This window comes from Embiotoca jacksoni, unplaced genomic scaffold (genome assembly GCF_022577435.1).
Source record: "Embiotoca jacksoni isolate LCO1_2020_lvr unplaced genomic scaffold, fEmbJac1.0.p SCAF_8, whole genome shotgun sequence".
Lineage (NCBI taxonomy): Eukaryota > Metazoa > Chordata > Actinopteri > Embiotocidae > Embiotoca > Embiotoca jacksoni.
The window spans coordinates 8,489,982-8,633,696 of NW_027185436.1; the positions used below are offsets into that span (position 1 = coordinate 8,489,982).

General features: G+C 39.3%; 8 protein-coding genes across 14 annotated transcripts; 4 read left to right on the top strand and 4 right to left on the bottom strand.

Moving 5' to 3' along the window:
* Positions 1–4,769: 4,769 nt before the first annotated feature.
* On the bottom strand, positions 4,770–8,028 carry fbxo4 (F-box protein 4). Of its 3 annotated transcripts, none has more exons than XM_069139160.1 (7): positions 7,682–8,028; positions 7,232–7,506; positions 6,930–7,150; positions 6,500–6,575; positions 6,212–6,384; positions 5,904–6,109; positions 4,770–5,814 (listed from the first exon to the last, which is right to left on the bottom strand). In XM_069139160.1, exons 1-7 carry the CDS (start codon positions 7,838–7,840, stop codon positions 5,722–5,724), a joined length of 1,203 nt encoding a protein of 400 aa, XP_068995261.1. In that variant the 5' UTR covers positions 7,841–8,028; the 3' UTR covers positions 4,770–5,721. The 3 variants fall into 3 exon arrangements, with proteins under 3 accessions (XP_068995261.1, XP_068995260.1, XP_068995262.1); XM_069139159.1 differs by having other exon boundaries at positions 5,904–6,112; positions 7,682–8,024; XM_069139161.1 differs by having other exon boundaries at positions 4,771–5,814; positions 5,904–6,112; positions 7,232–7,438; positions 7,682–7,771.
* A 74-nt stretch (positions 8,029–8,102) lies between these two features.
* On the bottom strand, positions 8,103–12,392 carry rimoc1 (rab7a interacting mon1-ccz1 complex subunit 1). Its single transcript, XM_069139162.1, has 6 exons — positions 12,231–12,392; positions 11,322–11,431; positions 10,089–10,235; positions 9,563–9,694; positions 9,279–9,393; positions 8,103–9,186 (listed from the first exon to the last, which is right to left on the bottom strand). The coding sequence occupies exons 1-6, from the start codon at positions 12,322–12,324 to the stop codon at positions 8,951–8,953; spliced, it is 834 nt and encodes a 277-aa protein (XP_068995263.1). The 5' UTR covers positions 12,325–12,392; the 3' UTR covers positions 8,103–8,950.
* Positions 12,393–12,638: 246 nt separating this feature from the next.
* On the top strand, positions 12,639–56,680 carry oxct1a (3-oxoacid CoA transferase 1a). Of its 3 annotated transcripts, XM_069139155.1 has the most exons (17): positions 12,647–12,922; positions 13,834–13,942; positions 14,453–14,543; positions 18,652–18,787; positions 19,037–19,186; positions 19,456–19,562; positions 21,180–21,240; positions 33,037–33,144; positions 33,447–33,561; positions 34,174–34,268; positions 35,039–35,087; positions 35,533–35,605; positions 36,901–36,976; positions 45,716–45,805; positions 46,730–46,810; positions 56,055–56,156; positions 56,270–56,680. In XM_069139155.1, the coding sequence occupies exons 1-17, from the start codon at positions 12,698–12,700 to the stop codon at positions 56,303–56,305; spliced, it is 1,704 nt and encodes a 567-aa protein (XP_068995256.1). In that variant the 5' UTR covers positions 12,647–12,697; the 3' UTR covers positions 56,306–56,680. The 3 variants fall into 3 exon arrangements, with proteins under 3 accessions (XP_068995258.1, XP_068995256.1, XP_068995259.1); XM_069139157.1 differs by lacking the exons at positions 46,730–46,810; positions 56,055–56,156; positions 56,270–56,680 and adding an exon at positions 46,319–46,719 and having other exon boundaries at positions 12,639–12,922; XM_069139158.1 differs by lacking the exons at positions 12,647–12,922; positions 14,453–14,543 and having other exon boundaries at positions 13,854–13,942.
* A 1,879-nt stretch (positions 56,681–58,559) lies between these two features.
* Positions 58,560–76,258, top strand: plcxd3 (phosphatidylinositol-specific phospholipase C, X domain containing 3). The gene is made up of 6 exons (XM_069138295.1): positions 58,560–58,848; positions 69,173–69,429; positions 69,673–69,846; positions 71,707–71,882; positions 72,552–72,653; positions 73,659–76,258. The coding sequence occupies exons 1-6, from the start codon at positions 58,746–58,748 to the stop codon at positions 73,813–73,815; spliced, it is 969 nt and encodes a 322-aa protein (XP_068994396.1). The 5' UTR covers positions 58,560–58,745; the 3' UTR covers positions 73,816–76,258.
* A 7,017-nt stretch (positions 76,259–83,275) lies between these two features.
* Positions 83,276–90,070, top strand: c7a (complement component 7a). 2 transcript variants are annotated; one of them, XM_069138786.1, is made up of 18 exons: positions 83,276–83,310; positions 83,536–83,597; positions 84,463–84,541; positions 84,770–84,911; positions 85,002–85,146; positions 85,258–85,396; positions 85,680–85,823; positions 85,952–86,195; positions 86,727–86,840; positions 86,947–87,113; positions 87,262–87,490; positions 87,754–87,925; positions 88,072–88,159; positions 88,659–88,788; positions 88,872–89,060; positions 89,188–89,287; positions 89,404–89,588; positions 89,685–90,070. In XM_069138786.1, exons 1-18 carry the CDS (start codon positions 83,305–83,307, stop codon positions 89,867–89,869), a joined length of 2,520 nt encoding a protein of 839 aa, XP_068994887.1. In that variant the 5' UTR covers positions 83,276–83,304; the 3' UTR covers positions 89,870–90,070. The 2 variants fall into 2 exon arrangements, with proteins under 2 accessions (XP_068994887.1, XP_068994888.1); XM_069138787.1 differs by lacking the exons at positions 83,276–83,310; positions 83,536–83,597 and adding an exon at positions 83,619–83,723.
* A 1,254-nt stretch (positions 90,071–91,324) lies between these two features.
* Positions 91,325–99,516, bottom strand: rgs7bpa (regulator of G protein signaling 7 binding protein a). 2 transcript variants are annotated; one of them, XM_069138608.1, is made up of 7 exons: positions 98,584–99,516; positions 97,434–97,600; positions 94,268–94,398; positions 93,726–93,870; positions 92,556–92,626; positions 92,254–92,362; positions 91,325–92,137 (listed from the first exon to the last, which is right to left on the bottom strand). In XM_069138608.1, the coding sequence occupies exons 1-6, from the start codon at positions 98,731–98,733 to the stop codon at positions 92,271–92,273; spliced, it is 756 nt and encodes a 251-aa protein (XP_068994709.1). In that variant the 5' UTR covers positions 98,734–99,516; the 3' UTR covers positions 91,325–92,137; positions 92,254–92,270. The 2 variants fall into 2 exon arrangements, with proteins under 2 accessions (XP_068994709.1, XP_068994708.1); XM_069138607.1 differs by having other exon boundaries at positions 91,325–92,362; positions 98,584–99,515.
* A 3,595-nt stretch (positions 99,517–103,111) lies between these two features.
* rnf180a (ring finger protein 180a) lies at positions 103,112–111,140 on the bottom strand. The gene is made up of 4 exons (XM_069138521.1): positions 110,142–111,140; positions 106,175–106,436; positions 104,950–105,075; positions 103,112–103,317 (listed from the first exon to the last, which is right to left on the bottom strand). The coding sequence occupies exons 1-4, from the start codon at positions 111,138–111,140 to the stop codon at positions 103,112–103,114; spliced, it is 1,593 nt and encodes a 530-aa protein (XP_068994622.1).
* Positions 111,141–113,411: 2,271 nt separating this feature from the next.
* htr1aa (5-hydroxytryptamine (serotonin) receptor 1A a) lies at positions 113,412–115,354 on the top strand. Its single transcript, XM_069139068.1, has one exon. The coding sequence runs from the start codon at positions 113,674–113,676 to the stop codon at positions 114,955–114,957; it is 1,284 nt and encodes a 427-aa protein (XP_068995169.1). The 5' UTR covers positions 113,412–113,673; the 3' UTR covers positions 114,958–115,354.
* The last annotated feature ends 28,361 nt before the right edge of the window (positions 115,355–143,715 follow it).

Sequence of the window (143,715 nt, forward strand, 5' to 3'; positions counted from 1 at the left end):
TGGATTTATGTTGTATTGAATTGAACAGAACAATTCATCTGGCTCACAGACAGATGCCAACGTGAACGTTTGTGGTTCCCCCAAACTATCTAGCGGCCTATGTTACGTGAAGAATCTGGTGTCAGTCATTACGGCAGCCATCGATATGATGTTCCTTTTTAATAATGTCATCTTTTTATAATCTGCGCCCAATTCAGAATCTTTTTTGACACCTGTTATGATTTCATTTTAAGCGACCCAGAGTAAGTGTTTTTGTTTGTAACTTTGCTTTGTCATTCCGCTCTAATCACAAACAATCAGTTGTAAAGGAAAGGCTGGTGATATTCTATATTTCTGTGTTGGAGTCAACAAATAATCCCAGAACCAACAATGCACTAGTTTGTCTCCAGATGCCTTCCAAGTTCCCCCGTCTGTTGCTCTCAGTGTGGACTCAATTGAAGGATGGAATCTTTAAACATGGGTCAAACTTAACTTTACACAAAGGTTAAATCACTTCCTTAAACTTCCTGGGTACTGTAGTTTCTAGGAAACTATTGTAAAACTGAAGTAAACAGTGTACTTGTTGGGGACTATTTTCAGTGGTGGATTTGGCGTGCCAGCGATATTTACAGCAGGATGGCAGTTTATACTGGATCAGTAGAAGAACAAAATACAATGTATTAAAGGAACATGTCGCCCTGTGTAACAATATGTGCCATTTATGTGGACAAAACTGCAGTGTATCGAGCTTCTGTTGTTTTGTTTTGTTCCCTTCAGAGAACTTCTTTTATTTTCTTCAAAATGTATTGCATTTTTTTTATATACTGTTTTTGACAGTTGTTTCACAAGGTTGTTGTATTTTCAGTTCCTGTGCTAATTGAGTTTGCTTCAGGCAACATAAATCACATCCATCTTCCCATAATTGGTTTTCCGTAATAATATGTCTTTCAAAGGCCGTGTTATTTGTGTTTGGCTGTCTGTTTTTATTTTCCACGTAATGAAAGAATGGCCTTTGTGTCATTCCCTTCGATTCACCTTTAATGCATTTAGTGCAGCTTCATGTCGAAGTGTGGCCATTTCCAACTATGTCAGGTCCTGGCTGCCTATCGGATTAGGATGAAAGAGAGGAGATGGCTACAGGGGTAACACTTAAACACGCACACGCACACACATAAGACAAAAAAAAAAAAAAAGCAGCAAATAAGGATGGATCACTGTGCTCCTGCTTATCCTGCATATCTTCTTTAATACGAGCTGCTGATAGACTCAAAAGTGATTCACAAATAATTCACTATTCATCTTTCAGAACCCTGATCCAATATCACCTAGTCCCTAACCTGCCATATAAATGACAGCAGGAGGTAAGAGGGACAGATGCAGTGAAGTGGGGAGGAAATTGAAGTGAATTGGTAAGATTGCATGGGATGAGTAAAGTCCACAGAGTATCAGCATGAGAGCTCCACCATGTGCAAAACAACACAATTAAGAGGGACGCTTAGCCTAATCAGTGAATGCATCATGCAAATGGTGTTTTTTTTTCAATACCTACCTTAATCTTGGCTGTTATCATGGAATACAAATCAGGGACTTAACTCTAATAAGAGAAGGAGAGGGTGGAGAAGAGGGACAGCAGAACATGAGTTGGAGAAAGACAATTTAACGCTGTGAGTTTAAATCCAAATTCATCAGACTAAATGACGTTACTTTGTTTTAAACTTTGAATCTGTATGCGTTTATGCCTCCGTGCCAGCAGAGCCCATAGCTGGTTGTTTTAGGTTGTCCTGAACGTGAATTTCTCAATAACGCCTCAAGGGAATTTCTTCAAACTTGGCAAAAACGTTAATTCACTTGCTTCCAAGGATGAACCCAGTTTGACACATTTATATGAACATGATGTCTTTCTTGAACTTTGGCACAAATGTTCCCATAGACTCCAGTCCTGATGACCTGATAAGATTTTGATGGTCAAAAGGTTAAAGGTCAAGGGCACTGTAAGTTCTCATCCACTTTCTATCGTGAATATGATATCTCAGGAATGCTTTCGGGGAATCTCCTCAAATTTAGCACACTTGGACTCAAAGATAAACTGATTAGATTTTGGAGGTCAAAGGTCAAGATCACTGTGGTTTCAATATCTATATGGGTTTGGACAGATATGCATGTAAACTACAACTTGAGTGGGTAGCGGAGGTGTACAACTGCCAGCTGGTAATACACGTTGTTTTATCTATTCTATTTCTGTAATACTTGTGCACCAACAAAGCATTGATGCTGCTTGATCACTACAGTTTCATTTGAACATATTAACTGACGTGAAATTCTTTCTCTTTTAAAAAAAACAAACAATAATATGAGTAAGGCAAGAGTAATAATTGTTGCAGAATTATGGGTTTCTATTGAAAAAGTGTTGCTTCTACAACGTAGTATGTACACCCAACCTATTCTTGTATGTGCAAGGAGATACTGTTTTCAATATTATATACTGAACAAAAAGCTGATCTTGAGTTCACTCCTGTTTAAATCGATGTAGAAGGAGCCACTTATTTTGCAATTTCACAACCTAGTAAATAGGCATTTGCAAAATTCGGGTTATGAATTATTCTGCAATTTCTGTAAACCTGTATGTAAACCAAGTCAAACAAAACCAATGTTGGCATAAAATGAAATCCTGAAAAAAATGTACATTTCCTTCAGCAGGCAAAACCTCCAGGAATATATAGGAAATACACCTGCCAAGACATTCGTCATGTTACATAAGTAAACAGACTCTGTAGGAAACATCATTTTGTTTTCTTCTGACCGGCGTTTAAAGAACACTATAAACTGAGCTTCAATTAAGTCTTTTATGTGCAGGCACAGCAAGTTCAAGTGACAGCTTGAACATTTTGACTCCAGTTTCACATTTCTGACCCCCCCCCACCCCCCACCCCCCTCCACTTTTTATAAACACTGTTGACTGTCCTCATAATGTTGCAGACTTCTTGCTTCTCTAAACTCAGCTCAGTAAATAGAGGTTTCTTCTAGATGACATCATATCTCTCAGGGCTCATGTGATTGTGGAAGACAAGAATCAGCTGGAATTATAGTGCTCATTCATTCTTCCACAACATGACCCGAGAACCTTCCCCATCAAAAAACCCCGACCACCATTATGTAGGGATGTGTGCTAATGGCTCACAGTCTGCAGTCTAAATAAACAAACCTTGAAAATATCTTATCCGAGGGAGTTTCAGCAGTGGATGTAGAACATCCGGGCTGCAAACTCACAGCAACTTCAATAACGGATTCTTTTCTTTAGCCTGCAGTCATATGACCAGACTGCAGTGCATTCACTTCTTCATTCATTCAAACTCTAACCTCAAAGGTATATATTCATACGCACCGACAGTGGCAGTCAGTGGTAGTTCTCTACCTCCGCTGGCTACATCAGGATCACAGAGCAATAACAAAGGACTATGGCAGGTTCTTCCCAGCATACCTGCCCTAAAAACATGTTCCCGTCGTTTAAGTGGTACTTTTTCTCTGATGGGGCCCACACCTTTGTGGTTGGACAGCCTGTGTATGCATGAGCACACATGTAGTGCACACAGGCACACAAACTCGCATTGTAGGTAAAGAACTGTGGAGTGAGGGCCGCAGAGAAAAATACATCCTGTTTACAGAGAACAGAGAGGTAGGTAGAGATAAGAAGTCAGGGTCTGTCTGTCTGTCACTCCCAGGAACACACAAATCACACACATATGCACACACACTCACATAGTGGCTGACTCCTCCATCATTTCTCTTAAAAGTAAAAATCACCAAGAAAAAAAAAAAAAATCAATCTCCGCTTCATCAGTATTCAGCTCAGCTTAATGCATCCAAATTGTACCAATCATGGTTTTATTTTAAAACTGTATGTGTATGAAAATGACTGTTGAGACTAAGGAACCTTTTGATGGGAGGGCAGGTGGAAGGGCACATAATTTTAGCAATGATTGGTGGTTACCAAGGGAACCAAAGAGCGTCATTACCTTACCATGCCATCCATGCTGTACAAATGATCCTATTGTTGCCATTACGTTTTCTGCACTTCAACACCGCCGCCAGGGACATCAAATAGGAAACAAGTAGTAATATTCAGAGGACCAACACATCTTAAACACTTAAATGGAGAGATGTGATGATTTAAGTGCTGCAATTGGGCTGGAACTCAGCTTTAGAAAAGTAGACACGAACAGAGTTGTTATTATCTTCATGAAAAATGAATCAGAAGGTGGAAATCAAGCCATGTGAATATAAACCTCGATTTTGTCACTGCAGATTATATTTTGTAGTCTTTACAAGATCTATACTGTATGTGCTGATGTCATTCAGTGAAGGATTATATTGTGAAATGGTCTGTGAAACAAAGATTTGTAATAGACTTTATGATGTAGAAATCCATACACCTGCTCGGGTTATTTCAAAGCTAGTTTGCACATTATTTCTGATAAATCAGGTTGCGTCTTTGTACAGTATTACAATATGCAATTAAGATTTGGTTGTATTTTGTTATGTGTTTATCATTGAAAATATAATTTACTGTTAGTTTCCAAGAATTTGTATATCTAATATGTTTAGCAAGCAACGTTCAAGATGCTTAAAATTTAAAAGAGAGGAATCACTGAAGCACTGAATCACACAAGTACTAGTAGCGCTCCCTGGTGGCTAAAATGGGATATTCGCTCATGTTTGCTGATATTACAGATGAGGACTCAACTTTACATGCCAGGGCTGATCTAAAGGATTGGGATGAAATAACTAAATAGAAAAGAAAAACAACAACTTTCCACTACTCACATGACTTTTATAAAAGACATCTGCATTAGACAGAGAGAAGAATTATTTTAAAGCAGTTTAGTGATTATTTAATAGACATTTGAAAGGGTGACACATTAACCACATGAAAAATTGGCAACTCTGAACCCGTTTGTAGAAAGAAGTATTTGTGCAAAGATGCAACAACAACAACAACAAAAATCAATACAATTATTAAATATTAAATATTAATTCACCATTAGGCCACATTTCTTCATTGCAAAAATATTATATAAAAAAAAAAGGTATATAAATGAAATTGCTTGTATAATAGCTTAGCTCTAAAAGTGTGCAGTGTATGTGTGCATTGATCAGAAGGCACTGTGTTTTGTCTGAAAGTTACATATGCAGACTTTTTCCAGGGAGTTTTGCTGGCACACAATCTTAACTGTGAAATATTGGGGTCACAAGTCAAACAAAAAATACCTTTAAGTCATCTTTTGTGTAATGAAATTATGATTCTCATAGACACAGAAAATGTCATAAAAATATCTCAAAAATGCACGGTCTCTATCCTGTTCTAAACCGTTTGTCCCACCTGACTAGTTCGAAGCTCATAGGCATAGGCATTATAACTAAAGAAGCATATGTTTTGAGACGACTGTTTTCCTCTAGCCATAAAAAAGTAGTGGCGTTACTGTAAGGCTCCCAGGCGTTTGTATGACCTACTATCCTACTTTATATTTCCGTCATTTGGAACCTTTTAGTAAATAATAACAGGGTCTTTGTTGGCTCTCCTACATTAATAATAGTTGTTATCCCTTCATTCATTTCCATGGGCAGGGCTCCAGTGCTGAGAGATACAGTACACAGGGTACACAGGAAAGGCCGTAGTGTGTATGGGATGACGTACTAATGAGGTCTGTGGGTTTAATTCATCTGGCAGCAGCAGGAGTAAGGGAACTAGCTACCATAGGGTTTGACTCCAGAACATCTCAGCAACCAGGAAATGCCATCCAGAAGGCCTGACAGGGATTCTGCCACTGTATCCTGCACCTGATAATAAAAGAGAGAGACTGGCTGAATATCTCTACAGGCAGACACTTTAATCGATGTAAAAAGCTGCTCGAATAACAAGCAGTTACCATCCAGGGATTAGACAGCTGAGGTAGGCCGAGTCTCTTTGCCACGTCAACACAGGGACTTCGACACCTAGCGCTGACTCTGTCTGCACTGTTTACTTCTGGTTGTTCTCTGGAGACACAGGAAAGCACCAGCAGAGGCCTGGACGCGGAACCCCGAGCACAGTTTAGCACAGATCGAATCTGGGCCACCTCGGACGTCCCGTCACCTACTGGTGACACAACTTTTCATGCACATGTTCTGTACTGGTGGATTGAAAACCAGTATGCATGATGTGACACGGTAGTACCATATGATCGGCTAGTCTCACCTCTTCCAGGTTCTGCGTTGGCTACAAAGATAAAACCATCCACCACCTGGCACACTTGCTGGACCTGAGGAGCAGGGCTGTACACTGGGTGACCTGAGTCATCGGTTCCTTCAAAAGTAAAGAGTTTATTACCGACACTCTGCTGCTGCACTCTGGCTCTTTCCCTCTCTGTCCTGCATACACAAATCAAACAAAGTTTAATGACTGTAGCTGTATTCACAACAATATTCAGAAAAGGATCACAAACAATGGCAACTCATACGGTAACTTCAAATGCAACGTGCTTACTTATTGGTTGAATACAGTGTCAGGATATTAAATTTATGCTGGTTGTTGAACATGTAACTGATCCCTGAGCCAATGCCTGGAATAAAAAAAAGAAAAGGTTGACATTAGTTTTGGTTCCTTTTTTGGGCATCTCGGCTGTAAGCAAAGTGTGCGATAGTGGGCCAACACTGACGCCTAGTGGTCTATAAATTAAATAAAACTAAAATCATGTATTTCAAGTAAGATAATTGCTTTTTTTCCATTCTCTTGTCTTAATCTATGACTGACTAAGATGCATAAATGTAATCATAATTGTGTTTTCATCAGCTTCTGATGAAGAAGCAGCTGATTTAGAGGTATTAGTGTTTAATCACTCTGTTGTAGCTGATGAGGAAAAGACCAGGAGAAGCTGATCAGACGTTGTGAACAACAAATGCCTTTGTTATCTCACCATTTATCTGCCTGTGTGGAGTTTCTGACACGGGAAGCACATCTGGGGCATACATGAGCCTTGTGACTAAAGAGACATCCAGCTGCTCCATGCCAGGGCCAAACATGGCAAACCGCGGCTCTGATGAGGGCACGAGAGCCTGAAAAAAGGAGGTCACAACCTCATATGCTGGCCGGGAAGGAAGCCATTGCTGTCTGCAGGATGGGCAGCCTTTCAAGTATCTGTTGAAACAAAATCAGTGCTCAAAAACCTCTGTCGACAATTGTTACCAGTTGACCTTGATGAAGGACAACAGCACCCACTCTGACATGTAGTCGAATTTCAGCTTCATCCCTATCTCTTCTCCTTCCTCTCTGTCCTCCAGGCTCACGTCCTCTCTGATGAGGGGCTCGTCCAGCAGCTCCAGATGGGGCATAGTCAAATGATCAATGGAGGGCCAGTGTGGCATGTCCCGCAGCAGGAAGTATCTCCACAGTAGTGGATCTCTAACCATGGCCCTCCAGTACTGGCTGGTGGCCCCCAAGCAGCAGATATCCACAGGGGACAGAAAGGTCATGATCAGGAACTGAACATCCACCTTCGCGAGGAAGGAGATGTTCATTATTTTGTTTCTATGAAAAAACCCGAACACATAATGTGTATATATATATATATTTTTTTTTTTTAATGTTTTTGATCATGTCTGGTGATGTGGTGACCAGTAACAGAATAAGTAATCAAACACTCCGATGAATAAGTCGTCAATGCCTTACCGGTAAACTGTCCAAAAGTCCCAATTGTCGTTCTTCTTTTCCAGGATCCACAACAGACGTCAGGTCATCTTTGACAACTTTATCTGGAAAATATCGGTCTCTGAACTGCCTGAGGCTCCGGATCACCACCGACTCGAGCTGCTGGATCTTTTCTGCCATGACTTTATATATATATATATATATATGTAATAATATCTAAAGATCTAAACACCTAGTAAAAAAAAAACCCAGCACGGTGAACCAAGGAAGCGATACTAACGAATTTGACGTCTCTACCCGTCTCATGCACTTCCTTATTAGTGGCAGGAGAAGAGCATTGTGGGTAATGTAATTCCACAGCATTGCGAAGCTCAACTTTGATATCAGAGGGAGTTGTGATGCAATCGAGGTTGTTTTTTTTGTTGTTGTTTTTTTTTTTAAAAACAAAGCACGTGTTTATTGTCAGCGAGGACATAAAAAACAGAAAATGATTTTTGTCCAAACAACACAGATTCTATAGTAATAGTTACACTATCAATGTTATCCAAGTGGCTGAAAAATGAAACTTGCAAATAGATGGAGAAAAAAAAGTGGCGCATTACAAAGCTGGTATGAACAAACCTGAACATACTTCAAATTGGTCGTGACTACATCATTGCCAAACAATTTTTTTAACACCTTTCTTTGCCTTTTGTGTGTGTATGTTTTATACACACATACATATATAATGTATATGCTATTATAATATATTAAAAGCACAACAAAATGGCAACAAAACAATAAATAAAACGTTACTGTGCAATGTCTCATTTCCAGCTGGATTATCTTTAAACTTGTAACAATCTTAAAAATGAAAAAAAAAAGGTCAATTTTGTTTTATTAATGTCCTCTTTATAGTAATATTAATGTTATTATAACACATTCTTAGAGCAAAACAAGTGCCCCAGTCAACAGTCTGGAATCACGATGATAACTGCTTTTTCAGCAGGATAGGGCAAATAATTATTCAGCAGCCTCCTGTGCAGCCCCCCTTTACACCTCCTGTTTTATACTTTCTAATCTCTCATTCACCTGCTTTGGCCTGGGTTGTTTGGCATAGGATTAGTTTGCCTGTAGACACTGATCCAAAAATTATTTTCTTCACATAAACCTTCTTCCTGTGCCTCCCCTCAACCTTCCGACAACAGTACACCCCATCTGATGGGTTGCATTTTTATTTGGGATTGACACATTTCAATACTGAACTTAGATCTGTGCCTGAGGGCAACTTCAACAGAGGAGCAGTTGGGTTCACTGTAAAATACTAAGGATCTCCTTGGCATTCTCTGTGTTCCAGCCCTGGCCCTGCAGGGGCCCCTCACAGGCAAGCACGTATTTGTTGAGGATCTGTGTGCCAATGTCCCGAAACTGGAGGCGATCTTCTTTGCGGTCCATCGTGTCAGCGCTGCAGTCCTCGTACTTCACTGCCCAGAAACACATTTCCCCGATGTACATCATCGTCAACAGGTGAGTGTCTGAGAAGATGCCTACCCAAAAACATAAGCAGGTGGTCAGTATGATGAAATAGAAGCAGCACAATAGGTTTTAGTTGTTCAAACGTGACCTACAACGTGTTTACCTTCAGACAGGATACTTGCAGTAGCGGTGTCATGGAGCACCACCCCATCGTTGAGCTTCACAGAGTTTCTCACCTGCAGCATCCGCATCAGGTAGCGCACGCCTTCCTGAATACACTGGGGGGGGGGCGCATTAGATTCAGTATATGCCAACAAGAAACACTGCAAACTATACTTCATATATTTCAAAAACAAGAGTAATATTTTTTGGCAGAATTAGTCAGGCCAACCTGTTCATATATAAATGTGTAATAAATGTGCTTAGATCTTTTGCACATTGTGGTACCTTAAGGAATGTGTCCTTGTTTTTCTTGATCCACTGTTTTCGTTGATGAAGGGTGTGGCAGTACATGTACAGCAGAGCTCCACGTCTCCAGTAGAGGCATTCTAACAGCTCTAGGCCCAACACGGATTGCACCTACGACATAAAACGATTAGTACTGTCACACAATGACATGGCGCCTCCATCTCATGGAAGTATACAGTACCTGTTCAAGTGTGTGTTGCGAAACCATAAACCAATGAAAAAAATTAAAATGGAATAGACCTCTTACTGGGAATACTACATAATCAACCAAGACGGAAAAACACTAGACAGACAGGGTATGAAACAATTTGAATGGTGCCGATAGCATTTATCTTGTTTTATTCCATCACGTTTTTCCCCTCATACAGTCAACTATGTTTAATCATAGTTATATTGAACTAGCTACCAAATGACAAACGATGTGATGTTGTCTCTCATCCCGATTTGATGTCAGGGACTTCATCAGCAGGGTACAGTAGAGCGAGACATCGGCACACGTGCATACCTCTTGTGCCGGTGCTAGCCTTGCCGCCAAAACTTCCGGCTCGGTCAGGTCTTGCAGCAGCTGCTGGATTTTGAAAGGTGAACAGTCCTCGGGAAACTCCTGGTCCACCAGCTTATTCTCTTCATAAAAGGTGATGTCTAGAATCACCTAAACGATGACAAACAAATGCAGAGCCACACGCATAATCTGTTTAAAGTGGTCAGAAACAATGAACTCCCGCCACTCACTGAATGACTTTAGTGAGCTCTTCATTTCTAGGTTAAGACCAAATCAGGGATTAAACTGATGATGTAACTGCCGGAAATTGGTAGCTACAGTTTTAGCTTACTCTAAACAATTTATTAAACTTCTTTAAAAAACAACAACAACAACAACAGCAACTTTAGGTTGAGGTGTCTGTACAAGCATCTAATTAACTTCTCAAAAGGCTATTGGTATTCAGTAGCACCCTGTTGCTTGATTACAGGTAACTTGAAACTAACAACCGTACCGAACCCTTTCAGTCAAGGTTTAGACCACCGCCCATCACCTGTGCTGCTTTCCTTTTTTTTGTCGAGAGATGCCAGGAAGAGATGTGAGAATTGCCCCATCAGATCAGCTGACCAATACATTTTTTTTTAAATTTAAGTTCAAAGGGTGTAGCTGTTAGGTTAAAAAAAAAAAAAAGTTCTCCATAGGATACATCCACAGATCTTTGCTCCAAGTTTCCCCAGGAACCTCTCATCATCATCATCATCATCATCTCCGAGATGCATTCAAGGGATTGGCGCATCCAGGTTACGGGCCGGGGAGCGGTGGAGGCATAATAACCAGAATGGAAAGCTTCCCAAGGTCGCCTTAACCAATTTGGTGAACATACACTAGAACTTACCACTTCCTCCAGGACATCTCTGGTATTACTTTTCCTCGATCTGACCACCTCATAAGGATCGGTACCGAGTCAAGTATCTAGTTTCACAGCTGGGACATACGTTGTCACTCCTAAATCCACGATACTTCCATAAAGGTTAGGATTTTGAACTCAAAGAAATTTAAGGGGGCCTCTGCAGGTTTGACATTTATAGGGGCAAAAAAAAAGAAGAAGAAAAAAAAAAGAGCCAATTTTGTTCAGATTTAAGTAGAATTGTTGAAAACTTTGCAAGACTTTTGGGGGCTTCATAAACTTAATAATTACGTCGAAAACGGATCACACATTAATCACTAATAAATATGATCATGCCTGTAATGAAGTACCTGCGTGTAATCCTGAAGCAGCTTGGAAAGGTTGCTGCTCTCCCCTCCTTGTCTGTAAAAGCTTTTCAACTTGTCTAGTATGGCAGACGCATTCTGTAAATAGTCGTCATCTGCGAGAGAATGAAATGTCAACACACGACCAATTACTTATTTACACTCAACAACAGCGGGTATTCAACGTCACACGTTTCACGGCGCTGTTGTTGACGATTGACGCCTCTCAGCTTCACACGATGTTTATACTCAACGACCCGACAGGGTTTTTTTTTTTTTTATTTAAATGATTTAATATCAAAAGCAAAGTAAACTACGCGATCACCCAGCAGACAAGTCGTGACGAGACATTTGCACTAATATTTTCAAGAGTTTGATTTTAAGCTTCAAAGTCAAATAATTAAAAAAAAAAAAAAAAAAAAATAATAAAAAAAAGGTAAACGTTTACAATTCAATATATAATTACGGCAACATGGTTAGGTCGTTAGTTTTGATCCGTGTGTCACGTTTCACAGCCCAGTTCAAGGTTTGTCAACAACACCGATTTTTTTTTTTTTTTTTTTTTTTCAAGCTAACGTTAGCAAACGTACGTTAGCCGTTATCTTGAAAAACCCCATTCATTAAAAAACAACAACAACAACAACAACAATCGTCACTCGGCGAGTAAACGCTGCGGAGCAAACACGACGCCGTCTGCCGGTTACCTGTGACGACCAGGTGTTGTTATTCAAAAAAAGGAAACGATTCCGACGGCAGCTGTTGTTATGGTTGCGAGATTACGTACGGCGGGGGTAACGTTGAATTAGCTCGCCGGCTAAATCGGGCTAATAAACTAAGAAATAATGTCAGCCGCGTACGCGGGGTGCCAACGACGGCCGCGAGACGCGCATAAAACACGAAACGTCTCGTCGGTACCTTGCTTTTCAGCTCTGAGACTTGAACACTTGATGTCTAACTCGAATATCCTTCTCTCCAACTCGAACCCTTGTCGCCTGTAGTCGTCGGCCATGACTAAAAGTGTTCGTCACGTGAGCCAGGGATTACTCACGTGCTCATAGCGTGACACTTCTGTTTCGTCATGTTTGTGTGTGTGTGTGTGTGTGTGTGTGTGTGTGTGTGTGTGTGTGTGCGCGCGCACGGGCTAATTGAGTAAATCATAAACGTGCGTAATCTCCGTTAATTACTTACTGCCACCATTTTAAAAATGATATTGACGTTACATCACCTTTGATGTAACGCCGGGTATTTTTTTTTTAATTTAATTTAAAAAATTTTTTTTATAAAGTAGTGACGTGGCGGTGAGAGGGTTAAATTTAAATGAAGCGAGCCGAGCCTCTTCGGTCGCCCTCGTGCGCTGGTCCATCCCATTGAGGCGCCAGCGGATGTCATCGTTGCGCTCGCCGCGGTTTGACACAGTTTCAGCCTGCCTGCCTCATCCGACGGTGCACCGGCCCGCGAGCTTTCACGCGGGGCTCATCTTTCCCGTCTGCGCCTCCGGAAACATGGCGGCCATCAAAGCTTTCTGCAGAGCGGAGAGAGGACTCTTCAAGACCCTCCCAGGTCACCGCCGTGCCAAATTGAACTTCGCGAGCCAACGATTGAGCAAGGTCTGTATTTTAAGATGCGACGTTAACGCGGTATAGGAAGGTTGAAATGAGGTTGCTGTCAATACATAGGGAAAGATTCAAATGTCATAATGTCATGGATATATATATATATTTTTTTTTTTTTCCCTCTTTCTCTCTCTCTCTTGTTAAACGTTTCTGAATAGAATAAAACGAGGTAAATGATCCGTCTTCACGCGTTGTTGATGATATAGCGGACTGACCTCAACCTGCTGGCCACGTAACCCGCCGCGGATCCTCGATTCAAACACATTACAAACCGTTGCCAATTTTTCCAGATTATTTTTAGCTCATAATTCAGCGGAGCAGTGATTCAAAACGCACTATTTGACATGCGGCTTGGCTAATAACCTCCTCTGTCATGGTGCGTGTGCTCTAAAAAAAAGATTGCAGAATCTACCTTGGGCCATCATAGATGTAGATTTAAACTCAGTATTCCCATCATGAATAAATGTCATGCAGAATTATTGCATACATCAAGTGTGTTATCTAAGATTTGAACAGTCCCTCGTGATTGCTGTTCTTTGTAACCTAGTGTCTGTCTGGGATATGAACTACAGCAAAACAGAACATTGTCTTGCAGTATAATAATAATAATAATAATAATAAAAAAAAGAAGATCTGGTAGTTTTAAATTGGTTTTAAATTAGAGTGCTCAGCGAGCTGTTGGTTTTGGGACTCTTGGCCGCGGGCTTCCCTAAATCTCTTCTCCTTTTGTTATAGGATTCTTTTCAGCCGTTTTGTTTATCTTCCCCTTCCTCCACAGAATAAACCGGATCAACTATTTAAACTGTACAAACATACTAGCTGCTCGGAGGCAACTGTCCATTTAGTAAGTATTGTATGCTTTTGGACATGTTTACATGTTTCATGTTCTGTTCTGCTTTCTACAGACCTGTGGCTGCTACTTTTCCACGTCCGGCCAGAGAAGTTCACAGTTCTACTCTGATCCTACAGAGGCAGTAAAAGATATCCCGAATGGAGCTACCATTCTGGTGGGAGGTAATATACATGCAGCGCTTTGACAAACATGCACCAAAGATTGTAGGGTGGTGCAATGACTACAGCAAAGTGAGCTTGGGCTGTGTTTGCTAAGCTGCTTGATGCCCATCCACATACTTGAGCGCGCGCAAATTCCCCAGCTCTTATTTATAGTCGCCTCGAGAGTGACACTATCAAACATTTTCCATTGTGTCACACCTCTGTGGGAAAAACACACGCATACAGAAAACAGCTAGTGTAATATTTTAAATGTTGACTAGAAATACCTTGGGCTTAATTGAAGGTTAGTGGATTTATGTTTTCCTGTGTAATTTGCCACAGTTGAAGAGATCATCCTTTTTTATTTTGTTTTTATTTCGTGCACAAATCTGCCTTGTCCCTAATCTACAAGGTCAAAGTTCCACCATTAAATTTGCAAGGGTCACCTTTCATGCAGAGATCACTTTATTGCTTCCATTGTTTTTGTGGTTTATTATGCATGACTTTGCTTTTTTTTGTGTTCCAACCCAGGCTTTGGATTATGTGGTATACCAGAGAATCTAATCAACAGTTTGCTGAAGACTGGTGTGAAGGCTCTCACAGCAGTCAGTAACAATGCAGGGTATGTGTGTGTGGATGGACAGAGGCGTGCATGTTTTATACATGCATATGGAAATACTTTTGGTCATTCAGTGTTATTTTTTGTTAACTATCAGGAAAAAAAAGGAAATGTGTGTTGCAGTGACAACCACTCCCTCAGTTGACTGGTGATCTCGTGGTTTTTGTGTCTCTTTGCTCTGAGTGGGACAAACTCTGGAAATACTTGGGATTTCTCACTTGACACATGGCAATCATCTTATGACCTCAATGCCTTTTGTTATGTATTCTGTCTTTTTATGGCATACCTTGATATGCAGTATCTCAGACTACACAGCTCTTGTGGGAGAAAAGTCTGAATCCACATAGTCCTTGGTAGAAAATCGTTTTGTTTTTAAAGGAACACCAATGAGATAAATAGAGACGGTGGTAGCATCTAACTGTTAAAGATCAAATTTGCTAGAGATTGTCTGCCTTTTAATTTAAATTATCAACAGGGTAAGGCTAGAAAACTGTTCAAAGAAAAAGGACTATTAAGAAACCATAATCAACATTTAACTGAAACACAGTGCCAACTGAAGCTTTTCACTCTAATTATCTGGGTCGTTTCAGTTGTCATGTTGCTGTTTTCTTTGGTAATTGAAAACCAGTGTGCTGCCAGCCTTTAACCATTTTATTTTAGTTGTTTACATGGCAACAGTGAAACGTGAGACAGGGACTAAAACCTAATCTCAACCACCTAAATATACATTAGCAAGACTGCTGTTTTAGATCCCACACAAACTATTTTGTACATTTGGTACACTCTTATCTAAATTAAGTTTTGACACAAAAGCACTTTAAAAAAAACAAACTAATGCCAACAGAAGGGATCCACTACCCTGAAGTGCAATATCCAGCACGTGTAGTAAATTACTTGTCTGCACTGCCAGAACTGCGTTGTATGCAAAGAGTTCTGCTGTAGCAAATATCAAGATCAAAATGCCATAGACTGACTCAATACAATTATTTGTATGGGAGGTTGTTTAACCCCTGAAACTACTGACCTATTGTACTAGAACAGAAGTTCATTGGACTTTTCTTGTGGACTTTGATTATTTTTTTTTATTTTTTGAATATTGATTATTGGAACATGACCTCAGAATATTTACTTGAGCCAGACAAGCCCCATGAACAAAATGCCCTAGATGTTATTGAAAGGATTAGAACTACTCACATATACTGTTGTGGCCATATTGTCTCCTTTTGTGTGGTTTCTGAACAAGTTCCAACATAGTGAGACTTCTTGTACATAGCCCATGCCTTCCTTCCACCTTCGAGGCTGGCTAGACAGGAACTTATACAGACGAGCAAGACAGCCATGCGTGTGACTTGTATTGCCACAATAGCAGTGACATTTGAAAACCGAAAGTGACATTGCCGTTTGCAGGAATGCGCTCGACATGGCTGCGCTACACATGACTACTAAAATCGATTATTCTTGTTATAAAAAATCCCAAGCCCCAGTTATTCTATTGTTTTCTTGGTCACATCTGGATGATGTTTAAATTCCCTGGCTCTGTAGGGAAGAGTGAAGAGGTAAGACTGCTTGAAGGGGAAAGAAGCAGTAATGTAACATTTATTTTTAGAGAGAAAATTCTTAAAGCTGAAACCCCTCCCCTTCCTCTGCTTGCTTCTTTTTGAACGCCAGTATGAGTTATATAAAGAAGCAATTATTTGTATGACTGTACACTGTTTGTAGTTTGCATTTTCTTAGAAACAATGGATATTGTAGACATTAGTGGGGAGTTAATTCTTTACTGCTATGAGCTCAAAACAGTTTCTGTCAACACACTTGACTGTAATCTTCTTACTAAGAAGAACTAAGAAATATGGCTATCAGCATGGAAGAAGTTTTGTGAATTAAAAATTGATCCTTCATGATCTCTCATGGATACACACAAGAAGTGTAAGAAGAATGTGTTTGATGTTTTGCCACACTGGGGGGATTGAATGCTGCATTAAAGAAAGTGATTCCAATCGTTGATGATGATTGTGTACACTCATTGCCTGACTGATTTTTGGTAGCAGTGACAGACAAATGTAATTTAGGTTTGGGAAATGCTGCCTAGTTGTAGTGTCATTTCCACAGGTCTCAGTTAAGGGGCCCCAACATTAACGTAAATTGCAAATAATTTTTTTGTTTTTTTTGTGCCACCTGCCTGTAGCGTCTCGCTTCAGTTGAACGAGTCGAAGGAAGCACTCCTATTTACTTCGTAGGACACGGACAGAGTGGGATTTTTATGCCCCGTACTATGAGAGGAGAGGGACTCACCTGTACACGGGCAGATTATCGGGCTGGGAAAGAACTATCTCTCCCTGCAGCTCTATACTTACTATATAACCAGCTGCTCTGGGAATTATATACTGTAGCAAGGTTGGTGCTACCGGGGTCTCTCCTGGACACAGATGTCACGCTCAGTCGTACGTTCGGGTGTAAACTGCCTTTATTTGCCCGGCCCATACACCAATGTCCCTGTGCAACCGCTTCCCCTCAGCCTCCTTCTCCCTGCTCCCTTTATAGGGGAGAGCTCATCAGTCCCTATTTGGCTCAGCTGTGCTCATTACACCTGTTCCCTGAACCACTCCCTCCACTCTCTACCCCCTGCAGCTGAGCTAACCACACCCCGCCACCACACATGCAAACAGAATAAATTCCTTATAAAAGGCAGTGGCATTTGTGTTGAAGATCCCTGTTGGAACCTGCTCTGAACAGTGAGCATTGATGTGTTTAGCCTGGAGGGCATTTAGTCCTCAAAGACCCATCCATATACTCAAATCAGCTTCATACACAAGATCACAAAATTTTGACACGAGATAATCTTGCCAAACCCTTTACATACAGTACCTAGAAGGTGCAATATTAACATCACTGTGTAAGAGACAGGGTACGTATCACAATCATCTGTTTTTAGTATTCTAGATGCACATGGCCTAGATTTTCTTGTCATCTAACACAGGATTAGAGTGAAGGACAAAGCAGTAAATTCTCATTCTCGGTGGATACGCGAAAGAGAGCAAACTCTCTCTCCATAGCTCAGCTTTCCTCTTGGCTCTTGGAAGTTGGAGCAGCATTAGAGAGTATTTTTGGATACATGCTTTTACGTTTACTCACTGCAAACATGTTTAAAAGTTGGTTTTTCAGATTGACTGGATTTAATTACCCCATGTTTTATGAGGAGTAGACTGGTTCAACCAGTTTTCTTTTTATGCTTTCATGGTTTATTGACTGACCAGCCACACAGTCGTCCCAGCTACTGGGTCATTTCACGAGTAATTAAACAACCCTAGTGACACAGTAACTTTCCTTCGTCACAGAAACTTCACAGGAAGGAGTTTTACTGCTGTCAATTCTTGATTGTTTGTCCTAGTCTGATGGTTTTAAATGTGTGAAACTCTATGGTACCATGTGGAGCGGGTGTAACCTAGACATGAGACCAGTATGAGTTGCACAGTTCACTCAAATGCAATCTAGAGTTTGTTGGCCCTCCCTTTTAGTTTCAGATCATGTTCACAAATGAATGCCTCTGTGGCAACTCCAGGTCCCGTGGCTGTGTGTAAGGCTTTATGTATTTAAATAATAAATATTTAATATTTAAATAATAAGTATTTATGTATACTGTATGGGCCACAGTTTGACTGCGCCTCCCATTGCCTTGTCTTTAAGATCAGAAAAAGGAACACCTGTCAGTTTGGTTTGGCCCAGTCACAACTTTCAAAAATATGTCAAGGAATTTATGTATGTTACAAATTGTAGAAAATGAGGACATTAAAGGTCAAAGATTAGGACTAATCATACTTTATGAGCAGTGGAAGGAATATGAGGATAAACAACTATAGATATAAAACAAATATACAACAAAACAAAAAATACTTTAATGTCACAATGAAAACAAATGTATCTAATAATATGAAATCCAACATAATTGAATGCTTGAGTATTTGCACCCTGCAACACAGCTTGTAGTGGAGGCAGTTCTCGAGTAAGCGGATTCCAGTATTAGCCTTCAAGTCTCTGTCTTATTTGTTAAATAAACTGCAGCTGAGTTGAACCCATGTAAAGGTCACTAATGCTGTGTGTATGTTTTCATCAGGGTGGATAACTTTGGCCTGGGCCTGCTGCTCCAAACCAAGCAGATCAAGAGAATGATCTCCTCTTATGTTGGAGAGAATGCAGAGTTTGAGCGACAATATCTGGCAGGGGAGTTGGAAGTGGAACTAACGCCACAGGTTGGTCAAAAAACACATGGGAAAAAAAAAAAAAAAAAAAAAAAAAAAAAAAATATATATATATACAAACATAAAAACTAAAATTATACCTACCCATGAAAACACATTAACCAACCAGCTTCACTCATGAAATCTTTTATTTTTATATTTCACCATGTAAATTATCAGACTTCGTTCTATATATATTACATACTAGACAGGAGCAGAGACATGTATTTGTTGTACGAATGTCATTTTTTCCCCCCACAGGGCACTCTTGCAGAGAGGATCAGGGCTGGGGGTGCTGGGGTTCCAGCCTTCTTCACAGCCACTGGTTATGGCACTCTGATCCAGGAGGGAGGCGCTCCTATTAAGTACAAAGCAGACGGCAGTATTTCCATTGCCAGTGAGAAGAGAGAGGTGAGAGGGCTATCATACCTGTTTTGGTTTGTGCCACAAGGCTCCTCATGAGTTCAATGGAAACTTGCTTAGGGTCACTGCTGTTATTCTCCCCCCTGGCTACTTTCCCTAACTTTGTTTAGTGAATTGAGAGCTGCAGGTGATTTTGGGTGCGGTTCACAAAAGCAGACAAATCTGTACTGAAGCGTCAGGGCCAAGTCTAAACACGCTATAAAACCCCATGTATATCTGCTCACTAACTCCTTGAAGTGTGTTGTCATTGTGCACAGGTGCGGGAGTTCAATGGCCGGCACTACATCATGGAAAAGGCCATCACGGGTGATTTTGCACTGATCAGGGCATGGAAAGCTGACACTGCGGGAAACATTGTTTTCAGGTATTTGATGGAGTGGAATGCAAGAGTTCACACATCTTTAGCACACACTTTTTGTGATTTGGAAAAGTTGTTATATTATAAAGGATTCAGCTTCCTTCTGCCTTAATGCGTATTAGACTAGTTTTAATCACCTCACTTGTGTTTTCAGTCAGACTTAGACAGTACTCATGAGTAAAACGTTAGTTTCAGGAGAGGGGTTGGAGTTTCATATTTTTCATTTTGAGATGTTGTTAGTGGTCATTCACTAAAACTACTAGAGAAAACTCTACGAAGAAAATATCATGATCTATTTTAATTATCTAAGTGCACGGTCAAAAGCTGTTGGCGTAAGTGCATTAAGGAATTGTCCAAATCCACTTTTGCCAGTTTAACTGCAGATTATCTTTTGTGCAATGTAAGGCACATGGTTCAAAGGGCTGGGACTCAGGTGTCTTTAGTAATCATAGGTTAATGTTTGAGCATAACATGAAGTAAACCAATCAGATTGTCATCTGACAAAAACCAGGTGCTCGGACTTTGGTGGACTGCTAGAATAATGTGTGTGGAGATTGAGCAGATTGATGTGCACAATAACAATCTTTCACATAATAACCTTTTCTTTTCATCTTTTGCATGTTTGTCAACTGCTGCATGTCCCTGTGTGTGCAACAAGCAGAGTGTATGCGGGCTGTCCACCTGCTTATGTAGACAATGTAAGATGCTGTCTTGATAATGCGCCCTTAAAATGACAGCAAAAGTCTGCGCCATCGCCTCGAGACCAGGTTTTGTTGATCAGTTGCACAGTTGTTTTCAGCTGCCTCTCGATAACCAACAGTGCGGCTGACCACACCTAATTTTAAAACCAGTGAATGCTCAGATAGGCAAAATTGCATTTGCTATTTATAAAGTGTGTTTACTGGATGGGAAAATGACAGCTGCTTCAATCTGAAACTAGCAAAGATACTTGCATGGAGCTTGGCGCCACATTGCACCAGGTATAAGATAGAGCCCATGGGCCCATTTTAATCAGTACATGTCCAGCCTGTATACAGTTATCTTGGTTGTTTGCGGTTTGTGAACATACATTCACGTTAACACAAACTATATCTTGAATTATTCAGACAACACACAAATGTCAGGACAGGGTTTCAAACATTATTGCTGATGTAGTTCAGATCAGAAATATACTGTACATGTATACTGCACAAGTCAGAATAATCTAAATAAGAAATCACTTATTATGTGTGTTTATGAATAATCTCATCAGTTTTAACGCAATGTAAATTAAGTGTAGCCTTGCATGTAGCACGAGTCAGGTAATTTGCACTAATCTGGTGCATGTGAAAAATCACAATTAACTTCAACTTCTTTAATGTCAATCCACCATATGACATACAGATGGATCGAAAAACTGTCTCAGTCCCACTGTGTGCAAAATACATAGACAAAACAAGAAAAGCATATTAGCAGATGTAGTTAAGTTTTTCTCCACTAGAGAGCAATGTCCCCCAGTAAACTATCAGATATTGGCTCTTACAATGAGAGTTTCTGAAATCAATTACCATTGCTGATTTGTGTTTAAATATTTACCTCTTATTAGTTTTAACGTTATATCTGTCTTGCTCTTGTGTGTGCCAGGAAAACGGCCAGGAACTTCAACCAGCCCATGTGCAAGGCAGCCAAAACCACCATAGTTGAGGTATGTATTTCCAACAACACAGTCTCGTGCTTTTAGTGTCTACCTGCAACATGTCTCCTTACACCACTCTGTCAGCAGCGTTACCATCTCAAAATCTACACCTCAGCATTCCATCAATAGTTTTAATGCATTATATAGATGTTCATTTTTCAGGAATTTAGCAAGGCTGGGCCCACAACCCAAATAGCCCATCTGGGCAAAAGTAATTTAAAAACAGTATCAACACTCAAACACAACATCAACTGAATATTAATAACACACACCCATATATCTTGATAAAAATAATGTCCTACATGCAAAAATAATTCTCCACCTCCTCTACCTCCTGGATCTTATTTGGAGTTAATGTGTTTTAGTCAAATACCTCCCCCCCCCCCAACACAACAACAAATAGCCTGTTAAAAAAACATTCCAATGAAACTTAGCTGGTGACCATGAAGGAAATAGGATTTGATTTTAGATTAGATCTTTCACACCATATCAGCAGTACATCGCAATACATCCTTTAGCCAGTAGAGCAACAGAATATATAAAAACCCTCAGAGGACGTGGTACATGCTGTTACCTTTTTTACACTGAAGGTCAGGAGTAGAAATGTGAGACAGGCTCTTACAGGTGTGAGGCCAAGAGTTTAACAATAGTGGCCAGGAAACATCACCTTGAAAAGAGTTTACATTACTCTGAGTTTACCTCTTGGACCTCAGATGCTATTTATAGATTAGAAGTTTTAAGAAACTTTACGTACATGGCCAACACTGGAGTGTGTCCAGCTACCTCTGAGCTGTCTATTCTAGTTTCATTCTATTTGTCTGGTTGCCCACCTGTCCAGCATTTGACAGTTTATAAATGTGATCTCTCATCTCTTCCCGCTGTGTCTGTATGCGTGTTTGTCTCCCTCTCTACCCCACCGACACACGAGCAGCTTCACACCTCCCATATAGCCACGGTTTGATTCAGAGAGCAGCAGGGAGAAAAACTGTGTGTGTGAAAACCATAAAACACTGGCCCTTTCTGAAAATAAATCAGTAGGAAAGGGTATCTCATAAAACTAACCGAGCTCCACCAAGCACATTTTCAATTATTCCATGGGTGCTGGACCTGAGATTTAGTCTGCTGTTGATTAGAAATGTCTGGGACTGAATGGGGAGAGTAAATTATTTCACTGTGGTGCCAGTCTGTGTTCTATTTACCACTATAAACTGCAATGTTGGAATTAATTGACCTGAAAGCATCCATAATAATAACTGAAAGAACATTTTAACTTAATCTATTGGGCATCATGCCCAAAGTAGTGTGAGGTATCATGATGATATTAGTGGCAATGATGGCTATCAGCGAGTTATGGAGAATCAGTGCTATGGTATAGAAGATATTGCCTAGTTTGTTTCTAAAGCAGTGGTTCTCAGCACACACACTTTTCCTTAGTCATTAGCTCATATCCCAAATCTTTGACATGTTTGAACCATTTATTTCACAAAAAATAGTAATACACAATTCATGCACTGTTTAAAAACATAAAATTAGCTAGAAATAAGTGCTAGATAGGACTGTATGGAATATTGAATAAATAGGCAGACATTTCTTAAACTAAATACAAAAGCGGACATGCCAAACATAAACCCGTTTACAAATGCTTGACTAAGAGCTAACTACTGACGTGATGATGTTAGTTTCGGCCATTACTGTCATGGCAACGCTAGCAGCAAACAGCTACTGCACGAGCGCTGCTTCATGGGAAAGATATGTCCTTCAAAATAAGAGCGCAGCAACAGAAATTCTGTAAAGATTAAAGTTTGACTTTTTTTTCCCCCACGTACATATCTGCGACCCACTTTTGGGTCACAACCCAACAGTTGAGCTCCACTGCTGTACAGGGATAATGAGACTAGTTCTTCTCCACAGCAGTGCTTCCTCTGATAAATGTGATATCTTCTGGAGGATATAATGATAAAGTGATATGAGATGCAATTATAATCGGTTAGATTTAATATGCAACTGTCTGCTTCAATCTTTACAACCAGATCATCTGCTCAAAGTGTTCTTGGTGAGCGGAAACATGAATTGCTTAAATGGATTGGGGACCCATGTTGCATTTGGAGTGACGAATAAAAGTATTTTTTTCAATATCCATGTGCATTTCAAAGATTTTGGCATTTCTACTTTCATACAGAAGTGAGTGGCAGAAAAGATAGGGAAGAAAGAGAAAATGAACGCTGTGACAAGTTGGAAGTGAGATTTAGATCCCACAATATCAAACTTCCAGGGTGCACCTAACGTACTTCAGTTAGCAAGGTCTGAGAGAAGTTATGTGCACAAACAGCCTCTACAAAGTCATGGAATTTGAAATATATAGATAACTTGACTTCATTAAAAAAAAAAAAAAAAAAGTATCTAATATGTCCTTGTTTAAAAAAATTGAGTACTAGACATGTGTGGGTAGCTTTAAGAAATGGTACTTTGGCCTATTTATCAAAAAATGTATGTCAACGTGCCAATCAATTAACCTCACCCAAAACGCATGTTCCAACCTGACACAAATCAGCTTATTTAGAAGCGAAGCTCTGCATCTACCTCTAAAATGAATGAATGTGTTTCAAATGTAGTTTGACGTTCCCTGCCAGCAGTAAAACCCGACGGTGTCAACTAACTGTCAGTTTCAGCCTGGTCTTTGAAGATTCTGAACTTCACTCATTTTTCACATTAGGTTTTAATAACAAAACTTGTCATCCACATGTCAGCTAAATGCTTCTATCTGGTGGGGCATTCGTTGCAATTTGTGCTACAGTCTGATAAATTATATCAAACAGCATTTTCAAATGTTGAATTGCAATTTAGTACATTTTAAAACTGTCCTCATTACATTCCTGTTAGCTTTTTTATTTTTTTTAATTGAGGGAGTGTTTTTTTTCATTGTTACTCATTCACTTCAAAATTTTTGTATAAAATGGTTCTTTTTGTAAGATAATTTAATTAAGATAAACTACGGCTTTAAGTGTGAATTAGGATTAACCGTTTTATCATTTGCATATTTAAGTACTAGGAATCCCATTGTAGCTCTCTGAACACTTTGTCTTATCATCCTAGTGATTTGTTAGATTATCTGCCATTTATGATGCCTTCTTTATGGCAGTGCAGGTAACCTATGAACTTTATCTACGACACGTCACTGGTGACTATAAAGGGATAGCCTGTATTATAACACCCATTAATAACATTTTGTCTCTGATATTGAAGCAATTACTGTCTCAATGACAATACATTTATCTTTAGGATTCGGTGCATGCTCAGTCATAAATCTGCCGAGTTGTCGTCTCTATTGATCCTGCTGTCTTGATGCACTGGTTAAGGCAACAGACAGGGTCAGCTGTTTTAGAAGCTATTCATTTAACTTTCAGCTCAGCTTGGCATCTCAGGCCAGTGTGAGGCAAGCTCTCAAACGATCATGTGCACGTCTGTTGGACCAGATTTCATCTCTGTAGTCTGTGTTCAGCCAGCTAGGCTCAAACTGTTCAGGGGCTATGCAATTAATGCTTATCAAAGGGCAAAAAAATGTCAGGACATTGTGGTGGAAGCCAGACGGGCCTCGAGGAGCTTGGATGAAATAATGTCCCAGAGTCCTGTCTGCCATTTCAGTGTTTCAGTCAAAGGGCAGTAACTTTAAACAGCAGCTGTAACTACGCCCGAACAACAAAGTTGAATTATTAGTTAGTAAGTACAGATTATAGTGGTTTAAATCCCGTTTTAGGAATATATAATCAGATGTGAAACTACGTCCTGTAGTTAGATTCATGGAAAAACCTAAATCTTCTTATGGATATGATCCTGGTCATTATTTTATTTAGCTAATAGTAAGTCACCAAATTGAAGTGTGTCATGAATAATGGTGAGTTTCATCTTCACTCGTGGCAAAAGCTGGTGCCCATTAACCTCTTGAATAAAGTTTTGTTTAACCAACCCACTCATCTCTAATGGATATGAATTACCTCTGCTTGAACTCTAAACTCTTTCAGACTGAGATGGCACAGTCTGCAGCTTTTTGGCAAATGCAAAAGCCCCACACTCAAGCTTAATAGGTACACCAAAGTATTGGAGCTTCTCTAAAAGGCATTTTAAGTATTTCCACACTTTATGTCCTTAACTGTCACTGTCATTGAATTAAAAGTAAGGCTTTCACCAAAGGCTCAGTGAATGTGTGTTAGGCATTCAATCTTTGAAGGAATAACAGACATGTATATGTATAAGCTGGTAACTCCACCTCTGTGAGACAAAGACACATTTAAATGATATCCAGGTATGAATCAATAAGCCTGCAATTAGCCACCTCCTTTTCATACAAAAGACTATGTTCAAGATAAATGGATTAACGTTTTGTTATATTCATTTATACATTACATCTTGATACGTCCCTCTCATACATATAATGATTACATTTAGATGATAGCCAACATTAGCTCTTCATCCTGTCAGGTCATTGATCGCTGGTACTCTCCATCCCAGTTTTGACACGTACATCTCCTTTTTAAAAAAAAACAACCTGAATTTAAACTCCCAAGAGATTTGAAGGGTGTCAGAAAACAAGATCACACAAAAGAAAATTTCACAAAAGAAAATTACCGGATCATCACCAGCTCCTGCCATGGTTGCTAGGCAACCAAATCCTGCTATTCAATTGTTCAATGTTCCAAGGTATCCAGCTGGTCCAGTTATTCCTTTATCAAAGGTACAGTGGGGGTTACAATGCACCAGAGACTGAATCAAAGCCGTGGTTTCTGCTGTTGTTTGACTATAAGTCACAGTAAATGACTCAACTGTATTCTTGTAGCAATGCAACGGAGTGGTGTGGGTGTTAGTGCGTGTGCACGCCCAAGCAGTCATGCATGAATGGAATGAATTTCTTTTTAAGTGTGTTTTCTTTTAACCAGGCAAGAGGTCTAATTGGTTATAAATGACCTCCATCCTCAGGGGTTTCTGCATCAGCCTCCCACAGTTGTTACTCAGGGATTAAGCAGCCTGTGGTTTTGTGCTTGGTTCTTTATTTCTATTGTGGCAAAAAAAAAACCTACACATTTACAAAAAAGTAACAAAGACGATAACAAGACGATCTCTATTTCATTCGTGACTTGTGAACATGAACTGTGTAGTTCATATTTTGGGTCTTTTTACTTCAGGGTTTGTCCTTGGAATGATATGCGTTATATTAAACTGCTGCCGTAGGCCTTTCTGTGATACAGAATGCCTTGTGACTTGTTTATCCTCTGCTGGAATTTCAATTATTTTTTACAGCCAACAATTGTAATGCTATTTCACATCATTCATGCCTTGTTGACTTTTCTAGGCTTGTTATTGACTCCTTTACTCAACCTACTGTTGAGAAACAATTAGAAAACCTTTTTTTTTTTTTTTCCTCCTCATTTCTCTATTCTTAATTTGTACAAGTTATGCATGGGTTGTATAGGTGGTCCCCTTTCCAGCCCTTCTTGGGATAATCTTCAGTGTGGCAAAAATGATCTGTAGGTTAAATTTGATTGGATTCATATGCATCAGAAGTTTTGAAATATACTGTAGGAATGGCACTTAGTGTCTCTACATAGACACTAAGTGTCTCTACAAAAACACTGCACACTAAAAGCGTCCTCATTTTGAATAAAAACTGTACTATGTGACAGCAGCAATGTCATTATTGTTCTTGGTATGGTGTTACTTTTTGGACTTTGAGCTGAAATCTCTCCAGCGCAAATGGTGATAATTACAGGCTACAACCACAGTAAATTGCTGTAATATCAGTGGACAGATGGGTATAAAAGCCTTGGATGTCCTTCCCCCTAAAAACTTCAGTGCATTTGCTGATTTATTTTCCACATGCAAAGGAGAAAAATACAAGTCATTGTGGTGTATTTGTGGCAAGTGACAAAATTAATTTATTGTAGCCTTGAAAAAAAAGCATACACATGAAATAAATTAAGTACATTTATTAAGCCAAACAGTAACACTTGATAAAGAAATATTTCTAATATCTTGAATTTTCCCTTATCATTTAATAGTTTATATTCATAAAGATATGTGCAGTCAGCGTTGCAGTTTTTTTTGTGTGTGCATTAACAATAGCTAAACGAGTTAAAATAGAAGATGATATCCCAAATGTAGTTGTCAGTTTTCTTAAACTGAATGTGTCTTTTTGTCTGTCCTTTTTTGTTTAGACACTGGTGCACATATTTCTGCAAATAATAAAGATAAAAGTCATGTTGAGGTCAGATTAAAGTAGTTGACTAAATGTGGTCAGTGTGCGTGCATCTGCTCAGGTCAGACCTTCACTGCAATAATTCATATTAATTGTTAAACTAAACAAAAAATATGATTTACAGCTATTGTAACTTATAGCTGATGCCTATAGGCACGTGGATAGCAGTATGTTGCTCATCGACATTGCCAAAAGATGTTGATAAAAAAAATTGTTCCAATTTAAAAGTCTTCCTCCTGAACACAACAGGATAAACATTTTTGTTAAACCTCATTTTAGCAGGAACAAAAAAAAAAAATCACTGGCTGGTATTGACTTGTCAAGGAGAAAGTCAGGCTGACATAGAGTGAACTTCAAGTGCGATGCTGACATTTACTGATAAGTTAAATTAAAGCCGGTGGAAGAGGGCTAAGGTTTAATATTCAACTGCAGGCTGAGCAGAGAGGCCGAAAATAGGACAGAGAATGTAAATGCAAAGAGATGGTAGACAGATATACTGAACATATGCACAAACTGAAAGTCTGACTAAGTTCAAAGTTTCCTCACAACTGCCCATTATCTGAATCTGAAGCACATTGCATGGAGGCTTACGTGTTCTTTAAAATGCAAACATTGCCATTCGAGCTGCAAACCGAGTTGTCCATTCCAAATGCTGATGTTTTACAGCATCAGCCATTCCAAAATTGTATCTACAGTTACAGCATTGACTTGCTGTCACTCCTTTTTCTGGAAATTGTAAAGGCTGTCCGAGGCGATGCAAGCTTCCGCTGAGAGGAAACAGATTGCCTGTGATGTCAGTATTCTGGGTAAGAGGATAGAGCCGAAGCTGAGCCCCGAAAGTGGCAACAGACCATGGCCAAGTGCCCACATAAACACCACACACACACACACACACACACACAAGATGAGAGAAAAATGGAGAGGCTATAAATACAAACAGTAATTAGAGTGTGGTGTCGCTGTCATTCTCCCGCCCTGTTGCCTGTAGCCACACCATCTCTTTCTCATGACCTCTTGACTGTTGCTTTTCAATACCCAAACAAAATATAGAAATGGATGGGTTATAAACTTGGGGTGTAGAAGTCACTGAAAATTTTACAGACTTTAACATTTCAGTTTTCTGAGGTAGTCTGAATTAAAATTTTAAATCGAAGAGTAACGTTTCTTTTTTCTTTTTTGAATGAGGCGGTCCTCCCACCTCTGATCCAAAACAAAGTGACCACTTGGCGAATGGCCATTAAACCTGATATAGATATTCATGGTCCCTGGCAGGTTTTTCTTTGTAATTTTTGTGACACCCAGATCTTATCTTTTGCACCAACATGAAGCCAAATTCCCCCTTGCATACAAGTTTGACAAGTGTCTAAAAAAAATAAAACATCTCTTGCTCTTTAAATTTTGATGTCCACCTTTCCACAGAATGTTGATATATATTTGTAAATAAAAGATACAAATGATGAGTGACCTTATTTTTATTAAAATTGTTTTGGTATCTGTGATCGACAGAAGAAAGTTCAGTTGTGCACTCATCACTTTGAGGGCTCTTAAAAGAGTAAGATTAGCAATGCTCTTGATTTTATTCCATCTATTGCCTTTGTAATCGAAGGTGTAATTCACATTATTGCCTCTAGGAGCTGTTGGCTTACTAACATTTTGTTAGACCACACGGTGTTGTACTGTGCACATGATTTGACACTGCTCCTATTTGTTAATTTGTAGACTGGGATGTAGGCCAGCTGGTCAACAGGAGTGGACTCAGCTGAAGTGAATACCTTTACCCAGAGAGCATTGAGTCAGTCTGATGCTAATTGGTTGTCTGTGCTGCTGATTTCCTCTCTGGAAGTATGCCGGTGCTTTTCATGTACCGCTCATGATGTCAGTCATTGCATGCATGCACTTTTTCTACAGCTGTGGTAAGAACGAAGCCAAAGGGTAAATCTATTCCCGTGTTCTGGTTTTTTTTTAGTTTTTTTTTTTTAATGCGGTCCAGCTGTAATTGTATTATATTATTTTGAATGAAAAAAGATTTGTGATAAGCTTGACACCTTTCCAGCATTGTCTAATAACTGAGGAGGGACCGCTGTATGCATCGCCGCATTTGTGGGGTTTATTCTAGGAATTTAGTAGCATTGTGCACCAATCGGTTGGAGATTAACAAGATTTGACAAAGCTCACAGCCTAAAAAAAGCACAAACTCCTGAAAATAAAAATCGCTTGCTGCGTCCCCAGTGGGCACTTCGAGTCCCTCTATCCTCCTGCCAGCTCACTTTATGCCTCGCTCTGCTGTCATTGATGTGAAAATCGTTCTACAGATACCAGAATATCAATGTCTACGTGTGTGCCTGTTTGCTCGCTCTACGCACCTGCTCATTTGTGTGTGTGTGTGTGTATCTATGTATTATTCTTGTGTGTTTTTATTATTTTATTTTAATGCTTTATCCTCCGTCGTCCGTTGAACCTCCTGTCTGAACTACATCTGAGCACCAGTGCAGCCGGGACACATCACATAGATGAAAGGGACAAAGGCTTTTTTATGTACACAGAACATTTAAATTGTATGAGCTTGTTATTGTGCTGTGACTTAGCTATGGAAGGGTAATTGAAAACAGAGATGAATACGTGGTTGGTTTGCATGTGTGTGAGTGACCAACAAACCGACATGGAGAAACCCAGGTTTAAGCTGTGGATTCTCTTTTTTTTTGTTTTTGTTTTGACGTCTTTTGATTTAAGAGACAAAAATAGGCCTTGATACTGTTAATTCAATTGATTCATTCAAAGCCTTGGAATCCATGCCACCAAATATTTGCTGGGATTCTCTTGCCTCCAGTTCTCCTTGTTTCATTACGGTTTTATAATGTGATGAGCGCAGTCTTGCTTGATGAAGATGTCTAAGGAAATCACCATTTTAACAAAAGACAGATCAAGCCCCCGGAGAAGATGTGGGTGAGAGTGTGGAACTGCTGTATGCGTACTCTCGCGCTACCAATCTCATCTTCACATGGCCTCGTTTTCCCCGTGGAGCATCCGAGATTTGGCATAAACCGACCGAGAGAACCAGAAAAAGATTCTGAAATCACTTTCCAGTCCTGAGTGGCCCGAGCTCATGAGAGACCAAAGCCTGCGTATCCATGACAACGCTAAGATGGGATCCACTCTCAGCCATTGACTCCTCTCAGTCAGCACTGAGTGCTGAGGGAGGAAGGAGAGATAAGGAGAGATTCAATTCAATTTGCTCTGAACGGCTGCTTGCCCCTCATGTAAATGGTATAAGTAGGTTACACACAGAGCTACACAGGAGGAAAGCACAAAAAAGTAGAAGGGAGGGCGAGAATTATGTTGTCATGGTTAAGTCCCCTTTTGGTCCCCAGAGACATGATGATAACTCTCATGCTCTCTCCTTTTTTTTTTTTTTTCATTCAAATTCTATCATTTCAACCACTTTTCCTCCTTAAAGAATCTTCTGAAAGAATAAAACTGCACCTCTTCCCTCTTGAAGTCTTGTCTGTTTGATAAAGGAAAATCTCTTCTTTAAAGAATGTTGATTCCCCTCACAGCTTTCTTTGATTCATGTCATTTGAATATTGGGACCTAGAGCAAACTAATAATGGGCAATATGATTTAGCAGAGCCCACACATGCTGTACAAATCCCCCTGAACACCTGTATACGTGGAGGCTGGAGGCTCAGTTTATAGCAGCTTCTAATGTTACCTAAGGAGGAGAGAGCAGGTGTTTTCTCTGTGATTTCTAACCCAGCCAATGTTGACCCAACTCTGCTTAGATCAATACCCATTTCCATCTCTGTCTTGCTACTCAGACAGAAATATTCCCTTATGTACACTCCTCTTCAGCTGCTGTAAGGTGGTGGAGCACTTCAGTCTCACAGTCAAGGATATATTGTTCGGTAGATAAATGAGACACATACCTTTCTTATTATGCTGCCATGTTAAGTGCGAGAGTAATTAATGTGTTATGAGGATATATTGAAACAATCTAAGTGGCCAATGTTATAGCATCATCACTGAGATTCTGTGCATAAACTGAACGTAAATAGAAACCATGGGAGAGAGTTTCTAGAGACTAGAGAATAGACCAATACTGCATTGTTGGGGCTGAAGCTGATACCAATATTAGGGAGTAAAAACATGCACAATGTCAATATATATTGGCCAGAATGTGTTTTTCAAACTGTAGTCACAGATATATAATGGAGGAAGGATATTTTAATGATAAACTTGAATGTCCAAAATGGCATCAGTGCATTAAACAGTGAAGTTCACGGCAGATGTAATACATAGTAGATAACTATAAATTGAAAGGAAACATTTTCTTTTCATATCTGACAACAGACATGGCAATATTGAATAGACTGCGTGATTCTGGATAGAATGAGAATCCAAATGTTTTTACTTAGAATTGAGATTGTGATTTTTTTTTTCAATATAAATGCTTAGTGCACTTATTTACCGGATACAGAAGAAATGTTCAGCATATCTGCCAAGAATGATATAATTATAGAATATGTTACCTGGTAGCTTCAGTGGGTTCTGCTGAAAAATGCATGCACCAAGTTCGATAGGAATCAGATGGTTTTATTAGCACAAATGAATTGATTGCCATGTCTGGTAGTTTTCTTTATTGCTGTGCGTGGCCGTGTGAGGTGCATGCAGCTGAAGTCCTGAATGAAAATGCGACGGTATCGTTGCCATGTCGACATGATATCGGCCTGAATTAAAATTGTGATTTTCAGACTATTAATTGTGCAGCCCTAATATTGATACTTAATCTGTGACCTGCCAATATCGGACGATAAATTCATCCAATCAATAAATCGGTTGGACTATTGAATAGATACAAATAGAAACATGTATAATTTTTTTTTTAACCTCTTTGGTTCGACCAAAGTCCCCCCAACACCAAAACAATCTCTATCGTGCACCTCTTTGATCCCAGGATCAGGCTGCATCCCCTGGTCTTGTTGTTTTAGATATCCACTTCTGTTTTCTGTAGGCTGAACTGATTATAGTAACACAGACAGCTTTCACTGGACTCAGTGGATTTGCTGTAAGAATAAATGCAGCACCATCTTCCACAAATATTTACCCTCTCTTCACTGTGAAAGACATGATGGCAGCAGAGTCTGAAACCTGAGATCATACAATAACAAATATCTGCATCTGCATCATCACCACTGATGGTTTTAGCTCCATTTGAAATTATATATCAAACGAATTCAAAAAGTCTACTGCTATTTCTTAAAAATATATGCTGAGTATTGCCATGTTTCAAATCAGGAATGACCATTTAAAAAAAAATGCTCTACGGCAGTAACCTGAAAAATCAAGATAACGTCTCGTGACCAGCCTGCAGAGTGGCAAAACATCTTCAGCTAGATTTTTATCCGTCAACCTGTTGAATTTCAAAGCCGAGTAGCCAAGGTTATTTTCTGGTACTGTGATTCCATCAGTGCACGGTTTTCTTTATCTGAACCTTCAATGTCAGGGATCACGTGGCACTTTGCAGGTGAAGGTGGAGCCCATCATTCTGTGTCTCTGTGTAGGTGGAGGAGGTGGTCGATGTCGGGACAATTGCTGAAGAGGACATTCACATCCCCAGCATCTACGTCCACAGGGTCGTCCAGGGTGCCACCTTGGAGAAAAGGATTGAGGTACCAAACAAGACCTTTCAGAACTTGCATGAGTCAAGAAATTAAACATGAAACAGCATGTTGTATCCATTATTTCTGTAGTCTCTGGCTTATTCCATTAAAGAATTATAAAGGAATACTTATTATTGTATTATTAAACTGGATTCATGTTTAATCCTGTAACAATAGAAATTTAGAGATTGAACATTTCCGTCACTGCTAAGAAACGCACTATGTTTTCTTTATAGGTGTCCTTGTACTTGGCCAGAAATGGGCTCTGATAACGCAATCTCCCTCTTTCTCATAACTATGTATGCTTCCAGAAACGCACAGTAAGGAAGAGCCTAGAAGATAAACCCAAACCAAAGAATGATTCAGACATTGTTCGTGAAAGGATCATTCGCCGGGCTGCTCTGGAGTTCGAGGATGGGATGTACGGTATCCTTTGACAGGAATACAAAAAGCACAAAGTCATATATATTTATACTTTAGCTGCCAAAAGCTCCCTTTTGTTACCACAGGTAAATCAAACCAAGTGTTAGCCAGTAGAGACAAAGAAAAGAAAGCTGTACCTTGACTTCTTTTTGTTTTCTACATGCATAATGAATAATTGTCACCTTCGCACCAATTGATTTCAGACGCAAATTATGAAATTACTCCTTTTTTTTGTTCTTCAGTTTTTACAATTATATGTTGTAGTGATGGCATCTGACCATCCTCATGAAAGCAGCCTTGGTTTAATTGAGTGATGGATCTGTGATTAACCACTCAGTGATTTTTGAACTCACATTCCCCTGTGATTCACCACGGCTTAATTGGTATCTTGGAAATATTAGGACTATAAAGTGAGTTTTGATCATCGTCACACAACAAATGCTCTTGAGCTTGTTCACACAATGACAGTGTCCTTAAAGGACTGAGGGGGCTGAAGAGGAGCCTATATGGTGAATGACAGATTCTATTAAAGAATCATACTGTTTACATCTGTGTTTATTTTAGTACTTGATTTTCAAATGATATTCTTACTGTCTTTAACAAAGAGCCAATCAGCAAACCTTGGTATTGGTATCCCCATGATGGCCAGCAACTTCATAAAACCAGACATCACTGTTCACCTCCAAAGTGAAAATGGCATTTTGGGACTGGTAAAACAGATTTTTCTCCCCCTCTGGTTTCAGTGCTTTGAATCTGAACAGGCTAACGAGCAGCTTATTTCTTTGTACTCTGCGTTTGTTTTGAGCAGCAGTAAACATTTTTAAACCAAATTGTGCCCCGAGCATGTGGCTAGATGAATAGCCGTTTATTTGAGCGGTATCATTAATAGTTGGGGCCTTCATTTGAAAGCTGCTGGGCTTGTTATGTAACCGATTGTGGCAGTTTGACACTTTCTCTTCCATATTTCTTTCTCACGATCATTATTTGCTGGCAGAGCCTTTTTACAAAGGCTGCTTGCTGCTACTATGGAAGGAGTTTCAAATGTGTTGACAGGAGAATGAAGGCGCCTATGCTAATTCCTTATTTGTCAAATTTTTCTTTTAAATATGAGTGCCAGTTTTAAAGAGGTACTGATCTCTCCTCTCCTCTCCTCTCCTCTCCTCTCCTCTCCTCTCCTCTCCTCTCCTCTCCTCTCCTCTCCTCTCCTCTCCTCTCCTCTCCTCTCCTCTCCTCTCCTCTCCTCTCTGCTCTTTGTCCAAAAGGATTGCCGCCTTTGTTGAGCAGAGAGAAAATCAATGTCTCATCTAATCAGAGAAATATGATTTGTGTCTGTCCCTCCCTTCAAAGATCATGGCCTGTGTGTGTGTGTGTGTGTATGTGTGTGTGTGTGTGTGTGTGTTTGTGTTTGTGTGTGTGTGTGTGTGTGTGTGTGTGTGGCATTGTGCACATTATTGTTTGTCTTCCATTTCTTTTTCTATAGGGGCCTTACCCGACTGAGGATGCAGTGGATGCAGACCTCATTAATGCTGGTGAGGGTTTTCCTAATCAATACCTCCCAATGATAAATTTATGTACAAGTATAAATAATTAAAAGCCATGTAAACATTGGTCAAACTAAGGTTCACTGGGTGAAAAGAGCTTTTCAGAAGAAATTTGACCTTTTTTCTACATGTACACACATTCTTAGATGAAAGCCTAATACGAAAGATCAATTCTGTGTAGTGATCAAAAATATAACATTTTAGTCAGATACATATTTAAGATGTATCTCCAGTTTCTTTTTCAATACTTATTGAATGATCTTTTTTTTCATTCAGCCATTCATTTATGTTTATGTATTTGTTAAATTAGTAAAAAGTTATATTTTTCATTTACCATATTTGCGATCATGTTTATCCTCAAGTTGTGTTGTTTCTAGATATGTTATTAAATTTACTGCAATGATGATACATATTTTGTGTCCCTGTTGCACAGGAAAGGAGACTGTCACTGTGCTCCCTGGGGCTGCCTACTTCTCCAGTGATGAGTCATTTGCCATGATCCGAGGGTAAAGCCGTGACACTTATTTGGAAACTTATTTGCAGACTGAAAGTTAGATATGCCTGACAATCCTGGACCAGTCCCTTAAAAATATTTTTCATAACCTCGTGAGTCACTTCTATGGACTGCATTTAGCAACAAAGCAAAAACACTTTCAGAATGAATTTGATGTTAATTCAACAGTTTTTCACCTGCACTGAGCCAGTGTAATCAATATGTCGGATTTGACCACCACACATAACCACAATTTGTAACACTGGATATTAACAAATGGCGACTGTCAACAGTCCAAGTAGACAGCTGCCTTGTCAATATTCCCAAGGTCTTTGGTTCTTATTGATTTGTCAGATGACTGAAATTGCCCTCCCGTACTCCCTGCACCATCACTTCTGTTTGTCCACCCAGTGGAAATTCTATAGTGCTCATAAATAGCACCTTCCAGTCACACTGGCGGGCACCAAATGAGACCATGCTAAATGTGTGTGTGTGCTTGAGAGTGTCTGCTGTTGTGCGAACACAATCAAGAGTCCAGATATACTCAGAAAGAATTACTCAACATATGGTGCATTTTCAGCTATATTACCTCTACACCAGACTAGCTACTTCTCATATCATACTACATTTAGACTTTTAGCACTTTATATTTGTTTGTGTGTTGTCTCACCGGCTGTGTGTTGCTGCATGCTTTGGAGAAACAAAAGGAATAATTTAGTGTTGGCAGCAGTGCTATTAATCCTTGTTTAAATCTATGCAACTGCAAGCATCCTAATGATGCCCCTACCTGCTAAAGAGGCGTTACTGGATTCCTTACTTTGGGTCTTATTGCAGAAAATAAATTGCTACCTGAGGAGAAAGACAGACATTAATTGAGAGATGGAATAATTCTTACTTTGCTTATTCAGCACATTAACATTGCAGATGGAGCAGATAAGACCTCCACATCAAGCAGATTATATTTGTGAAATTCAAATGAGATTCATGATATTTTAGTTTATAAAGCAGTGAAAATAAAGCATCACAAGCCTTTTATTTATGACGAGTTTTACTTTTTAACAACTGCAGCGACAGAAAGATGGTTATTATGGTGAAGACGTTTGTTGTGAGAATCGGTCCGATCATTAATTATAAAGTACCTGTGATCCAGTATCAAGTAGGTGCTTTGTATTGTGTGTCATGTCACAAAAAAAAAAAATCTGCCAATGCTTTTTGTGTTTTGTTTTTGACAAGTGGACTTTTGAGTTCATAAGTTGAAGTGATTCTGAAGTTGACAGCTGTCGTCTTCTGTTGTGTCATTCACTTTAGGGGTCACATCAACCTGACAATGCTGGGAGCCATGCAGGTGTCAAAGCATGGAGATCTCGCCAATTGGATGATCCCAGTAAGTCTGGCACACATCTATTAGCTTGATCCAAGTTCATGCTTTCTGCTCCATCTGCTGGGGTTCAACAACCACACTAGTGTAATAGGCACACTCCAAACACTGCTTTGTGAAGCTTATGATAATCTTTTTGTTTTATTATTTTAGTTTGTGTCCAAGAAATGTTTGTTCTCTGGTCATATAAAACGTGTGGTGCTGTTCTGTTGTTGGTACGCCTGATTTATAGCTTGTATCATTGTATTTATATAATTCTTCATTTGTCTACTCATCCCTTGTCCTTATACAGCCGTCACAGATCAGAAACTCTGAATGTTTGAGTAGTATGGAACACTATCATTATAGATTAATCTGCTGGTTATTTTTTCCGTTAATCATGTGTAACAAAACAGCAGTTAAAGTCTCCCTCCAATGAACATCTAGTTTTTAACCTTGGTAACATGTCCATCTGGTGTTTTCACATGCTACAAGACATCATGAACATAATAAGCAGCCAATGCCATTGCTGAACATTTCCACTTTGGAACAGTAGTGGTTATCCTACTGTAACAAAAATACTAGTTTTGACAGCTCATGTTTCATATGTCACATACCTCAGGAACCAATCCCAGGCCAGCTGCAGAGGGGTGGGTGGAGATGGAGCCTGGGAGTATTTGCATATTTATTGGTTCATGCATACTGAATGATGGCAAAGGTGTCATGTCACATCTATGCCACTTTAAGGCATTATTGGATTTGTATTATTGGAAGAAAGTTCTAAATAGGTAATTTTGAGGAATGTAGAGGAGTTTGATTTAATTAATGCAAAAGCAGCAAGTTGTGTTTGAATTTTTTGCCTGAAACATGAAATGTAACGTATTTGAAGATTCGTTTCCTGTTGATCAACTAATCAGTTAATTTTTTAGTTCTACACTTCGTACGTGGTTTCATTGTGACCAATGAATGACTAATCCGCCTTTTTTAAGTTTACTTATTTCCTGCTAAAAATTCTAAGTTCAACAGACGTTAAAGGTCATTGTTAGAAAAATATCTGTTGTAATATTATGTTATATTATTTCTCTTCAGACAGTTCAAATTTATTATATAATCTCCTGTTTATTTCATGCATGGTGGCCATCTGAATTTATTGAGATGTCTTGGATTGAACGGATTCACAAAGGTGCAGCCTTGGTTGTTAATCAGGAGCTCAGAGTCACGTGATAGAGGGGAAGGGGTGTTTCTGAGTGCTACAGTGTAATGGGCGGCTAACAATATTACTGGATATTTCATTATCATCATTACTATTGGCCTTAAAGCCACAGTGGCCCCACTCCTCCTCTGTGATTACTAAGGTCATGAACCCATTAAAAGCTTGTTCACAGTGTGGGAGGGTTCAACCAGAATGCCCTGCGGCACACAGCTGTTTTCTGCTCAACTGAAGGGTACATACAAAACTGTCTTAGCCTTTTATAGAAGCATCTCTTCTAAGCAACCGGGTGGTTTCATGTGTTCCCATGTACTGACTTTGAGAATAAAACATGGTAAACATACGGTAATTATCTATTATTATAATATATTATTATAAGTAAGGCAGCTGTATGCATAAGAATAGTCGTTGAGCATGATTTTTTTTAATTTTGTAACTTCATTGATTTTCATTTTACCTCTTCAGTCGTGTTTGTTTGTCCATCTAAATTGCTAATTAAGCCTGTTTTCAGATATTGAAGCTCTGCAGTGGAGCTGCTCAGAAGCAGAGGGTTTATCTTGTTTGGTCAGTCTAGTATTGGACAATTTGAACAGCGAAATAATGCAGCAACGCAGGCACACATACCTCTGTATTCACCTACGCCTCAATCTTCATTATCCTCTCTTTTGAAAGGATGGATGAAGAGAATTACGTTTCCCGCCTTTTGTGATAATGAAAATTATTAAGTTGGGTGCACGGCGTGAAATTGGAAATGTTTTACGTAGGAGTTGGGGATACAGCACTCTCAGCATGATTATGTGGATTTTGAATGCTTTTAATATGCAAAATACCGATGAACAATTTCCAGTCGAGGGCTTTGAAACGCTTTTGCATCTCCACTCAGCCTGAAACATCTGGAAAAACAAAAGATGGCGAGAAAGGGGTAATATAATAAAGGATGTCATTTTGGATTTGTGCTACTTTATCATTTAGCTACTATGCCTTTATCAGGTTGACCTAAACGTAGGGGGCTCCCAGCAGTTTCACAGGAGATGCACAGCGTGTCCCCACATATGTACGTCCTCACAGATTTCTAACCGGCAGCCGCACTACATTTTTATTAAGATATCCATGTTTGAACTCCCTATCCTAGCGGCGCCTGGCTTGACCGATTTGGTTTTAACACATGGGATGGGGCTAAAATCGTATAAATAAATGAGTCCATAGTTATCCGTTTTCAGCGGATATCTTGCTTACAACAAGATAGAGTAAGCAGTTTTATGTTTCTATGTGGTGTATTTATTCAGTTTGAGAAGCAATCTCTAGAAAGCAATAAAAAGGACTAGAAATTGCCTCTGTTACTAGGTCGTTGGTAAGTGTCGTGCTGTATTCCAAATTACATACTTCTCGTAGTACACTAATAAATAGTGCTATTCCACAAAAGGAGTCTTACTTGTGTAGAGCAGGAATTTTGACAGAATAGTGTTGTTTCAAATTGCACACTGCTGTTCTGCACGTACAGGCAATAACCTCAGCAGGTGAACACATCACCCACCAGAATATCTGCAGCTTTAATTATTTTACCCAGAAATTAATGTGCCCTCTGATTAACAGACTCAATAAACACACTGATGGCTTCTTTGAGAGTGAATTGCCCACAATGTGAATCCATTTTGATTACGGTACATATTGTATTTAGTTGGTAACATGTTGTAACACAATAGTTGCTTGCCACCACCCTTTTTCACCAGATTTGGCCCCCTGCGGCTTCTTGCTTATCCCAAAAATGTTTACACAAATTTGTTGTGTTTCCATACTGTTTTTTTCTTTTTTCTTTTCTTGGTTTGCTGGAATTCTAGCAATCACAAGAGATATTTAAATGGATTGGTACTCCGTACTTTGGAAGGAGAGAGTTGAATTTGTGCAGTGTGCAATTTAGTAAAAATGAAAAATATATCTCATCTTGTTTTTTTGGGGTTTTTTTGCCATATTAATATGCTTATTGTTGTTTGCATATCACAAGGGCTAAAATGGGTGTTTGAAAAAGAGAATTCTAAATATAGCATCTTATTAAAGAAATTCATAGGGACTTCGGAAGAAAACTTTGCATCAGTAATGAGTAGATGATGATTATGATGATTTATCATGAAAATTTTGACAATGTATTACTTTTCTTTGTGTAATGGTTACCTGAAATAGCATGTGACCAGCCTGTGGAAATTGTTTCCTTTTAGGCAATTGTATTGGTAAGGGTGTAAAGTTGTGTTATAATCCCATGAGGGATAGAGCACAAAATGGCATGACTGTTAAGTGAAATACAATTCATTTATGCTGCAGCTATGTAGTTGACAAAACTGAATTTAAAAAAAAAACTAAATTTAACACAAGCCCTACATCAGACATATACTCCAAACCCCTGGAGGCTCAGTATAACTGCAGCCTAAGTGCTACTTAAGCTTAAAGTGCTAGTTGGAGCTACTTACTATTAAAATGCAGTTACTGGCTCAAGTGCTCATGATGAGGCCCAATGTTTCCCACAGTTTGAGAATTGACTTGTGCGGGTGGATGCTTGTGACCGATGTGCATGCAGAGACTTATTCATTTAGAGGGGGAGAGTGTAACCTAGGTTATTTTCTGTAGCTATAATCTACTATAATCTAATGCCGACTATTTGTAAATTTCCAGATATCCCCTCAATGAATCACATGCACGCAATCTGCAACAATGTACTGATGTTCCTTAAATGCCTCATGCAAATGATCAGTAGTTCCGTGGCTGCGCAAATAGACTCAGTTATTGCATGTGGCCTAAAACTAGTTATTTTGAAAAGTGAAATAAGGCGTCTTATATAATTATAATTTACCACATTGAAACAGAATGACTTTATTTACCTCTGCGGGTGTTAATCTACCTGGCTGGGCTGCTAAAGTAGTCTGGGTCATTTTTGATGGTAGATTGCACTGTTCTCACCAGTTCCACACTGTAAACAGTTGTGTTTTTCAGTCACTTTGAACAGTGTCCATTGTCTTCCTATCAGTTTCCTCTCTCTGAATCTTGTCATTAGTTGTCTGGGTAACGAAGGCTTGTGGCAGTCCGTCACTATGTTATTAAATAGAGAGCCATTTGTATCAGACAGTGGAGATTGTCAAAGAATTGGAGCGGGATAGAAAGGAAGCCAGTTGGTAAGTGGGAACTCTTGGATGGATAAAGGGGTCATTTTCTGTGGTGTTTCTTCCACTGAATGGACACTCGCAAAATGAATGAGAAAATTACATTCTGTTGTCATGGCAACACAAACCACTTTAGTGTAAGAAAAATACAGTGCTAGTCAAAGTATGCTTCCCATATGCTTCTCTCATTCTTTATTGCCACAAGAGCATATTTTCAATTTTCAATTTCACCCATGTGTGAGCAGTTGCCTTCTGAATTGATCCTTTTGACTTGTAATGGATAAAATGGCAACAGATTTTTTTATTTTATTTTTATTTGTACACTTAAACAATAGAGGAAGTTGTACCTTTTGCATCCAGAGTTTGTTTTGATTGCTACACTTGTTTGACCCCGTTTACCTGTACAGAGAGATCGGCAGTGTATTATGCACTGCAGTTTTATTGCTGTTTCATACTTAATCTTATAATATATCTAATAGTAATAGGGCCTTGGTTGCGTGCCTTTGGGGGTCTCACAGTGAAACGTGGTTGAGTGGGACTGATTGTGTCATTGTATCTGCTATTACATATTAATATAGGTGTCATCTTAGCAAAACTTCAACTTTAAGAAGTGATGTATTATCTGGGTTCTGCACAACTGATACTGCGTCCTGCATCCCCCCACATTATTACTCACTTTTATGGCTATTATGTGAATTGGTGTTCCATCGTTGTCATCTTCTTTAATGCCTGTTTAATTAGCATACGTGTAGGCTACAGTATATCTGCCTCTGGCAAGGATTATTTTTAAAGAGATAGTTCAGTAAGCCAGTAAAAAAGCAAAGTGGATTTTTAAAGAAAAATAACATTGGTAACAAGTTCTCATTACAGGGTCAAATGTGAAGTGGTGAAATACAAGCTACAACATTAATATAGACGTGCTTTTGAAAATTTCAGATCTACCTTTAACAGCTTTGCAATTTGAATGAAATTAGGGGTTCTGTAATGCATTATGCAACAATAAAAAAGGTTTTCCCAAATAATATGCATGAATGTGCCACCAGGATTTTATTTGAGCAGCTGAGCAACAGTTATCACTGTTCAGAAGATGGATGTCTCAGCTTATTTTCATGTTTTTATGTGTTTCTGCTAATGAAAATGTGTCTTAGATATACACTTTCAATAGTGCCCCTGTGGAGCTCAGATTACAGCAGGCAAATGGACACACATCAGTGTGGTGTGGAAATTATAAACCTGTGTGGGTTCAGTTGGACCAGCAAGGTTAATATAATCTCAGTTTTGTTAATGAAATGATTAAATTACTCTACTGTCGCTGGCAGAGGATATTTCTTTCCACGGATATTGTTCTGAAAATGTATCTGTTCCATTTGTGTCAGCATCTGGTCAAAAGCCAGATGGTATGGCAACACCCATATTTTCTGCATTGTTTTTGCAAAATACTTAGCTCCAAAATTGGGATGCCTCCAATAGTGACAGGCAGGTAGTCATGAATAGTTCCATTTTTGGGTGCAGGTGAAGAGGTTTACCAAAGCAGAGCAGCTTAGTCCTGCCAGAAAACATCAGAAGACAATCAACATAAAGTTACAGCTTGTTTGAATAAATACCTTTTAGTGAGCAGGATGGAATAGATTATCATCTTATTCCAAAGTACTATTTTATAAATTTGTTTTTCATCACACACATAGTGTACAGATAAAGATACATTTGAATTTTGCTGCACAAAGCAGTTTTGATCAGAGCAGTTTTGATCAAAGCTGGCTCAGATTACCACATCCAAAGCTGTAAATCAGAGAAGCAAATGCCAGTCCTCGCAGTAATATAGGTCACTGACAGTGCTCACTTAGCAACAGAGCCCCAACCTGTCTGCAAATCTCCACAACAATGTTATTGCATCACAGTATTTCATATTTACCAAGGTCAGAAGCATTAGTGAGCCATTTCACCATATGCGTACCTTCATACACACTTATTTAAGGACTGATTTAAGCTAAACTGCTCTTTGGCTGCATCATTTTATCGCAAAGCTCGCATTCGTTCAAAAAAGTATTGCCTTTAATAGTTTTAGTTTCAGTAGCCAGAAATATACAGCTCATTCATTTTTATAGTCAAAGATGGTTCCAGTAGATGTTTAATTGATCTAGATTATTTTGTAATTTCCCTCAAACATTCATCATTGCACTGATGGATTGATTGTACTGATCATAACCAGGCTACTTTTTAACACTAGTCTGGTTGTCATCTAGAAAACAGATCTGTTCTTTGATCAACAGCAGTCCAATTCGTAGCTGGAGTACATTAGGAGGTCTCTAGCTCAGGCGGCAGCTTTAAATCCTGATTTGCTACTATTTGGTCAGACAGTGTTATCCTTTAAGGACTGTGCACACACCACCCAGCCCAGTGGCTGTCATAAAGCGCATTAACATTGATCATATGAAAAAGTACAGTTTTCCTTTTGAAGTTTCATCGTAAAAGTGGCTGTGTGCTGAATGAAAATGCTGAAGGCAAAAAAAAAAAAAGGTCATTGAAAGATTGTGTTTGTAGATTAAACGTTTAAATACTATTTTAATAACATAGCTATTGGTGGTTTTATTTAAAGGTTTTGATAAGCTTGTCATTTGTGGTTCTTTCAGATAATAAAGTGAAGTATAGGAAATTAAATGCAGCCTCTTCCATACTCTATATGCTCTTCCCCACTTCCTCATTCCCCCCTCCCAAAGCTCCTGCTGTTCTCAGTTGATATCTCCTCAACCCAGCTGTCCTCCCCAGAGGCAGACAGTATCCTTATGATCCACCACACTTGGCATATATATCCTCTGGTTATTGAGCAGAGAGCAAAACAGGCTCTTCACATGATTGATGAGGAAATGGGTTTCTAATTCCGTTACGCAGCCGTCGCCCTGTGGCCATATCTGCATGTTAGCCCTCCTTATTTAGAAACCTTCTTTTCTGGGAACTGTGCGGGACTTCGAGACAATTTTTTCACCCAGCTGGCAATTCTGTTGTGGTGATGATCTTTCAGATTGCTTTTTTAAAGTACCTTTCTTGGTTTGCTTTTGAAAATACAAACTTACTATGATTGTATTTTAACTGAAGAAAACGAGTATTTACTTACTCACTGAATTGTGACTTGACAAAGCTTTAGTGTGCTGGGTTTCTACACAGGAGCATTCAGGCATGTTTTAAAGCCCCTACTTTGACAATCTTATTACAAAACCTAATTTAAAAGGTAGAAAAGTGAACACTTGAGATTGCTTCAGTGCAAAACACCTTCCTGCCTGCTCTCCGCACTGGTCTCGTTTATTTGCCGTTGTCATTATGTTTTTCTGCCTAAAATAAGAGACTGAACTCCCTGAATATTTATTGATGTGGATGTTGATCTGTTTGCTAGCAACACAAGTCTTTCACAAACCATCCAGGCATTTTCTTCAAAGGTATGGCTTTGAGAGCCATTTCTAGAGCAGAACCCCTCAAAGGCTTGTATATTTATAAAGTATAATGAAGCAACGGTCCCAATTAATAGTTGATAATGTTAAGTTTTGCAATATAGGGGAATCTTATACTGGGTTCTGGGTTTGATTGCCTTCTTTCTCTCCTCTAAAAATGTGGTTTAGATTTGTTAAACTGGAAACGTTTGAAATCTGTGAGCTCTATTTTGCATTTCACTCTTTTGTTTCTTAAACTCTATCTAACTGCTTCATTGCCTCCTCTTCTCAATTATGCTTAAATCTAATATGTTTTAGTAACCTCGAACAATATTGACTCTTTCAGCATACTCTGGATTGCTTGGGTGGACATTTTATCATCATTAATTGGCAAACCTTTTACAGTGTTGCCACTGTAGCCTCACTGTATTTTTCTAATGCTGAAGATCCACTTGTATGTCTTCCTCCTGTTCACTGTCTCCATGTGTGTGGAGTTTTTCAGGGTCTTGCTTATTGCAGGGATGAAGTAAGGCTTTACTGAGCACAAAGCATTAGAAGATATTGTCTCACCAAAGACACAAAGCAGTTTTGTAAACTTGTATGTATTTTTGATGAGGGCTGGGCGATGTATCAATGTTTAGTCATGTATCACTTAATCTTTATATTCACATTACAGATTATTATTTATCAAAAATCTCTGTGTAAATATTTTGTGAAAACAAAGTAGTTGCAACAACAATATCAAGTTATTTTCTCAAAATATTGTGATATTTGATTTTGTCCATATCGCCCCGCCCGAAATTTTTGATGGAGCAGGATTTGTTTTTTAAGAGCTACTTTAAATGGGTAGAATATTGCTGCCGTGTCTTCCCGTCCCCTTAAGTCACTGTTGTTTACCATTATTCTGTTTTGGTGTATTTGGTGTAGATTGAACTGTTGGGTTTGGATTGTGCTTCAATTGTTGTTTTTAATCTTCCATTCTCAGGGAAAGATGGTGAAGGGAATGGGAGGAGCCATGGATTTGGTGGCTAGTGCTGGAACCAAGGTGGTGGTCACCATGGAGCACTCAGCTAAGGTGTGTATGCATTTAAGAGTTTAAGTACGGAGTTTTATTGTGCATGGTCTAACCAACATTGCCTTCATAAATCCCCTCAAAAGACTCCTTTGCTGTATTTGGAGTCCAGACCAATTTGAATTGGCAATTTCCTTTTTCCCATGTTAGAACCTGCACCAGTGTGCCTTGTATCTTCTTCCTACAGTAATGAATGTGAATGTTATGGCTGATTAAGGATAATTCTGTTAATGGATTGCTCAATGCCTCTTTACCAGAGAGCACCAGGCTCATCCTGATGAGGTTCTGCACACAAGCCATCTCCTGTTTCTTCGTCTTCAGCTAATTTAAGTAGAAGTCGAGAACTGCGCTCTGTGTTTCGGGAAGAGCTGATTAGTTTGACTGGTGCTGCAGCAAGTAATGAATAACCCCACAGGGCTTCTGACTATAGCAGTAGGCAATGCAACTGAATTGGTTTACTTTTAGAAAGTCCAGGCCAATATGATGCAAGGGCAGCGTAACATTCTGCATTCACAGAAGCATGCTGTTTTTGCTAATGGAGCGCTGTCTGGCGCCCAGCTATAGTCCAGATGGTGCAGCAGGTGAGCATAAATTTACTGCCCTCAAGCCTGTATTCATTCATGACAGGGAAGGTGGGGGCGGCAGTTGGGTGCGGGTATGATGTGCGCTTTTGAGCCAGCGTTGGAGGCATTTGGATGCGTGTGTCTTTCTTAAAGATGCCTGCCGGGGAAACTGAGACACACTCATCTGGAGTATGTGCTGTATATCCTTTAGGATGACTGTACATAACCAGCTGCATCCCTGAATATATTAAAATTTAAGCTGCATCCCCAAAAGAATTAAGACATTATTTGAAGTCACTGACACAGTTAACTGGCTAAAGTGAATACATAACCTTTCATTTAACCAACTGCTCTTTTCTTTCAGGGAGGAAAACACAAGATATTGGACAAATGCAGCCTCCCTTTGACAGGAAAACAGTGTGTGGATCGGATCATCACAGAAAAGGTGCATTTTTATGTTGTTATGCGTGTTGGTTAAATATGCAGATATGCCTTCATCAACCGAAATTTAAATAGAACATTAATGCACCAAATACACAGGTGAAGACACCCAATTGTAGCCTACTTAATACCTCATTCAGACCTTGAGAGTGGTGCACATTACTTCCGTCAAGACAAATTGCTTCTTTTTTTTTTTAACAGAACAGAGAGGAGAGTTGCTTCTGAAACTGAAAGTATTATGGAATCTGAGGAATTGTCTAGAATGACTGTGATCAGCTCCGGTGCCGCGTCAAAGCCGGCCAAGAATGAATCCAGTCTTTAGACTTGTGTCGAGTCTAGCTACATATGGGTCAGCCCACGTCAACCAGCCATCCTTCTCGATCCGGGTTAGATGCGGGTCAATTATTGCACGAGATGCTTAGTGTGGTTTGCAATCAGGACTGGTTGTATTGTGAGGCGTGACGACACCTTCCATGTTTATTCCTCGGAGAAGAGACAACATTCCTTTATCTTGGATGTCAGATGCAGTGCCTGGCTGAGCTGTCACGTGTTAAAATGCTGTTGCGGACACGGATTGAACCTGCCTTTTATGTGACATGTAAGAACACAGATGTGTCTACTGTGCAACAGTCAGATATGAATGGGTCCGCTGCAGGATGAACATGTGTCATTAGACTTGCGATAGACCTGCACTCACTATACCAGTTTGTGATGTCTAAAAGTGGTATAAGTCAAAATGATTGAGCCTATACATACAATAAGCTGAAGTGTGGGATTGTTGTTTTCTTTCCCTGGTATCATATTACTGTCATTCCTAGCGGATTTTTTTTTAATATACAGTTTATGGCTGTGCACTGTCTATGTACCTAATCAGTCAAGCTAAATGTGCTTTTTCATGTCTTTAACATGAATTTGTTTTATTTGAGGGCTGTCTGTTCATCTTGAAGGAGTGAATGACTGGAACCAAAATGTATTATGGTAACTTCGGTAGTCAGTGGGTTTGAATTTCTGTTTTATCACAGCTCATTAGTTTAGTAATAAACGGAGCACACGGAGACAGTGAACCCAACAGAACAAAAGTCACTCACATTGTCTCTTTCTCTTAATTATATCTCTCGCACACACACACACACACACACACACACACACACACACACACACACACACACACACACACACACACACACATTAAAAAAAACAAGCACACACAAGCAGCTGATAAATGTGTCTGAAACAACAGATGGAAATTACATTTATTCTTTGAACACTAATTCAGTCTGTTGGTTTCTGTATTGATTTTGTTAGTTTTTTATTTTTTATTTTCATGGTTGGGGTTGGGTTCCCTTCATTAGGTATGTTGTTGATACTCGCATCCCCGCCTCAAGGCAATACTTATAAGGATGTTGATGCTTGTGCTATAATTGCAGCCACAGATAATCGCTGGTTGCTTGTTTTGTACTCAATAATTTATGCTGTGAAGTGAGGCACACATTGCAAACCCAAAATTTGCATTAAGCTCTTGTCCATAAGGTTTTAATTTCCACCTCTGAAAGACATTCCTATGTTAAGAATGGTTGGGTTTGTTAGTTTGCAGGGTTTGTTATGTATGAGTTGTGCTATTAATACAAAGTCCAAAGTGGCAGTGATGGACAAGATTGATGTCGCAATATTGTTGGGAAGTCTTATTGACACACCATAGCATGAGAGTTGGGGAGATACAGATGAGGTGGCAGTTGTGAGTTGGTTCCCATTTTTCATTTTTAAAAGGGAGACCACAGGGTGTACTTGCCTGAGGCGGAGCAGCTGTGTTTGTGCTCTGATTGCTATGGATTATGTACTGTGGGGTGTGATGGAAGAATATGCAAACATTTGCTGACCTAATTGATTTAACCCTGCATATGAAATAAATAATAATGAGGAGAGAGGGTAGTTAGAAAAATACAGGAAGGAAGAATTAAGAAGAATAAAGAGAAATTCAGGAAAAGATGTGTAGGAGGTACAGAAAAAAAAGGTCCTGAGAGATGTTCCAGTAGCTGGTAGAGCTTGTAACTGATGCAGTTTTTGTGTCCTCATGCCCTCTGGTTAGTTCCTTGTTACCCTCTGGTGGTTGCTGCCTTTGAAACTTGTTCATTGAAAACATGACCTGTCAGAGCGTGTGTCCATGCCACCCGCCTACCCCCGTTCTCTCCTGCTCGATTGGCTTTTGTTGTGACTGCACAGTATTTCTCAGCAAGCAGATTTCGGTCAACATTTATAAAGGTTAAAACTCTTTCTACTGCTCTGCTAGCACTGGAACCACCTCCTCCTCTTCCTCATTTCAGCTGCTGCTGCTTTCTTTTCCTCTCTCTTGATACGTACTGTCTTCTCTTATTACATTCCCAGGTTTTTACTTTCTGTATGACTTGAATTTTTACAGTCCAGAGTCTGTGACCTCCTTTTTTATTTAGCTTCTTCTATATTGACGTTTTCCACTCATTTCTTTGTCCATTTTATAGTTTTCTCACCCCTTATACTTTATTCTTCTGATGACATGCTTGTTGTGCTTTGAAAAGATTGAAAAAAAAAAGTTCCCTCCGTGTTGACATCTGACAGTGAGTTTGTCATCTTTTCAGATATTGCAAGTGGTGTTAAGTGTTTTTTGTTACCTCCAGCTCTGTCTGTGATTACCACTGTAAAATAGTGGTTTTTTTTGTCAAACAGCACAAGAGTAAATTGCTGATTTGAATGATGGTGTGAGTGCAGCAACGGTTAACTTGATTAGTTGGGAGCTAATCAAATCATGATTTTTATACTTGTTAAGTGTTGTTGTTGTCAACAGATGACAGAGATTGAGCGCTAGGTCAGCCATACTGCATAATTACCTTTATTGAGAGACGGTATATGGATCAGAGATGAAAAGAACAGAATGAAAAAGGCATTCAATGCTACTTATTTGCATGAAGCGGTTGAAATGCTCAATTTTGTTCCAAGGAAACACATATTCATGTGAACACCAAACATTAAGAGATCTGTAAAAGCTGTGTGTGAAGAAGCATTTATCTGCATCATAGTGTCATTTGTCTGGGATGTTTGAATCTATGGCAATGAGATCAGACTGGCGTGGTCTCAGTTCATGAACTGTATATTTCCTCAGGCCTCCTTTCTTGGCATTTATTGACAATGACATTCTGTCCCTCTGATATTGTATTAAAGCAAAATTGTCCATGTTTAAACTAGGTCACCTGCTGTAATAAAAGGACAGCTAAAATATTTGTTCTATGCATTCATGTTTGAGGTGCTAATTACAGCTACAGTAAGATCCACAAATGTCTTGGAAACATAATAATGCTCAAATGGTGTGACTTTGAGGCAATGTAAAAAGACTCCAGAGTGCCTTAATTATGTACATGTTATGAATATTTTTTTGGTCAAGATTGATTAACAAACAATGTGCACACCATAATTTACTGTACCTCCAGGAAGCCTTCTAGTGCCTTGCAGTTACAGTAATCTGACCAACGAGAGAAATGTGGGAATTATGACCGGAGTAGGCTTGAAATCTTTACTCCACTATATAATACATTTGGTTGGCAGCAATATACATTTTAGATTTTTGGCCCATATTCTTTTTCAGTTGATACTGAAAAACCAAGGTGAAACATAAATAAAAAGCATATTCCTTTTAAAGAAGCTATAACACACCCAGTGAGAAAAAGAAGGACATGTTTGATGAGAGGAAATTATTTATTGTTTCCACTCTAATTTCCAGTCTAACTTTGCTTGTTGCAGGTTATTGCAGTCCTTGTGGTGCAATTTCACCAACAATAAATCTGTCTGACAGTAGTCTGCCCTGCTACCATCTTTCTCCATGACAATAACGAAGAGAAAAACAATTATCTGTGATTGTCAGTGAACATTGATCAATAAATGTCAGTTTGTGAGTCTATAAATCTTCCTGCAGGATTTTGCTCTTTCCACACAGAGTTATTTTACCAGGACATTTATGTCTCATATAATGGTGAATAGTCACACGCATGAAGTGATAGAGATAAGCCAATCAAAGCTGTTGTCACCAAGACCAGAAGGGTAATATTTCAGCCAATGTCTGAAGTCATGTGTAATCTTAATATTCAGCTATTTATGGTGAGATTAATAAAATCCAACAGCCAAGCAGCATAGCATTGGGGCCTTTTGTTCAACGTTGTCCAGCAAGACTATAAAACTGCCAGTGGACTACGAGGATAATTATTATTGTGGTTTATCCCTAAGGTGACTCTGAGCCGTAGAAAATGAGGGTATATACATCGAGTGAGAAGAAGTACCTTTAATTAGAGTGGTTATCCTAAATTTATTCTCCACCTGTAGCTATCCATACAAATTTCTGATCCAAATTGTTTCCAAAATATATATATATTTTTTTTTACCTGAACTGGGACGTTCAAAACCTGACGAAATATACTTTTCTTTCTCCACACTGACACGAGCACATATGCTCACGTACACAATATATTATCACAGACACAGACTCCTCTTTGGCTCACAATGGCCAGGAGGGATAGTAATTCAAGAGCTGTTTGAAATAGTGTTGTTCTGTTTGGAGATCCTAGGTGGTAGGAAACCTGTTGCCTCAGGACGTGTCTCTGCTGATTCTCTATGGCTGGATGATTTTAGACACGATGTTGCCATTTCTTTTTCTCTTAATCACAGTTGCCCTGTTTACGAGCTTGTTTGCTTGCGGCGTTATCATTAATGTACATGCATTTTTGTAACCTCATTGGGTACCTTTTTCCGGCATAAATACTGATCCGGACCAGCTGTCGTTATGGGGACCAAAGCCTGGTCTTAATGAGGCAAAGCCTAATTGCTAGGGTCCTGGTAAAGGTTAGGAGGTGTGAATTGAGATTAGGTTATGGTTAGGCATTGATTGGTTATGGTTAAGGTTAGGGTTTTGATTAGGCTGTCCACAATGAATGCAAATCAATACAATGTCCTAACAAGGATAGCTGCCCAAACGTGTGTGTTTGTGTGTGTCTTGATCACATTACCTCTGCTGCCCTTGTTGCTCGAGTTGCTGTCATTCACAAAGGTCTCTACTATATCTCTCTGTATTTTCCCCTCTTAACAGGTATTTAGAGAATTATTTCCTGTTTTAAAAATGAGAAAGTAAAAACACAATTGCCCATTCATTCACAGATGAAGCAAAATGGCTCCTGAATTATTCAATCATCACATAGAAAAGCGCTACCTTTGGCATTTTCCATAATGACAGCAATACCAATGATGGCAATTATTATTCCAGCAATCAAATTGAAAGTTCTTTATGGTCCTACTGTGAGCTTTTGTCTGAACACATCTCAGAATCTTCTCCTTGCAATTGTTGGAATACATTGACAGGATCCTGGGTAAGCTTTTGTTTATTTGTTGGAGGGTCAAACTCTAATTTCTTCACCTATCTCTTTCTTGTATTCACATTTGTCTAAAGCTAGCTGAGAGATGGGTGCGTATTGTTGTTACATGACATTCAGTCATTCTTGCCAGACAACACATGGGTTAGACTACCAGCTTCTTACTGACTAACTTGCAAATCTGGTTATTGGTGGAGGTGGCTTTGAAGACTGTGAAGAAAGGTGACTCAACAGTTTCCCAGTAAAAGGCAGCTTTGCAAATGGAAGCACAGTTGTTGTTTTTTATTAGTGAAATGTTGGTATTAGAAATTAGGTCGGCTGATAGTTAATAGCTTACCCAGACTATTATGCGCCAAGGTCTTATGCATTGTAAAGCAGAGTCAAACTGCGAGTTTTACACTGACATACCACGGCACCTACCAAAACTGCACACTGTTGTTGCATCTAAATCAACCACCACTGGCACATTTCAACAAATCTTTAATTTCACTTCATCATTTGCGACACGTGTCACAATTAGAGATGCGCGTCCGTGTCTGTGTTATCCGTAGACTCTCGTTCCCGATGACATTCCATCTGTCTCGCTATGTCGGAGTGAGACATCTACCCCGTCTCTGTGTGTGTGCATTTAATGAGCTGAGAGTCCTGACAGGCTTTGCTTGGAAGTGACTGTGGCCTCGCCTGTCAGTCCCTGCTGAGAGAAACAACAGGGCCCCAGCTTGGATGAGCGTGCCTCGCTGTCTTAGTATTTTTGCATTGTTTGCATAAATAGGGATAATGAATTTGCTCTATATTCATTTTTAAATGATTATATAAGCTGTACAGTGTGAACCCCTAATTTGTCACGTCAGACCTGTGTTGATAAGCAGCAGTCTGTTAACTGAGAATACTCTCACGTTCAATTTGAACCATCAGCTTTGACAGATTTCCTTGGCTGTCTAAATGGAGATGGGAAATTATCTTAATAGTGTTAATGTAGAACAGGAATAACTTGGGGTAGATACCAGAGAATCATCGAAACTCAAAAGTCAATCTTGCTAATCTCACTGAAATAGGATCTTTATATTATATTATTCTATATTATATTATATTATATTATATTATATTATATTATATTATATTATATTATATTATATTATATTAATTGATTTTAGTAAAATCCTATATGAAATTTAGCTAATTAGATTATTAGAGCAATTTGGATGAATCTAGAAAACAGTACTCCATAATAGCAAAAAAAATATATACCGTAATTTCCGGACTATTGAGCGCACCTGAATATAAGCCGCACCCACTGAATTTTTAAAAAATAATTATTTTGAACATAAATAAGCCGCACATGTCTATAAGCCGCAGGTGCCTACCGGTACATTGAAACAAATGAACTTTACACAGGCTTGTAACAAAAATAAATGGGCTTTAACGAAACACGGCTTGTAACAAAAATAAAAAAAATTAGTGGTAAACAGTAGCCTACCAAGAAAGTCATTGGTCACTGTCTTCCTCCTCCTGTGCACTGAAACCACTGAAGTCATCTCCTTCGGTGTCGGAGTTGAACAGCCTCAGAATTGCTTCATCCGATGTTGGATCGTTTTCATTGTCGCTCTCGTTACTTTCATCCGGAGGCAAATTCCCCGCTGAGCTCATGCTGCCCTCTTCAACACGCAGCAGTCCAGCCTTTCCAAACCCGTTGAATCCATAAATTAGCCGCGTCATTGTTTAAGCCGCGAGGTTCAAAGCGTGGGAAAAAAGTAGCGGCTTATAGTCCGGAAATTACGGTAGATAGATGTCCAAAGAGGAGTTTTAAAACAAGTACAAATGAAAAGGTAAAGGTTGTCTTTGCTGCTGTCTGTCTATTCTGTGTTGTAGAGATAGTTTAGTTGTGTTGATGGTGAAAATCATTTCAACCCTTAACAACTAAAGTAGGAAAAGACGAGGCAATCAACAGGAAATGTTAATATTGAGGATAGTTATTCACTAAATGTACATGAATCCAAGCAGAAAGATAATCCAGGGAAAAGCGTGTTTGAGACAATATTACACTTTAGACTGATCAAACTATATCAGTCTGATGTAGCAAACACAGAAACTGCTCAGAATGAAAATAATAACTTTGGCTCTGAACAATACGAAGGGGCTCTTCCACAGTTTTATGTCTGGTGTGCGTCAGAAATTACAGACGAGGAAAACTAAAAATCTAAAAATTAAACCCAAAAGAGCATTTGGTGAAACAAGAATGTAACTGCTTGTGTTTTTAATCACTTAACAGCTGCTTTATAGCTCCGATTTTACAAGTAAATCTCCCATGCTTTGTGTACAGTTAAGCTCTACTTTGCAGAATCAAATTTTTTTCCTGTAACTAAAAAATGAAAAAGCAGGTAGAGATTTTCAGATCTAAGAACTGTTTGAGTGGAGGAAAAAACATCCAAACCTAACAAACCTGCTGTAATGTGACGGTAGCACACGGAACCGACGAATGTGGCACCAAGAACCGCATTCAATATTTCTATTGCCTATTCAGAGGATGTCAGTTGAGTAGGTGGTCCTTCAATGTGGCCCAGGACACATTTATGTTCACACTGCTAAAAGAATGTAGCCATGTGTGTCCCAAACCACCTTTAAATGTGGACAGGGCAGATCAGCTTTCAATGCATCCTGAGTGCATTCACACGTGTACTTTTAGCTGACCACTTGTCTTCAGATCACCCAGGAAAGATGTTAATGCCAAGTGTGTCGAGGCTCAGAGAGGGACCAGCCCACCAATGTGGCGGCCCAGTATTCCTGATGGCCAGTGCACCGCTGTGCCATCCTACTTTTCAAAAAGTTTTAATCTTGGGTTCTCTTTAAGAGAGCCAATGCTTTTGGCCATATACTGCAGAAGGGTTCATTCCTCTCAGAGATGAAATCTCAAGGGTCCTCATTTATGAACATGCACACTCAGTTGTGTAAAATGTGTAAACTCTGAGTCAGATTTATTAATTTTGCTTGTGCATGTGTGTATATTCACAACAACTCCTCACACTGCACATGCACAAATCCCTGGCCGTAGAGAAGTGTGATCACAGGTAAGGAGATTGCCAAATCAACCACACAGACTAACATTCCTATTTTAACCATGCCAGCATAATTAATAGACCAACAGCTATGGTAGTTAAAGGTGCGTCAGTATACCCACTGTGGCTGCAGTACAACGTGAGATTATTCCGTGTTTTTAGTTGAGAGTAATGTAGATCAGGGCATTTATGTAAATCTGAAAGGTTGTAGGAATTTACATTTATTTCAATAGAAAATTATTTTGAGAAGAAGTTCATTTAAGAATGAAATCGCACTCCCTCCCTCATTAAATCCTATAGATTTGTCCATGGCCTTCAGCTTTTATCATTCTGCCTTATTGATGAACTTTCACATTTAGGATTGCTATATGATTTCTTTTAATGCTTAAACTGTTAAAAATATTGCAACAATTGAACTATAGTCACTCACTACTTTGTACTTGTCCAGCCTCAGAGAGTTGAGGACCTCTCTCTGAGGCCTTTCCTGGATGTGTCACCAATAATTGCAGCTATTTTGTCATCTACTGCATAGATGACGCTGAAGTGGTGCTCTGGCTCTCGAACCGTGGCACTGATGTTTTTAGGGGGGTTGTTGTCTCTTTCAGGTCCTTTAGATAATTGAGGCCCTCACATCCTTGTATGTGACCCCAGTGTCCATGCGGCAGAAGGCTCAAACCCATCTATTACAGAAATACTCATTCTCAATGTTTTCTCTTTGTTTTCTCATCACCCACCTCCATCTCTCTCCCACTAAACATCGGATCTTTTGTCTTTCTCTCCCTCCCTTTTACATCCTCTCTCTTTCTACCAGGCTGTGTTTGATGTGGATAAGACAAAAGGCCTGACTCTGATAGAAGTATGGGAGGGACTTACTCCTGAGGATATCAAGGCATGCAGTGGCACAGATTTTGAGGTGAGTAATGTAACAGTTTGGCCACCAGCCCCATAATGCATTTTCTAGCTCCAGCCTTGATAACCACGACACGTCTCTTTTTTTTTCCTTGTGTCCCATCTGGTGTCTTCTAGGTGTCCCCCAACCTGAGGGCCATGCAGCAAATTTAAAGGAGATCCGAGTGGCTCTGATGTGTTTTTTCTTTTTTGGGGGGGGGTACTTTCACAGATGATTTAACAGCCCGATATATGGGTCAAATAAGTTCATTGTGATCTGATGGGACAAATGAAAAGGGAACGTTACATTGTTTGTTGCTAGTTACAGCTTTAAATTATTAATTTTCACTAGTTTGTGCAGCTATTATAAAAAATTAAAAAAAAACTGGTTATATTAAAACTGTTCATACAATGTATATGTTCTCAGAAAGTTGTAACTTTACAAGTATGTTGAACAAAAATGATGCAATAACTTTTAAATAGTATATACTGTAAGATGAATAAAATACTGTAATAAAACAGCTGATATGTAATGACTTCAGCAAATAAGTGTGCTGTAGGTCAAGTGAATCCTCTTTCATCACAAAAGGAAGTGTGTTTAAACTTGTGCCTCACTAAGTAACAAAAAACTTCTTTACATTATGCATCCAGTGTAATATATATTCTTGTTTTTCTCCACTTGGAACATGAAGGAGCTGTAGTTATGTGCTGAGTGAGACGTAGTTGTAATAATCTCCTGTGCTTCTTTACTGTCAGTCTATTTCACACCATAATACAACCTGGTGTGCAGACTGAAACAAATGGAATTGTCTTCTTTTGTCCAAATTTTATGATTTCTGAGTCAGAAGTATCTTACAAACCAACAATAATAGACTCACAGTGTTCTAAAATATGCATTCTCATCAAATCCCACAATGGTCAAAAGCAAATAAATTATTTGAGAGTGATAGTTTCTGACAAGCTACAGGTTAGAGCTTTCTATATATGGATGGTGGGCTTACACTGACATTCTTGATGTGATTTCTCCACTCGAGTAGAGAGGCACTGCTATTACCTGAGGGTCGTTACATAACTGGAGAATTCAGCCCGTGGGCTTTTGGGTTCAAGAAGATCAACTGGGTTGGATCATCAAGCAGAAAAATGGAAGAAAGTGACAGGGACTGTTGCCACCAGCTGAAGATGTTAGTCCAGCAAATCCCTTGATGAGTCAAAGCAGATGGGTACCCTATAAGCCTACATTTAGTAACATATTTCTAGTAATTGAATAAAGTGTTGAAGAAATTGAGGAAACAATTTTAAAAGAAACAAACGTGTTTGATCTTTAGACATGCAGGAGTGTGTACTCTCTAATTCATGATCAGTTTTAACTGGCCACTTAGCCCCTAGTTCTCCAGAGTGAATAATTAATTTGTTAATGTATGGACACTGCATTCAATAGGATCAAAGGTAATGAGAGATGATAAAGCATGGAGGTATTCGGTCTATATCTGTGCAAAGCATGTCATTTGACAGTCCTGTAGATGGGGACACAGTGGTGAAAGTGATTTCTGTTTATGCAGGGTGGTTATGTTAATATTGATTGTGTAGAAACACAACAAACTGGGAAATAGACAAGAACAAATCTTGACAGAGCATAGACAGTTACCTATTTGCTTTTTTTTTTTTTTTTTTTTTTTTGGGGGGGGGGGGGGTGTCGATGTAATGTGTTGCCAACCACCATGGTGCATATGAAACATGCAGGGTTTTTTTTTTTGGTGTAGCCTATATTCTCCATACATGTATGTGATTGTGACCTATTTTTCCTGAAAGACTGAAGGTGGCTAACCAGCTCATTATCACCACGCTGAGTATGTCAGTTATTCTTTGTCACTGCAATATTAATTGCACGTCCATGTGGCCTCTTAATCATTCAAGGGCATGACTTAAGACCCTCAGCTTCTTGGATTTAGATCTCTGTGATAACCTTCTTCGAAGCCACTACACTATTATCTGCAAAGTAGCCCAGATAATGAACATATTCAGATCCAGTCCCCTTAAAAGAGGCTTTAATTCTACATAATGTTGTAGAATATTATTGCGTTTGGCTTGGTAGATCTTTGACATGGGCTACTCCCATCCAGCATTGTTCCAAAATAGCTCTTGTGTTCAACATGCAGCCATCAAGTGCTGTGTTCTGGCCGCCTAAACCGGTCATGAGAAAAAGCATTGCATTTGAGTTGTCTAGTCTCGTTCTGTGTAATAAGGCTGAAAGCTATACAATTAATCATGAGGCTCTATGTTGCTATAGGTGACAATATAGCTGAAACGTGTGCCCGTTGTTATATATGGTGCGTATGACTGGACGCCTGACCATCGAATGTTGCCGTATTTGGATCAGTCCGAGTGCATTTTCATAATTGTGTTAAACCCGCTGATGTGTGCTGCCCAAGGGGGTGTGGACTGATTCTCAATCGCGCTGGTGTGTGTCTGTGTGTAAGAGAGAGAGAGAGATCAAGTGTGACAGGGCGAGAGTGTATATGTTTCTGTGTGTGTGGACAGGGAGAGAGAAAGCGCACTCCAGGTTGGCGCAGGCAGGCACTATCCAAGAGAACGGAGCTTTGTGAAAGGTGGCAGCATGGCTTCGTCTCACGGGAGAATCGACCTGCGTTTCGTAGACTGGATGGCAAGTTTACCGCAGAGCATGCACACTATCCCGCTCACCAACCTGGCGATACCCGGTAAGTGCTCTTTACGTTGCCCCTGTGTGATGGGGCGGTGAGGAGGATGCCCATCTCTTTTGATCCGCGCGCTTCGCATAGGCTATTCTAGTACATGATTTACACAAATTAGCTTAGAGTTTTAACATTCTGGATATTTTACTGCTTTGCAAACTTTCATGTTTTACTTTGTAAACTCCTACAACCTGAAAATTCCTGTTACTTTCACTGTGCCTCGTTAGAACAAAAGGTAAGACCTGTTGCGCAACAGTTCAGCTTGGTCGTGTTGTGATCCGCTGTCTGAAGGTTATAAATACTACCCAGTGAGAATACTAGAGGTTAAAAAAAATACCGTAAGAGCCACACTAAATATTCAAAGAAGATGGACAATCCTGCTCTGTCTTGTGTATGACCTAAAGCGTTTGTACTGGGGTGGTGGTCACAGGGGAGTGGGGTGGATTCAGTCTGTGCACTCAGATGATCACAGCGCTTCCCATGGAAAATGAGCTGTTGAACCTTTAGCCAATAAGTGCGCAGGTCTCAAAAACTCCATTCAAATTGGAAATGCTGGTTGTAAAGCTCAGCACTGATCTGACTGGTGGGATGGCTTAATAGCAGCCGGTTAATTCCATATCTGCTGCCGAGCGAACATTGCACCTTCACACGAAGCGCTTTCATTCTTCATGTCCTTGAATTTCTAATCCCCCTCCCCCTCACCTCCTCATCTACTGCTTTCTCTGTCTCAGTTTCACTCTTCCCTTCTGTACATCTCTCGTTGAACTCCAAATAGTCACACCTGCTGTGTTTGGGGTTGGCATGCGCAAAGATGGCATTTACGCAGGTGGCTTAGTGTTTAATGTCCAATGAGGCGTGGCATATTACAAACTCTGACGACAGCTCTTAACGATGCCAAAACGCAATTGATAGATTTAATCAAATACCAATGGAAGACGGACATGGCATACATTACCTCATACTTGTACTTCTGCTGAATCACGTAGAACATGCTGTGTTAACCCACAGTTCATCCATTCCAAGGCAGCATGGGGATATGCTCTGTTCCATTTAATTAGGTATCATCATTTCTTATTAGTCCTGCAGCTCAGCTGATCTTTCTCTATATCCTCCATTTGGATACAGATTCTGCAAACATCCACCAAATCTCTCCAAATCTTCTGTTTGTGCATACACACTGGCATAATGTTTGCAAGATAAACTCCAGAATCCATAGGATTTTTATCAGGGCTTATTTAAGAAACAACCATGTGCTCTTATTGGGGTGTTTGTCTGATTTCTTTCAAAGGTGTGTCTCAGCCATTTACATTATTTTCTCTCCTACACACTTCTAAGCTTTTGTTCAAGCTACACAACTGGGACAGACAAGCAGAAGAGGCAACAGTTAGATTCATCCACAAGTTACACGTCTCCTCTTAGTTATAGGAATATTATTGTATTTTCTGGATGCTGCTGACTTCACCATACAACTGCTGCTAGCTGCAACTTTGTGATGTAATTTAATTTGGAGGGAAATAAACAATTCACCTGCCACACAGCCTGAATGATCCAGGGCAAGTTAGTACTCAACTGTGTGGGATAATTTGAAGGCGTAGCACTCTGCTGTTACCAAAAATCTCAAAGTCTAACCGTGTCTTGTGTTGCAGCCAGTTAGCCCATATAACCTTCTGTATGATTAGCATTTCATTTCTTTTGAGGTGCTGTGGTGACAGAGACTTAATTAGTATCAGGTTTGTATAATGTCTGACTGATGTCCATTTGTCTTGTTTCAATATGAGCTAATGCAGCCACATGGCTTGTGAAGGAGGGGAAGAAATACTATATTTGGTGAACACAGACATTCTCCTAGTAAGATAGGTGTTAGAAGCTGCTGTAGGGGTTGTACCTGCGTATTACACGTGCTGTTGCTGGTACCTTCGACTTGGATCTACCTGCGTGATGTTTATGCGAAACCTACAGTACATATGATGCTAATTGTGGACATTTACTCCTGTCATAAACTATTGGAATGGTAAATGGTTGGTCAATTTATTTGTTAGGGTTTCGTTACTTTGATTGTTTAAGCAACTGATGTAGGGAATTAAATTTCAATAAAAATAAATAAATGGCAGAGGTGAAGAGTTTAATAAATCAAAAGATAATCACCTCAGTCTATCATTGAACCTGAGGTGGTGACAGTGATGGTGAAGTACCAGCTAATCTAAGCAAAGTTACCTCCATAGAGTAAAATTATAATACACCTTATCTAGAGGCATAGAAGTAAAATCATTTTCCATTACAGAGTTGTCAATACAATGAAAAGTCACAACACAACAAATGCAGACATAAGCACTGTACAGAGAAGTTACAAATGTACACAAATAAAATAAGATTAAATATAGTATAATGCACACATGTTTATACTCAAAAGGTAAAATACTTGACAGTGAGTTGTGCACTATTACTCAACAACTTGAAAGGCTCCATCACTTTTAGGTTTTTACTGTTTAATATTGGAATGGACATATTGGTCAAATTATCAACACTGGTGCCTCCGAATGCAGTGCTTTAAAAACAAATAAATAATCTTAACATCTTTTAAAAAATTTGTTTATTTTTTGTGGCCAATGAAGACCGTGCAGTACAGGGATCTAGCGAGGTCTCTCTTCTTGAGGAGCTTTGCTGTTACATTTTGGACAAGCTGCAGGGAAAACAAGGCCAACTGACTTGCTCCCACTGTCATTGAGTTATAGTAATCAATAGGTAAGCAGAAACAGTTTCCTGGTCATCTGAGGACCAAGAAACTAGTTTATCAATAGTCCTGTGGTGCAATATGAAAACCACCTTGTCTAATAACTACTTCGGACTCAGCTGGAATTTGAAGGATCAAAGGTCAGAACCAACCAAGGAAAAGTCAAAGAAAGTTTTTAGCCATGTAGCATTTGAAATCCTCAAGCCAGTGAAGAGTTTTAAAACATAAGCAGGTTTCCCTGAGACATACAGCTGTATATTCTCAGTGGAACCAGGATAAGAAATGTTGTGACAATAAAATAGGCTCTAAAATAGAACCCTGTGGTACACCACAGAGAGATCCATGCAGAGGAAAACAACTGTAATCACTGTTGACCTTAATTGCTTAGTTTTGTGGGTAGGAGGCAAACATACCCTAAAAAAACCTGACAACAAAATTGCTGAGACAATCGAGGAGAAAGGATTGATCGATTTTATCAAAAGAGGCAGGTCCAGCTGAATTAAAATTGCATGATTCTCAGAGTCCAAAAATACCAATGAATCATTTGTCACCCGAAGGAGAGCTGACTCAATGCTGTTGTGAAACCTGACTGAAATTTGGCAAGGAAAAGGAGAAGAGCTGTGAAAAGAGAGCTTTTTCTGGAACCACAGCATTATTAATCAGCATCATATATGTACTTGTCATTTTTGAGACGAGGTTTTTAAATACAATCAGATTTTTTTGGGGGGGGGGTTTGAGGGCAACATGGAACACGACTATTGACCACAGGGTTGTTTATTGAGAATTATTGCAGAGTTATTAAGCTTTTTATAATACTGTGACTCATGACAGTGCAGTGGCATTGTGGTTGTATCATTTATTATTTAGAAATTATACATATATTCATGAGCGTAATTTAATCTACTTTGTCTGGGAAATAATAACATGGTAGCATCCAGACGTGACTCGGCTCCCTGTATTGACTCCACATGCCACTTTACCTTCTCACTGTGCCATCCTATTGAGTCTACAAGTCGGATGGCCTGAGCCAGTTCTACTCAATAGGTAATTGGGGAAAGGATAAAGGGGTGAGCAGGAGAGGGAAATGAGAGGGAGTAAAGTAAAGATGTGAGTCTTGAAAGGAAAAAGTGAGAATAAGAGGGTAAAGTAACCATTTTCTTTTCCAATGTGCTTATCTGTGGGGGACATGGTGGGCTGCTTTTCTGTGGCTATTGTTAGATCTGTTAGGTTACTGCTGCAGACTGCCTGGCTGTGCATTCGCCTGACTGAGATGGTCAGCAAAGGTGTGCTGCCAAATATACTGTGAATCTGTTTCTCTGCGGTTCTGTGATCATGAAATAATCGTCAGTGGGGCAAGAGAAAAGCTGTCTGAATTTCACTCGTGTAATAAGACTGAATTGGATTTTCAGGATTTTGGCTATGGTGGTTGACATAATTAGGAGAATGTCTTCACTGGTATGTATGTGTCATACTGGTGAGCGCAATAACTAATTGTAAAAGTAGATGTGTAATGTCACAATGTCACTTATTATTAATTATCCTCTGGTAGTTTTTTACAGTCCACTATATTTCACTTTTACTCTTGGAATAAGTGTTATTGTGGGAAAATAAGCCTCATCTTTTATTTCTGGCTTTTTTAAAGCTGCATTTATTGATATTTGGCCACAAGGGCTCAGAAGAACTCCAAAATAGTCTGTCAGAATTACAGCTCTGACAAATGATTGTCTTTATACATGTTATTAGTATATTTACCCCTAAAACAGAGTGAATTGTTTTACAGTGAACATAAACTGTATTTATCAAGAGGTTCTATATATATTTTTGGTTGCTGTTTACTTGTTTCATCTTATGATAATAAAAAATTGTCATGATATTGAGACGATTGGTCCAAGATAAAATAAGCACATGGCAACAATTTTACAAATTACTTTCAATATGCAACACCTATTAGAAGAAAATGTAACAGACTTCTTAATTCAAATTAGACTGTGAATTATACAAGTATCTCACTGCAAGTGATTAGTTTGCCACCAAAAACTAAATAAATAGTTTGACTTAATTCTGAGCCGGATAGAATAAGTGACTGTACCTCAGTTATACAGTGCCCACATAATACTAAAGTATCAGATTTGCAGAGGGCTCAAGGGACCCGTCTTAAGCTCTTTAATAGCTAACTGTAAACAGCTTAAGGTTTCAGGTAAATTAATTTGGCTAAGAGGAAAGGGTGAAGGCCATCATATTAGGTTCAGGTAGCCGTGCAGGCAGTCAAAACAAATTCATTGCAGAAGAGCTATCTTCAGTCTTGGGTGGTTCCCTCTGGGTAGAGGAAAAGGCCATTCAAGGACTTTTAGCTGTAAATCTAGCCATCAGTCCCACGACTGGATCACTCTGCTGCCACTTAAGCCCTAGAACGGGGAGGATGAATGGTATCAAATGCCAGGATAAACACTGGTAGAGCAGCGAGATATTTGAAGGGCAGGAAATCAGCCAACTAAAAGCCATTGAAAAACAGAGGATGTAACATTCAAAACAAACAGAAGGGGATAAAATTGTTTGGTAGAGAGACAGACAAAATGGTACAGTTATTTCCTCTTATAAAAATGCCCCCTGAGTCACTAATGTCAGTGAAGCTCAAATTCCGTTTAGCCACAGTCATTGTGTTTGAACAGGTGCATGTACTGTCTATTTGCAGTTCATGAGTTAGAGCAAAGTGTTGGAATTTTTTTTTTTTTTTTTAAAGGGTACCAGTCTTTGCGTCACTATTTGAAGGAATGGTACAGTAATACTCATAATAAGCCATGCATCTTAATATATGTGCACATTTTTCAATTTATAATCAGTAAGTTGCTTTAGTAAATCAAAGAAACCAAAAGAAATAGTTTGGTATAGATTCTTGGCAAGCTTCTTTTTTATCACCACTATTTGTTAATTGTGTTTCCTACAGAAGGATGTTTACCTTGATTCTAATAGTGTTGTTAAATCATTTAGCCTCATCAGAAATGTATGTGCTTTTGTAGCTCATTTCTATCTTGTCACTCTCCTCTCCTCTCCTCTCCTCTCCTCTCCTCTCCTCTCCTCTCCTCTCCTCTCCTCTCCTCTCCTCTCCTCTCATTTCCTCTCATCTTCCAATCCTTAAATAGATGCAGAGTCCGTGGCGAGCTTTATTGTTAAGAAAAAGGGCATAACCCACAAGCGGTTCTCTGTGAATGGTCTGCTCTCAATTAGTGAGAATGACTCAGTCACTACAGGTCAATTCTCTAAAGTAACAGTCATCACCGACCACCACCACCGTCATCATCATCAATAAGTGGATCACTCTACCTCAGATTCTTTTAGCTATTATCTGTCTTCTCTTTTGTGCTCTGGCTCATTCTCTCTCTTTGCACTTTCAGAAAGACACTCGATTCCTCATGTTTGTACCGGACATTTGATTATAGCTGATGTGAGGTGTAAAGAGCTCCTAAAGATCACATTATGCACTTTAAAAAGTGCAACGCTGTTCGTCTGCCGTGATGGTCCCTACGACGTTATCAGTGACTCATAGACAAAGAAAAAAAAGCTGACATTTATTTGTATCGTTCTAGGATTTTATTCTTTTCAGTGCATTTTTGGTTTTGTCCATGCACACATCTTCCTTTCTATCGAAGCTATAGCGATGAAACAGTTTAAGCATACTGAGTTTTGAGCTAATTTTGAGTAAACAGGTTATACAAATTAATGGACTACAGCCCTTTCAAAACAAAGGGATCCGATAAAACTAAACCATGTTCACTATTAAAGTCTTTCCCAACTAATCAGGAAATATTTTGATAAAGAGAGAAAACTTTGTTCAAAGTGGATTAGGCCACAAAAAAAAGCCATTATATAGATGTCCTTTCGTAAGGTCTGTGGTGACAGTGATCACTGATTACACACAGACATGCGTCATAGCAACAGTCATGATTTGGATACCACAGTTTGTCTAATTGTTGGTGGTAAGAAGATGATGAGCAACATCATAATGACTCTATCTCATTTAGTTCCTGCAGATACATTTGATATGACTATATTTTGAGGCACAATATTTGTTAAAAAAAAAATCATTGTCATAAAAATGTTTCCTCACATTTCCAAATGAATTTGTTGCCCTTGAGACATGGCACAGTATTGAGGTGGAGCAAATGATTGCATTACGCAAACAATAATTAATCATTTTCAGAGCTCAGGTGAAAGAGCTTGGTTGTGCTAGATTGCAGTTTCCACATCTTTGTCATCATTTTTTCTGCAGATTCTTTCACATGTTCTGCACACTTGGCAAAATAGTTGAGCCTTCGGGGTTGATACTCTCTCGGTTCTTCCTGTGAGATTGTTTCTCTCTGCAAAATAGCATCAACCACAGGCTTTTTGTCATACATATTTAAGGCAATGCTTTTCAGTAAAGCACAAACAACCTTTATTAGTTTGCCTTACGTTTTCCGCTTATGTTAAAACCCTTCATTGCGTGATCACCGTGTTGAATTGAATTTGATGTCAACTGCACTTCCTTTTTCTGATATTATCAAACAAAAAATATCTCAGAAACATCACAGGGAATTGTACAGCTTGGTCCATTGCTAGTATAATTGTCAGTGGTGGAGCTGAATCAGTTAGTCACAGAAAATCAGCAGCTATTTTAATAATAAAATTATTGTCAAGTTGTTTTTCAAGCAAAAGGAGACTAACAGTACCTAAATCCAAAGTATTGTATGCGAACATTCGCTCCCTTCTTTTGTGTTGTGTGACATTAACTTTAATTTTGTCTTCTTGACATCATCTTGGGCTCGAATAAAAGGCAATTGTTCAACATTTACTGTTGTAGGCCAAGTAACTCATCAATTCATGAAGAGAATAATTGGTATATTAATGGATAAAGAACATTATTTTGTGATAATTATGATGTGTTGTTGCGCAACTTTAAGAGCTAAAAAGAAAACATTTTCTGCAGAAGCAACTGTTGTGACTGGTTAAGGTCATACTCTGTGGTACCCTGGTGGTGCAGCTCAGCCAGCGGTGGTGCAGCTCAGCCAGCGGCGATGCGGTTTACTACCCTGCCCCAAGATTCAGCTGTCTGCCCTGCTTATGGTCATTCTCTGTGCTAACTGTGGAGATATGGCACTGGTGTATTGATAGCTGAAGGTCATCTCAGGCTCTGTGTCAGTGTGTTGGTAGAGGTGGTCGAAGGTGAGAGTGTATGTCTGAAAAGTGAGAGAATGTGCTGAAGAGACAGGAGTTCAGTTCAGTGACAAGACCAGAACGAGCTAACTTGCATAATTTGCACTCACACACACATTTATGCTTTGCTCACACTTAGGCATGCATAGAAAGACAAACAAATTTACCTTGGATCAGTGTCAAGGAAATACTGAAGTGTCACCAAGGAATGCATCAATATGTAGACAGCCTTTTACACCGGTATTATTTCAACCCCCTATTGTGTCACTGTCTTCTGGTTTTGCCTCACCTTGATGTAAAAAGTAAGGTGCCTTAGGTCTAGCCACCATAAACCACTTTGTTATCTATCAAAAAATAACTACTTGGTTGGGTTGGGAAAAGATATATATATGGGAAAAATAAATAATTTTAGACATTGGACACGTTAAGTTCTGTCTTACGAATGTTACCTAAAAAGGAATTCACTTTATTTTCTCATGAACGTCAACCCTGTTTCCTGGGGAAACAAAATAAATTAAATTCATCAAACCACCCACAACCTACCACCTTCCTCTCACTTTATCACACCTTTATTACATGACATCCTTCTTTGACCCCGGTCACATTAGTTTACTTTTTTTCATCAAGGCGATGCAAAACATGACACTGACATGGTATTCTCTAGTTGGCTAATGAGTGTATTACACCCTTTGGATTGATACGGGGCTGATATTTTTTTTAATTTACATCTGAATATAACTATATCAGTTAAATTTGCCACAGAATAAACTAGAGGAAACTTTCTTAAAACGTATTTTTCAGTTCTGTAAACCTCTAAACCAAAATTAAACATAGTTATCTTTTACCGATAGGAAGGTCTCTTATACCTGGTTTTATCTGCTGAGATTTCTATGTCTGGGATTTCTGCTTTCACTCCAAAACTATATGATACTCAAAGCACTGAAAAATTTACATTAAAAAAATGTAACAGCATATATCTTATCACAAACAGTTCCAGTTACTCACCAGAAGCACATCTGCCAGAGTAAAATAAATATCAGATTTTTTATAATTTGGAGATAACGGTGTGCTGCAGTTCTCTTGCGTTAAAGGTCTATGTAATTACGAGTTTAAAGCCAATCATTCTTTATCTATATCCAGAGAGGATAGTCTTTAAATTGATGATCTATTCTCGGGTCTTAACTGTGCTTATAGCAAAAGTAAATCTAAAGTAACAAAAGTTCATTATAAAGTTACCAGGAGTTGACGTTCCGTGTGATTGTGTTTTCACATTCATAAAAATGATATGAGCACATAGATTAAACTGAATTGAGTTAAATAAATGAGCGATAAAAGAAAAAGAATCATCCTTTTATGTGCCATAAAATACTCTGTCCGGGAGGAGGTATGAGAACCCTGTGAAACTCTCCAAAGGTCTGAAACGGCAAATTGAGTCATTGAGGACGAATTTACCACATCGTGAGAGGATATGAACAGAGGTGTCACCTGGAGCTGTACAAAACTTGATTGGCATTCACAGGCATTTCAGCGTTGACCAAACAATTACTGGAGAAAATTGCACTGAGCATCAAAAGTTTAACTCTTTTTTTTGTTCCACAAACTAAAATATGTGAAACCAATAGTACCTACTTACACTGAACTGTCTTGCTAAGGCTTTTTTTTGGTATTTTCATGTGAGTATACTTGAACAAAAAACGATGGGTGATAGAGAAATTCTAAAAACATATTTGGATTCTTACATTACATGAGATTCAGGTATTTTTGCTGCATGTGAAATCAGTGTAATCAGCACATTGATTGATAATGAAAGTAATAGTCACAGCCCTGTTCTTAATGTTGGTAACAGAAACGTGTGTTAAGTAATGAGGCCCTTAGAGTTACATACAGTTCCTGCAACAAAACGAGAACAAAGAGAATTGATTTACGAAAGAGGAAGGCCACACACCCTGACTCACATACCTGTTGATTCTAGAGAGCTTTTGTTCCCATCAAGCTGCTGTTTCCAGGATCATACTGTCCTAAAAGATAAAGGAAAACAGGAACTGAAGATGCGGGTAAAATAGGAAGAAACGACCATCGAACAACTGCAAAGCTAACAAAAATATAAGAAAAATGTTAACTAATAAGCACAGCACTGTTTTCCTCTGAGACTTATGTTTCGCCTGAGACAGGCGATGGATGAAAAATAAGTATTCACAGGCTTGCTTCTGTTCAACTTGTCAGAGTTCATGATTTATTACCATGAATGCTGGTATTCAGATAGTTTGTGTTGTTGCTATGGCACCAGGCCTTTTTTTTTTTTTTTTTTTCCCCCCAGTGCTGACCCCACTCTTACAGTTGTCTCCCACCAGAAACAAAACAAGCAGCGGTCAGTACCTGCATGCAGACTCATGTTTGTGTCCTCCTCAGGTTCCCACGATTCCTTCAGCTTCTACATCGATGAGGCTTCTCCAGTGGGCCCCGAGCAGCCGGAGACGGTGCAGAACTTTGTTTCTGTTTTTGGCACGGTGGCCAAGAAGCTAATGAGGAAGTGGTTGGCTACACAGACGATGAACTTCACCAGCCAACTGGAGGCTGGGATCCGTTTCTTTGACCTGCGCATCTCCACCAAGCCCCGTGACCCTGACAATGAGCTGTTCTTCGCCCACGGGCTCTTTAGTGCCACGGTCAGCACAGAGTTCTGACGGTTTTTGATGTGATGAATATTTAGCAATGCTCGTGGTTGCTTAGTGATGTTTGTACATTTCTGTGTATGTGGCCGCGTATTTATGTTTGAGTGCAGGCTAAGAGCTTAATCATCCAAGGTCCTTCACAGATTTTAAGTACACAGTTCACAGTTGGTCTCTGTCTAAATCTCATTTCCTTATTGAAATTATTAATGTCGGTATTGTTTATATTTTTGTTTGTAGGTCAGAGAAGGTCTAGAACAGATCAGCAGCTTCCTGTCAGCTCATGCCAGAGAGGTTGTGTTTCTGGACTTCAACCACTTCTACGGCGTGCAGAACCTGCACCATGAAAAGCTGGTGGCCATGTTAAAAGAGGTGTTTGGAGACAAACTCTGCCCGGTTGTTTTCGCTCAGGAGGTACAAAGACACTTTTAATAATGTTAAATGAGTAGGATTATAAGAAATTACAACCTTGAAGCAGCCTCAAACATTTATTTCAGATTCCTCCTTCGCCTTAACAACTCTTGATTGAGAAAGGACACATCTGAGGCACACATTTTTTGTGTGTTTCAAAAGGGTTTTGACAGTTATTTTCTCGGCACCACATCCCTAATATTAGCTCATGTTTTCATATTGAACATTACCTTTTGCATATAAGACAAAAGTCTCCCTATGCTCCGATTTGACTCTATGCTGCATGTCTCTGCCTTCTTTTTTCACCTTGTGAAATGTGTGCAATGGGCCGTCTCCACCCTTTGCTCCCCTTTGTATCTGAAGAATCTGGGGGAAAGAATCAGCTGTAAATGAACCCAGGATTGCATGTAAAACATCCATCACTCCAATAGAAAATACCGTGGTAGTGTCACATTTTGCCTCGCCTTGGTGTCAAACGTAAGGTTCAGCCACCAAAAACCATGTGGTTAGGCTTAGGCACCAAAATGACTTGGTCAAAAGATCATGGTTTGGGCTAAAATAAGTTATTTTAGATAAATGACAATACATATGTCATGTTAATTACTTAACATGCGTTGTGTCGGTTAAATGTAACATTATGTAAGGAAATTACTTTTTTTTTGTGCTTTCCCTCAAACTCAAACCCTGGCCTCCCGGGTGAAAGTGTTTCATCCGACCACCCCCGACCTCCTCCTGATGCGAACTTTATCGCCTGTGGAACGAGTTCTGGTCATACATGCCTGTACTTCTCACACAGCCGAGGCAATACATGACACTGACGCTGAATCCTCTAGTGCACTGACGGGTGTATTACACACTTTGGCATAATACCGGGCTGGTACAATTCATGAATTCTTCAACAACTCCCAATCCAGTCTCACAAATCTAAGATTCACCTGAGTGAGGATAAAGTGAGGAGAAAAGGCAAAGGCCACAAGTGACAAGTGGATTCTGGGACAATAATTAACTTCTTCTCAGTGCTGTAGGGGCATCTAGGGTAGTGTTTAATTTCAGAGAGAACAAATGCCTGGTCTCCCTCACTCCAAAGGTACATTAATGTGTCAGGAGTTCATCTACTCTGCTATTCCCTGATCATCTCTTCACCTCACTGTAGCTGCACCACTCTTCTTCAGCTGTTGTTTGGTCTATTTGAAGAAATCATGTACATGTCGGTCATTCTCATGAGGGAGAACAAAGGTATACGGGTCTTGGGAGTTGCAATGAAAATGTATATTTTTATTATAACTGTACTGTAACAGTACACCGTCTGGATTATTACTGTACCCTAAATCAGATGCCAGGTGATGTTGTTTTTTGTTTCTTTTCTTTTTTCTTTTTAGCTACAGTCTTTCACCAACATTTTTGAGCAGAGATGTAACCATAGAAACATGTGCTGGCCCTGTCCTTACTTTTAACTGTAAACATGCACAAAGATATGTTTACTAGGAATGTAATTTCTGACTTTTAGAAAAGTTTGTAATAGGTTGGAAATATAATTTAACATGTGGTTTTGTTCTCCCCCTGTTTTCTATAGATTGTTTCTTATTTCTATTAGCAGTATACTAAAAGTGGTTATTTATGTGATGAACTTGTCTGCCTTTAGAAATAACATACTTGGCATTCTCTATAATCAGTCATAATTTAATATTGACCAAAGCTGCTTAATATTAAGAGGGACACATAACATCATGCAATTAGATCCACTTATTTTTATTTGCTCCAATTCATTTGAACATAAAGCTTTTAAAGTTAGCGACCAGAGGCTCTTTTATAATTTCCTCTGTTTCTCCCTTCATGCTACCTTGAACATTATTCGATACTCAGGTGAGTCTGCAGTATCTGTGGGAGAAGGAGTACCAGGTGCTTGTCTTCTACCACCACCCCATGGCCCTGGAGGTGCCCTTCCTGTGGCCGGGCCAGATGATGCCCGCTCCCTGGGCCAACACCACTGACCCAGAGAAGCTGGTTCAGTTTCTGCAGGCATCTGTCACTGACCGCAGGTTAGTCACAGCATTTATTCCACTGTGGGCAATGTCCAGTATAAATGAGGGTAAAAGGTACAACATCTCTGTCAACTGCTCTCTGCTTTCTGTCATCTGCGTGGGTTGGGTTTGTTACACTTTATTTAATGTATCAACAGAGTTTTATGTTTTAGGTTGCACCATAATAGATCATTCATGATTTCAATTTATTGTCATGAAAATTACAGAGTTTAGGAGGTTGTGACCTATAATTTGCTGTAGGCTAATTTCCTTAGACCACTAATTTCATTAGCTTAAGGCTACGACTAAGACATTGGGAAATTCAAAGACATTAAATGCAGTATATCTAATTAAAACAACATTATTACTCTGTGAAACAACATTCATACATACAATAACAATAATGTTATAGCAAAACCTGATTTCATGTGAAAGAGGATTTTTTTTTTCTCCTGACAGAATAAGTGTTTTTATTTCTTTGTGTAACTCAAAATACATTCAAAAGCAAAGTTCAGTTATATATATATATATATATATATATATATATATATATATATATATATATGTATATATATAGAACATATATATAAAATGTCTTTAAGTGTCTTACATAAATGAATAAAATAAAGAAATATCAAGAAAATTACATAAAAAACTAACTCTAAATGTTTGATGTGTCTCTCGCAGGAGGAAGGGGACATTCTTCGTCTCGCAGGTGGTTCTCACACCAAAGGCCAGCACTGTGATGAAGGGCATGGCTAGCGGACTGAGAGAGACAATTACAGAAAGGTGTGTGTGCCTGTTTATATGTGTGCGTGTTTGTGACAGTGAGACACAAAAGAATAATCTAAATATAACACTATAAGACTGGAAAAGATGCATGGTGGCACAAAGTGTCAATCAACATGTACACAGACACTCTGGAACCAAAATGACAGCAACACATAAGGCACCAGAGGTGTCAGTGACATGATGGACCTTGAACAACTCACAACAAAAATTCATTTTAGTGTGTACACACACACCTGCAAACAGTTACAGGTGAATCATTGTGTCATTTTCTTTCTAAATCCAGAGGCATGTTCGCTCCTACACGTATCTGCATGCATTTGTCACTGACTTTGAGTTTACCTTTTATTTTTTTGTAGCTGCTACAAACCAGAGGCAATGCTTCCCATACTTGTCATTCCTCTTTCCATGTCGCTTCTTTCAAGTTGTGATTTCTCATATACCCTGAGCTTTGTCTGTATTTCACTCCCTCTGAATGTCACCAGTTTGTTAAAAGCCTAAGCAGCAAAACCATCAATTTCCCTGGCATGAATTATTCATTTGATAATTCCCACTATCAGCTATTCTCACCAGGCCTCTGGTTACTTTGATGTAGGCATCCTTCAAAGTTCCACCCATTCATTTTGCCACACAGACTGACTGCGTAGGACTCAGCGTACTAGGAAAGCAAGCATGAGAGAGACACGAGCTGTTGAATTCTGTTATGCAGAAAGCTGGGCGAGGCATCTGCAGGAGTAACACCCTCCCCTGGTGCTCGCCTCACATGAACATGTCCAGCGAGTGTTCAGAGTGTCCTTCTCACAGCTGGTGTCTGGCTTGCAGACATCACATGCTGCGTCACAGATTTTTTTTTATCACAGCGTGCCCTTCTCTGTGTAAAACCAGCTAGCCGTGAATCATCCACATATCACACTCTGTCCCTCTCTATAACTCTTTCGACTTTTTTTTCCTCCCCTCGTGCTCTTTCCCCTAACATGAATGTGGGGTTTCTCTGTATCCTCCCAGGGCGTTGCCAGGCATGATGCAGTGGATCAGATCACAAAGGCCCGGGGAGAGCGGCATCAATATTATCACGGCGGATTTCGTGGAGCTCGGAGAGTTCATCAGCGCTGTCATCACCCTCAACTATCACCTGGATGATGATGATGATGATGCCACCTGAGAGCCCACAGGGGGCCTCAGGGAGCTCAGTCACCGCCACTGCCTCTAGTGGTTGGATCTGCGCTCTCACTCTTTTCTCTTTGGCATTTATTTGAGGAGCGGAGCTGCACTGCTCCTTTCACTTTATTTAGGGCTATAGTGAATTGAGCGATCAAATAGAGAAAGGGGGTTGAGAAAAGGCAAGTTCAGACTGGTAGAAACAACGGTGATGTTTGGTTGAAGCACTATGAGAAAGAGGTTTAGTCTTGTTTTATTCCTGTTTTTGGGGATCCATTTTTTTTCAAGTCAGAAGCTCGTTTTCTTTAGTCCCTGTGCTGTAAAATTACCTGCTTTTTCCACTGATCGAATGCACTGTTTTTAAGTTTACCACTTCATCAAGGGTAGTTTCCACAGAGCATATCAACCTTCTGCTAAATGTATTGGTACATCAGTCTTGGTATTCTAGTGATAGTGACAGTTCTTTCAGAGATTGTTTGAAATAAATCCATGTAACTCAAATTGTAGGCTGGTGTAAAGTAGCTAGCAGTTGTATGTCCTCTTTGGAAAGTCTGTCCAAGTAAACTGTTTCTTCTTTTTATTTTCAACAATATGCATCCCTGGTCAGATCACTGCAGGTGTTTTTGAGAAATGCCTCCAGCAGCTTGAATGCAGAGTTGTTACAATGTGTTTATTCAATACAAAGACAAGAAATGAATCATTTACATTTCTCTCCCATTGGGTTTTCTCCCAGTAATAGTCTCCACTGATGTCAGTTACAACCAAGATATTTATCAGATAGATCTGTACTATAGAACTACAGACTGATTGATTAAAACAGTTGATTCTTTGATTCAAAACAATTGAAAGAGAGAGCAAAGGTGCTTATTGGCTTGCTGAGGAAAATGTACCCATGACATTATGTGTATTCACAGTGATATTTTGTCAAAATTTTAAGACAACATCTCATTGTTAGAAATGCAGTCGATGCAGCTAGTCATTTCTAATGATTCGGCATCCAGCTCGAGTGTGGAGGGTGCTGAGTTGTGATAGCCAAGCATAAATATACAGTATATCAGGGTACAAGAGTGTATCCACCGTCTGTCTTTCCTTTGCTGGTTCCTTGCCCTCCCTGTGTGTGTCTGTATGTGTCTATACTTACTGGTAGTGTATATGAGTCACCATGAGATGTATCACCGTCTTGTGTCTTTCATAATAATAAGGGATAAAGCTCCTTAACACTCAACAAGAGACTAGATTTATTTTAAGTTAGAAAAGGGTAAACATCATAATTCAGGGCCAGGAGGGTCTTGATGTGACAGCAGCGCTTTAATGCTTGGAAAATAATACAGTAAATGTCTGGTTAAGATCTAGCTGTAGCTCAACTGTGTCTGTGTTATTAGGTGTTCCATGTTTCTGAATCCCTGGGATTTCTGCTGTACCAATACTGGTGCAATTTTTTGTTTACGTTTAATGCATTTCATTCTTTACCCGGCAATGTTTAATTGAAGATGGAAAAGAACATTGAAATGACACCCAGAAAGACAATGAAAATATTTTTATTGCAAAGTTTTACACATTATGCATTAAAAAAAAAAAATAAAAAAAAAATCACATACTACATACACTTGTGGCATTTTCTGAAGAGAATGTAATCCGCCAGGACGTTGTTGTCCAGTTTGGTAATGTAAAGCCAAAAAACAGGAAACTCTGCTCTTTGGATTGGTGGATGTATGTGTCTTGTGAGTAACTGTGCCATTTCTAAAAGTCTCATATGGATGACTGAATTTCAGCTGGAACGTCATGTTTTTTGTATTATATGCTTCGGTGTGAAAATGAGTTACATTACTTCTTTCACTTCTGTGTAGTTTCATGTTAAAATGTTTTATATTGTGGACAGTTTCTACATACTGTAATTGCAAATAGTATACTGCAGATGAATTGTAAATTATTACTAAGAGTCATTAACAACATTTTCTTTCCTTATACCTTAAGTCAGCTACCATACTGCTCTTGTTTTTCAAATGTATTTGGCACTTCGCTTTTGTGCATGACCCAAAACCTACATTTAATGTTTGTCGTTCACCAACAGTTCCCATGCAGTTGGTGCGTAACTTCTCTTACCTTCTGCATATTGTTCTTAAGAGCATGTGCACATCTCAACTTGAAATGTTTCTTCCCTTTAAGACAAACGTCTAAATTTATTTATTTTTTAAATGTTGCACTGCTACTACCCCATTCACATTATGAATGAACCCACACAAATGACCAGACTTGAAAAGCTTTCAAAATGTGTTGTAAGGACATTTGTGTCTTCCCTGGTCCAAACTGTTGTCATTGCCTTTATGTTCTGGTGTAAAAAGAGTCCTTTGCTGTTTTAAAACTCAAAACCTTTGCTCAAATTAATCTGACTCTGTTCTAAATGGAAAATGGCCGATCAAATAAAGCTTCTATGCCTATTGAGTGAAGTATTGTTCCCCAAACAGTTTCTGGCTTGTTGAGTGGTGATTGGATGCTTGGTCGGTTAGTTGCTTGATTAAACAGATCATTATTATAGTCATTAAAATAAAATTTGAATTTAATTCAATCAGCAAATGGCAGCCCTTTAGATCTAATGTAGATTTTCAGCTTTTAAGCTAAAATACCAGTATTTTATTCTCTTTCAGTGCAGAGGAGCATCCTAAAACCATCCTGTTTCCAGGGTGATGAGGATGGAGGTGGGTGGGTAGCAGCACTCAGGGTGACCTTACTGAGACTGTTTTGTAATTCAGCTTCTGCCATTCTGCAGCCAGGTGTTGTTTCTGAAGAGGAAACAAAGGTAACTCAGCTTTAGAGGCTCATTGTTAGAGGTTTTTTTTTCTTCTGCCTCTATCTTGACTCTGCCTTCAAGGTATTTACTTGGGTTATTCTAACCTTGTAAACAATGTAACCATCTAGCTGATTGGTGAGGTTTGGTTAAATCACTATATCAAATGATTGATTTCTCATTGATGCTGTTTTACACTTACTAACACAGGTTAATTAACTGGGTAAACCCACTGTTATCAGCAATCAGCAACATTTCTCTGGAGGCTGCTCAGTACAATAGCAGCGTGATGGTGGTAAACACAGAATGGGTGGGTATTAGGCGCTGTGATTGCACATTAAAGTAGTTGTGGTCAGGAAAAGGCACAAATCATTTACTTTCTTTGTGTAGATTATTTTTCACATGATTCTCTAAATTTTCTCTTTCCGTAGTTTTCATTTGGTTTATGTTGTACATTAAGGGACCAATGAGAAATGCAAATAGACCGTTGTCGTGTCTTAAGAGTGCGCACGTGTTTCTGTCTGTCTGTCTTTCTCTGTCACGCACACACAGGCAAACACAGATGGAGAGGAGGTAGAGGTGTAGGTGGTAGAGATGGATGATGACATTCAGACAGTTTAAAGAGGGGTTTTAGTGAGATGCATAGTTTCAGAAAAGTTTGGAGTGTGTGGAGGAGGGAGAGCAATTTTACCAGCCACTCTTGTGTCTAGTTATGAAGGTACATGGGTAGAGGGAGACAATTTGTCTGCCAACAATGTACAATATTACAACGGGCCTGCTGAGATATAAAGTTAAGTCAACCTTGATGGAGGTCACAGAAGGGAAACTGTGGGAATGATTGTAATGATTTTTCCAGCTATTCAGACATGAAAACACCAACCAAGAGGAGGAAGCGATTGAGGAGTGATATCGTAAAGCAGTGATTTACTACAAAAATATGAAAATACAATAAACAAAACATAAATATATTATTTTGAAGGAACCTCTAATCCTGTCACGTGACCTCAGATTTATCTCATGGCCCCTTTCATCACCATAACCCCCAGGCTGGGATAGCTGGCCTGTTCTCAACAAACATTATATTAAATACTGTTCATTTTTCATTCTCAGTGTGTTTCTATGATGTAATATTTTAGGTGAATACAAGGGATCGAAACATTTATAAGCTTTAAAATGGTTTACATTCAACTCTCTTGACACATGTTGAATTCAGAAAAGCAGTTTATACATTCATCTGGAGATGAGTATGCACAAAAACTGCACTTACATTTACTGATACTCTCTGTATGAGCATCACAGACGTCACTCCGACCAAATTTGTAGGGCAGATGGCGGTCAAAGATGGCCCTCCGAACATCATGAGACCTGCAGAAGCAGAACTAATGGAAGGTACGGTCTGGTGGCCCAAAGTCTGAGCCAACTGCTCTTGTATGCCGAAGTGCTGGGACTTGGCCTGTTGCTGTACAGTGACCGAGTGATTAGGTGGTAATTTCAGAAATATGGGAAATAACTTTTCATCATTTCAACCTATGCCAGAAATGTGCATGACTTAAGATCTAATTGTCTTGAGTTTGTTTTGTGACCTGAGGTGACACTGTGCTCAAAGACATTTTTCTCATTTAAATCTTTTCTGTGATTGATTTTATTCAAAAATCTACATCTAGAATAATGGATATTTAGAACTGCTTGTGTGACATATGTTGCATCAAATTAATTAGGCATATAAAATATACCGTTGTGTATTTTCTCCAGTCACTCATCACAGCAGACAACTAAGGTAAATGCAACTCAATTTCTGCATTGTTCGGAAATTTTGGCTCAAATACAGTTTGATGGATCTTTTTTTTCAAAGTGTTTGCTTGAGCTTGTGTTTCCTAATTTTTCTCTGTTTCATTTTCTTTATTTTCCTTTTTTTATTATTTAGAAAATGTATCTCATATTTTCATATTCCAAAAGTCAATGCCAAACGTCAATTCTGTCTCTTGCAACTCATTTTAAATCGGGCTTTGTATTAATTTGACACCCTTAATTTGTAGGCAGGACAAAATTGCCCCTTGGTTATTGTTAGAAATGATAGGCAGCAGGAATCTATGCTCACTAACACAACTTTCCCTGCCCTAGAGCCGCTTAAAAAAAAACATTTCAATGCAGTGCTCAGTATTCCCTCTTGAACTGGCTATATGTGATGGATATTCGCAGTGTAACGCCGTGACTGTAGAAATCTCAAGTTTGGCTGCAGGAGATGTCTCCCTGAAGCTATTCAGCTGATGGACATCACCCAGCCTGTCTCTGTATCTCCCTCAACATGTGGAAATATCAGGAAAATCAACATTTTAATTGATCGAATTCAGGTTTAAACTCCCCAAATAGATCCTTCTCTAAAACCGGGGGGCTGTGTTGCAGTTTGCCTCAAAAGTGTACATCTTTCTCCTGCTTTCTTAGAAATGTTGTCAAATTTGCTCAGCCTGGAATCACATTTCAGCCATGAAGAGAAAACAACTCTCAAATCTCTATTGCCCTCCAGTGTTTGCTAGACTTAATCACATCTCCATACCCAGGGTTACTGCATGTCGCTTATAATTGTGAGTCAATGAAACAATTTTTGTTCACACACATGTTCATCTGCAGCCAATCTTTCTTTGGAAGTTAAAAATGACACCAATCACTTAGACAAAACAAATAGCTGGGCTATGCATCACTGAAACATATTTAGTTGAAATGGTGCATAAACAATTATACAGATATAGCAATAACTTCCCAACTCATGTTTTTGTTTTACGGTGTAACATGATTTGGGGGAGATGATGCTCCACAGGTGAATGGTAGTCAAATAGACACATATAGAGTCTTTTTTTTTTTTTTTTTTTTATATCTAAGTGGTCTACAGAGCACTTTACAATTTGTGCATACCATTCACCCAGTGGCGACAAAGCTGTCACTGCTGGTGAGGGAGAAACTTGGGGGTTCAGTGTCCTTCCCAAGGCATGTGGACGGGAGGAAACGGGGATTGAACTGCCAACCTTGCAACATGGGCAACCAGCTCTGACCCACAGCAGCTCAGATGGTAGTGAGGTTTACACTGCCTGGTTTAAATTTATATTGAAGAACTTTTCAGTGTTATTGTTCAGTTTAAAATGTTACAAAAGTAATCAAAAAGTAATCAAATATGATAAGTTACATTACTTTGATCGAGTAGCCTAATTAAAATAGTTACATTACCTATTGTATTTTTAACAAGGTAACTGGTAATCTGTAACCTATTCATAGTTTTCAGTCACCGCGGAACCATGGAGGGCAAAACATAATTTAAACATTGCAATCTATAAAACTGCAGAGCAGGTCTATCAATTTTCCATCTGTTTCAAGCCATGACTATTTGGATCACTTCTATATGAATATGAATAAACAAAGATATAGTAACAAACTAAAAGTTTGGGCACGTTCGATCCATATACAGTGAGTGCTCTATAGTGGTAAAGCCAGCCGCCCCTGTGCCTAAATTAGTGTACTTACAGTGAAGACGGACTGTGAGGTAGGCAAACGTCCTGAAAGATACCTACATATACACTCAGGGTCATGTAATCATAATAAAGGCCACAGAGGAAGGAAGGTAAAAGTAGAGTAAACATGACAATTTCTATGAGCAAGGGGAAGGTCCTGAAAAATACATTAGTGTAAATGTTAGATAAGGTCCTGATAAGGGATGGATGGATGGATGGTTTAGATTAGGTCTGAATTAGGTCGTGATAGGATCTAGGTTAGGTCCGGATAAGGTATACATAAGGTCTCAATTCAATTCAATTCAATTTTAATTATATAGCGCCAAATCACAACACAGGTTATTTCATGGCACTTAACATATTAAAGTCCTTACAGCAGAACCTATTACTTAGAACAGCATTATACCAAGAAACCCAAAAATTCAACAATACCACATAAACTAGGAGGGAAAAACTCCTCTTTAAGGGAGAAAAACCTCCAATAGAGAGAAGGAAAAACTCCCTCTTCACAGGAAGAAACCTCCGACAGGACCAGGCTCAGAGGTGGGCGGCCATCTGCCTCGACTGCTTGGGGTGAGGGGAGAGCAGAGAGAGAAAAGGACAGCATACAGATACAAGACATTAACTTTTGGTGGGGCTGACAATCACAGAACAGAGACATGCAGCTCCATGATGGAACATCTGCAAAAGAAAGAAGAGAAACTACGCAAGTGAGGGAATTGAATGGGAAGGCAACAGACAATAAGCAAAAACTATGGGAGAGAAAAAGCATGAAGTTAATGAAATGTAATGGTGAGATATGAGTCTACAGAGAGTTAAAGAATGAGAGGAAAGAAGCTCAGTGCATCACAAGGTCCCCCAGCAGCCTGGGCCTGTAATAGCATAACTGCAGGATGGTTCAGAGCCACCTGAGCAGCAAAAAAGGAAAGTTTTGAGTCTAACCTTAAAGCTAGAGAGGGTTTCTCCCCCTCAAACCCAAACTGGGAGCTGGTTCAACAGGAGAGGAGCCTGAAAACTGAAGGCTCTGCCTCCTATTCTACTTTTGGAAACTCTGGGAACCATAAGCAGGCCAGCGTTATGAGAGCGAAGTGCTCTGTCAGGATGGTGTGATTCTATAAGATCTCTGAGATCTCTGGTCACGAAGAGCTTTGTAAGTCAACAGGGGAATTTTAAATTATATTCTTGATTTAACAAGAAGCCAGTGAAGAGAAGCTAAAACAGGAGAAATATGATCTCTCTTGCAAAATCTGTCAGAACTCTTGCTGCAGCATTTTGGATCAACTGCAGGGTTTTTAATGAGTAATTTGGACATCCTAACAACAAGGAATTACAATAATCCAGCCTGGAAATAACAAATGCATGAATTAGCTTTTCTGCATCAGGCTGAGGAAGGATTTTTCTGATTTTATTAATATTACGTGGATGAAAGAAAGCGGTCCTGGAGACTTGCGTTATATTGTAGTTAAAGGACAAATCCTCATCAAAGATGACTCCAAGGTTCCTCACAGTGGTGCTGGAGGCCAAGACTATGTCATCTTGAGTAACTAAGTGACTGGAAAAAGAGTTTCTGAGGTGTTTAGGACCAAGTACAATAACCTCCGTATTGTCTGAATTTAGAAGCAGGAAATTGGGTCATCCAGGCCTTTATGTCTTTCAGACATTCTTCAAGTTTTACTAACTAATTTGTTTCATCTGGATTTATAGAAAGATATAGCTGCGTGTCATCTGCATAACATAAATAACTGTCTCTGTACTTGTTCTTCTGGACCTCAGTGCTGCTTTTGATACAATTGATCATACGATCTTATTACAGAGGTTAGAAGACGTTACGAGGATTAAAGGAACTGCATTAGACTGGTTCAAATCCTACTTATCAGATAGATTCCAGGTTGTCCATGTCAACAATGAATCTTCCAGACAAACAAGAGTTAGTTGTGGAGTTCCACAAGGCTCAGTGTTAGGCCCAATACTTTTTACTTTGTACATGCTTCCATTAGGAGATGTCATGGGTATAACACAGGAATTCATGGACTAATTATAAAAAAAAATGTCACACAATTGTTTAATAGGATAAAATGATGGGATAAAAAAGTGAAAAGTCAACTGTACCGTGACATCAAAATGTTCTGCAAAAACACTTTTCTGGTCATTATTCAACACCATAACTGAAGAACAGAAAGGGAGATTGAGACCATATTTCACATTTGGTCAGAGACTGAATTGGTGACATTAATCCTGGGCGCCCACTAAGAAACTGCTAATTGTATAGCTCTCCTGTGCTGTTGGGTTGGCAATATGAGGGAAGCGTCTACATTTTAGAATTTGCAGCTTCTTTGCAGCATCATCATTATTTGAAACATTGTCTACTGTCAGACGACTTTATTAGTGAAGCATCTGAACATGTTAAAGGATTTTTTTCAAAGTTTTCACCAAGTCTGGACAGATATGGATGTAAATTACAACTTAACTAGTAGACGGAGGCCTAGAGCCCTGAGGTGGTAATTGGAGTTTTTCACATAAGATGTTGGACAGTGGGCTGTGCTGAGGGTGTATGAGCGTGAGATTGTGACATCACAAACTTACGTAAACTTACTGAATACAGACTGTGTGTATTTCTCCATGGACTGAGCGTTTTGACAAACAACATTGAAAGTATTTATGTAGCACCAAGGCCTGCTTTATAATTAGAAATGACAAAGAAATCTGAATTTAAGCAATAAGGGACCTTTAACTTGTCAATCATATAACTAATTACATAAATAATAGCTGTACTCCAATTTGGTGTTAAACTGATAGAGCCAAAGGGTAATGTTAAGTTCACCGGCTTTTTGGAACACCTTAACACAGTGTTAATGAGTTACACTTATGCTTTCCTAAACTAGGACAATTGAAAACATCTGCTGTTAAAAAAGGTCAGGATGTTATTGGGCAGACTCACAGCATGACAAATCTTTGTTTTTGGTTTCAGAATGATTTTCTGGAAGAGCTATTTGGGATGCGCTGCCACAAAAAATATTTTCCTATTCTCTTGTCTAAACCATACGCACGCACGCACACATGCACACATCATCTTCTTATGAAACCCAATGAGTTTTATGGGATGTCCCTCGAATAGTTTGACCCCCTGACAAGAAGGAAATTTCACATAAATACCCAGCGTCAAAGGCTGCTCATAACTTCATCTTCTGTTTGCTGCGCTTCGCTCACCATGAAGGCAAGTCGATTTTTCAAATTGATGTTGAACATTTGATACTGTGTGCAGTGCTATATAGCTGATATCTGACTTATCTACTTATTATTTACATTTTTCTCTTCTCTTCTCTTCTCTTCTCTTCTCTTCTCTTCTCTTCTCTTCTCTTCTCTTCTCTTCTCTTCTCTTCTCTTCTCTTCTCTTCTCTTCTCTTCTCTTCTCTTCTCTTCTCTTCTCTTCTCTTCTCAGAACATTGCACAACTCTGTGCAAGAGCTTTGCCATGGCTACTCTTCCTGTTGACTGCCAAAGGGTAAATCTGTTATTGCCAGTGGTGGAAGAAGTAGACCCTGTTTTTAAGTAAAAGTACCAATACAGCAATGTAAAAATACTCCATTACAAGTAAAAGGTCTGCATGAAAAAGCCTGCTTAAGTAAAAGTAAGTAAGTATTAGCGGTTAGTTAAAGTTTTGAGTGATTATTAATGGAGCTGCTGCAGGTGGAGCTAGTTTCAACTACTTTATATAAAGTTTTATATCAAGGGACAGCAGATAGATCTGAGGGGTCATCAGATGATTACTGGGAGAGGAAAGAAGAAGAAAAAAGTTCTGATCCTTAAATCTGCTTTTAGTCTTTTTCTCTTGTCTCTGACTTTTGCTGAGATATTGGATCATTTGAACATTTATTGAAATTGAACAATGTGAGAAGTTTAAAGGAAAAAAATACTTGGGTGGAGTTGTTAACAACTCATAGACATCTGAAATGTAACCTTGATTGCACAATGCTGTTTGTATGATGTATGAAAACAAATGGGTTGGTAACCTCTGGTTTCATCCTTAGCAAACTGTTGTATTTTGAAAGCTATTATATTTTCCACAATGTATAATTTTCATCTAAAACCTAAAGCTATCAAATAAATGTAGTGAAGTATAAACTACAGTAAACCTTCTGAAATATAGGAGAGTGGAAGTCTAAAGTATCAAATGGAAATACTCAGGTTAAGTGCAAGTACCTCAAAACTGTACTTCTACAGTACTTGAGTAAAGTTAGCTGCTTTCCATCAGCTGTTCTGTTTAAGCATTGAATGTATAACATTATAAATGACATGAATATATTGTGATTATTTACTTTAACTGAATTTATTTTCATGTTTTGAATTATTTTATTTGAAATTCCAAGGTTGTGTGACCGGAGAGTTCATTGCCAGTGGGGGCCTTATGGCGAATGGTCAGAGTGTGATAGCTGCACCAAATTACAGGTTTGGAAGATTAATTGACCTGTAAATATTTTCAGCAACTTGTTTCTCACCCATAACATATTGTAACCCATATAATCTTTAAATTAAATCAATACTATTATTGAATTTCACCATCAGATCTACTCAGGATTATGTTGATTTTCTCAAACTGATGAAGATATTTTCACATTTATCTAATTATTAGGATTGTTGTTTTATATTTCTTTGTCCCACCGTGGTATGTTACAGACAAGAAGCCGATCCATGGCTGTCTATGCTCAGTTTGGTGGGAACCCCTGCAATGGAGAGCGGACTGAGACCAGGTCCTGTGAAACCACACAGGGTTGCCCTTTAGAGGACGGATGCGGAGACAGGTTTCGCTGTCAATCAGGTTACAAATAAGCTCTCTTCACTTCCACAATCATACAGAATTAGAAAATAACCACTCAGGTATCAACCGTATCCTTATTTTGACCTGCAGGGAAGTGTATTAGCCCATCTCTGGTGTGTAACGGAGATCAGGACTGTGAGGAAGATTGGCAGGATGAAAGAGTTTGTCCCGTTCAAAAATACATTACATGTTCACATAAAGTTACCCCGCCTAACATTGAGCTCCTAGGACTCGGGTAAGTGAGAAATCTTCACGCAGATCTATTTGCAGATGGGTACGCACTGATAGAAGTACAGAGAACAGCTACCATATGCCTACCGCTGAGACATTTTCATTGTCTCTGTAGGTTTGATGTGGTGTCAGGAAAGAGGAGAGCCAGCGTCATCAATACGAAGAGCTTTGGGGGCCAGTGTCGCACCATGTATAGCACGGTCCACAATGCTATCTATCGCCTGCCCCTCAGTACCACCCAGTACAGCTTTATGGTTGGTACCTCTGGAGATACCTGCAATTGCGATTTAATAGTGATACTACTCCTTCTGTAAAAGAACCCCGTGGAGTTGCTATTGTTTATACACACAGTTTTCTTTACACTGGAAATCTGGTCATCAAAACATTATGCTAGGGGACAACTTGCAGAGAAAAACTCCAACATCCAAGGATAGTGCCGTTTCTGTCCACATTTATTTGATTTTATTTGCCGGTTTAAAGCTACTTTGCTCAAACAGGTAAGATTTTTTTCCCTAATTGTTCTTAACTTATTCTCAGGTGGAAGTTCAGAATGACTTCAGTGATGAGGTGTTCACCAGTAAATGGCACTATGCAAAGCATATTGTCAACAGAGAGACAGTTACTGGGACCACGACAGGATATCACAACTATGACTTTCATGAGACAAATGACCGAACTCAGGTGTGTAGAAACTTTGTCACTGTATCTTTAAAGGAGTTATACCAGTAATAAGGAATGTTATTTTGAAAAACAAAATCAAAGAAAATTAAACTGATTCAAATGATAAAATTTTGTTTTTTTCCTGACAGACACGCAAGCTTTTGGTTTTAAAGAATGACATTAAGGTTGCTCAGTTCCAGAGTAACTCTCCTCATCACCTCCCAATTTCTGAGGAGTTTTGGAAGGCACTGGCTAAACTCCCATCTGTCTATGACTACTCTGCCTACAGGAGTGTTTTGGAGAGGTTTGGAACACACTACCTGTCTGCGGGAAGCCTTGGAGGCTCCTTCAAAGTTATTGCCTGGTTAGATGCAGAAACTGAAAAACAGATGGGTGAGGAATCATGAACCATTAACAGTTTGGTATTTAAATCAGCCACTGTGAGACTCAACGTCATTTAGGAGAAAACTTCCTTTTACCTATCGTTTTAAATTGCTAAACAACATGCTATTCTATCTTCCTATTACTTATTTATTTTAATTTTATTTATATGAAGTAATGTTAGCCTATGGTGTTCACCACTGACACTGAAATTATATCTCAGCATTTGCAAAAGCTAATGTATTAGCTATTATCATAGTATATATTGTATTTTAATGTGTTTTGGAAAATGTAGATTTTTTTTTTTAACAGTCTCTATGAATGGTCAAATTAATGACAGAATTTGTTTTAGCGTGTCAATAAATCTGTAGATACTGTAGTTATGTGTAATTATACACAATTATATTATACAATTATAAGTTAATATTTTCCTGATTCCAACCAAAACATCTGGTTAATAAAAAAATTAAAAAGCCAGCTAAATCCTTTACTCAATCCTGCCATCAATTTCTGGAACTGACTTATTTTTCATTTCTTTTCCAGTCACTGAAAGCAAGCAGCATAACGAATGTGTGAAAACTAAGCGATGGATTCTCATATGGCCCATTACCAGAGTGGATTGTAGGAGTGGTCAACACCAACACACATCATCCAGCGGTACAATTTGGATGCTAATTTTACACATATACTACCACCAATAAAAGCACTGAAAATATCTAAATATTTATGCTATCCATCATCTCTGTGAACCTTTTAAAAATAGGTAATATCAGGAGCAGTGAAGACATGAAAGTGGATGTGAATGGAGGAGGCATTTCCCATATTGCAGCACTAAAGATGATGCAGCCCAGTGAGCCGGACAAGAACTGGGAAATGTACTCAAACTGGGCTGACTCTGTTAGATCATTTCCGCAGATCACAAAACAAACGGTGAAGGAAAATAAGCCCTTTAGACATTAAAAGCATGAGCATAATGTTGGATTTACTTATTTGCATTTTAGTTTGTCATCTTTTCAAGTAATAGGCCCTTGCATCTCTCTGTAGTTTGACTCTTTTACTCCAACTCTTGTTTTGGCAGCTGCGACCACTGTCAGAGCTGGTGAAGGAGGTTCAGTGTGCTGGGTTGAAGAAGCTTTACCTACGCCGCGCCACAGAGCAGTACCGCACAGAGAGTGACCCCTGCCACTGTCGGCCCTGCAGCAACAATGGTATGGCTGTCATGGATGGAGATAAATGCAAATGCATTTGCAAGCCTGGCACGTCAGGACCGGCCTGTGAACAGGGAACTGAAGTGGAAAGTCAACAGGGTGGGTGATGTTACTTTTGGACAGAGCAAGCCTCTTTCCCGGTTTTCAGTTTTGGTTGCAAGATAAAATAGTCATCTGCTGGCTATGGCATTATATTGAATGGGCAGGTAAGAGAGTATTAATCCGACTGAGAGTGGTGACTTTCAACATTTCAACAAAGTAAGTACACAGTATAATGTGTTGTCTTCAAATGAAGTGTCCTTAAGTCACTGGTATCGGTTAATTTATTTTTGTCTTTCTTCTTTTCTGTATCTGCACGCAAGGAGTGATCCATGGTGGGTGGTCCTGTTGGTCTGCCTGGTCAATGTGCTCTGGGGCTCGAAGGTCACGAAGTCGTTCCTGTTCTAATCCTTCCCCTCAAAATGGGGGACAACTCTGTATTGGAGAACCAACTGAGACGTCTGACTGTGAAGATCAAGAGCTGACATACTTGAAGTCAGAGCAAGCTGCAGTTTTATTGTGCTCCATGAACTTAATAACACTGTTGTAACAGAAGCCACCATTTCAGAAGGAGGGAGTTCGCACTGATTTGAATCAATATGGAGCTATACAACATGCTATTTTTAACTATTTTTCTATAGAATCATGGAGCCTCAGTGCTTTGACCAAACTCTACCAGCAAGCAAGAAGTGTGGAACCCCTCCTCCTCTGATCAATGGCTACATCCTGGTAAAGATGAAGCCAAACGGGAAATTTGCACATTGTGGAACAAATTTTTGCAAACATTTAATATTTTTATAATCATACAAATTTAAATGTTTTAGTCGCAAAGTTACATTGCAGTCTGACTCCCTACATAATTGAGTTTGTTTTTACATCAGTCAGGCTAATTTACCAAGATTTTAATATGGAGAATGGCGTAATAAGGTGAGCCTGATAGTTAAGCCTTTAAAGAATAATTGACTCATGAAAAACAAATTTGTTTTTTTTGGTATGTATTTGACAGATCACCAATATTTACATTCAATGCTTTTAAAAGGCAATTTGCATACTAGAAACTCTGAAAATATTTAATATCTCTGTAAATAGAAAAGGACCTGCCTCAATGGCATTGAATTATATTTGTAATTCATATTTCTGCCTCTTTTTTTAAGAGTTTTCTGTAGACACATCAAAACTGAAAAATGTAACCTAATCGGGTTGTTTTTTTTCACCACATGCTTCACAGGAACCTAAAGACATTTACCTCGTAGGTGCTAGAGTTGAGTACACCTGCACTCCAGGGTTCTATCTTCTTGGTGGAACCCTGGAATGCACTGCTGATCAAACCTGGTCTGCCAGTCCTGGTCTGTGCACAAGTGAGTACATAAAACTAAAATTGTATATTTACTATCACAATGAATTTAAGTTACACTTCGTTAAAGTCCAACTTTTCTCCCAGTTTCACGCTGCACGACTACATCCCTCGCTGATGATGTCATAGTCACTCCTTTAAAGCAGGTCTATGACATAGGAGAGTCAGTTACCTTGTCGTGTCCAGAGGGTAGACAGCTCATCGGAGAAGCAACACTCATGTGTGACTCCAGCCTACATTTTTCACCAGACCCAGCTGCAATTAGTTGCAGCCAAGGTGAATTTCAAGATTCATATAAATAGTCTAACTGATGGTTTGGGACTGCCGTGTAAAAACATGTGACTGTCCTTTACTGTTCATATCGCTAAGCAATATGGAAGACTGATATCTGTGTATCCTACAGTGACTACAGGACAACAAAGCATTACTCCATTAGTGCAGTGTAAACTGTGGGAGAAGCCTTCCAGAGGAAAATGTGTTTGCAAAATGCCTTTTGAGTGCAGGTATGTTTACACTGCTAATCAGCAGTTTGGTCACATAACTTTTTTCAAACTGGCTAAATTGATTGGTTTTCTTGTGATTTTTGTGCTTAATGCTACTTTTTGTGTTTTTATCACAGCTCATCCTTGGAGTTGTGTGCCACAAGTCATGTAAGTAGAAAATCAGTTATTCTCAGTGTGTGCAAAATGCACGCACTGCAGTGTATGGGGAAGAAGCACGCGATAGCAGAGGACAGCGCCTGCGAGTGGCCAGAGCGTAACACAACAGGCTGCACCAGCTGTCACATGTGGGAGAGCTGTGATGGTAGGAACATGCAAGGTCACGCACAATCCACAAGAGTCTGCAGTGTTTTTTAATTTGTAGTGTCTCGTGTAATTTGTCTTCACACTATTCTTTCAGATGAAACCAGGTACTGTAGCTGTAAAGGCATGGTGAATTGCTTCACCCCCGGATTAAATGTGTGTGTCCGTGTTGGGGAGGATTTGAGTGCGGCCACACAGACCATGAGTGAATGTCAAGTAGGACTTCGGCGATGTAAAGGAGAGAAAATCTCAGTCATCAGTCTCCTGCCCTGCCCTGCCTGAGGAGTCAGAAGGAGAGCTGACTGACCAATCGCTCATATTTATCTTCTTTTATTCATTAATCCTTTCTTAAGTATTCCATTATTTTCTGTGGAACTAATGTTGTTTGAAGTACCACTACTTAACACACTGTAAAGGAAATTTGTATGCATGTGTAAAAACAGAACTAAACTATTAAGACAAAAAATAAACAGCAGTTTACTAGTTGCGTCGTTTCTCTTAATTTCTTCTAGATTGGTATGACAAATCCTGATACTTATAGATATAACCCTGCAAAGTAAATACTGTAAATATCCCAGACAAATAAAACAGACACAGCATATGCAGATTATGTTGTTGTTGCCACTCCAGACTGTGTGTATCTTGCTTTTTATGAAATGCTATGTTGTTTGAGATACATGCACACCAGACTGCAAAAAGTAGGGCCTCATTTTGAGGAACATAGTTTTGTAAATGTCCTCTGAGACAATGTTTGAAAATCTCATTTTTGGACCGAGATAGGGGATTTCAAAAGATGTCCTGTGCTTACTAAACCAGACAGTGCTCAGCTTGCCAAGCAAACCCCTGCTGACAGTTTATTCCTGCCTCTGGTTTGCTGCCCTCTCACGGCGTGAGTGAATGCATGTGTGCTTATGTGTGTCTGAACGTATCTGGGAAAACACTCTTAAGACACCAACTACTTCATGTTTTGTCATCACTTGAAAATGCTTATTGTCTGCGGATGCGTTCCTCTGTTTCGCCTGTTGTTAACAAGGCTGGTGGCTGAGAGGAAGGTGTTAGAAGTGGGTGAGCTGGCACACACGCTTGCACTCTTAAAGGGGTGATATGCAGAACTTGACATACAGATGTTTTTTAGTACATAAGTACAGGATGTAATTATGACTTGCACCACTGTTCTTTATATTATAGAAAATGTAAAAAAAAAATGTAAGTCTCTGGGACTCCACTGATTTAAGGTTATTCTTCCTGAAGATACTCATTCCTTTGGTGTTTTGATGATGGTGACAAAAGATGTGTATTTTCACAAAGCTGTTCAATTGAGTACAGATTTATACTCATAACATAATTTAGTGACTTCCTGTGACCTGTATAAACATGTCTAGGTTTTCCTAAAAACTTTACTGTCAGACAGTGAGAGATTGAGAGTGAATCTACAGCGAAATTACAATAATTTCTTTATAGGCTACTGTAAGGTATTACTTACTGTTATGTTCAATTTGTATATTCACATTTACGTTGAAACAACATAAAACTACATTAGTATCCATCTATGTAGTTATTTGACATACAGCTATGTACTTATGATGGTTATGATGGACTTGAACCCAACCTTTAACCATGTTTCATTTATGTTGTATAACACAGTTTGTACCAGTTTGTGTGTACTGGTCGTTTTTGTCTCCACCCAGTGGACATTTAAGTGGATTACATGCAAAACAAATACAAAACACTCGTTCATAAGTTTCAATAACAAAAGTTTTATTAACAATGTAAAATGACCTATATCAGCTTTGACTACTGTACCTTCTTTAATAAGCAAGACCAATACTACCTGCCCTCTGTCTGCACCACTGCTTCAGACAGAGAAAGACAGAGATCCTCTCTTCAGATTCTTTGCTAACCCCCTCCAACTTTGAAAATAATTGAGAGAGCATTGCGTAAAGAGTATGTGTATATACAAGTCTAATGTCTCGTTTTATAGATAGATATTGTGTGCAAATACGTTTTGTCATGAGTATTGTATCATATATTCCATTTTGAAGCTGGAAAGTTTAAGTTGGGTACAGGTTCTTGGTTTATGGAAGACTAAATTAAGTACATTAAGAAGAAAAACAGCAATAAACAGAAAACAGAGACTGTAATACACAACGAACTTACTCTGCACAAACCTGTCATTGCAGCTTAGACAGACGGACGTATAACTTTGTCTTTGCAAGTGCCATCCTCACATATTCAAATGGCGTCTAGTCATAAGTTATCACATTATTTCTGACAAAACAGACATTTATAATCCCTTTTTTGTTTTTTTTTTTAAACATAAATCCTCATTTCATTCACTCAGGCTTGTAGAAGTAATTGAATATTGACATTATTTCCGATGACCTCTCATTCTCTTTTACATTGGACAAGCAGGCGTCTCATCTCATTTACCAAAAAAGGGGAAAATCTGTTGCAAAATTTCTTAAAATATATCTTCATGACTTTTGTTTTCATTACGTTGCGGTTACAATTCTTCTTTGTATTACAAAATAAAATTATCAAATGGGCAGCCTTTAAAAAAAAAAAAGAGAAAGAGACAAGTTATTTGAAAATGGCAGTAATAGATTGGTGGGAGACACAAGTGGTGAAGGACAGTGGGTAATGGTGTCTTTGTTGCCGCCTCCTACCCACAAAGGCGGGGCCCTTAGCTGGTTACCAGGCAACAGAGCCCAAAGAACCTCCTCTTCCTCTGTCGGACAAGTGGGTAGGGAGTCAGGTTCAGCAAACTGCTGTCATCTGGGCACAAGAAAACACCTCGGTACAGTCATACAATTTTGCTACTTTTAGGATTTTTTTTTTTTTTTTTCAAGACACAACCAGTTCTTATTGCAGTAAACCCATTAGACTATAGAAAAGTTTGAAAGTGTCACAGCTCTGTGGAGTTATGGTGTATGTGGGGATGAGGTTGAAGGGTTGGTTGCTTTCTTACCTTGGTTCTTCAATGGTAAAGGCATCGTCTCCCTGAGTTTACTGAGAAGGTTCTTCATCTCCCTCATATCCCTGCAGTAACACAAATAAGGGCTTTTATGTTGTGTACCTGAACCATCTATTTCATAGTATACTTTTCACACACATACTGAAATTACACTGATTTACATCTATTTTTTCAATATACCCCAGCCCTAAAAAAATACCTGTCCTACCCTAACTTTAACCTATATTATTGGTACTTCTTTTTATTCCCAAAATTAACATAGTTTGACTCAACAGATTTATGTCAGAATGATGTGACTAATACAGGTATACACACACGTTCATGCGAATACATACGTGCAGACCCACAACTTTAGCAAATACTTGGTTCATTTTTACAGCATTATCAAAAGATCATTGTAAAATATATTGTATTTCGCATAATAAAATGTACTACTGTCTAATTGCATCACCTAATGTAATAAACATAGATACAACCCCAGTGTTTTTATGTAATTGTCAAACAGTCAAACTATGGTACAGCATCACCAGTAAAAATGGGATGTTATCAAATTTTAATATTAATTTCTAATATGTTCCAAACAAATGTTAAAACAGCCAGTAACACAGTATTCGATTTAGTTTTTATGTGCATGCCAATTACGATACAGTAATTGTATATAAGTTACAAATATGCTGTCACAGCTTTTTGTAAAAGAAATATCTGGTCATTTTCAGAACCATGTAATTTAGGTACATATGTGAACTCGTGATTTGTTTCAATGCACATACAGTTAGGCAATTATATCTTCACATAAACAACTCTAAAAATCCAACTGTAAATGATCAACTATTACATAGTTTGTGAGGTTGAAAGAAGAAATTTGGAAGTGTGATCCAATGAAAATCATTTAATCTTTTAATGTGTAAAGCAGTAGCTGTTAATGTAAACTGAAGAATGAATGATACAATGTAGAATGTTAATACCTCTTTTATCTTTTCAGTCCTGTAACATGTCATTGAAATGTGAAAAAACTTAAAAAACACAATCACCATGTCACCTAGAACATGTAATACCTGACCAATATAGATAAATGTACAACATTATTTACACCGCAATAAATACACAAATGCAAATACGCGTGTTCAAAACCAGAAGGACACATCAGATCTTTTGTCTACATACTTTTCTATGTTTTCTATGTCGGTGGCCACCAGCCAGCAGAGCTGAGGACAGTCAGTGGGGGAGGAGGAGGTGTCCTCCAGGATGGGGATGTCAGAGCTCTCCTCAGTCTTACTGTCGACTCCGTGAGGGCCACATGAATCCTTACCTAAAGCACACAGAGAGTAGCCTAATCATGTGTCAAAACTAGACACATTAAAACATAAAAAAAACAAGAAAGAGATGACCTAAAATTACCCAACAGATCATATGATCTTTGTAAATTTTATTAAACAGGTATAAAAGCACTAGTTTATATTTTTGTTCACATATTTAAGCTTATTGATCAGGCTGCAGATGGTGTTATTGGAAGGATGGTGTAGTTATCGTTTATAATTTGGATGAAAAATAAGGAAAGCTGTCACATCTGTGCAAACATTTAAAAATTTGCTGTTGTGATTGTCTTCTGACAGTTTCCTTTAACCTAACTAATAGAAATGTAAAGAAATAAGTTAGACAAAGCATGCTGTCTCTAAACTACCAGAGAGGCTTATCCATTTGTTAACCTTTCCTGTGGAGCTGCAGGGATCCCAGCAAGCAGACAGATTTGAGCATCTCTGTGATGTACATCTCCAGACAGCACTGCAGCTGGATAAAGAGCCTACAGATCTCAGGGTGGATCTCCCCATCCTCTGGCCTGAAATAGCACATAGTAAGAGCAAAGCAGGGTTACATAGCTGGAACTTAATCGACTCTGAATACAGTGACCAGCTTTATACACACAAATTCTAAAGTTATGGTTTCATTTTGGAAATACTATCTATTGTTATCCATGAAGGGAACATTTGTAGATAAGTCTAAGCAATTCCCTGTGCAGTTAATTAATGTGTGTGTGTGTGTGTGTGTGTGTGTGTGTGTGTGTGTGTGTGTGTGTGTGTGTGTGTGTGTGCTCATTTTAAGCACGAGGCATGAAACTCTAAGAATAACTTTAATGTAAACTAATAACTCAAAAAGTTGAAAAAGAAAGAGTCTATCAAAATATTTCTTAATTAATATTCCACAAACTGATGTCCATTATGTGTTATGTACCTGACTAATTTCAGAGCTGACTTTGTAACATCATTTACACATGTAAGCAAGTGAATACTGGGGGATTCTCTTGTACTCAGTTTTCAGAATTGTCTGTCCCATCATAAACAGCAATTAACAAATGTCACTTGCATACTTTCTTTTGGAAATATCTAATAAAACTGATAATTTTGCATGCTTGTCATTGTATTATTATGGTCAATAACCTGAAGAAAAAAAAACATTTAATAAACCTTGGACAGGAGCAGTGGGTGTCAGAAGGAGTTGGGGAGAAGAGAGGCTGAAATCAAATATAAATTTAATAAAAGTTGACAAAATTTTACTGAATTAAAACTTTCTAAAAACATTTGATGATGAACAAATTTTTCCTTTTGCATTCGCTTTATATTAAGCAGACAAAGTTAAAATTACTGCACTGATTACGATGTATTGTGCAAGCAGTGTGTGGCCATCATTTATCATTTGTTTTAACTGTCAAGAGAAAATATAAATAGAATGCATGGAAGACATTTAAACCTAACATAAAAGCCCATCTCAGTCGTTTTTATTCAAGCAGAGCAGATCACTAGCTTTTATGAGACACCAGTCGCTTCACAACTATATCAATCTGGTGTTCAAGGGGATACTACAGCAGGTGATATTCAGCCAGTGTGATATCACATGGGAAAGAGACAGCGATGAAAGGCGAGAAACTTGCACATGGCGCAAAAATTTCTCGCACAAATCATGCTGTTGAATTCTCCTTTTCCAACAGCGAGCTTCTCCCAGCCATCCGTGTTTGTCACAGTGCTAGCTTCTCCAGTACTGTTGCTATAAAGCACAGCTGGCACAAATGTTATCCTGCTTATCAGCTTTCCTTTAGCACATTGGAGGGGCCCCGCATCACTCAAACCGTTCAGACACACTGGCTTTATTTTATTAAAGGGGCGGGATCTGTGCTGTCTAATTCAAGCTCTGTGTCTCTAATAGTGGAGACAGACAATGAAATGGTCTGGAGAAGGAGGTTGAGAATCTATGCTGGTGATGACTATGACAATGATGTTTAGATCAGTGGGAACTTAGATCCCTCTGTAAAGCTGCTGCACAGAGGCACTGCTGCAGAAGCAAAAGCAGGCGATTCAAGCACAGGACTGTAGGGTGGTCTAACTGTGTCTATGTGTGTAATTAGGACCCATGCATTGGTAACAAAAAACAGTGCAGAGCATAAATGTTTTTGCACTATCCCGCAATGTTTATGTACCAATTTAAATAAATTGTTACTAAGGTCTTGTTATAGAAAGCAGCTGAAATGTGCCCATTGAATTAATGTATGATTCATGCATCCACATGACAGCAGACATGTTTACTGGCGAACTGCATGAGTGTCACGCACATGTACTTTAAAGCCTCCTTCCATCGAATGGAAAGATTTTGTCATGCGTGTAACAGACAGTGAAGGATATGTATTCTTAATTTGATATAGCAAGTGGACTAATTATTGAGCCAGGAAATAGGTTACGGAGCAGAGTAGAGCACAGCCTTACATATTTTAAACTCTACCCTATGAAAGAAATATTTTTGTTATGTAAGAACATTTAGTGATTTCACAGATCTCTAACAAGTAGCTGACACAAGTGTATGCCATTTGCAAGGAGAAATATGGCCGATATTTCAAGAGTAACCCTCATGTTGTTATTGTTTCAACTGTGGCTTTGGCAAGTAGCTGGCACTGCAGACATCCTCCAAATCTCTCTCACCACTGGCTTCAGTCGGTCCGATTGTTATTTCAGTAAGTTTGAGGGTGCCTAGTCAGCTGGCGTCTTATAAGCCTCAGTGAGGATCTACATATCCCAAGCCTCGCTTTGCCCCTCCTCCACTGGCACCAGTGAAGAGAAGATGTTGTGGTACAGTCAAAGGTATTTCCAGGCTTTTGTCATATCTACGTCTTTGCATCTTAACCCTAAACTTCAAACCACCTGTAATGTAATGTAGCATGAAAACCTGCTCCGACTGAGCAGAGAACCAGCCTCAGATGCAACCACTTTGCATTGAAAGAGAGAGAATTTAAAGTTGTATCAACATTTATGAAAAAAAAAAAATCCATTGTTGAAAAGCATGTGTGCAAATGTTCCAATGACCATAAAAGATACAGAATCATTCTCAGAATACATTACAAGCAAACAAAAAGTAATCGATTGTACATTATTGATACTATTATCTGTTATATCTGTGGAAGCATTCCACTTTGTACATTAACGTTTTAGGCTCAGCTAATGGGAAGTGATCACTTACACTATGTTGTTGTTATTGCTTCCTGGAAAAGCTCTGCCGCTGGCAAATTAGAGATGTCATGATTTTTAAAAGCTGCTCTCATGTTTTCTGTTTCCCCACATACTCACGAGTATAAACTTACGAGTTTAATGGAGCAGACACTTGGATGGTTCCTTTGAAGAGTGGAGCAGTGGGCTTACAAAACTATACACGAGCCGAAAATGGGGGATGCTTATGCAAATTAGAGATTTACTTCGGTAAAATTAGCTACTTTTCAACTTGAAGCGCTGCAGTGGTACAGAGCGCCCCATTTGGTGCGGTTTCCACACGTTTAGAGTGAGGATAGCGAGGCAATCATTGTCAGCACCATGGACAGCGTCTGTGCCAACTCACCCCGATATCAAGGTGAGACTGTGGTGCGCCGCTCTCGCCATTTCGCAGCCTTTAGTTCGGGTCTTCAGCATTTCGGCCCGTAAGGAAGGACAGTCGACAGTGATTTCCCCAATGGAGATGACCAGTTCACGGTACAGAGCCACAAGTGTATTGAATTCTTGGACAATCTGTTACAATGAGGTTAAAAAAAAAAGAATCACACGAAAATAAGTTAGTAAGCACCACAGAAATACAGACTACTTCCTGTTCTGGTCGTTGCAGCAGACTAGTCTTCATCCTTGTCCGTGTATTGACTTGTCAACATGAAAACGTGTCAGCGCCAAGAAGGAAATGCTGAGCAGCACTAAATCCAGCCTTACTATTTTTTTTTTTTTTTTTTTTCTACACTGGGGAAAAATAATGTGCAGGTGCATGGTGGTGTGCATCAATGGAAGCAGAATTTCAAAAATTGCAACCTTGCATATATATAGTCACAAAAGCGCATTGATCTCTGAAATATGTGATGAGTGAAGCATCGCCATTAAAATAGCCCGCAAAGTCAGAGTGCGAGATGAATTAGCCTGAATGATTAATGACTTGATTGGAGTCCATTAACGCTGAGTTCGGCTGCTTGCACACGACCTCGGAGCTTGAGGCATACATTTTGCTCGTTTTGTGCAAGTCCTGCATGTAGCAGCACACACTACTGTAGTCCTGTATACGAACAGCGAGGCTCCATGACGATCGCTGATGTATGAAAGGGTGAAGCAGGCTGTAGCCTAATTCCTGTGAGCGTCTGTCAAAACACAGGGCATGTGTGCCATGATCATCAACACCTCTGTCTGTTTTCTCGTGATTCGGGCAATTTTGAAATCAGCCCAAATCACCAGCAGCCTTCCACACTCTAAATACAAATCACACATCTGTACGCCGAAGTGTTCTGTTTGGCTTCACTGCCGACAAAGTAATGCAAATGCATATAGCTATTTTTAGGCTGCCAGACCGGGTTACAGTCTCTCTTTTTTTGTTGTTGCAGCTATTAACAGCTGTCGCCCGTGCACCCTTGCATGCACGGGATAGTCGATCGTCTTAGAACAAAGACATTTTGGGATGATAACATATCAATCCTTATCAGAGGCACCACGCAGGGACTGACGTGCCGCAAACCTACCATTCTGCAGTCGGCCACGGCGCGCTGGGCTTTGCGGGTACTTTCGGTGCTCTCCCTCCTCTGTGGGTCTCGGTAAGGAGGCTTGCCGATCTGGAAGATGTTCCCGGCGGATCTGGGGCGGTTTTTGCGCCCATTCGATGCAGAACTCATGCATACACATCCACTATTAAAACAGCTCTAGGACAGAAGGATTTTGTCTTCTCTCTCTCCCCCCCCCCCCCCAAACTCCACCACTTTCTCTCTTCCTGCCTTACCACCCTGCACCTTACGGCTCACCTTATTCTCTACTCCGTTTTCGCTCACTTCACCTTCGCCAACTACTGGCTGGGTTGAACCTCGATTACTCTTATTGCTCCGACTATCTCACGTTCTGTCCCTCTAATGTGGGAGAGGGAGAAAATATTTTCCCAGACGAGCCGGAGAGCGCAGGAAAAGTACCGGATGAGCGGCTGTGACTCCTCTCCGCATTGCCTTGACTGCGACGAGGCGCAAGTCACCTTCACTCCAGCAGCACACGGTGCACAGTGAAGATTTCACACTCAACTCGTAGCCAGGCTAGCTGAGGTGTCTTTTCTGACGCACGGATGTCAAGAGGAAACGATCGCATTCACGGATAGTATCCAAATGCAACCATTTTTTATGATTGCACGTTTCCATTAAGCACCAATAAGACGACCGATAACGATCTTCTCTTAGCTGCACAAGATAACGCTTTCTGTGTCCACGCTGACTATTTCAAAACGACGCGTTGAGCTTCTGTGCCAGAGAAAATCTGAACGTTCAAAAACAACTTGATTCCTGCTGTCGCTTCCTCAGCTCCTATTGCACGTTTCTTTGAGTGTTTCCAGCTCGTCGGGCGGGCCTATGTCTAACCTTGGAGAGGCAGTAGAAGACGAGCAGTTGCTACAGGCCTGACGTGGCTCTGTGGCTGGCAACACTACGCACCCTAAGGACGCGCATACTAATAGGGCCCATCAACTTAGATCCCCGCCCTGAGCTGTATATGAACTTCTTAACGTATCACTTTGCCTTACAGAAATTAGATATTCCTCCAAAGAGTTGGCCTAAAGTTGGTCAATTTGAACTTTTGTACTGAATAGCCCGCCACAGTTTAAATTGTTGTACACAGGGTAATGTCTTTGATATACAATATATCTTTATATGCAGGCCCAGCTGATTGGGGCTTAAACTTTGTTTTTAAACATCTATACAACAGTATTGATATGACGTAGACAAGTATGGTATTTGGGTAACTTTATTTGAGTTCTCTGCAACCTGTATGTTGGTGAAAGAAGTACTCAGATTCTTTAGTTAAGTAAATGGACCAATACAGCGGTGTAAAAATACAAGTAAATGTTCTGCAGGAAAAATCCCACATAAGTAAAAGTAGGTTCCATAAGTATTAACAGCAAAATGTAGTTAAAGTGTTAAAGTACTCTGGCTGATATTTTATTATTGAAGACATCATTAGATTATTAACAGTGAAGCAGCAGTAAAAAGCATGTTACTGTTGTAACTGCTGCAGGTGGAGCTAATTTGAACTACTTTATATACAGGTTTTTTTTAAGTGACAGCAGATAAATCGGAGGGGTTGACAGATAATTATTGGGAGAAGAAAGAAGAAAAAACAACGTTAGGATCCACAAATGTGTTTTTAGTTTTTGAACTTTTTCTCAATTATCAGATTTTTGATCATTTAAACATTTATTTAAAAGAAACCATGTGAAAAGTTTAAAGGAAAAAAAAAAATCACTATTTGTTGGAACTGTTAACAAATTCTAGACATCTGAAATGTGACTACACTGCTTTCTCTAAGATGTCTGAAGACAAAGGTTGAAAACCACTGGTTTCATCTTTAACATTGTGTTTTAAAAGCTTGATCTATGATTCATTGTGTCAAATCTGCACTTGAAAGGTAACCAAAGCTGTCAAACCAATGTAGCGGAGTTGAAACTGCGATGATTCCCACTACAATTGTTGTGGAATTGAAGTATAGGTATCTCAAAACTGTACTTAAGTACAGTACTTGAATGATGTACTTAGTAACTTCCCACCACTGTTTATATGTAATATAGGCATATTTTGGAATAGGTCTGAATCCATGATAGTTCAAATCTTCAAATCTTCAAGTTATGTTATATCTTACACATTGTGTAAAACATGATAGACAAATACTGTACATAAACACAAAAAGTATTACGTAAAATAAAAGTAAGCTGCTTTCATGTATAAAGTAGTGTATAAATGTATCATTGATCAATACATTTGCAGTTTGAGATCATCCAGCAAAATATACTTTTTCAACATTTAAGTCTTTCAACTGAAAATGCCCCGGAAATGGCTTTCAGTATTATGGCCATTTGCTCCTCCTTGCTTTTCACAACCACAAAGACGGGTGGAAGATATTATAAATGAATAGGATTCAATTTCAGTGCTTAGTGAGTGCTCTTCCCAAACCCGCATTACTGTTTCATTATGATTGCAAAGGAAGACCCTCAAAATCCATGTTGATTTTTTGTGTTTTATATATGCAACCTTTGACACAGCTACATTCACACACATTAACACAAAGAGTAACACAGGGAAAAAAGAAACTTACAATGTAATTCTGTTTAATCAGCTCACAGTCTGCTTCGATTGTGTGTTTAATTTTGGTGTTGATCTCAGAAAAAATGGCATCCGCAGTTGAAAAGCCAATTAATTGTTCTGAATTTTGATAAACATATTAACACTTGGCAGAGAGTCCGTTTGAAAACGTTACTGACTTTCCGAGTTGCCATCTGAAAGTCTTTTTTCATGGCCTCCCCAAACTCTTCGTCAGTGACCTTGCATCTCACATCATGGAAAGAGGCACAGGACTACACAGGAGTCCAGTCCAGAAGTAACCAGAGTCGGTGGTTCCAACAGAGTAAACCCAAATATATCGTTGGGACAACTCCACCTTCTGTCTTAGCAGCCACAGTGGTGAAACTTTATGTCCCAGGTGTCGGTTCTTATAGGCTTGCTCGTGGTCCAGTTGGCAAAACACCAGACAACTCCACCTAAATGATAGCGATGGGCTCCTTACGCACAGCACTTAATAAAAGAAAACAAAAATATAGCAATAATAGATCATTATACATTTTTATTTCTTTACAAATAATTTGATAATACCTATACAGTACATACAATTTATGATGATCAATAAATAATCAAATAACATGAAAACTATAAGCTCCTCACTGAGGATTGTCATGTGTACGATTTAGAAACTAACTTGTGATATCTTAGGCTATTTACAAGTGTATGAAGATGATTTGTCTATAAATACCAGTACTGGATTGTTATTGCAAAGTTATACCAAACTGAGAAGTATATGTGCAGTGAGAGCAACTTTAGGGTGTTTCAGAAATAATATAAATTTATTTGGCTTATATACACAAGTTCATTATCAAAAAATTAAAATCACTTAAAACTGACAGATTTTAAAACCACATCTACATACCTGTAGATGTTTCTCTGTAAACTTTATTTGATATAGAATAAAGAGCTTGAGTACAGCCAAACATTCATTCCATCCAGGGGGGTTTGGGAACAAACAACACATCATATTCCATCTAATTGCAAATTAAAACATCTAGACATACTATATTTAAGTGCCAATTATATAAATGATTTTGTGTATGGTGGGACACGTGAACCCAGAGGTTGATAAATCCATGAACAAATGGTCTCAACCCAAAGCCAACCAAAAAGCTAATCCTTCATTCAAGTCTGGTGATGCATTAACATGAACATCCATTTTGTTTTGTTTTGTTTGGGTCTTTTAGTTTAGCTCAGCTCATATTTAGTGTTTTGGGTTCTCTGGGAGAACTCTGTGAGTCTTTTACTGAATTAAAGGAGGACTTATTCATGCGTGTGTTTCCTAAGGACTAAATGTTAAATTGTTGCTTTTACCATTGAAATGAGCTATTGGCAATGGATGTGAGTTGGTAACTATGCAGTTGAAGTTAGAGTGAGTTAGAATTCTCCATTTAAACTGTTATTGTATGAAATCTCTTGTAAATAATGTCAGTATAAATTGGAAAAATAATTAGATTCTAACTGGCCACATTAATTTGAGCGTCGTAAACTATAATAAAATGATGTTGAAAGTAAAACACTACAACCTGAGAGCTGTTATATTAACTCCCTTCCATACAGGAGCAGGACATGTTATGCAACCCACATTACATGTGCATCATGTGGACACAGAGAACAGAGAACATTGGATTCCCAAACATCCCCCTACGCCATTTCCCCGTTTAAATTATTTATTAATGAGAGCCAACAACCTGTGCTGTTGTTTTTCCTCCACCACGCCATGTCACCTGCTTAAAATTCACTCATTGGCTTCACATTAAAATCCAACGGCTTCATTTCTTCCCTTTTCCACTATACATAAGAACTCACCTGCCCTCTGCTTTAGCTTTAATTCCTTACTTTACCCTCATCCTTCTTCAAGCTACCTTCTTTAACTTTGTTGCCCCCATAATTGTTGCCAGAACTGTCAAAATGATGGGAAAAAAAGATAGCAAAGAAAGCAGAATATGAAGAAGCCAATAATCCAGTTGACTGAGTAGATGTAGATGATGACCATGTCCATGTCAAATCGCCAGCCCCGAGAGTCATCGTCAAAGTCCATGGTGTCCAGACGGTAGCCTCCTCCATGGGGGAACTGGCGTCTAGCAATGGGACTGGACTGCCTCTGGAAGCCTGGTGTAAAAAACAGATTTCATAAAAATGACACTCCAAAAATGATGAAATCTTGCTTCAAAATAGTTCCACAGTTTCTGTGTGTCCTGAATCAGCCCATTATCTCAGCGAAGTGTGTAATACACTCCACTGGAGGGTAGCGTGTCTTTGTAACAGTTTTCCTCACGAAAAGTAGATGCACATCACACGTTAGAGGTCAAAAGGTGCGGACTTTCACCGAAGACACCAAGATTCAAGTTCGGGAGAATGCGACAGATTTCTTTAAAGCAATGTCGTTTATGGTTTTGTTTCCCTAAACCACATGGTTTAAGGAAAGCCATGCCACGACACACAGTCCTCTCGTGGGTGCATTTTAGCTTTGGCGTGATACAGGGTTGGGTGAATTCATTTAATGTTACAATGGCATGCATTGGTGACAAGTTTCCATGGTTAAAAAAAAAAAAGTATCAGAAGGGCAAGAGGACATAAAGGTCATGTGGTCAGTAATGTAAGGATGGATCAAAATGTCCAGAGACTGCAAATGTGGGGTGTGGACAGCGCACAACACCGTGATATGCACAGAGCTCAGAGAAGCTATATCCTTTGTCAGTAAATACTCCAAGTTTTGTCGCTTGATCAAAATCAGCGTTTGAGTTTTCAGAGTTTGACACAAATTTTGATGTGCACTCTCTGCGCAAGTTTCAGGTGTGTAAAGAAGCGCCAACATACCTGGACCACAGCTCACATAAGCATTTGTAACTCAGGAGCTGATTTCAATCAAGCAACAAAACTTGAGTACTTATAGGTTATGGGAAGGTTATAACCTCTCTTAGCTCTGTGCATGTCACAATGCTGTGCGCCGTTCAAGCGCAACAGGATCAGTCTCAGACCTTTTTGATCTACTCTTGTATTTCAGGGAATGTGAGAGGTTTAACGACACAAAGAGGAGTTTAAAGCCAATGAAATACACACATTACGATTGTTTAGTTTTTAAGGCTGTATTCTTGGTTTTTTCATGTAAATATCTTAAAATTGGACTTTTGAATTTTAGCATTCACCAGAATTATTTCATACCTGACACTACCAGAGGGTTGTGATACAACAGATGTACAGAGGAAGGATAACTTTTCAAAAAATACTTTTCAAAAACATGGGAATTTGTTTGTTTTTTTCAAATACAATTTTGTTTGTGTGTGGTTCTGCTGGGGTAATTAGAATTCATAACCTCAGTATTTTATTAAACGTCAAACACAATTTTTTGTATCAACTCAAGCATGGCTGTTATCCAAGAATTCTATGGATAACAAAAAACATTTCATCTGTGCATGTGTGTGTGTGTGTGTGTGTGTGTGTGTGTGTGTGTGTGTGTGTGTGTGTGTGTGTGTGTGTAAAAAGCAGCTGCTTATATTTGAGTTCTGCGCACGACCACAATAAAGCATTTAGTATAATGCTGAATACATGAGGTACTTTTAGAGAGTAGCAGTTCTGTTACTCTGTCACAAGTCCCAAAAGAAAAGCTGTCAAATGTGCAATACTGTATTTTCATTTGCAGCTATTTATATTTTAAATGAGTGTATTATTTATTAAATTAGTAATTTTTGGGCTGCTGGCCTTTTGCCTATTGATCATACATATGTGTAATTAGAAACTTGCCTCCAAAGATGCGGAAGAGTTTCCTGCAGCTCGGGAGAGGCCACTTTGCACAATTTGCTTTCTGAAAGTTCTGTTTCCGGGAAAGGTATTCCTTCGGGAAGAATGTCCTTGCTGTTTGGTTCAGTTCTGTAAGAAAGACAAAGAGCGAACATCTTACTCACATATCCATTTCTTGATAGCCTGGATAGATGATGCTTGATTTCGTAAATATATTCAGAAACAGCAGATGTAGCATCACTAGCCTGCATAATTTTCTCCTTGTTCTGCTCCAGAATGACCTTGGCTTTGGTAATCAACACAAGAATCTAATCTTGTCATCTAATCATGAACAAGAGCCCTCAGTGTTTCTACAGTCCTCATAACGACCCCATCCCTGCTGCTCATTTTCTACTACATATGTCTAGAAGTAGGCCAACATGAATCACAGAAGTTCATTACTTATTCATAGATTTGTCCAAATCAGAGTACATTGTGTTTAATCAGTATGCAGTTATCATAAGGTTACATGAAACACTTTTGTCAAAATACAGCATATATATATATATATATATATATATATATATATATATATATATATATATATATATATATATATATATATATATATATATATATATATATATATATAAAATGCATATTATTACAGGACATAACAATACTGTATAAAGGCTTACATAGAGTGTTAGGGTTTGATTTTTGTTTCACTGGTGAAAAGCAAAACACAAACATCTGTTGTCATTATATTGCAGTGCATTTTCCACCTAAAAGGAACACTACTTCTGTCTTCCATCAGAAAGCACTAAATGAAAGTGTTCACATTGCGTTTGATTTTGTCTCCTCTGTCTGGGTGACTCATCTGGTCAGAGCTGAACTAAAGGTCTACTCTGCTCCCTGTGGGACATCTGCAGCTGGGCCCTGTGAACAATCTGCAGCTTAGATGTCATCTGTGTAACAAACACAGCAATACACATGAAGCCGAAAGACACGCAACCTCTTTGCTATCATCACTTTTTTATGCATTTACTGGTTTTGATTGTGTGGGATTTCATTTAAAATAAAAACTGTTCAGGCAAATTTTTTACTTAAAAAATAAAAAATAATTTACATAGTATTTAACTTCGAATGCTGAGGTGCATAACGCGTAGAAGTGTTAAGTATTTCAATTTATTTTTCTAAGAGTTATTGAATAAGGTTTGTTGTAAGTGTTTTTTGCCCATAATCTCACCCTTTTGGAAGAAGACATGTGTGATGATTGTTCTGCACAGCGGGCATGGAGTATTAGTCGGGCTGTTCTTAGCCAGTGTCCTCAGACAGGGTTCGCAGAAGATGTGGTTGCAGGGATGGCACATGTATGGACTGAAGTACACATCCAAGCATACAGCGCAGATGTAACCTTCCCTGTCCCTGGTGCTCAGGGCCTCATCATCATCACTGCTGCTGGTGCTGGTGCTGCTGCTGCTGCTGCTGGATGGGTTCCCTGTTGAGCTCTGAGTGTGGTGAAAAGGCAGAGGTAGAAAAAGATGCTATTAAACAATGAAGAATCAGGCAGCTTGTTGAGGGTTGATGGCTCTGTCAACTCCCATGCAAACATCTTCTCCTGCATGACTACAGACCTCCTGCTCATGCAGTTACATTTTTATGTGTATAAAGATTTAAACATGTATGTTTTCAGTTGCAAGGAATTGTAGTTCTCATGTATTGTGTTGTTTTTGTAATGCTTTGGTTGAAATTTAAAATTGATTTTGAAATAGTGTCCATGAGATTTTAATTTGAACTTCATCTCCTATCTTCCTGCATGGTCACGCCTACATGATGTGGCCTACACAGACTATATTAGTATCTTTGTTTGCATCAGACAACAGTTCAGAAAACCAATCCAGAGCTCTGACCTCTCGCATATGATATTTTAAGCACCAACTGGATTTAAATATTTGTGAAAATGTATTCTTTTGCATTCCTCTGGAGATTCCGTTTTAAATACTTTTCTCTTTTTCATCATGTTTGTTGAGTGTATTCACCCTGTTTGATGAGTGTAAACCTCTTCGACACCCACCAAAACAGCATAATAATATGTGTGAGGACACAGACTTGTGAGGGTGTCAGGTGTGAGTTCAGTGGAGTGAAATGTCTACCCTACCTACATTTTCACACATCTTGTAAACATTATTCGTTGGAGAAAGCAATTGGACCCTGGTGTTGGCCCTAATTCAAGCTCTGTTCACTTTAAAGAAAACAGTGCTGCATCTCAGGATGTAACCCCTCACTTTTTAGGCTGAAGCCAAATTATGAGTTTAGCATACTCAGTCGTACAAGATAAACACATTTATTTAATTTGCAGATGGACCTTACTTATTTTTAATCTATTTAATATCATTTTATCTCATACAGCACAACACATCTGCCACCTCCACTTCTCAAAGTCTTCCCTTCTCCTCAGTCAACTTGCCCTACCTCCCAAGTGTCTCTGCACCTGAATCCACACCCCACTTCTCATTTCCAAATCCCAGCTATAACTCATATGAGAGGATGTACCAAAACTAATTTTAAGAACAGTATCTGGGGCTCCTCAAGTCCCCCAACTCCTCCTCAGACATGTGTCGCAGACCCCCGGGATTGGTGTCTGAAGCTCCAAGTGTTGAAAAAGCCTGGGGGTGTTTCCAGAGTAATTACCACCTTCTCACCCAGGGGGAGCTCGAGGGACTTCCCTGTTGCACCAGCCCTGCCTCCCAAGGTGTGTCATTAACACAGAGGAGAGAATGCATAGCTCCCAAGTAATCATATACTGAGGCTCTCCCCTGGCAACATGCACTGTTAGCATGGCAGCTTCGTCTTGGTTACGATGGTAAATCAGTGCATAAATACATAAAAACACTAATTCTATCAAATACAGACATACAGTTTACACTATTTTTTTTACTTCCAATTTACCGCAGTAATTGCATGACTAAACCCACCAAAAATGTGGTTAGTGTAAACTTGAAACAATTATAATTATTTTACAACAGCAATAAGTGCTTTTGCGGGACTTCTAACAGCAACTAAAATTACATAATAATTTTTACAACAGCAATTAACAACTGGAAAAAAATATCTGAACAAGCCAACACTAATTGCCTCTCCATCACACAGGAAGAAATCACGTCTTGTAGTTTGGCCTTCAGTAAACTGTATGCAGAAACTACCACATAACATTGTACTTGGAAACAGAGTCACATGAGGTTCAATCAGAGAGGCTAAAACTAGGTTTTCCACATGCCAGGAAGTCAAAAGCCACATCAATCTAGATATGTTAGAGTAAGTCTAGGAAGGGGGATAAACACTTAAAAGACTCCAGCTGTTAAAACCAATTGTGAAATACATGTCCAAAATCTGAACCAGGCTTTGTGACCACAAGAATGGAAAAGTAAAAAAAAAAAAAAAAAAAAAAAAAAAAAAAAAACATTTGCTCACCAGCCAGTAGAAGTCCCAGGCGCTTAAGTGATGCTCAAAGGCTAATAGCAATAATGTACTGATCTTCTCCCGAGTGAGACTGAGCGTAACTGTGCCAGTATCAAGCTGGATCGAGCTGAGAAGAGGCAATGCATACAGTAAGGCTTGATGATGATAAATGAGCAAGCAAGCTCATTCATTTCCCTTGAATAAATAAAAAAGGATTATCTAATTGGACAAATTCTGTTAATTTTTCTCTGAAAGTTAAATGAGAGGATCAATATTACTTTCAAGAGTGTGTGGTAAGCATGAAGCTGCCACAAGGAGGCAATTAGCTTAGCTTAGCATAAAGACTGCAGCAGGAGGAAGCAACATACCTGGCTTTCTCCAAAGTTCAAATATGATTACCAGCAGTATTAAAGCTTGCTTATTAACATGTCAAATCCTGTTTGTTTTATTCATTAACAACGCATGTATCTTCCGTGTGGTTGCATCTGCATTCTCCCAAAGAAATAATTCACCACATTATAATGGACACAATAACTATATCTGCTGGAGCCTGATAATATGCGTATTACCTCACGGTTGAACATTAACACACCATCTCCAGTGAACACGACAGAGGAATATCTTAACTAAGAACAATACAATCTGCAGTGGAGCACAGAATTAGGAAACTGATATTATGAAAGTCCCAAAGCAACTAATTCTATTCAGCTTTCTGTAACACAGCAGTCGGAATAATTTCATTACGCCAACGTGACTGCGGATCTGCAGCAGCCAATCAAAACAGAATCTGCTCTTTTGTCTGTTTGGGTTTGAAGGGCTCTCTGCCCAAGCCTCATCATGCAACTAATTCAGATGTAACCCCACTTTAAACTGTGCACACAATGGCCATTGAAATGAGCTGGGTGCTGATATGGCTGTCGAGGGTGACAGTCTAGATGAAATGAACATGAACATGAACATGAACATAAACACAGGCACGCACGCATGCGCGCGCACACACACACACACACACACACACACACACACACACACACACACACACACACACACACACACACACACACACACACACACATATGCAGTCACACACTGTCATATAAAGTGTCATAAACAAATACAGTGAAAAGTAGATACAGCACAGCAATATTTAAGTCTGATTTCTGTCCTTGTTGTTCTGGGCTACACAAACACACACACCCACGCACACGCGCACACACATACACACACACACACACACACACGCGCACACACACACACACACAACGCAGCTTTTGTTTAATTTTTTTGCATCCATCATAAAATATAAATAGACCTGTAAGTGGTTCAATTGAGTAACTTAAGTGCCTGACTGAATCTGAGGACATCACTTAAGAAACTTTGGAGTTTGCTGTGTCCATATATTCCCTAAAAGTGACAATATTGCCAAAACCTACAGGCTGTTTTTATTTCCCTGTTCATGGTGAAGGATCCCACAAATGCAAACTGATAAAGAATGCATTTGAAGAGGGCAAAGTTTGATTAGCTAACTGATCAAATGTGTAATAATTAATAATAAATAATTACCCTTATTTTTCCCAGTCTTGACCACATAAAAAAGGAATTAAGGAATTAATTGCTTTGTATTAATTAATTGGGAAATCACCAGCTTCGTGGTTCTTCTTGTGGGACACAAAGATAGGAGGTGAATAATCTTAGTCTTAAACATTTGGTAAAAGAAGAGTTACATCAGTATTCATTGTCATTGTGTCATTCACCTGTCTGCTCTCCTGCTGTTGACTTTGTCTCCATTTCTCCCTCCTCCTTTGCCTCCTCCTCAGACTTTTGATCCTGTTCTTCTCTCTTTTACTCATCCTCCTCTCCCCAACAGGAACACAAGGCACCAACACTGCTGAGGTCATGGTTTGACTCATCACCTCCATCACCCCACTGCCTCCCTCCTCGCCATCTTCCACGTTCTCCTCGTCTTCCTCGTTCTCCTCTTCTTCCTCTCCCAGCTCTGAGAAGGTGAGAGATGGGATTTGTGTGTGACCACTTTGGGACGATCGTCCAGTTGCTGCCCCTGTTCTCACCTCCACCCAGAATGGATCTGGCTCTCTGGATGAAGTGAATGAGTAGTGGTGCAAGTCTCCTGCAGCTGGCCTGGATGAAAGTCTCCTAGGTGACAGAGGTATGGATCTGGTTCGGATGGAAGGCCGAGGACTCTGAGAGTTTACATTGGGAGTGACGTTCCGAGTGCAGCCGATGCCTTGAGGTCTAGGACACGTGTGTCCTCTCTGTAAGTTGTTTGATTTCTCTCCAACTTCCAAAATGCCGTTTAACTGAATGTCAGAATTACTGCTAGACAAACTTTCAGTGCTTCCTCTTCCCTGCCTATCCTGGCCTCCATCTCCATGTGTATCTGCTCTTTCCGTCTTTCTGTGCCTTTGTTTTCTTCTTTCCTTGCCACCTAAAAGTTCAGCACTGAGTCTCTCTTCACCCCTGTCTTCGTTTCCCTCTCTCCATCTTCCTCTGGTGTCCGCGATGCAGGTCTTTCGGTGTGATTTCCTCCCTGGCAGGGCAGGTCTCACCAGCTGCTCCACACTACTCGACCTTCCTTCTCCGGCTGGATCTGCAGTCCTCAGCCGGGGTCTCACTGCCTTTGAGCACGGGGTGTGAGTCTCATTGTTGCTGTTTTCTTCACCGGCATCCTCAGTTCCACTACCTCCTGCTCTGCTTGAACCATTTAGACCAGAAGCTCCCGCATGGGAGCTCATCACGGCTCTTTCAAGTCTCACAGTCACCAGCAGAACACATCTGACGCAACTTCAACAAGCTAGCCTGGTCTTTCCCCTTTCATCCTTCCCTTGGTCTTCTCTCTGCCTCCCACTTCTTCTGGATGTATAGATACAAGCTCTTTTTTTTTAGGATCCAGAGGGACTGTTCCAGTGCAGAGGAGGTGAGCAGTGCAGCTCTCTGGCCCGGACTGTCCTGCCCCCTGGGGCATTCCACACTGTTGACAAAGACAAAGTCCCTGTGGTGAGCCCCATTACAATAGGTGCACTGTTCGTGGCCTCACTATTGTTCTATGAGACCTATAGAAAACACACCACTATGCAACCACTGAACTCACAAAAATAAGGTGAAAAAGCCAGAGCCACCTTTTTCCCCCTCCACTATCATGGTGTCAGCTGTTTTTACTCACTGTGTGTGTGTGTGTGTGTGTGTGTGTGTGTGTGTGTTTGTGTAGCTGTCAAATATGTCAATTATATGGACAAACTACCTGCCAAGTACTTTAAAAACTGGGTACAGGTGTACTGAGCAAAGTTGGTGCTCTTTTAAAGGCAAAGCCACGCAGTATTGATTTGATTTGGGATTTTTTTTTTTTCTGTTTACTGCACTTTTGTAGGTGTTTACAACTGTGACTTCAATACATTAAAGGCACAAAATCAGACTAGTGTTGTGAGTTCCAAATGGCACAAGGAATTTACTGATCACAAACTGAGTGATTAAACTTGTGAAAAGGTTATTTTGGTATAGAAATCACTAAAAACGTTGAGGAACAGATTCATTTCTGTTGTAATTGTTGCTTTTACAACAGCAGCAGGGTCATTTAAATTCAGGGGTCTTGAGCAACAGGCAGTCAGGGGAGTGGATGGTGGCACAAAACCCATCTTTATATGCAATTTAATGCCTGAGACACAATAGGCTGGGATACTTCTAACCATGGTTGTAGCTATTCTAGTATATCGTCAACTTCATCTTGGCCAGCAGGAATTATGTCTCTCCACACTGTGCACTGTTTGAGCTTTCAATTTAAACTTTTACATTTCAGCATTTAAATTTTGAAATTCTCCAGTTTACATTTCAGTTTCCTTATTGGATATTTCACAATATCCTTTTGTCGTTTCAGTATCCAGATTTTGTTTTATTTTAAACATTAAATTATGGCCTGGCCTGACTATCCTGCAGACCTCTTATAGTTTGATAGTTTGTGGAATTTTTTCCAATAATTTTTATTCTGAGATAAATTCTCTATACTTCAACCTCATACTCCCTTGTCCCCTCACCTTCAGCCTACAAAGTCATGTTTATTTGTCCTCAATGTGTTCATTCAGGCTGTATTCTGACTCACTGCTGACATTATTCATTTGCTCAAATACAATCAAACATGAGGCAAAGGCAGCTAGTTTTCCAAAGAATCCTCTCTCTCTGTCTCTGTCTCTCTCAAACACGCGCACACACACACACACACACACACACACACACACACACACACACACACACACACACACACACACACACACACACACGAGCTTGGTCCTCACCTCTCTTTTACCATCCCACCATCCCTTTCAGGAGCCCAACCCTTCTCTAAACTCAAAGCACTGACAGAACAGCGTTCATTGTTTTGTGCAATACCCTTTGTGGACAGCAGATGGCAGCAGCATTCCTTTCTGGACTGACGAGGAGCTGTCCCTGGTTCTGAAATTACCTGTCGCTCTTTGGGCATTTTACCTTTCTCTCAATCTCGGTTCAAATACAAATAGCCTACAATGCGGCACCAGTGAACTCGTTGAACACTTCTTATCTGAGTTATTTTACCTGATTAGAAAAAAAAAAACGTGTCAAATGAAGCTGTCTTAAACGAAAAGTTAATTTGAAGTCAAGACAGATATTTGCTCGGATAATATTTCCAACTCGAGTAGCCGCCGAAAGATTTGCCTTGTTTGTTTTAGTGATATCTTGTTATTTTGTGATAAATCCGTTTACAGGTTGACACTTAGTCTTTGAGCTGTAGGCTAAACTAAAAAAAAAAAAGAAGAAAAAAAAAAAAAAGAAAATCCACAAAATGCTATATTCAGTGAGTCCGAAGAGTAAAATAATGGAGAGGAAAAAAGGAAAGTAGAGCTTTGCACCCTCATCGGCTGTCTGCAGTGAAAAACGGAGCAACAACGAGAGCAAAGGCACAAAACTCCAGGGCGACCTCCTCCCGGTCTGACGTACCCAAAGCTGTTGGTATAAATGAATTTACGCCGTCACCAAGTTCAGATGATTCGCAGTACCAGTGATCGCACCCGGCTGTCAACACTCATGGGCTACAACACACAACCCCCTCACACACACTCACAAACACGCCTGCGTCATGCGTCCTGAGAGCGACCGCACGAACTCGGTAACTCCGATGGAGCCGGTAAAACGCACAGCAGCAACAGCAGCAGTGTGAGGGGCTGACTGCTTCTTGCCTATTTGTCGAGTTGCCTGTCCCCCACTGCTTTGGGGAAGTTGTGCTTTGAGTGTGGTCGCATAATGGATTTTATAACAACAAGCAGAAATGACAGCAACGCCACCAGCGGTTACCCTGATGGGGTGGACGTGGTTGCCGACTGGGACGGGAGTGAGAATGGCACGGGGTCTGGGTCTCCGCCAGATCTGGTGCTCAGTTACCAGATTATTACTTCTCTGCTCCTGGGGGCCCTCATCCTCTGTTCCATATTTGGCAATGCGTGCGTCGTGGCAGCCATCGCCCTGGAGAGATCTCTCCAGAATGTGGCCAACTACCTGATCGGATCCCTGGCTGTGACGGACCTCATGGTATCGGTGTTGGTTCTGCCAATGGCGGCCCTTTACCAGGTTTTAAACAAGTGGACTTTAGGGCAGGGGATCTGTGATTTATTTATCTCTCTGGATGTACTGTGTTGCACTTCATCCATCCTGCATCTGTGCGCAATAGCCTTGGACAGGTACTGGGCCATTACAGACCCCATTGACTATGTAAACAAACGGACACCGAGGCGAGCTGCGATCTTGATTAGCGTGACTTGGATAATTGGTTTCTCCATCTCTATTCCGCCTATGTTAGGCTGGAGAAGCGCCGAAGACAGGGCGAACCCCGACGCCTGCATGATCAGCCAGGACCCGGGCTACACCATCTACTCCACGTTTGGGGCTTTTTACATCCCTCTTATCCTCATGCTGGTCCTGTACGGGCGCATTTTCAAGGCTGCTCGGTTTCGGATTAGAAAGACAGTCAAGAAAACCGAGAAATCAAAAGTGTCAGAAAAGTGCTTAACTGTGTCTCCGGCCATTTTCCACAAGAAAACCAACGGGGAGGCCGGTGGCAAAGGCTGGAAGCGCAGCGATGAATCCAAACACAGCTCTCCGTGCGTAAACGGCGCGGTGAAGCATGTAGACGAGGGCGAGTCACTGGAGATCATAGAAGTTATCAGCAACTCAAAGACGCACCTTCCCCTGCCCAATACCCCACAGTCCTCCTCGCAGGGCTATGAAAACATGAATGAAAAGAACTCGGGGGCGAAGAGAAAGCTTGCGCTAGCCAGGGAGCGTAAAACGGTGAAAACACTCGGGATCATCATGGGAACTTTCATCTTCTGCTGGCTGCCCTTTTTCATCGTCGCACTGGTACTGCCTTTCTGTGCAGAGAGCTGCTACATGCCTGACTGGCTGGGCGCTGTCATAAACTGGCTGGGTTACTCCAACTCTCTCCTCAACCCCATCATATATGCCTACTTCAACAAAGACTTCCAAAGTGCTTTCAAGAAGATCATAAGATGCAAATTTCACAGACCGTGACCAGACAGTGACAACATTTTGCGTTGTTCTAAATGTGCAGCAATTAACCGGACAGCAGGAAATGTTCACTGGCTCTATAGAACAGTACAAAAATTCAAAAAAACCTTTTCATTCAGGGACAGTCTCTTTTACGTGTGTTTGAGGATCGTGTAAAAAGAAACCACCGATGACATGAGACAGAAACTTTCGCTCTTAATGTACAAGCTCATGTCTATTCAGTGTTGTAGCTACAGTATATAGCCTATATACGACGGCAGCCATCGTTGTATTGCCATGCAAGACGTGTCATGTGCTGATTCCATGCATTTTATCATGATGCACGCTGGGTTTCCCTCCCATGCCATGAGCTTTGTAGCACTGCAACAAATAAAATCAATCAAAGTTTGCCATTAAGAAATATGAGTCCATGTTTGTTTGGAAAATAAAAAGTAATGAGTCAAGAAGAGACTCGGGCATATTATGGGATATTACTACCCCCACTTGGGACCTACTCTCATCATATATCTTCATATAGTTGATGATACATTAATCATTTAGTGTGTTGTTAAGCAAACAAAGCAGTTGGTAACTTATCAATTTGTTTTGACAGGCCACACTGAGGATAATTGGGGAAACCAGGTTAGTAGTGCATGGTGTATCTGCGTTCTGACAGTAAATCGGTATCAAACAGAGCCCCCTGTCTATCCATCAAATCCATTTCAAAGTTGAAAGTAAATGGTGATGGGCACTTCTGTCCTAAAGTGGAGCCTGGTATTACATTTATGATATATCTTCTCAGTCTCCCTGTCTGTCTTTTATTCAGACCACCCCTGATCCATGTCTCTATTTCTGACCCACAGATGGTCCTTTGTGTGTGAGAGGCAGACAGAAACAGCAACAGACTGTGAAAGAGAGATTACTCCAGAGAAAAATCAAGGGAGAGTCTCAAACACTTCTTTCCTGCATTAGATTAGTGTCATGCTCCATAAAGGCTTATTGTGAATTGGACAGATAGCTTGTTACATCATTAACATCAAGAAAGTCTGTGCTAAGTTTAGCCTACACACACTCACAATAATGTGGAGGGCTACTCTGAGAAATAGACCACATAACACAAAGAATTGCAGGAAACCTCACTGCAACTGTAACTGCTCTCATCTCTCAAACGAACCCCAGACACAAATCCACTTACAGGAGATGCAAAGATAAAGACTGTCAGACGTTAAAAGAGGAAGGAGGAAAACAACTTTCAGGAAGGAGTCCCAATGAGGCCTGCATGCTTCACAAGATGGGTGGCTAGCTGCCTCGTTGTCATGGCAACACATCAAGCCCAAGGCATCGTGGGTCAGTCAGAGTGGCAGGGAGGCTGGCTGGGGACAGACAGATGACACCTGTGGCATGAAAACATCTTTAGGCAGATTCACTACTCAGCAGGGTATATATACTTAAGATGTACAACTTGTTTGATTTTTATTAATCAATCCTTGGACACATGACTTTTCACTGAGGACTGGTGTAGGTTGAGCTGTTGACTTACAAAATACCTTGAGCAATCCTAAAGAGCAGGATGGATAACTCCACCCCTTTCATATCCCTCACCCACAATTTCACCTCTTTTAGCAGTGTATTATAAAATGGTTAAAACACCAATGAAGTTGCGAGCAGTAATAATGACATTTCAAGTGTTTAATAATGGTTTTGTCAACAAAATGAACTCCAATGAAGAATCTGTAACTGGTGTATTAACAGTTAATGAAAGACTGATAACCCTCTAAATTATAGCTGTGGTCACATTTTATGATATATGATTACACACATCAATAATTCCCTAAAGTGTGTTATAAAACCTACACATATAAATTGTTGAGCTTTCAGCTACATCTTGCAGTTGTCATTAGTAGAAGTATTTAACTAATTTGTTATTTATACTTAATAAATATATTTTGAGACTATAATTAATATGATACAAATTATAAATAATAGCAACACATCCTCCACATTCTAATTTCATGTTAATTATAAATATTCATTTTATATGATTAAAACTGTATTAAATCATTTTGTCAGTCATTTGTTTTGATCTACTTTTAATGTGCCAGTTATGAATGATTACATTCATAACTGGTACATAACAGCTATTGACAAATACAACAAAATACACTGACATATAATATCAGTTATAAGCCATTTATGTCTATAAATGTGACATGTTGGGTAAGTGTGACTTAAATGGCACCCATAACACAATTTACAATCACAGGACAATACAGTATTTTTCATTTAACATCTGTAATTCAATTGAGTTTAGAATGAAAACCTTCCCCTTCCACTTTAATATCAATTTTTATTTTATGAAATGAAGATTTAGTCTCTGTCTATTGTGATGTAGTGATGGGTAATGAAGCACCACTCTACGTGGAAATGATGAGTAAAATAATTGATCGCCTGCCGATAACAAACAAGATTCTGCAGCTGTATTGATAATTGCTGACGTTCTCCAATTTTAGCTTCTCAAATATGAGGATTTTATAGGGAAATCTCAGGTTAAAAACAACTAACGACAAACAAATTGTCATATTTGATTATTTAAAAAAAAAAAATTATTGATCCAAAATAATTTGTAGATTAATTGATTGATTAATAACAAAAATGATCTACAGCCTTAATATGCACTTACAATAACACACTCACAAAGTAAATAATGTGCCAGATACAATATTATTGATGAACTAAATCAGGCCTTCATACAAAATTGCACTAGCTCTGATTTGAGTTAAAAATAGTAATAATAAGTTTTGATCAAGTAAAAAAAAAACATACAGCTCATAAAGAGTTTGAAATTGTGTCTGAAGAAAATTTAGCCGTAGGGGAGAAGTGATAAAAACCTTCTACTTCTCCATGTCTCAGGTTTCCTTTCTCCATCTGATCACTTTTGCTACGTGGTGCATCAGTGCGACATCAATGCTCTCAAAATGCTTTTGAGAAAATTAATCTCATACCTGTGACCTCTAGGTGAAGTTCTGGGTTTATGATGGGCTCAGACAAGCCCATAAAGAGTGTGGTGTGAACCACTGAGCAGAATGGAGTCTATTTCTCAATTGTGAGTCACACTGTGTGAAAGTTCATTAAAATCATTACATTTTGGTCCTGATATACGGGATTACAAAGCAAAAGAGCTGCTTCGAACTATGGCGTAATGCATCAATCCCACTCACTCTGGTATTCTTAAATATAATATAGGTAGGTGGGTGAAGTGATGACGCAAGAGATTTTCCTTCATCCCAGAAATAAAGGAAAGGAAGGGAGAGGAGAAGAGAGGAGAGGAGAGGAGAGGAGAGGAGAGGAGAGGAGAGGAGAGGAGAGGAGAGGAGAGGAGAGGAGAGGAGAGGAGAGGAGAGGAAACGAGAGAAGGATTATATAAAATGTTACCAACAGAGATAACATAGTTTATTATATGTATTGCTCTTTAACCTGAAAGTGTTAAATTGAACAGTTTCTTGTCTAAATAATATAATCTAATAATATTTAACATCTATAGATTTTGGATAGAAAGGCAACACAGGAAATGTTATTCCAAACCAATCTTAAAGTGACATTTAATTTGGCAGCATAATTGTAATTTTCTTATCTGTGTTACTTTGAAATTGATCCTGCTGATCAATATCAAACAAAACTTGCCACTTAAAAAGGTCCTGGCATTATTGCTTTTATTTATATAAGTCAGATCTGGGTCTCTAAAGGTGGCACTTTAGAAACTGCATAAAGCACAATCAACCGAGTAAATCTACTTTTTAATATGTATTATTACTGATTACCTTGTTGCTAAACTTGCATTAGTTTGTTTTGAGAAGGGGAAGTAAAAATATTTTCAACTAATCAAGGGATCTAATAGATTTTAGGTGACCAGATAAACTGCTCTGATCACACAACTTTAAAAAAGTATATTCTTCCCTGTCAGTGTCAGGAATTCAGGAAACCTAAAGTCTTAGTTTGTATGTACTGTAAACTGACAAGGCTTTAATATGAAGTTGAAGTATATAATGAAATGTTTTAAATATATGCATATACATTTTAAATTAACATCATTAATGAAAATGGATCCTCATCTGAGACCTCTTTATTGACTCAAGCATGTCACAGTTAAGGATTTCAAAGAGGAATCTTAAAATAAACCAATAAATTTAAGCTGCATTCAAAGGAGGGCGGACTGCTTTTGGTGATATTTTCATCAACTCTTGAAAAATGTTTGCTTTGTAAGAATTTCTTTCTGATGTTGATGATAAACCATTTTTGAGCAATACGTGACACCGTTACTGCAATGCGCTTCTATTAACAATTTAAAGTCTGAAAGTGAACATTCTGAGGAGCAAAATAAATTGTTTTTGCAATAAAAACATGCATGCATGTTGTATGATGCTGGCAAATGCCAAGTTAGTGTTTGATTTGGTTGCATCATTTTCATTTTTCAATATATGTAATCTGTAATACCAAAGCCAATCAATCCCAACATCTCTTTCTCTCCAATAGGTGGAATTAGGGTTTATTTGATTGATTTTATTGATGCAAGTTTGCTCTTTCACGTCACACAAAGTGGAAAAAAAAAAGTATAGGATGTATTCTAGTTTGTGCTGATGATGTGTTTGCTGCTATGGGCACTGAAAGCAACAATGTTAAGTGTGTCAGGATGATTTGGAAAGCGATATGAAGAGAGAAAAACATACTGAGTTCCAGAAATTATGATGAGCAGAAAACAGCGAAGACAAATTACGTGATGTAAAAATAAATTGAATGGGGGAAAGGCTTAAAAGAGAATGGGAAGAGGAAACAGGCTACGACAAGGAGATAGTAAGAGAGAACTAGATGTTTCTGCTTCACCCCCTCCTACTTCAGGGTCTTTTTTGATGTGTGTGAGTTTTTTCAAGGATCTCACAGCCCACAGCCCATCACACGCACCGGAGGCTCTCGATGTCTCTCCGTCCAAGCCTAAAACAGAGGCAGGAAAGGAAGAGCACCATAAACTCCCTCTAGTGTAGAGAAATGACTATTGGGTTGTTTTTAGATATGGTTATATTTTACTACAGAGCTTAGTTAGAAACAAATGTGTCATGTCTGTGTGGTCCAAATACTGATGGTGGTTTGCTTAGACCAAAAAAAACACCAAAAAACCCCCACAAACTCATCACTGTGATGGAGAACATGTGTTCAAGGACAACAGCAAACACAATAGAAGGTAAGAGTAAACGATGTCCAAACCATTCGGCCACTTGCTGCTCTCGCAAACAATTCAAAAACATAAGAGAGATGAAGAGTGGCACCCCATTGCCGTGGCTGTCGGATTTACAGGCAGTGAGGAATTATTCACTTCAGCTTTGGAAATTTAAAAGAACTCTTCTGCTTCTACTTCAACAAGACATAACATTTGTTGGTGTTTGGTTTATTCTCCTTTTTTTTTCTTCTTTTGTGTGTGGACAGACACAGAGTTGGAGTACCAAAACACAGCTCAGTGATACAGTGATTGCAACCCTTTCCTGTCACTAAGTCGGGTTTTTCTTTTTATATTTTTCACTATTTTATTTCTTATTTCATTTTGGTTGCTCACGTATTTTCTCAATTCAGACTTCCTGCCCTTGTGTGTTTCCAACCTCTTTGATCGCCTGCCCTACCCTGATTGTGTGCACCTGTGTCCATTTATCTCCCCGCCCCTTTGTGTATATTGTCTGTGTTCCCAACTCTGATTGCCAGTTTGTTGTTATACTTTGTACTCTTTGTTCCAGCTGCTCTCTGCTGCCAAGGTGCAAAATTCAGTGGCGTAGTCAGCTAGTCTGCTGTGTCTTCCTTGGTGAAGCCTCACGACCAGGAGGAGTGTGGTCAAAAAACTTTGAGAGAGTCAGTAAAGTTCTTAGGGAGGCACAAACAGGTGACTCTCTTATATGCAATCGGCTGTGGCCCAGGCCCGGGCTCTGCTTGAGAGGCGGGAGATGACGTAAGCAATTTTGGACCGAACGAAGGGAGATGAAGTTGCCTGCAACTCGAACTGGAGACCATACTGGACCAGGAACACCTTGCAGTCACTGGAGTCTCCTATGAAACAGTCAAGTCTGGCGAGGTGAGACAGGGCAGGTGTCTGAGCTGAAGCAGGAGTGATGGAGACAAGAGGGGGAGGCTACTCAGCCTCCCCCTCTTGTCTCCATCAGCCAGAGAAGTAGGAGAAATCATATGTGGGGTGAGTTGTTAAATTTGCTCTAAAAGGCGACCGGCCTGGTTGTTGATAGAGGGCTGGAAGCCCTTGTGATGCTGAAAGAGCTCCCTGATGTCTTGATCAAAAGAGGCAAGCTGTTCTTCATGTTGGGAGAGTCTCTGTCCTTGTTTCTTTAGAACAGCAGACTGGATTGGAGTTGGCTGAGTGCATATTATGGCCAGTTTGTACTGTATCAGGAACTTACTGGACTTGAATGCACAGCTCAGACATACAAAAAGTAAAGGCTTTTAGTGAAAACAAAATGAGTACATAATGTACAAGCAAGGCAGTAGTAAATTAAAAATTAAAACTGCAAGCAGTGATATGCGGCCCTCGCACGCTGCTCGTCGGGGATCCAGCGGGTCGGGGCCGCCGGCTCCCCGACGTGTAGCACGCGAGGGTCCGCATATTCCTGCTTGCAGTATTAATTTTTTGCTCGATCTCATTTCTTATTCTTCTTTAAAAAAAATATATATATATATAATTTGGCAGCTTTAACATCTACAAAAACTCATGAAAGTTGGTGCCTGACGCAAGTTTCATGAGGTTTGGAGCATCGTTTGACCTTAAACATCAACTTCCTGTGTCACAGTGAAACATCAAACTTAGCCGCATTGCCCTGGCTATACTCTATACTCTATACTCTATACTCTACTATATACTCTGTACTCTATACTATATAGTATATATAGTATATAGTATAGATAACTTTTAATTCCAAACATGTTAAGAGGGCACAGACTAAATTTCAAGTCGGTCTGACAAAATCTGAAGGAGTTCGTTAAAGTACAACGTGCGAATCGCCAAAAATTGTGACTAAATTCAAAATGGTGGACTTCCTGTTGAGTTGACGTAATGGCGCAACGTAACTTTTTTGTACGTCGAGGTGTGATACACACGTCCACCGGATTTCGGGCATGTCGGTAAATGTGGCCGCCGGAGCATCTCTTTAGGGGGCGCTAGCAAGCCATTTGGCCACGCCCACTCGCGACTCCACTAGAATATGAAATTTTTCGCCGGGAGAGATGTGTGTAAAAACTTTCATGAGTTTTTCAATATGATAAACGCTAGCGCCCCCTATAAAGATGCTCCGGTGGCCAAAAATGCAGAACGAAAAGAATAATAATTTTACAAATAACAGTAGGGCTTTCGCACCTTCGGTGCTCGGGCCCTAAAAAGGGCAAAATCAAAACAGGAGACAGGCATAAAAAAAAAAAACAGGAAGCCCAATACAGAGTAACAAAGAAACAGGGAGATAAACAACTGGAAGGAAGAGTATGAACTAGCAACACAAACTATTTCTGCGTTCAAATGGGGTCGTATTTACCATGTACAAGAGAAGAGTCCATATTAACGGCCCCTTCGTAGTCACGATTTGTGATGTGCTTGCTGATGTTTACAGAAATAACAGAGGCCATGGAAGTACATTTTTCATTGAAGGTTGAGCTTATACTTTGTAAGTTTGATCGTGTAGAATTTGTCTTCATTACTTACATAATAGGCTACATCTGAGAAAAATGTTGATCTTCCCAATGGGCTCATCTTTTCCCTCTGTGCCGTTACATTTTCTGTATTATGTTACCCCCACCCCTGTTAGCTTGCCAAATTTTTGGCCTCTGTGGCTTCTAGACGTGCACCCGTTGCCGTTACCTGACGACACTGTTTCTACGTCTTAATCACTTGAGCGCCAAGCTTACGGTGCACGCTACTTCCCATTTGAGTTCCATTTGAGCGTAGCATATATAAATATTGTGCAAAGATATAATTGGACACTGGTAGACACAATAAGGACAGCACAGGCAAACAAAAGATCCATGAAATAGACAAGAGCAGGATCTCAAAACATCTGAAACAAGAAGATACCAAAACCAAAACAGGAAATGAAATACAATTTTTTTTTTTTAAATTAAAACATAACCAAGCCTGTGTTCCAAATCATGTGCTTCCCTTAATCCACTTACATATATTAGTGCTACATATTTGTACACTATATTGTGTGGTACTTGAATTTCGACAGGGTAGTGTTGTCTCAAATCGCACGCTGCCGTTTTGCATTTACCGGAAATAACCATAGCATTGGAATGCATCACTTGCCAACATATCGGCTGGTTTGAATTCTTTTACCCTAAAAGAAACGTGTTTTTGTGCCCTCTGTTAAACGCAAACAATAAAGATACTGATGGCTTCTGTCAAACAACAGTAAAGAGTGAAAAATAAACAGTTTTGTGCGGTGTTCATCAACAGCTTTACGTCTGTGGTCCTTTCCGTTACGTAGCCGTGATGGTGGCCACTGAGGGTGAAAAGTATCCACCATTTCACACTCAATTTGAGTGCACCTGCCGGGTACTCATAATGCACAGCGTGTTTCCATACTTGACAGTGTGAATGCACTTATGCACTCAAAATAGTGTATGTTAGGACATAAGTACGCCATTTGGAACACGGACCTAGGGACGAGAACAGGTCGTGACACAAACACTGAATGTGTGACACAGTCTCCAAATAAAGGCCAATCCAAGCAAAACAAGTCCCTCTCAGTTTGCCTGCAGGTGGGCACTACTTTGTAGTTGTTGTCTGAGTGTGTGTGTGTGTGCGTGTTTAGGTGGCCATTGGCGGGGCTGTTTGGAGTTGCGCTACTTAAAGAATAATATGCCAAAATTTAAAGCTTTGTCATTACCTGCTAACTTTAACTTTATTGTCCTCAATTTTTTTCTTTTAATCACTTGAAACATAGAACTCACACAAACAGGGTTAGATAGGTGCATCTCTCATCAGCCGGAGACCCTGGCTCAATTCCTTCACTGCATGTCATTTCCCGTCTGTCTTTCCTTTACTTCTCCTATTAGACTCCTAAACTAGAGTGCATGACCTGAAAATACAATAACTGCTGCATTCATAATAATCATCCAATAATATGTAAGTAATAGATCTCGATACTTCTTCTTTCACTGAATTTCAGAAACCCCATTCATCACAGTGACACATTGTGGATATTTACAACACAAATTCCAGATGTAATTAGAATTTTCAGAGATCTTAAAGTGTAATTTGGTTCCGCACATCAATATTTAATTTATTATCTACCATATTGCAAAAATAACAAGGACTTTGTGAGTGTGCTTCTGGCTACAGCAGGGTTTCTCACAAGATCAAGTCAATGCAGGTGTCAATTTGGACGGTACTGCCTCTGGGACCTTGTTAATGGCATTTAAAGGACCGCGCAAGAGACAGAGTGAGTGAGAGATTCAAGACTTGATTTATTGCATCATTTCCAATGCCTGTCAGCGAGCAAAAGATTTTGCCAAGAGTCAGATCTATTGCCTTAAAATGAACTCTTTCACAAAAAAAAATAGCTTCCACTGTCTTTGTTTCATCTGCTGCCAACTCTTGCAAATCATTTTCACAGCATCTCACCATGTGTCCTGTAAATATTTTTTCCAGTCTAAGTATAAATAACTTAACATGTCAGCTCTTTGCTTCAGGGACAACATTTAATTTGAATATATATAATTATTTTTTTCAATTTTACATTTCCTCTGTGTGTCTCGATCACCTAAAATCCACCATTCAGCTTGCATGCTTTTTAGCAGTTAAGTGTGTGCTCCCTCAATGACAATGGCCACAAAGGCTGCTTCATAGATCTTTAATAACAACCTCATCTCCATGCTCGCTGTTTTGTGCCCTCTGAGACGACATCTTTGTTCTCATTCACATCTTAATTACTAACAAGACACTGACACTGGCAAAAGATGTGCACATTAATTGGGCACTTACAAACACACACACATTTAAGCACAGGCAAAAAACACAAAAAAAAGAAAACACAGTTATCCCCCCCATGCCCCAGTGATAGTCCAGTTCCCACCTAATTGAATCTTATTGCAAAAATCTTTCCCTCTTCTTGTCACAACTTAAAAGCTAAACTAAGAGAGCAATTTACAAAGCAGCACACACTGCTACTAGCTGCAAGAATCATTAAAATGTCATTGTTTGTCTGCTTATTGTGTGTATTTGTTTCTTTAAATGTACAATATCAACCTGCCTGGCACTACTGTTGAAAATTAGCTTCCTGACTAAATCTGAAACTTTTGACAGTACAGAATACTAATGTTAATAATTGTACATTGTGCCCCATAAATAAATAAACAGAAGCCTAGATAAAGCAGGTGGAGGTATTTGTATTTGAACATTTGCATTTCTTTACTGCCAAATACTAAAAGAACAATAAAAAGATTTAGCGTCTAACAAATCCCTGATTAGATGAAGCTCCAAGCCAGTGAAATACAATACTGAGTACATCTCAGAATAGGAAGCCTCCAACCCAACATGACAGAACCCATAAGGTTTGACACACATTTCAGGCCCACATTCATGTGCATCAAATCACATCTAAAAGGTTCCTTGTGATTTATTATGCAGTTTCTGACTGGTTTATTGCAAAGACTGTTTTAGGCTGTGAAAGACATTTAAAGATGTGTGTAGACAAAATGGTTGGCTTAATAATGTATTGTGGGAGCTACATTTACTATCGCTGTTTCTTTGAGTTAATACAGTTACTTAATGCTTTGTGATGGTTGTGCTCATAGATTTAAGCAAGAAGACGCTGAACAGCGAGCCATATGTGCCTACAAGAGAGAGAGAGGGAAACATAGAGATAAGAAACAAAGAAAAAAGGAAGAGAGCGATTTACCTTGTTGTCTTTACCCTCAAGCTTTAGCCAAAAATTCAGGCCCATGCATGCTTACTCTCAGAAAGCTTATTTGTTACCATGTATGGAGTATGTGAAATGATAATCAGAGTCCATGGGACACTTCATGATGTGTGTACATTCATGCACGTTGTGCTGTAATGTTAGTGGACAGCAGCAGAAGAACACATGGCAAAGTGTACCCATTAGTCTCTGCTGCAGCTCAGCTGCAACTCTACTTATCTAAAGGATAAGAGCTCGCTGACACTTCATCATTCGCAAACTGAGCTTCGAACTGAGGCCAATTAGATCCATGCAGGGCAAACAGCAGCCAGGGGGCTTATCTTATATTGCTATGACCACACCATTTAACAGAATGAAATGGGTGCATGCACAGACCTCTGAACATATGGTCTATACACACATGTGCGTGCTTAAAAATTCACCACATTAGTTAGATATGGAGGGTCTGTATATTAGACACAATAACCATTCATTGAAATATTAGTCTGTGCTATTCATTCAGCTGTGATGTGAATAAATCTGGCGTGTGACCCTGAGGTTTATTCCCAGTAGGCAGAGGTCAAGGAAAGCCTCCACCAGGAAGTGTCTTGGAGGCATCCTGATCAATATCTGCTTTTCAGTGTCTGTAACAAATTCCTGCCCTAAATCGTCTGAGTCCCAAACCACAGTGAGGTGGTGTCCATTCAACTGATTTAAAAACAGAATGTTTTTCTTCTTTGTCTGTAATTTTGCTGCCCTTTTTCTTCTTGGTTTCTTGCTTTTATAAAATCAATAATCCTGAATTAAACATGATTTTCAATAACTTTAAGTATAAACTGATTGGCAGAGATGTGTGTGTGAACGAGCAGAAGAATCATCCATATTACCCCTAACTCCATCTCTCTCCTGTTTTCTCATCATTACACCTCTCTTTCCTCCCCTTTGTCTTTTTCTCATTGTTGTGCACTTCCCAAGCTTCAATTTGATCTTTTTCACTCAATCTCACTATTTGCCAGTACCTGTCTTCTCCTCTTTCCACTGTCTAGTTTCATAGACTTTCCACTTAACAGCCACAGGTCAGAGAAGAGCAGCACCCTCTTGCTATCTGGCTGGCAGAAATCCTTGACCTTTCACTTTATTTCAGTTTGAGCAGTGGTGTCAGGATTCCTGTCTGCTCCTACTGTTTGCTCCTCTGTTTTGTCCCCAATCACCTCTCCTCGTGTTTTCTGTCTTTCCCCTGTCTGTTATTGTGTCCCCATGTGTTCTGTGTCCTCCTCTCCCCGCCTCCTGTCACCTCCCATGGCCACACCCCTCACCGGTCTCAGCAGCTGCCACCACTCTCCCCAAATCACGTGCGAGTCACGGCCAATCACGGCCAATCATACCAGTCCGTCTGTTTGTTCCTGTTCCTGTGGCACACCTTATTGGGACTCCATCTGGACCTTTTTGGGACCCCATCTGGACCCCATCTGGACCTTATCTAATTTATACCTTATCTAAACTTTATCCGGACCTTATCTAGACCTTATTATGACCTAATTTAGACCTGATATTGACCTTATCCAGACCTAATCTAGATCTTATCTGGACCTAATTTAGACCTTATCTAGACATCATCCAAACATGATTTAGAACTTATCTAGATCTTCTCCGGATTTATTGAGACCTCAGCCACACTTTATCAGGATCTAATTTAAACCTTATCCAGACCTAATTTAGACCTTATTCAGACCTAATTTAGACCTTATTGAGACCTAATTTAGACTAAAGTTAAACCTGATTTATACCATATCCGGACCTTTTTCTAGATCTTATCTAGACCATATTCGGACCTTATCTGGACCTTATCTGGACCTTATCTGGGCCTAATTTGGGTCTTTTCTAGACCTAATTTAGACTTTATCTAGAGATTATCCGAACATAAATTAGACCTTATCAAGACATTATTCTGACCTAATTTAGACCTTATCTAGACCTTATCCGGGCCTAATTTGGATTTTATCTAGACCTTTTCCGGACTTAATTTAGACTTTATCTGGACCTAATTTAGAGTTTATCTAGAATTGATCCAGACCTAATTTAAACTTTATCTACACCTTATCTGTACCTAATTTAGACCTCATTAAGACATTATTCAGACCTTATCAAGACATTATACAGACCTAATTTAGACCTTATCTAGACTTTATCAGGACCTAATTTAGACCTTATCCGAACTTAATCTAGGCCTTATCTGGACCTAATTTAGGTCAATCCAAGTATTAAAAAAAGTCAAAGGATCAACTAGCAACCCTGTTTTCCAAGTTTCAGTTTCTTTTGGAAACATAATACTGAGTAGATGGAGAAATTGAAGTTCTCAAAGTAAAATAGAGTAGCATTGACAATATTTACCAGGTTAACCTGAAAGAAATATGATGTTCAACAAAATATGAGTAATGCAGTCTAACTTCCTAACTGATCATTTATATTGAACATGATTATGAGCACCATGCATCTTCCTTTGATTTCTTCCTTTGGTTTCCTTTGATGTAGCACTGCCGTCATGCTTCCTTACATACCATATTGTCTTTTTTCAAAAAGAGCAAACTCTGACACTTCTTGTGTCATCACGCAATCAATTTGATGGTATGTTTAAGAAAAATTGAAATAAGTCAGTTGGGATGAGTGTGACAGTGACAGGATATAGGAAAAATGGATGGAGCCAGCAGACAGTGAAATAATATCTGATTCTCTTGCTAAGTCAGAACATTTTCTCGCCTCCCCAAGCAACAGCAAGTATCAATAAAGTTGAGCCTCAAATCCCCAGAGGAATCGCCAGTTCTAATCCACCAGGACTAGACCAGGATTAACAGATGTGTGAACAATACACTGCACTGATTATAAAACTCAGCCTCGCAAAATGACTGGAATTCACAGTGTGAAGCTCCATAGGGAGAGTGAGACTTCTTTTAAATTGGAAACCAGGGAGGTTTGGATTTTGAAATGCTCGCAGGCTTTCTTACCGTACGTGATGCAAACACACGTGCACTCTTGAAAAAAACAACTCTCAGACATCTGCACATGTAGTACTGAAGGCTTTATTCTGGTTTCCCTAGAATTCTTTCTTTTTTAAACTGTCTGGTTTTTAAGCCCTCTAATTCTGCTACCCTCTAGTCATTATCATGTATTTACTCTCTTCGTCCTTCTGTAATTCTGTGGTCAGTTTCCAGTACTTCATGTCAGGACTTTTTTCACTCACTTATTCTGTTTTATATTCCTATATTCTCTGTCTCTTCTTTGATTTGTTTCTCAAAATAAAGTCTTTTTTTTTTTTTTTTTGTGGACCCAAACCCAAACCCACTACACTCTCTCAAATGGATTTACAATGTACACAACATACAACACCCTCTAAAAACAACACTTTCAATGTTCGTAGACGCCACACATCCATTTTTGTCCATCTGAGGACTTTTCAGCTCCATAATAATTTAATCTGAGTGCTCTTGTTTTTATGCCTCCATGCTGACAATAGTCATAGCCGAAGGTATTATGTTTTCAGGTTGTCCTTACGTCTACCTGTCCGTCCATTTCCTTTTTTATGAATGTGATATCTCAAGTGCGCCTTGAGGGAATTTCTTTAAAATTGGCAAATAGATCCACTTGGTACCAAGGATGAACCGAATTTTACCCTTTCTCATGAAATGATATCTCAGGAACACGTGGAGGGAATTTCTTCAAATGTGGCACAGTCGTTCACTTGGCCTCAACGATGAACTGATTTCTTCCCATTCCTGTGAATGCAATAGCTCATTAATGCCTTGAGGGACCTTCTTTAAATTTGGCACAAATTTTAACTTAGACTTAAGGTTGAAGTGAATATATTTTGGTGATCAAAAGTCAAAGTTCTAGGTCACTGTCACCTGACATTGGACCTATCCGCCCATTCCATTCTCGTGAATGCAATATTTTCAGGACGTTTTGAGGGAATTTCTTCAAACTTGGCATAAACATACACTTTTACTCAAGGATGAACTAATAAGATTTGCTGCACCCCAGGCATGTCAATCAATCCAGATACTTCCCCAAACATACCACTCTTTGAGTCCTAATATTGAATTAAAAATGACTTCTTTTTTTTTTTTTATGGACACTGATCAGAAATTAATTTAGCAAATTACACTATAATGACTTGTGGAAATAAATGATTGACTTTGTAATTCAAGAGAGTAATTGAATGTAACACTGAAGAGGCAAAGGCTGTTTGGAGCCAGCCTCTAGTGGCTGTGGATTGTTTTGCACTTCGAAATGGTCTCTCTTTTTGAACCCAGACTAGCAGTAGCAGACTGACGGGTGTAATTTGGTGCCATAAATGTCACATACAGGCTTAAAAGAAATGTGGTTAAAATTTCACGTCATACAAAAAGAGACTATTAAGGAGATGCACAATATGATAGAAATAAGTTGCATATACATGCACATACACACACATGCTCAAACATACTATTCATGCAGAGGAAAAACAAGACAAAAAGTAATTCTTCCCTGGAGGATGCAGATCTGAAAATCAAGACATCCAGAATGGGCACTGACAGCCAGTATATGATCATTGCTGCCCTACTTTCCTATTTTTTTTTTAGTTATTATAATGTCCACCGTCTTTCTTTACTTTACTCCTACTCGTGACACTTTCCTTTCCTCTCTACTGCATCCTTCTAACTTCTAACTTCCTCTCCTCTCCTCTCCTCTCCTCTCCTCTCCTCTCCTCTCCTCTCCTCTCCTCTGTCATTAATATGCAGTGCAGGGAAGTGACTGCTGCTCCAGGCCCCAGAGATATCTTTGAGGGTTCACTGAAATAAGTGCTGCTCGTAAGGGTTCAGCATACACAACAACAAACATGATGTGGGAGGATCATTTGCAGATGGCTGTAGACAGGGAGCAATTTCATACGATATGGCTTCCAACTTTTTTGCTGAAAATATGTAATCCATCGCCTTCTTCAGAGTATGTTTTCCCGGGAAGTTCTTGTATTTATATATTTTTTTAACAAATCCATCACCATCTAACTCTTCCTTAATACGAAAACTGCTGTGAGCTGCAGTCAACATTCTCAATTCATCAGAAATACATATGCCGTCTTTAAAATAACTCTATACTACTGCTATAAAAGAAACATCAGCGATTCCTGTGTAGGAAAAGCAAGAATTTCACAAAATACATGATGCAAATCAGTCTCGTGGTTGTGGTTCTAGGCTTACTTGTGTCATTAAGAACTATGTGGTTCCTTTGTTAATAAAGTACATTAACATGCCTGACTCTCATCACCTTGTAGCGATACAATAAACTTAACACAGCAGCCTATCAAAGTCAAACCTTCGCTGGAAGCCGTGCATTTTCTGCCATAAATGCATTTGGCAAGATCCAATGGTAATAACTTCAAAATATGGGATGGCCAATTGCATTGTTGCACTAGAGTGTGAAGAACATTGTAATTCAAAGTGGAGTTTAGCTTGGTCATGGGAACTCATGGGTGCAGGAGAATCACGGCTGACCTGAAATAATTCACATTGTGGGTGTATGCATTTATTAATAATCGATAAGGGAAAGAGTCACTAAAGCAGGAGTGCAACGCAGGCAATACAAGGGAACAGTGGCAGATAATGTAAGAAATACTGCGTTCATTTTAAAAGGCATGAGACTACAATCTGTATTTTCTACCTGCAAAAAGACAACGTACAAAAAACAACAACAAAAAAAATAAAATAGAAAACAGGCAAAAAGTGAGAAGAAACAGTCATTTGACAAAAAACAAACGATAAATTACATTCTTAAATTTAATCATCTGATTTCATGTTATGTGCTGTGACGGTATAAATAAATCATTGTCCATAATCATGGTCATTATCCATCCATCTAACAAATGTGGGTATCAATATCTCTGCTGCCCGGTTAGGATCACAGCTCCTCACATTAAGATCCTTTGTGAACATAGGAAAGAAAATCCTGAGGATTTGTTTTTCCTGCAGTCCCCACCTATAGCCTTCTTTTCTCTCCTTGAACAGTTACAATCCATTTATGTACCGGTTTCTTGTTCTTTCTGTCACTAGCTCACACACACAAATAAAATCCTTCTAGTTTGCCTCTCATCTCATTCTCTCTTGTCACCCTCATCATTCCTTTCCTTTTATTTCTGTCTCCCTTTTTCTTCAACCCCAGATGTGCAGTATCGCCGCTCAAAAGCGCTTTCCTCATCCAGGGTACAATAAACAATTGTTTGCAATGTGGAATAACAAAGATTGTCACCATGGATACTCTTCCATCCCATGAGCACTGAGTGACCCTTTCCGAGTTCTAAAAGGAGCAATTATCTGATGACATCAAAGGCAGGTGACGACATAAAAAAGCAAAGCGGCGGAATTGGGCCCAAACCATTTATCAGACAGACAGAGAAGGGGTCTCGCTCCTTATTCAGCTGGGATGGCCGGTTTCAGGCAACAAGGGTTCACTTCAAGAGGCCTGATGCAGTTATATAAACGTAGTCATCCTATTTGAAATGACCTGGATTTCATCTATGACAATAACACAGAGTCACAGCTCCAGTGTATTCTATAAATGCAGGCTGAAGAGTGTCTCACAACTGCTCTATCTCTATATCGCACCTAAGCTTTGACAGGATCTCAAAGAAGCAGCTTCATATTATTGCAATACATGTAATTGCAAACAACAGTGGTTCCAGGCTTGATAGGTAGGACTTCCTATGTCCATAAGATGCATTCAGCCAACCTAAGTAGACAACAAAACTTATTATACATTCATTTCAACACAAAGAACATAATTCTGTTCATTATTTTTTCTTAAAGCTGCACTAATCAAATGTTTTATATTAACCATGGATCTAATCACAATACGGGCGAGGAAGGAACAAATCCACAGAAAATTTTGACTGTGCAGTTCACCTTAGCTCTATGGATCAGTCTTTCTATTCATCAATCTAATGACGTTCGAAAATCTCACTGTCCACTACCAGCACAGCATTAAACATGATGTCACTACACTCTCTGGTGAACATAACAAAGCATTTAGCAGCTAAATTGCCAACAGTCCCCTCAATAGTTGGTGAAGGCCAAAAACAGGCAAAAAGGAGAGTGAATATTGGTCTTACATCACTAGGTGGATAGAAATATGATTAAATTAGTGCTATGTCTATCTGATGTATGTGTAATATGCAACTTTTTGCAGATGCTGGTCACCAAAAAAAAAAAAAAAAAATCATTAATATGCATGACAGTAACAGTTACTAATATTTATATATACTATGTATGTATTATGTATATATCAGTGTTTACTTTCCCTTTAAATCAGCACTGCAAAAACTAATTTGGCAAGGGCTTGAATGTATATGCCAAGGTCCCATACTATAACCGAATGACATATTGTGTTTTAGATAATCATAAATAAAATCATAATTTTTAAGGAGAGGCTATTAGTTTCAAGATTAAAATGAATTAAGTGATTGTTGCACAATCACTGTGAAATCAAATCAAATCAAAATGTATGTAAAATAAAGATTGATTATAAAGGGTGCCATACTGTACCTTTAGGATTAATGTCAAACATTTTAGTTTCTGTCCATGAATTGAATCATGTTATCAAATTCATAAATTTACCAATCAATAACTTATTGTGTCATGCACATTTAAGTGTTTATCACCACTTTGGTCTGAGGAGAGCAACATTGCATGCAAGTTTAAATGTTTTCATACCCTCATCTTGGCTAATATACACTTATCTGAATGCGATCTTAATCCTCATGCTAAACTGGTCCCCTGGGCATTCAAAATAACACATACTACACATCAGCAGGAAACCCGTTTTATCATCACCTCTCTATTATGTTGTCATTAGAAAGCCAGAGCACGTGGAGAAGCAGTTACGTGGTGGTGTTGGTAAACGGACCCAAATGCAAACACACAGCAGGTAACTTGAAAACAGGAAGTTTTATTTTCCAAAGGAGCAGGGGGGAAATAAAACTGAACCTGCATAAACACAGAAATAGTCCAGGATGGTTGGAAGCCAAAAATCGTATCTCTCCTGACTCGGGATCCTTCCTGAGTCGGGGCAGGTACTCGAACTAGTGCTGAAATGGAGAGGGAGTGAGTGAGACCCATGCAGGCAGGTGAGGGCGCCCCTGCAATTCATCACCGGAACCCAGACAGGCGACTCAAAACTAGTTGAAGACGCGTCCCCGCGCTCCATACCGGACCCATGGGTTCGGCCAGAACTGCAGCGGCAGCAGGCCGGCAGACAGGTGGTCTCCGAGGACCGACGCTAAGCAGGGGGCTGGATACCTGGTGATCTCCGTGGACCGACGCAGGGCAGCTGGCTGGGTCGACGGTGTGGTTTCCCGTGGACTGACACAGGATTCCCAAGACACGTCAACTGGTGATCTCTGAGGAACGACACAGGACGGCTTCTTCGTACAGGTGATCTCTGTGGATCAACACTGGACGGCAGGTATGTACCACAGGGTAGCAGACAGGCACACAGGTAGGACGGCAGGATCAGATAGGGGGGTCAGAAGCAGAATTGCAGAACAAGCACACGGACTTACTGCACCGTGGTACCAGGTGAGACAATCGGACGGACTGACACAGGTGGAGTGCAGGACCGGTGTTCATATACTGCCAGGTGGTGATTACTGGAATGAGAACCAGCTGTTCCCACTGAAAGAGGTGTGGTAGTGGGAGGTGACTGGAGGCAGGCAGTGGAATGAATCCCCACCCTCCAGACACAGACCAAAACATATGACACATGACAGACAAAAACAAACAGGGGAGAAGACATGAAACATGAGGAAAAGGGTGATCGGGGAAACAGAGGGAATGAAAAAACAGAGACAGGCGGAGATCGTGACATTTTTATTGTTGGATAAAAGGCAAAAATAAAATACTTGCAAGAAGTTCAGACACTAGTGTTACATAGAGACTGTTTACAGTTTATATACATAATAATGAGCTCAGCTGAACACCAAGGGCCTTGGGGCAAATCAACATTGAATGTACTTGACATTTTCACTTTAGCATTAGGACATTGATTGCAATGCTGCTCCCTTAAGAGCCAAACTGGCATTTTCATATCATGGGAGCTGAACACCCTCAGAAATAATCTCATTATAACCAAGAGATGTTGATCTTCTGCAAAGTTCAACATGAAAAATGACTTGCAATTGGGTTCCCTGAGGAGTTTTCCAGACTCCAAATAATTTTTCATGTGTGATAAATGAGTTGGAAAGTTACTATATGACACAGAGAACTACTGATAACCAAACTCACTTGCAGAATAAGGACATATGGAGTAAAAGAAAAGAAAAACGTAAAATTGATTGTGAAGCAACATCGCATAATAGACTATAGGAGCTCAGGGGGATTCAGATAGTAGAATCAATCCCTCTGGAATATGAGAGGACAGATGAAGTACATTTGTAGGAAAAAGAGTAGGGTTGAAAACCAGAAAAACAGCGTCAGCAGTTTTGTCACATGCTTAAACGGCAATCATAATAGTCTTCTGGAAAGTAACTTTTGTCGATTGTAATAATCAAAGGCAACTATGGTGAAATTGTGCACTCTAAATGTTTGGGAATGGGATGAAGGTGGAGGGTCAGTAGTGCAAACTTTAAATTTTCATCACCGTAAAGTTGAAAGAGGACTCTGTCTGACAATTTTTGGATTCAGAGAATCACTCTTAATTTATACAGCACTTGGGCAAGTGTGCAGAGGTGTAAAAGGAGGCAGGGCTTAAACTTCTATGTCAAGTTTTCCCGTGTTATTGTTCGCATTACTGTGGGTACTTTTGTGTGTTCAACATAAAAAAATGCTATTAAGGAGTGAATACAGGAGTAAAATCATAATACACCCAGCAGTCCACTGCAGGGTAGTATGTCTTTGTGACGGTCTGTGTCAAATTGGTGTGAAAAAAAGCCACATGTCACATGAGATAGGTCGCGTCTCAAATGTCATGCGATGGAAGTAATTTGGCAAAATATAAAGTCACTGACTTTCACCCAGGATGGCAGGGTTTGAATCCGGGAGAAGGTGCAATGGATTTCTTTAATGCAATGTTGTTTGGTGCGCAAACTTACCCATGCAACTTTTCTCTTAATGCTAACCACCAGATTCTTTAGACCATACCATGCTCTAGTGGACTCATGGGCGTATTGCACACTTTTTTTTTCTTTTTTTTTTTCTTTAATCGTAGATGACAGATAAAAAAAAAAATGCTGCCATGTTGATTGTTCAATAGTATAACAACGTATATATGTGTTTCAGGTGTTAAGACATGTTAGTCGAATCATGAGCTGGAGGTAGAAGGATGCTGCGGCCTTGGTCACTTTGTGGGCTGACAGAGTGGTGAAAAATTAATGCAAGCAGGTCTGAGAGTAGCATGTGAAAATTAAATCTTAATCAATAGTTTGTGTACATTATCATTTCTACCCAGCACTTTAGAGTCTACATGATCTGCATTCCAATGAGTGCCTGCGCAGTAGAGCTTATAAGTATTCATTTGCAGTCTGTTCAAGGATGCCAGCAACAAGGCAGTTACAGCTGGCCAACCTGTAATTGATAAAACAAATAAAAACAAATAAAAAAAAACCTTGCAGCTGGTAAAAATTTTAATCAATCAAATATAAATTACATCTGATCCAATCAAATACAAATTTAGTGCAATGAGCAGTAGCTGCAAAGTGGATTTTTGGAACTGTTAGAAGAAAGAAATTGGCAGATGTTGAATATTTAGTTTCAAAATTGTATAAATATGTGTAAGTGGCAAGCCTATTCTGCACTTCAAGCTGCCGATCTGATGTATTGTGCATTGGCCCATTGCACTGTGAAGATACTTTACAGTGGAATGAGACTTGCGGAATAAATTAGGAGGGCTGCGTATCTCGTATTTCTGTGGCTGAGAAGTGTCATATAGTACAAGGTCTGAGGTTCACAGGGTTGTGCAGACTGTAGATTTTCAAGTATGGGCAGTAACTGCTCAGATCATGACAAATAGGATGGTAATAAATGGTGACAGTATAAGGTTTAATACTGGATAACAAGGAGGTTGTGTGGGGTGTGCAGGGTGTGAATCAGAGGAAAACGGCAATGTGACCAAGATAAGGTCTGAAGGATTGTCAGCCTAGTCCTGTAATGTAAAGCACCTTCTGTCAGCCCTGTAAAAAAAAAAAAAAAAAAAAAATGTGGACACTGTGTTGAAGAAGATTTGTGCAAATACAAAATTCACAAATTTGTAAAAGATTTAAAAAAGGAAGTTGTCTCATAAAATGTTTTTAACTAAGTCAGTGAGTATGATTACACTGAAGGGACGATAAAATCATTTAAAAGGCAAGTCATGATCATTTGCACAAACCTGAACTATTGAAATATGATTTGGTAACAGATTATTTTCCATTATTCATCTATATAGTTCAAAAGATTTCAAGATAATGCATTTTTCTGCAGTGCACAGCAATAATTTACATTTGTTCTCAAAGGGTTGCTGTGTTTGATATTCACACAAACCAGCCTATGCAGTGCTGTTCAGAAGTTGTTTGTGCTTCTTTCTGCTGTTTATTTGTGTGTGTGTGTGTGTGTGTGTGTGTGTGTGTGTGTGTGTGTGTGTGTGTGTGTGTGTGTGTGTGTGTGTGTGTGTGTGTGTGTGTGTGTGTGTGTGTGTCATCTGGCAAACACGTTTCAAAACGTTTCAAAAAGTTTTAAAGATGAAGGTGAAATATAAATGCTGCACCTGGAGAAGAACTTAATAGTCACAGTGTGTACACTAAGGTGAACCACATTACATCTGAGGATGTACTTTCTGCTCAGTTGGCCTCAAGTACAGGACTGACTGGTTCGAGTTCTTCTTAGAAGCTCTGGTGAATCTTTCAGCTCGAGATGTGAAACCACACACAAAGACGGCCTTTGGTGATGCAAGGACTGATACAGCCCCTGCTGTGGACTGTGTTAGAGAAGACCATAAAAAAAAAGTGAGCATCACTCCCAGATCGGTGGTAATAAGGATAGTTTTTGAAAGGTTTCTCCATGTTACTTGGCAAGTTCAGGCCTACTGTACATAGAGTAAAGGTATTTTCAGACAGGTCATATTTCAGCTGACAGATGATGTGCTTCTCATCTCATTTTAGCTCCTCTTACTGGTCTTCATCAGAATAATCATCATCGCCAGTCTCTAAGTATTATTCCTTATATTCTTTTTCTTCTTGTTAGATGCTCAGTGACTGTGGGATCTGGTTTGATAACTTTCTCTGCTTCTTTCGCCTCTCCTTCTACTTTTTGTTTATTTATTTGGATGCAATTTCAATCTTCTTCCTCATAATTGTGTTTCTTTTTTATTCTTCTGTTTAACTAATCTACTGCGATTTTGAAACAAAATTATATTGATTTTTTTAGAATATGAATAACATCATTATATTATTAAAATGTTAGTGCAATTAAAAAAAGCATTGGAATTGATCATTTTCATGTTATTTTCATGCTTCTGTTTTTTTTTTTTTTTTATTACCCTAAAAGGTTTATTCATCAGTTTCCTCATGGTTAAAGGCCACATCTGATAAGTGATTAATACATATGATCCCTTCATTTGCTGATTTGGGCAATAATAATCCATATATCACATGTAAAACTATACTATATCTTCCTTGAAGAACAGGGCTGCAGTTTTTTGCTCTGATTGCGCATTGATTGGAGTGATGATGTGCGCTAATCCTGCTGCTGTTTGATGTTTAATCCATGGCCTGCTCATGTGCTCTGAACACACACCCTCGCATTTGTTTGTACTTTGCACACACATGAACACATGCAACCAACCATCTGCTACAGCCTTAACTTCATCTCGACCCCTGCTGCGTATTAACCTCCATGTTGGCAAAAATATCAGCCCACCACCTTCATGTTTATAAATGTTCCCGTAAACATTAAAGTGTGATTAAAAGTGTGAATAATTTTGGGTCATATGCACGATCACATGGAATGAGCTCTCATTACTCTGTGATTTATATCTGGTGACATTTCCTTCACTTTACCCAAAACTAAGGAAGTGAAGTCTATATATGCAGAAAGTAAATCTTTCCACTGTGAGCGCTCTTCTGCATCGTTAGCAGTATTTGGGTGTCAAGAAAGTCTCAGCACACTCATTTAAAAAAATTCTTGCTGTGGGAATTCTGCACACGTCCTATTCACAAAAGGGTACACCTGCAGATCATTGTGTATTTAAAAACAGGTTTATAAATAACTGTGAAGGAAAATGATCCATGTCTAAATATTACATGAACCTCAACCTTCATTTGATAAGAAACTGTATGGCAGAGAGAAGGAAGCTCAGTCCTCCAGAGAGGCCTCGGGGATTTCTCACAAAGCGTTCTATACTTTTGAAGTACATATAGTTGTTCTCCAGATAGCATCTTTCCACTTTCAGGCAAGCTAATGCATTCATAATTCATAGAGTATAGATGTATTTCAAAAAGAGAGAAAAAAAATACAACTGTGGGTAAATAAAAACAAGCAGTTCTGCTCCATTTTTTTTCCACAGTCTTTCCACTTTATACCCTCACAAGTATTATTCACAAAATATTCTGCAGCTTGGTCCTTCAGTCTATGAATCTATCTTCTTTTTTTATGTTTGCCTAGGTTTTCATAAGGACTGTAACTTGAAAGCCCAATCAGCTGTAGTCTGTATTCAGAAGATAGATATAAGTGGGTGGCAATAAGAAAATAAATCAGTGGAAAACAATGGCTGTGTTTAGACATGTGAATATGAACACCCATCCAAATATATCTAGGTCTTACAAAGCCACATACACGTGAGGCACATACACATACTACACAGCACGTATACAGTGTAAAGGTTCGCATCCCCACACTAACAAAATACAACCTGACGTGAACATATTCAGACATTCACACATCCCACATTAGCTCTTCAGTCTCTTTTACCACAGGATTTAAGTCATTATTCTATCTTCTTGTTTCTTTCTTACTTAAATCCTATCCATGATCACTCTTCCTGTTCCTCTCCCTGCATATCTCCCATGAGAATGCTTCTTTTTTTCACCAGTTCAAGGCAAAAGAGAGAAAAAAATAGACAGAAATCGCATGTTTACATTGCTTTTTTCTCACAAATAGCTCAAAGATGTAAAATCAAATATACTATTGGAAAAACAGAGGCAGTGTGCTCTCAATTTACTGTCTTATTGTTCTCAGAGAATCTGTTCAATATATAAAGTCATCTAAATGCATCAACCAAAGTCAGACCATCTATTAAAACAATTTTTCATACACAAGATAATATTAAAGTAACATTTCAAAGTCATCTTTAAAAAGCCCTCTGCCACTAAATAAGCAATATGATAAATGATTTCGGTTTTTAGCTCAAATTCATCATATCAATGTTCCTTAGCTGTTAATCAATCATGCCGAAACCAGTGCTTGAAATCATGATGGCGCAGGTTTAATGTGACTTTAGAAAGTCACTCAGACTCATCCCAAGAAGTGCAGCACATATCTATCATTGTCACTGCCACTGACTGTGTTGTTGGTGTTTCTTAATAAGCTGCCCAGTGTAACGACAAAGTGTGTTACACCCGCCTGTCCACTTGAGGATGTCAGTGTGACAGCTGGCCTCACCCTGACGTGAAAAGTAGACCTGTGTCATCTGATGGAGGTCATGTGACACATTTTATGTCACACTAGGGAGACCGAATCCCAGCAAACGGAATGTAGGGCAAAGAGTATGTTTATGTGGGACCATGTGGGGCATGTTAACAATGCTGAGAGCTCTTCTAAAACTTTGATATATCTATCGAACACACACAATAGACTCTTAAGGTTACAGGTAAGGTCTTTAATGTGTGAAGGACTACACAAATATAATTTATTTGATTGCAACTTTCCAAACTCCTACACCAAGTAAATACTAGTACAGCAAGCATAAAAGGAAGCTAGTGTTGGCAGCAAGGAGGGTGACCAACTACTCTGCAGTTGACCCATGTATGCAGTTTGGTTGACATCAAACAGAGAACTATAATAACAGCCTTCACTGCTTTCTTTGCAGACTTCAGAAAAAAGTTTAGAAAAGCATCTGTCCTGCAGTATTGACCTTGGAAAATTAGAGTCAATCAAAATGTAGGGGCATCGTCTTAATATGGGACACAGGACAAGTGATAACAATGCTGTGCAGACCCACATAAAATGGGGCACTTGGTCACCCTATGTGACACAAAAGTGCTCAAATCCATCTAGGGAGGCAGGCTGGGCGTGGTTTGATGGATAAAACACCAAACATTGGACTTACACCCAGACTTTCACATGACACTGTGAGAAAGCAATATGGATGTTTTGTGTGTGTGTATTTGTTCATTGCTCTTATTTTTTTCTAAAATAATTATTTTTATCTATCTTATTTTATGTATATTTATTTGTAATTTTTGTTCTTATTGTGTGCACTTTTTTGTGTTTCTATACTGGTGTAAAGACTACATTTCCCCACTGTGGGATTAATAAAGGTCTAAATCTAAGTCTAAAGAAATCTTTTCCAAATCCCGAAGAAGTATTTTTTGCACTCAACTCTAACCATTTTATTTTTCTAAACCTAACCACTGTTTTTTATGCGTAGGTGAGGCAAAACCGTATCCATGGTATCCTCTAGTGGACTGGTGGGTGCATTTCATCCTTAGGTGTGACACTGCGTTGCAATAAGACATATACTGTATAAACAATAGTGAGTGCACTCGAGTTTAAATGAATGACATAATACAGATGTGGTTGTATTGGTTAAAAGCCAAAACTGTTGGAATAAATTCAGGCTTTGGCCAATAAAAGGCACTTTGCGAAATATGCAAGCAAATGAATCCAAACCTCTGTCACCCTCTGTTAAGACAATATGATGAGAGAGACAGCACAGCTGAATTTAACAGAAAGTGTCAATTAAAATCCTGTACCTGCATCTACAAACAAACTTCAGCATGTCTTTGGGAGTTCACAGGATAACATATTTTGGCAACATCTAGCACAAAATCTTAAAAGAACATGTGATAAAATACTCCCAACTCTGTGATCTCCCTCCAGCTTTTTCAGAGGTTTCAACCGTGTCTAAAGGTCTTCCTCAGAAAATGAGGTTTGTCTCAAGTGTCATCGTGAGGGAAAGGTCTGTCACAGGTGGTCGCACACTATATAAAGGGAAGATTGTCTTCTTGGTTCAAGGATGTCCCTCAGCATTAGATGTCTTCATCAGACTTCTGGTTGAGAACTCTGACCACTTCCCAATCCCAAAACATTAAGAGTGGACCAATGATTGTGTGAGATTTATCACACGTAGATTAAGGTCAAGACATCATTGTTAACGGTTCACATACACCAAAATTAGGTTAAGAATGCTGCTTTCCAGCAAGAAAAAGAATCAATGTGGTCACTTGTCTTAAATGAACTGGACTGTTTGTTGGCAGAGAGCACTGAAATGTGGACGTGAAAGACACATTGCCTTCATAAATCTCTCCTGTCAGGTTAAAACCAAGTTTTACTGTTTGACTGAATTATACTATTTCAAATTCATAAAGCAGCCCATTTTTAATGTCTTTTACAGTATGTTCATCAGGTCACAGTGTTCTGGTCTGTAATATGAGCGGACTTTGCTGTTGAGTCCCTCCTTTTCACAGCCCTGTTCAAATGATTTACTGGCTGAGTTGGCATAACAAATTTCAGTGCTGGCTATCAGGCCCAGCTCATGTGATTATTCGGATTATCAAAGTCCTGCCAAAAGCAGAGGAGACTGCGTGAAGGAAAGCAAGCGGAGACAGGTTTGAACGAAGCCAAAGAGATGTAAAGTATTTTTAAACCAGCTCCCAAAACAGAGTCAAGGGGTTGACAGATTTGAGGAGAACACTGAAGTTTTATCAAAAATAGATTCTTTTGTCTAAAAATGTAGGTTTTTATTTTGAAGATAGCTTATGGAATAATAATGACTTCAATTAGTTTTCAAAACTGTCTTTTCTAACGTCTTATCTTTCGTTGACTGATTATTAAATGTTGCTGTGAAACTCAAAAGGCAGTGGCAACACTCATAAATAGCACTAGAAGAAATAAGAGTAAACTGTTGTGATGTTTGGCATTATTTGTACAGTAAAGATGACGGTCAGTGATTTGCACTGGTAAGGACCTGGTTTACACAGCTGTTAACATCTGGACTATAAAAAGCTCCCCTCAACACACAGTTGGCATTTCACCCCACCAGAAGGCACCAGGTTGTTTGTCAAAAAGGTTTTTAGGGTTGCATGACATTTGCTACATTGATTGGTTTTGAGGGGAACATTGTCATGGCCACGGTTTGCTGGCAGGTTTAAGGTCAAAAGGTTGTGTAAACTCTTAAATATATTGCACTAACACAGGTAATGCAGCTACCTGTCCTACTGTGACAGCTTGCTGTGGCCACCATTAAATGAAGTGGAATTATGAAGTTTTATGATCACTGCTTTGTCATCGATGAAAGAAAAACACTGTATAATCTGGTTTGGACCTGTTTAGCATTCCCCCGCAGCCGTGTGCCAAATAGGCTGTCACACACTAGTATTTTTGTCGAGTCAACAAGTCCTCGTTTTGAATCCTAATCCACTGAAATTTTCCAAGGTCGCGATGGATTTCCCTGTCTACAATATTACTTTTGTATGATAGCGTAAAATATTCTGTAGATTAAAACAAAACAAAATGACAGCATATCATTTTACTGTCTTTTTCTGTATAATGTTAACTATCTGATTCATGCAAGTAAACAATAATAAATCGTTTGATTAACTCTATTGTGTGTAGTATTTTCACTTGGTCCGTCTCTC

What these genes read in the sequence shown, in the direction of transcription:
- fbxo4 (XM_069139159.1), bottom strand. Translation starts at nt 7,840, where the DNA reads ATGGCAGAAAAGATCCAGCAGCTCGAGTCGGTGGTGATCCGGAGCCTC. An exon ending in ACACTGTATTCAACCAATAA is followed by an intron (nt 6,385 to 6,499) that starts GTAAGCACGTTG and finishes TTGTGTATGCAG; the next exon opens with GACAGAGAGGGAAAGAGCCA. An exon ending in CAACGCAGAACCTGGAAGAG is followed by an intron (nt 6,113 to 6,211) that starts GTGAGACTAGCC and finishes TTGTGTCACCAG; the next exon opens with TAGGTGACGGGACGTCCGAG.
- rimoc1 (XM_069139162.1), bottom strand. Translation starts at nt 12,324, where the DNA reads ATGGCCGACGACTACAGGCGACAAGGGTTCGAGTTGGAGAGAAGGATA. An exon ending in GGCTAGCACCGGCACAAGAG is followed by an intron (nt 9,695 to 10,088) that starts GTATGCACGTGT and finishes TTTATGTCGTAG; the next exon opens with GTGCAATCCGTGTTGGGCCT. An exon ending in ACAAGGACACATTCCTTAAG is followed by an intron (nt 9,394 to 9,562) that starts GTACCACAATGT and finishes CCCCCCCCCCAG; the next exon opens with TGTATTCAGGAAGGCGTGCG.
- oxct1a (XM_069139155.1), top strand. Translation starts at nt 12,698, where the DNA reads ATGTCATCGTTGCGCTCGCCGCGGTTTGACACAGTTTCAGCCTGCCTG. An exon ending in CGAGCCAACGATTGAGCAAG is followed by an intron (nt 12,923 to 13,833) that starts GTCTGTATTTTA and finishes TGCTTTCTACAG; the next exon opens with ACCTGTGGCTGCTACTTTTC. An exon ending in GCAGTGGCACAGATTTTGAG is followed by an intron (nt 56,157 to 56,269) that starts GTGAGTAATGTA and finishes GGTGTCTTCTAG; the next exon opens with GTGTCCCCCAACCTGAGGGC.
- plcxd3 (XM_069138295.1), top strand. Translation starts at nt 58,746, where the DNA reads ATGGCTTCGTCTCACGGGAGAATCGACCTGCGTTTCGTAGACTGGATG. An exon ending in CGGTTGTTTTCGCTCAGGAG is followed by an intron (nt 69,847 to 71,706) that starts GTACAAAGACAC and finishes TTCGATACTCAG; the next exon opens with GTGAGTCTGCAGTATCTGTG. An exon ending in AGAGAGACAATTACAGAAAG is followed by an intron (nt 72,654 to 73,658) that starts GTGTGTGTGCCT and finishes GTATCCTCCCAG; the next exon opens with GGCGTTGCCAGGCATGATGC.
- c7a (XM_069138786.1), top strand. An exon ending in CCAACACACATCATCCAGCG is followed by an intron (nt 86,841 to 86,946) that starts GTACAATTTGGA and finishes TTTTAAAAATAG; the next exon opens with GTAATATCAGGAGCAGTGAA. An exon ending in CATGTGGGAGAGCTGTGATG is followed by an intron (nt 89,589 to 89,684) that starts GTAGGAACATGC and finishes CTATTCTTTCAG; the next exon opens with ATGAAACCAGGTACTGTAGC.
- rgs7bpa (XM_069138608.1), bottom strand. Translation starts at nt 98,733, where the DNA reads ATGAGTTCTGCATCGAATGGGCGCAAAAACCGCCCCAGATCCGCCGGG. An exon ending in CCTGCAGCTCCACAGGAAAG is followed by an intron (nt 93,871 to 94,267) that starts GTTAACAAATGG and finishes TGTGTGCTTTAG; the next exon opens with GTAAGGATTCATGTGGCCCT. An exon ending in GACATAGAAAACATAGAAAA is followed by an intron (nt 92,627 to 93,725) that starts GTATGTAGACAA and finishes GTGTTACTGCAG; the next exon opens with GGATATGAGGGAGATGAAGA.
- rnf180a (XM_069138521.1), bottom strand. Translation starts at nt 111,140, where the DNA reads ATGAGCTCCCATGCGGGAGCTTCTGGTCTAAATGGTTCAAGCAGAGCA. An exon ending in AACAGCAGGAGAGCAGACAG is followed by an intron (nt 106,437 to 110,141) that starts GTGAATGACACA and finishes CACCACACTCAG; the next exon opens with AGCTCAACAGGGAACCCATC. An exon ending in ACATGTCTTCTTCCAAAAGG is followed by an intron (nt 105,076 to 106,174) that starts GTGAGATTATGG and finishes TCTTTCTTACAG; the next exon opens with AACTGAACCAAACAGCAAGG.
- htr1aa (XM_069139068.1), top strand. Translation starts at nt 113,674, where the DNA reads ATGGATTTTATAACAACAAGCAGAAATGACAGCAACGCCACCAGCGGT.